Genomic DNA, 144,179 nt, shown 5'->3' with positions numbered 1-144,179 from the left:
AGGTCATACCATGCGTTTAGAGAAGAAGAGATTTAACCTCAGGCTATGCAGGGGGTTCTTTACTGTAAGGGCTACAAGATTGTGGAATTCTCTGCCACAAATGGTAGTAACTACGGGAAGTATGGCTACTTTTAAAAGACTCTTGGACGTACATCTCATGGATCGAAACATTCAGGGGTATGAGAAATGAATACGTCCACACACACCAACACAGGTTGAACTGGATAGACTATTGTCTTTATTCAACCTCACCTACTATGTAACCATTGGCAAACTATGGATTTATAGATGCGGTTTGTGTCTGTTTTTAAAATGTATTATAAATAAACGTATATATTTTTTATTATACCTCTGTGCCTACAAAGTCCATGTGTGTTTTCTGATTTGATTTTCCGTCCACCTAAACTGACAGACCAGGCAAGGAGAGCATTAATCAGAGAAGCAGCCAAGAGGCCCATGGTAACTCTGGAAGAGATGCAGAGATCCACCGCTCAGGTGGGAGCAACTGTCCACAGGACAACTATTAGCCATGCACTCCACAAATCTGGCCTTTGTGGAAGAGTGGCAAGAAGAAAGCCATTGTTAAAAGAAAGCCATAAGAAGTCCCGTTTGCATTATGTAAGAAGTCATGTGGGGGACACAGCAATCATGTGGAAGAAGGTGCTCTGGTCAAATGAGACCAAATTGAACTTTTTGGCCTAAAAGCAAAACCCTGTGTGTGGTGGAAAGCTAACACTGCACATCACCCTGAACACACCATCCCCACCATGAAACATGGTGGTGGCCGCATCCGGTTTTGGAGATGATTTTCTTAAGCAGGGACAGGGAAGCTGGTCAGAGTTAATAGGAAGATAGATGGAGCTAAATACAGCGCAATCTTAGAAGAAAACCTGTTAAGAGTCTGCAAAAAGACTTGAGACTGGGGCAGAGGTTCACCTTCCAGCAGGACAACAATCCTGAACATAGCCAGAGCTACAATGGAATGGTTTAGATCAAAGTATATAAATGTGTTAGAATAGCCCAGTCAGAGTACAGACCTAAATCCAAATAAGAATCTGTGGCAAGACTTGAAAATTGCTGTTCAGAAGCTCTCCATTCAATCTGACAGAGCTTGAGCTATTTTCAGAGAAGAACGGGCAAAAATGTCACTCTAGATGTGCAAAGCTGGTAGAGACATACCCAAAAAGACTTGTAGCTGTAATTGCAGGGAAAGGTGGATCTACAAATGCACGCCACACTTTTTTATTTGTAAAAAAATTAAAAACATTGATTGTTTTCCTTCCACTTCATAATTATGTGTCACTTTGTGTTGGTCTATACCATAAAATCCATTTATGTTTTTGGTTGTAACATGACAAAACATGGAAAATGAATACTTTTTCAAGGCAATGTATACTTTAAGGGACATCTGCACCCAAAACTGAAAATTTTACTTTATACCTTGGGAGGTCACATGTAAAGGTCTCTGGGCACCCAGGTGAAAAAAAAAAAGAAAAATCTACCCTTCCTTTGTTACAGAAGGCCATGTTTTTCTGTATACTAAAAAGCAGTTGCATTAGCACTCCATAAATCTGTTCATACTTACAACACAGTTATAATATTGCTTCACTCGGAATAGTATAATTGCTTCTTTATCACAGTAGCAGAATGACCCCTGGGCAAAATTGCATGAGGAAGTTAGCTTGCACTACCTGGGTTAAGTTATATTCTTTAAAAATTAAGTGTACATGTAAATCAACTACCCAATGCTTACTAAGGTTGTCAGCAGATCGGCCTCTACAAATTCAGCAGTGCCTAAAAATGGAGAGCAACTGAGTATGCGCTGAGCAGTGTGAAACAATGTATTACTGGATTGAGACACTTATTTTTAATGTCTTACATAGCTATACCTGCAAAAGGGGCCAGCCTGAAGTGATCTAGCAGGACTTAATTTTCTGACTAAAGTTCCACTTTAAAGCGGAAGTAAACCCATCAATGTAACAGTTTCAAAAGACAGTATTCCCGACACATGCTGGAAATGTAACTGTCACATTGATTCGCGGGAAGTATGGTGGCTTTCAAAAGACTCTTATGCCTCGTACACACGCAACGATTATCGGCCGACCGATCGTCCGACTTTTGTCCAAGTTGTGTTTTATTGGTTGGAATGTGCCTAGACTGCACACAAATTTTCTCGGCCAACAAAATTCTACTTCAGAAGTGATGTCATGTGTTGGTTTGCTTTCTTTGTGTTTTTTCTTCTCTGAGCATGCCCAGTCTTGCTCATCTGATTTTTCCCTGCCGAAATCTGTACTGACTGCACGAAAATCGGCCATTGTGTTGACGGCCAACAAAAATTTTATAGTCTGCACACCAGATTTTTTTCGGCCGAAAAGTCGGAGTTGGTTGTGGGAAGCATCATACTAACAAGCCGAAAATCGGCAGATCGGACGTTGGCCGAAAATTCCCTGCCAATTTTCGACGCGTGTGTATGGGGCTTTAGTCTCCATTCACACTAGTCCGACTTGTCAGGCAACTTGGTCAGCCTGACAAGTCACGCACTGTCGCGTCCCATAGTGTAGTACAGGAACGGTTCTAATAGGAGCGACACAAGTCGCTCCGACTTAGAAAAAGGGTCCTGTACTACTTTGGGGCGACCTGGAGCGACTTGAATAGACATTCATTTTCTGAAGTCCGTTGCAAGTCGTGCCGAAGTCGCGGTGCACGCGACTTCACAGGTCGCCCCCTAAGTCGGATCGCCGTAGTGTGAACCGAGTCTTAGACGTACATTTCAAGGATCAGAACATTCAGGGGTATGCGAGATAATTACGGCCACACACACCTACACAGGTTGAACTGGATGGACTATTGTCTTTATTCAACCTCACCTACTATATGTAACTATGACTGTGCTCTCAACCAGACTGTCAAACCATCCAAAGGCTGGTGTCATAACTGATCACATGTGCAGCATCATGGCAGTTAAAAATTAAAACAGAGGCCAAGATGGCAGCTTCCTTGGCTGAAAACGATAGGAGGGTTTACTTCAACTTAACTCAAAAAATCCCATCTAATGCTCCCAAGCCTCCAAATCTCCAAATTTATTTTTCCTGCGAATGTGATCTGACTTCATGTTAGAGCAGGGGTCTCCAGACTTTCTAAATAAAGGGCCAGTTTACTATTCTTCAGACTAAAGAGGGGCCGGACTGCGGCCAGTGGGAGTAGAAAATGTCCTGCCATCGATAGCAATTCCCCTTCATTGGTGTCCATTAGAGGAAGATTACGCCATTATTAGTGTCAGTAGGAGAAATATTGTCCCATCATTGGGGTCAGTAGGAGGAATAGTGTCCGATCATTGGTGTCAGTGTGAGGAGTATTGCCCAACTGTTGGGGTCAGTGGCATGAATTATGCCCCACTGTTGGGTGTCATTGGCAGGAATTTGCCCCCATGTTAATGTAAGTAGGAGGAAGAGTGCCCCAAGGGCCAGATAAAGGCAAGCAAAAGGCCGCATCTGGCCCCCAGGCCACAGTCTGGAGACCACTGTGTTAGAGGGTGACTACATTTGTTCTCCATGATCCCACTTTATGTAGGAAAGTAGCCACTCTCGCTCACTTCTGAAATGGACCATTCGTAGTGTTAACAGAGCACCAACATGAACTGTTCGTTCCATTTAAAAAAAAAAGCTCACAAAGGATGTTACAATGAGGCCAAAAAAATACTGTAAGAGTCCATTTCAAAATAGATTATGGGGCCATTAATCCCCGGCATTAATGTAAAAAGAGAAAATAATCAACAATACTTACCTATGTCCATGCGACATGTTCATTTTTGCCAGTTTTCATCATGCCTGCCCTGTGTGCTGCCTGGGCTCCTATTTCCATGCCGTTATTTTGAAAAATGTAATGCAAACTTAGAATGCGCGAGATGAAACACGACATCATGCGTCTGATGTTGCACATGCGAGATACAACACTGCATGCATCTGCTGCAAAACAATCCCCCCAAGATCTCACAATCCCAGGTAGAAGGGTTTTTTTTTTTTTTTTACTGGCAAATGAATGCAATTTTGTATTGCATTTGCAAAAAATCAGGCGCATGACGTTATGCACATCATCGCTCACATGTGCAGAATGATAGTACTGCAAGATCTCGCACTTTAGTTTAGGTATGAGACTTTCCTGAAGGCCACATTGATATTGCGTTCCCAATGGGCATCAACACAGCCGGGGATACATCTTCTCTGTCCTCAGGCAAACTAAGCAAAAAACTTTTTTTAAACAAAGCGTTGTTAGTTGATGCGAATGCTGCTGTGAATTTTAGGGAAAGGTCCCTAACAAAAGTGCTGTTAAACTCTGATTTTTCACAAGTTGTAAGCCTTTAAGATGAAGGGCTCTTTCAGGAACGTTCAGATCCGCCTGTCCGTTTTTTTTGGCGGATCTGAATGGTCGCCCCATGCATCCCTATGGGGAATCGGATGTCAGCGGAGACATATCCGCGGACATCCGATCCGATCCGTCAAATCTGGACGGATGGAAACCCTATTTTCCATCTGTGTGCCCTGCATTCAAATGCAAAGAACGCTGTGCTCCAATGACTGTAGTGTGCATACGTGGGAGTGACATCATCACGACCAAGCCATTCAAACGGCTGGGAGTGTGAATTTGGAAGGAAGAACGGGCAAAGATGGAAGCGCCAGCAACGGTGACAGGGCACCGCTGGGGGGCTCCATTTGAAGTGTAAAGCTGGGTATACATGTATCGAAATTCGGCTGGTTCAGCAGGATACAATAGCACAACGGGGGAGATCCCTGCATCCACAATGCTTGTGTGGATGCAGGAATCTGAGTTTTGCATTCAACCCACTGATTAAACGGAAAAAAAAACTCATGCTATGGCCATCTTAAGTCTGCTATAATGTTTGGTATGTGATGCATTGCGGCACTAAAGTGATTGTAAAGTCTATTTTTTATTTTTGGGGTTAAACATAACAAACATGTTTTACTTACCTGCTTTGTGCTGTTGGTTTTGCACAGAGCAGCCCAGATCCTCTTTTAATGGGGTCCCTCCCTCCCATTGAGTTGCCCCCACAGCAAGAAGCTTGCTATGGCGGCACTCGAGCCGAGCTACAGCTCCCTGTGTCAGACACGGAGCCGTGGCTCTGCCCCCTCTCTCCTTATTGGCTCACTAACTTCGATTAACAGCAGCAGGAGCCAATGGCGCCGCACTGCCATCTCAGTCAATGAGGAGAGAGAGTCTGGGACAGCCGAGACACTCCTGCAACATTGCTGGATAGAGATGGGCTCAGGTAAGTATTAAGGGGGCTGAGGGAGGCTGCTGCACACAGAAGGCTTTTTATCTTAATGCATATAAGCACTTTCACTTGCAGGAGTCCAGATTTTTCAACAGAGTTCACTACTAAATTTAAAGCAGAAGTTCTGCGTTTGCTCACTGCAATAAAATACACTTACCTGTTTGCAGCGTCCCCCTGCATGTAAACTGAGCTGTGCAGCTCAGCTTACAGCAGCTAACACATACCCTGTATGATGGCCTCCTGTGGATGCATAGGAGTCACATTACCCAACATCGGCCACTGAAGATGGCCAAATACCAGCACACATAAGAAGACCCTTGGGACCCAGGAAGATGGGACTGTTGGAGGAAAGGTAGGTATAAACTGCCTTTAGCCCACGTTCACATTGGTCCGATTTGACATGTCAAATCAGAGGCAATTGCCAGCAATGGCAATGTCTGAATCGGTGCGACCCTGACTTTTCTGTGCCGCACCGATTCCCAATAGAAGTTTCTGTACTATTTTTGGCAATTGGGGGGGGGGGGGGGGAGTGATTTCCATAGACATCTGTGCAGGAACCCGCACAGCTGTCTGTGAAATCGCCCCCTAAGTCGGACTGAAATGCCGGCTTGAACTCACAATTTCAAAATGGCCTCAGTGTGAACCTGGCCTTAGTTCCGCTTTAAATTGGAAGTAAAGGCATAAGGTTTTCCAGTGCTGTGCCCGTCTGAAGCGGCTCCATCTCCTCTCTTGACATGGAGGCAGCAGCAGGAACCACTGGGATGCAGCCCTGTCCTCACCCAGGCTGGTTCCTCGCCAGTGCCATCTTAAGTGCATTAAAGGGCCCTGGGCAATGCAGTGCACTGGGGTCCTGCCTACACAATCACCCACAAGAATAAAAATCCAAATTATGGATAAGGTGATATTTATTGGTACAGCAGTGCCAGCCTAATGACAGCTTCCAAGTTGGGTGGCTGGGTCCGGTGAACACACACACGGATGGGAGACAGACTCTACTGTCCTGTGTGTGCCTGTTTCCCTGGAGGCAGACCGGCATTCCTGCAGTTGTGGGCTCCCCCTCCATGGCCCCAGTGGCCTGACAGCAGCGCAGGGCCGATAGGCGCTTGCCACCTGCTAAGTTCGGCAGGTGGGATGAAAATGGGAATCGGAACTAAAGCTTGACTGGGGCTGGGTCGCTGGGCAAGTGGGGCCCCCGGGCAACTGCCCAGCGTGCCCGTTCGGTAAGATGGCCCTATTCCTTGCCAGTCCCTAGAGCCGGTGTGTTTACAGAATCACACTGGTTCCCACATCGCAATAGTGTGAATCCAGGGTGAAATACGATGCATAAAATGCATACATTCTGTGTTTACCTTTGCAGCGTGAACCACCATACATGCAGTGCCGACACAGGGTCATCCAGTGCCCAGGGCAAAAGATGCCAAACTGTGCCCCCCCCCACTTCGTTTTGGGGTTAGCAGTGATGTCGCTGTCACTAATCCTGTCAGCCTTGTAAACAATTGGTGCAGGGCGCCCCGATCTCTGTAATTGTCCCAGCCCTGCATACATGCATGGTATGAACAGGGTAGATGGCAATGGTTTTCTATGTGCCCTGATCTATGCAGATGAACAGGCATGGTATGAATGAGCTGTCACCACTGTGTACATGATTCCACCTTCTATATAAAAGTAGTGAGTTGTGCAGTGTGTGGCCCTGACACAGCAGCTTTCCCTGCATCATTGTGCTGCATCTCCTATACGATGCCTTTATGTATTATATAGAAGTCTGCACTAAGCCCATAACATCACCCCTTCAGACTCAGAGTCATTACTAATGAAGGCGACGCTTTGTGTCTCTATGACAACACACAGACATGTCACCGACACACGTACAGAGGGTGGGGAAAGCGCACTGTCACCCGCAATAGCCCACCCCGATTATTGCCGCAGCTGATCTGCTGACACAGTGCGGCCAGCACACACATCCCTTCCCCCCAGGCCTTATCACCTGATCCGTGCACCTCTCCTGCAGCCGCTGCTCCGGCTTCCAGTCCGCTCCTTCCCCGTACAGAACACAGCAGCAGATGGAAACAGACGAGCGACAACTCGGGCTAGCTAGGAACCGAAGATGGGCAACTGGGCGGGGCTTCACTCCACACACCTACAGGGCGCGGGGCGGGGCTTTACCCTCTATGATTAGAGGAGCTGTCAAAGAAGGCAGGGTAAACGAGATGGGTGTGGTTGAGCATGTGTTGGGCGGGACTGAGAGATGTAATTGGTGCTCGAGCGAGAGGGGGGGCGGGCTGTTGTGGTTGCTGCAAACAACATTACATGACACGGGCGGCTTGTGTTCTTATTCGCCTGAGGGTGTAGGAGCGAGTGCTGAGATCTGTCTGCTGCATGCACGTGTTCTTCTTCCTGCCAATACAATCCTATGGGAGGGTTACTGCATTACTATCATATTCAGGGACACCTTCAGACAGGGGTTACAGAGATCTGTATCAGCAAAAGAAGTTTATACACAATATGGAAATACAAAAGGTGTATTTTACCACTTACCTACTGGGCACTTTCACCCCTTCCTGCCCGGGCCAATTTTCAGAGCTGTCACACTATGAATGATAATTGCATGGTCATGCCACGCTGTACCCAAACTAGATTTTTATCATTTTTTTATGAAAATAGAGCTTTCTTTTGGTGGCATTTAATCACTACTGAGTTTTTTATTTTTTGCTAAACAAACTAAAATTTTGAAAAAAAAAAAAAATCATAGTTTGTTATAACATTTTGCAAATAGGTAATTTTTCACTGATGAGGCTGCACTGATTGGTGGCTCTAATGGGCGGGCACTGATGAGGCAACACTGATGGGCACTGATAGGTGGCACTGATGAGGCAGCACTGGTGGGCACTGATCAGGAGACACTGATGAGGCTGCACTGATAGATGGCACTGATGAGCTCTGTTAGGCAGCACTGATAGGTAATACTAATGGGCACTGATGAGGCGGCACTGGTGGGCACTGATGAGGCTGCACTTATAGTTGGCACTGGTGGGCACTGTTAGGCGGCACTGATAGGTGATACTGATGGGCACTGATAAGTGGCACTTATGGGCTATTATAGGTGGCACTGGTTGGCAGCACTGATAGGTGGCACTGATTGGCAGCAATGATGACCACTGATTGGCAGCACTGTTGGTACTGCACTGACAATCAGTGCCCTGATTATCAGTGTAAATGTCCCTTTACCCACTTCTGGACCAGAAGGATTTGCCCCTTTATTGACCAGGCCATTTTTTGCAAATCGGCACTGCGTTACTTTAACAGACAATTGCGCGGTCGTGCAATGCTGTACCCAAATAAATTTGATGTCTTTTTTTCCCCAGAAATAGAGCTTTCTTTTGGTGGTATTTGATCACATGTGCGATTTTTATTTTTTGCGCTATAAACAAAAATAGAACGACAATTCAGAGAAAAAAAAACATTTTTCACATTCTGCTATATAACATTCCCAAAAAAAATTTAGAAATCAAAATGTTTTAACATTTTAGACCAATTTGTTGTCTGCTACATATTTTTGGAAAAAAAATAATTGCAATAAGCATATTTTGATTGCTTTGCACAAAAGTTATCGCGTCTACTAACTAGGAGAAAGATTTTTGTAATTTTTATTGTTTTTTTTTTTACTAGTAATGGCGGCGATCTGCGATTTTTTGCGGGACTGTGACATTGTGGCGGACAGATCAGACCCCTAACTGACATTTTTGACACTTTTGGGGGTGACTAGTGACATTACTACAGTAATCAGTGCTAATATTATGCACTGTTACTGTAATAATGCCATTGGTAGGGAAGGGGTTAACCCAGGGGCGATCAAAGAGTTAAATGTGTACCTAGGGACGTGTTCCTAACTGTATGGGGGCGGGGCTTGTGAAATGATCACAGAGACCTGTGATCCTATATTGAAGGATCACAGGAGCCCTGTGATCATTCCAGAGAGAAGAACGGTCAGCTGTGTTTACAACAGCTGATCGTACTTCTCTCTTAGCGGGGAGCGATTGTGGATGCCAGGCGGCAATCAGAGCCGCCTGCCCCATGCATCGGAGTCCCCGCTGCCGATTGGGGGTAGGAGTGCGCCGCCGGTGGCGTGCGTTGGCCCCCTAGCTGCAGGTGCGCAAACGACATATACCTACGGCGTTTTGCGCAGGAGGGCCAGCCTGCCGTAGTATTTCTGCGGCAGGCGGGCGGTCCGAAAGCGGTTAACACAAGCTGGTTATCAGTTTTTTTTCCTCTCCTCACGCTGTCAGCGTGGGGATAGAAAAGCAGATAATCGTCATTGGACACAGCTGATCACATGGTAAAAGGCCGCCCTTTAAAAAAAGTAAATAAAACAACTATCAGGCCCACAATAAATAGACGGAATGAAGAATGCATAGTGTGTCCAGGCCCGTACACACAATAAGAAAATCGGAAGTAAAATTTCGTCCGAGAAACGATCTGCCGATTTTCTGATTGTTAGTATAGTGCTTTCGACAGCCATTACAAATTTTCGGATGACAAAAATTGGATGTGCAGGCCATAAAATTTTTATCGTACGTGAACACAACATCCGAATTTCGTTTAACCGGTTGCCGACCGCCGCACGACTATATACTGCGGCGGTCAGCCCCGGCCAGGCAGAGTGACGTATCGATACGTCACTCGCCTGTCACTGACTTGCGAGCCTATCGCGGGCGGGCGCGCGCCCGCCGCGGCTCGTTCACAGACAAGTCAGTGCGTGTGACCGGCGGACTCGATGTCCGCCAGTCACACTGCGATCGCTCCTGTGAAGGGAGAAAGACAGAGCAGCTTGTGTAAACAAGCTGCCTGTCAGTTCTCCCTGTGTAAAAGTGAAGATCTGTCCGTTCTACTATGTAGAACGGTTGATCTTTGCTTTTACACCAATAGGAATGTCCCTACACAGTTAGAATCACGCCCCTAGGACACACTTAACCCCTCCCTGTCCAATAAAGTTAACCCCTTCCCTGCCAGTGTCATTTTTGCAGTAACAGTGCATATGTATAGCACTGATTACTGCAGTAATGTCACTGGTACCCCCAAAAGTGTCAAAAATGTCAGTCAAGGGTCCGATCTGTCCACCACAATGTCGCAGTACTGAAAAAAAAATCGCAGATCGCCGCCATTACGCGTTAAAAAAAAAACACCAAAAATGACAAAAATCTTTCCCTTTGTTAGTAAACGCGATAACTTTTGCGCAAACCAATCAAAATACGCTTTTTGCGATTTTTTTTACCAAACATAGGTAGCATAAAACAAATTGGCCGAAAAATGTTAAAAAATTTTGATTTTTACTTTTTTTTTTGGGGAATTTCATATAAAAAAATGTGAAAAATATTGTTATTTTTGCAAAATTTACGCTCTTTTTTTGTTTATAGCGCGTGATCAAAAAATCGCACAGGTGATCAAATACCACCAAAAGAAAGCTCTGTTTGTGGGAAAAAAAGGACGTCAAATTCGTTTAGGTACAGCGTCGCACGACCGCGCAATTGTCCGTTAAAGTCACGCAGTAAAAAATCGCAAAAAAAAACCCTGGTCCTTTAGCAGCCAAATCCTCCGGGGCTTAAGTGGTTAATTAGTACAGTTTTCATCCGAAAAAAGTCATAAGAGCAAGACTAGGCATGCTCGGAAACTAAAGAACACATACAAAACAATTCAACACATGACATCACTTCTGAAGTTGAATTCTGTCGTACAAGAATTTTTGTATGTAAGTAACCTCTTCACTTTCCGTATGAGACTAGCATGCAACAAAAAACTAAAGAAAATTGTCCAATAATCTGATCATGTGTGCGAGGCTTCAGAGTAATATATTCTGGCCTCCTTCATATCACCCCCCATAATAGTGGCCTCTGCCCCCCCCCCCCCCTACATAGTAATATCCTCTGCCCCTCCACCCTCCTTCACATCACCACAATAGTGTCTTCTGCCCCTCATTCACATCACCATCCCACCACTGTAGTGTCTTCTACCCCTCCCCCCCCCCAATACAAAGTACCCTGCCCCCTTCACATCACAACACCCCCCCCCCCCCTCCCCCCGACCCACTGTAGTGTCTGCTGCCCCTCTGCTTTCCCCCCATAGCAGTGTCCACTGCCTTTTTACATCAACCCCTCACTATAGTGCCCTGTGACCCCCCCCCCAAGCAGTGTCCTTTTCCTCCCTTCACACCCCCCCCCCCCCCCGGATACAAACAGGAGTGTGCACATAGCATTCTCCTACGTGTTGTAAGGTGTATAGCAGAGCAGAGGGTGGGAGGCGAGGCGAGGCAGTACAGTACTGAATGGAGGGTGGGAGGTGCCAGTGTTAACTTTTTAACTTTTTATATCAAAAGCTGGTGATTGGTTGCTAGGATAATCTCCTTTTTTAATGGATATCTCCTTCTTGACGGCGGGAATGTGGTTGCATTATCCTGACGTCATATGACGGCAGCAGGGTAATGCGCTCTGCGCGCCCCCCGTATGTCCGTATATCATCCCATCCGTTTGCGGGTGATATACGGACATAATGTAAGTCAATGGGATTGCAGATGTCAGCGGATGACCATCCGCTGACATCCGATTTTCGTCCTTTCAGTTCTGTAACGTTTTTTGGAACGGAACAGAACCCTATTTTTCTTCCGTTTAAAAAACGGAACGGATGCAAAATCGGATGTCAGCGGTGTCATCCGCTGACATCCGCAATCCCATAGACATACATAATGTCCGTTTATCATCCGCAAATGGATGGGATGATATGCGGACATATGGAGCGGATGACACAAGTGTCATCCGTGTCCATAAAAAAAAAAAAAGTGCCGGAGCCAGTGGCGTACCTAGAGCATTTGGCACCCAGGGCGGATCCTATATCTGGCACCCCCCCACTTTAAAATGTAAAAACACCCACAAAAAAATGTAATGTTTTCAAGAATATTTTTTGCACAAATTTCACAGCCCCCCATCACAGTGCCCCTTGCAGTGGCCCTCCGTCTCTCTAATCACAGTTCCCCCTTTTACACTCTCTGCCTCCCCTGCACAGTCCTACCTTCAGCATAGATAGATAGCTAATATTAGCAATGTGTTTAAGTTTGAGTAAGAGATTGGAGACTTGCTAAAGGAGATATTCAGAGACTACAGACATGATACAGTAGATGGTCAAAGACTGCAGACGTGATACAGGAGATGGTCAGAGACTGCAGACGTGATACAGGAGATGGCCAGAGACTGCAGACATGATACAGGAGATGGTCAGAGACTGCAGACATGATACAGGAGATGGTCAGAGACTGCAGACATGATACAGGAGATGGTCAGAGACTGCAGACGTGATACAGGAGATGGTCAGAGACTGCAGACGTGATACAGGAGATGGTCAGAGACTGCAGACATGATACAGGAGATGGTCAGAGACTGCAGACGTAATACAGGAGATGGTCAGAGACTGCAGACATGATACAGGAGATGGTCAGAGACTGCAGAAATGATACAGGAGATGGTCAGAGACTGCAGACATGATACAGGAGATGGTCAGAGACTGCAGACATGATACAGGAGATGGTCAGAGACTGCGGACATGATACAGGAGATGGTCAGAGACTGAGGACATGATACAGGAGATGGTCAGAGACTGAGGACATGATACAGTAGATGGTCAGAGACTACAGACATGATACAGGAGATGGTCAGAGACTGCAGACATGATACAGGAGATGGTCAGAGACTGCAGACATGATACAGGAGATGGTCAGAGACTGCAGACATGATACAGGAGATGGTCAGAGACTACAGACATGATACAGGAGATGGTCAGAGACTGCAGACATGATACAGGAGATGGTCAGAGACTGCAGAAATGATACAGGAGATGGTCAGAGACTGCAGACGTGATACAGGAGATGGTCAGAGACTGCAGACATGATACAGGAGATGGTCAGAGACTGCAGACATGATACAGGAGATGGTCAGAGACTGCAGACGTGATACAGGAGATGGTCAGAGACTGCAGACATGATACAGGAGATGGTCAGAGACTGCAGACATGATACAGGAGATGGTCAGAGACTGAGGACATGATACAGGAGATGGTCAGAGACTGAGGACATGATACAGGAGATGGTCAGAGACTACAGACATGATACAGGAGATGGTCAGAGACTGCAGACATGATACAGGAGATGGTCAGAGACTGCAGACATGATACAGGAGATGGTCAGAGACTGCAGATATGATACAGGAGATGGTCAGAGACTGCAGACATGATACAGGAGATGATCAGAGACTGCAGACATGATACAGGAGATGGTCAGAGACTGCAGACATGATACAGTAGATGGTCAGAGACTGCAGACATGATACAGTAGATGCTCAGAGGCTGAGGACATGATAGAAGATAGAAGAGCACTAGGGGGGCCGGAGAGCATAGACGAAGCAGAGAGCACTGGAGGTGCTGAAGGGCACGGTGGGGGGGGGGGGACTGGAGAGAATTAAGAGAGGGTTTGGAAAGCATTGTAGGGGGGTTGGAAGGTGCAGGGGGTGGATTGCACTGGGGGGGACAGGGAGCACTTGGGGGGGGCGAGCAGGGAAAACCAGGGGGGTGGAGAGCACTGGGGGGACGGGGAGCACTTAGGGGGGAGGGAGAAAGCACTGTGGGTAGTTGAAGAGCATGGGGGGGGGCTAAAGAACAGGGGGGGGTCTAGTGCACTGGGGGGAGAGGGGCTAAAAGCACTGAGGGAGGGATTAGGAGCACTGGAGGAGGTTAAGAACTTTGGGGAGCCAGCAAAAGAAGTTGTATAGGAGGGGGAGGGGGCAGCTGCATAAAGATGAATTGATCTTTCCCTATTCTTCCTGCAGGAGGGAGAGGAGGAGAATCAGTTATTCAGCAGGAAGCTGCGGGAAGAATAGAGAAAGATGAATTCCTCTATATGTAGCAGCCCCATCCCCCTCCTATCCAGCACACACTTTTGCAATGGGCACTAACCTTCTTCCCGCCGAGGCTCCGCCCCCTTATTCCCGCCGCGGCTCCGCCCCCTTATTCCCGCCGTGGCTCTGCCCCCCACTAGCAGCACGGACTGAAGGAGCTGCCAGCCACTGCAGCTGCCTTCACACTGCGGGATCTGTCTGACTCTGAACACACCGGGCAGGACACCGGCTGACACCCCCCAGTGAGTGGCACCCGGGGCGGGCCGCACCCCCCCCCCCCCCATTGGTACGCCACTGGCCGGAGCGGATCGCAATACAGTCCGCTCCGTGTGAAAGAGGCCTTAAAGACATGGATGCTAAATTTTAAAAAAATGTTTTAATATTACCTAATATATATATATATACTGACCCTGAATTTTGGCTCTGATAAATACCTTTGGTCCTAACCCTGGCCCTGACCTAAATCAAACCCTGATCTAGCTGTTTTATCTTTATTTATTTATTTTTACGCAGACCCTTCTATTTTCACACTTTTCTCCTCTAGCAATGAGAAAAATGATACAGTGTATCGTTTTCTCTATTCACGAGGTGAAAAAAAAAAAAAAACACAGGCAGGCTGTACAGTGACTGATTACTTTGATAGTCAATCTGAAGCTTTCACAACAATCCCATAATTGGGAACCAGGCCTCTCGGTTCCCTATCATTAGTACAGTACCCGGGGCTCTCAGTGAGAGCTGGGTCTCTGTGCTGGGAGCGAGCTGTGCAGGGTGCTCCCAGCACAAACGCAGGTACACATACACTAACAGGCTACTTTATTAGGTACACCTGTTCAATTGCTTGGTAACACAAATTGCTAATCAGCCAATTAGATTACAGAAACTCAATGCATTTTGGCATCTAGACATGGTGAAGACCATCAGCATCAGAATGGGGATTTAAGAAAGGGGAATTAACTGACTTTCAACATGGCATGGTTGTTGGTGCCAGATAGGCTGGTCTGAGTATTTAAAAAACTGCTGATCTACTGGGATTCTCATGCACAACCATCTCTAGGGTTTGAAGGGAATGATCCTAAAAAGAGAAAATATCCAGCGAGCAGCAGTTGTGTGGATGAAAATGCCTGGTTTATGTCAGAGGAGAATTGACTGGTTCCAGATGATAGAAAGGCAACAGTAACTCAAATAACCACTCGTTACAACCAAGGTATGCAGAATACCATCTCTAAACGCACAACACATCGAACCTTGAGGCAGACAGCAGCAGACAACCACACTAGGTGCCACTCCTGTCTGCTAAGAACAGGAAACTGAGGCTACAATTCACACAGGCTCACCAAAATTGGACAAAAGAAGATTGGAAAAACTTTGCTTGGTCTGATGAGTCTCGGTTTCAGCTGCAACATTCAGATAGTAGGGTCAGAATTTGGAGTAAACAACATGAAAGAATTGAACTATCCTGCCTTGTATCAATGGTTCAGGCTGGTGGCGGTGGTGTAATGGTGTGGGGGATATTTTTTTGGCACACTTTGGGCCCCTTAGTACCAACTCAGCAGCATTTAAATATCATGTTGCTGACCATGTCCATCCCTTTATGACTACAGTGTACCCATCTTCTGATGGCTCTTTCCAGCAGGATAATGCACCATGTCACAAAGTCCAAATCATCTCACCATTGGTTTCTTGAACACGGCAATGGGTTCACTGTACTCCAATGGCCTCCACACTCACCGGATCTCAATCCAATAGAGCACCTTTGGGATGTGGTGGAATGGGATGTGCATCCGACAAATCTGCAGCAATTGCGTGATGCTATCATGTCAATATGGACCAAAATCTGAGGACGTTTTACAACACCTTGTTGAATCTATGCCATAAAGAATTAAGGCAGTTCTGAAGGCAAAAGGGTGTCCAACCCGGTACTAGTAATAAAGTTTGAGCTTACTTTTATGGATATATATGTGTGTGTGGTATATATATTTACTGTATATATACATACAGTATCTCACAAAAGTGAGTACACCCCTCACATTTTTGTAAATATTTATTTATTTGTAAATATTTTATTATATCTTTTCACGTGACAACACTGAAGAAATTACACTTTGCTACAATTTAAAGTAGTAAGCGTACAGCTTGTATGTAGCACGCTCCTAGGTAGTTGCTAGGTAAAAGCATTGTTTGCTCCATCTGCTTATCAGGGGAGCCTGATCAGTAGTTTTGCCTGTTACATGTGTCCATGTGTGATTCACTTGGTCTGAGGGAGTGTCCCCCCCTGTATCCAATAGGGGAGCCTGTTGGACAGTGGGGGAAACCCAGCCAGTGACACACAGGCTTTTGTGGCTGTCCCAGTGGGTTGGCACAGAGAGTGGTGCATCCTGGGATGGCTATAAAAGCCAAAGGCACATGTGACAGTGCGTCTTTGGGCGGGAAGCCAGGTCCCAGGAGGAGGGTGACGTTGGTCTCTCCTCCTGTCAGCAAGGAAGGTGGACACAGGCAGTCGGCCTAGTGATGCTGAGCCAAGAGGTCCAGGATACTGACAAGTGGAGCTTAAGGCAGAGCAACCCAGAGAAAAACAGTGTCTGTGAGTACCGGGAAGCTTGTCGAGGTCTGTCCAGGAAGGGGACCACTCAAGTGGAGAGTCAGTGTACAAGCGTCTAGCATGCACGGGACATAAAAAAAGGGGGTGCCAAGTCAGGACCCTGAAGAGAAATCCAGTCAGGAACCTATCTTTCACTTTACTTCAGTGGCAAGGTGAAGCAGCGGCCTTGCTGCACTCGTTACAGTTAGTAGCCTCAGAATTTGTGCATAGTTCAAGTTGGAATATCTCACTCATTCCTTCTCTCATCCAAGTTCCAAAATAAAACACAAAAACCAAATCCCCTGGACTGTTCATTGTCTGAGCCAAGTCTTAAAGTGATACGTTTTATGGACTGTTGCTATGGGTAACCCAGGGGAATCCACACTCAGCAGTTCCCTAGGGGGCAGTGCTACATGTATAACAGTGTAAATTTGCTGTCAGCTCAAAATAACTCAACACACAGCCATTAATGTCTAAACCACTGGCAACAAAAGTGAGTACACCCCCAAGTGACAATGTCCTAATTGGGTCCAATTAGCCATTTTCCCTCCCTGGTGTCATGTGACTTGTTAGTGTTACAAGGTCTCGGGTGTGAATGGGGAGCAGGTGTGTTAAATTTGGTGTGATCGCTCTCACTCTCTCATACTGGTCACTGGAAGTTCAACATGGCACCTTATGGCAAAAAACTCTCTGAGGATGTCAACTTCTCACGTACCTGACTGATGAGCCCGATAGTGCAGAGGAAGGCCTCCCTTACGTATCTGACTCGCGGCCCCTGGTAGAGCAGACAGGTGGCACGGGAGAGCAGAATGGTATGAGGGCCTGGCGGGTCGGCTGTTGGACGGGCAGCTCCAAGGTCCCAGATGCTTTAAAAGGAGACAACCAGCAGGTAGGAGGATCCCAACAGCAGGCAGGCAGAAGGACGGAACGCCCGAGTCCACACTCACTCTGGGGGCTCACAGGCAAACGGATCAGTTCACAGGCTGGGTCAACAACAGGCGGGCGGCGTGGAATCCAAAGGAGCATGCAGGTTCAAGGTCAGAGGGGAGCCGAGGTCAGGTGCAGGCAGAAAGCAAGGGAAGTCCAAAATCAAGCCGGGTCGTACAGGAGATCAATCACAGAAGCAGGTAAACAGGAGCAGGGGTCACAGGAAGCTGCAGATCAGACAGCAAAGACATAATGCTGCTTAGGAGTTTAAATAGAGCAGCCTGTTGCCAATCACTGCAATTAGTCTGCAGACTCTGCACTAAGTTAACCCTTAGGTAGCAGACCCATAACAGAGGATCTGAAAAAAGAATTGTTGCTCTACATAAAGATTACTTAGGCTATAAGAAGATTTCCAAGACCCTGAAACTGAGCAGCAGCGCGGTGGCCAAGACCATACAGTGATTTACCAGGACTGGTTCCACTCAGAACAGGCCTCCCCATGGTCGACCAAAGAAGTTGAGTGCACATGCTAAGCGTCATAGCCAGAGGTTGTCTTTGAGAAATAGACATATGAGTGCTGCCAGCATTGCTGCAGAGGTTGAAGGAGTGGGGGGGGGGGGCACAGCCTGTCAGTGCTCAGACCATACGCCGCACACTGCATCAAATTGGTCTGCATGGCTGTCGTCCCAGAAGGAAGCCTCTTCTAAAGATGAGAAAGCCAGCAAACAGTTTGCTGAAGACAAGCAGACTAAGGACATGGATTACTGGAGCCATGTCCTGTGGTCTGATGAGACCAAAATAAACGTATTTGGTTCAGATGGTGTCAAGTGTGTGGAGGCAACCAGGTGAGGAGTACAAAGACAAAGTGTGTCTTGCCTACAGTCAAGCATTGTGGTGGGAGTGTCATTGTCTGGGGCAGCATGAGTGCTGCCGGAACTGGGGAGCTACAGTTCATTGAGGGAACCATGAATGCCAACATGTACTGTGACATACTGAAGCAGAGCATGATCCCCTCCCTTTGGAGACTGGGCCGTAGGGCAGTATTCCAACATTATAATGACCCCCAAACACACCTCCAAGACTACCACTGCCTTGCTAAAGAAGCTGAGATTAAAGGTGATGGACTGGCCAAGCGTGTCTCCAGAACTAAACCCTATTGAGCATCTGTGGGGCATTCTCAAACAGTAGGCGGAGGAGCACAAGTTCTCTAACATCCACCAACTATGTGATGTTGTCATGGGGGAGTGGAAGAGGACTCCAGTGGCAGTCCGTGAAGCTCTGTTGAACTCCATGCCCAAGAGGGTTAAGGCAGTGCTGGAAAATAATGGTATCCCGGGTAACTATAGGCCGGTCAGCCTAACATCAGTAGTCTGCAAAATTTTGGAGGGGATGATAAGGGACCACATACAAGACTTTAGTAATGAAAACGGTATTATAGGTAGTAATCCGCATGGATTCATGAAAAATCGTTCGTGCCAAACCAATCTATTAACCTTCTACGATGAAGTGAGCTGCCACCTAGATAAAGGAAAGCCTGTGGATGTGGTGTATCTGGACTTTGCAAAGGCCTTTGACACCGTTCCCCACAAACGCTTACTGTACAAACTAAGGAAGGTAGGTATGGACCATAAGGTGAGTACCTGGATAGAGAACTGGCTCCAGGGGAGAGTACAGAGGGTGGTGATTAATGGGGAGTACTCGGATTGGGCGGGTGTGGAAAGTGGGGTCCCCCAGGGTTCTGTCCTGGGACCAATCCTGTTTAATTTATTCATAAATGATCTAGAGGAGGGGATATCTAGTACAATCTCAGTATTTGCAGATGATACTAAATTAGGCATGCCAATATCTTCTATGCTGGATGTGGAAATCTTGCAAGCAGACCTGAACAAAATAACGGGGTGGGCAACTACATGGCAGATGAGATTTAATGTAGAAAAATGTAAAGTAATGCACTTGGGGGCCAGAAACCAGAAAGCAAGCTACTCACTAGGGGGGGAACCTCTGGGTGAGTCTAGGATGGAAAGGGACCTGGGGGTACTGGTAGACAACAGGCTTGGCAGTGGCATGCAATGCCAAGCCACCGCAAGCAAAGCCAACAGAATACTGGGTTGTATAAAAAAGGGGATTCACTCCAGAAATAAAGAGATTATTCTTCCACTCTACAAGACTCTGGTCCGGCCACATCTGGAGTATGCTGTCCAGTTCTGGGCACCGGTCCTCAGGAAGGATGTGCTGGAACTGGAGAAAGTCCAGAGAAGGGCAACAAAAATAATTAGGGGAATGGAGGACATCAGCTATGAGGAAAGACTACAAGCACTGAACCTATTCTCTCTGGAGAACAGACGATTGAGGGGGGATATGATATCAATGTACAAATACTGTACTGGCGACCCTAGCATAAGGAACAAACTATTCAGAGAAAGGAGATACAATAAGACACGTGGCCACTCACTAAAACTTGAGGAAAGGCGGTTTAACCTTAAAGTGCGTAAGGGGTTCTTCACTGTAAGAGCGGTAAGGATGTGGAATTCTCTTCCACAAGCAGTCGTATCAGCGGGGAGCATTGATAGTTTCAAAAAACTATTGGATGGACACCTTAAAGACCACAACATACAGGGGTATACAATGTATGGTTAAAAGCAAACACAAACACACATCATAGGTTGAACTGGATGGACTTATGTCTTTTTTCAACCTCACTAACTATGTAACTATGTAAATGGTGGCCACACAAAATATTGACAATTTTGGCCCAATTTGGACATTGTCGCTTAGGGGTGTACTCACTTTTGTTGCCAGTGGTTTAAACAATAATGGCTGTGTGTTGAGTTACTTTGAGGGGACAGCAAATTTACACTGTTATACAAGCTGTACACTCACTACTTTACATTTTAGCAAAGTGTCATTTCTTCAGTGTTGTCACATGAAAAGTGCTTATAATCAGTTGACAGCTAAGCAGCCCCAGCACTGAGAAGAGAGATGCAAAGAGACCAGCCCTGACAGTACCCCCTCCTCAATGACCCCTCCCCCGCAGAAGGGCACCAGATTTGAGTCCAAAATGTCTATGGAAAACACAGAGGAGGGCAGGAGCATGTAGGTCCGAGGCTGAGACCCAAGAGCGTTCCTCCAGACTGTAAACTCTCCAATATGGTACTGTATGCTCCCACAAAACCTACGGGAGTCAATGATAGATTGTATCTTATACTCCTCATGGTTGTCAACCTAAACCGAGCTAGCAAGTGGTAGCGAGGTGGTATTGCGGTTGCACAATAAAGGTTTTAATAAGGAAACATGGAATACATTAGAAATACGCATGTTGGAAGGAAGGTCTAATGCGTAGGCCACTGAGTTGATCTTACAGAGAATGCAGAAAGGCCCAATATACCACATTGCCAGTTTCAGTGAAGGAACACGGAGTTGGAAGTTATGAGATGACAGTCAGACCCTCTCCTCAACTTGATAGCAGGGCGCAGGTAGGTGTCGGTGGTCTGCATGGAGTCTGTACTTATCACTGGCACGTTGCAAGGATTCTTGGTCCTGTACCCAAGTGGAACAGAGATCACGGAGATGCTCCTTTAATGCAGGAATTCCTTGTGGAACAAATGTGTCAGGCAACATGGATGGCTGGAGCCCATAATATCGCCATAAATCAGGAAGCGGCATTAATGGCACTATTGTGAGCAAACTCTGCCCAAGGTAAGAGGTCTGACCAGTTTTTATGGTGGTCAGAAATATAGTAACGTAGGAACTGCTCCAAGGCTTGGTTGGCTCATTCTGCGGCCCCATTGGACTGTGGGTGATAAGCTAAGGAGAAGGAGAGCTGAATTCCCAACTGTGCACAAAAGACTCACCAAAACCTGGACACAAACTGGCTGCTCCTGTCTGAGATGATAACCTTAGGTAACCCATGTAACCGCAATACCTCCCAAGTGAAAATTAATGCTAGTTCTATAGATGTAGGCAACTTCTTCAGCAGAATACAATGAGACATTTTTGAAAACCATGAGAATAACTGTGTTGCCTTGGGAGTTGGGTAACTCCACAATAGAACCAATAGACAAGTGGGTCCAAGCCCTCTCTCCACTGGGTATTGGCTGTAGGAAGCCCACTGGAAGGTGTCGTGGTGTCTTACATCAGTGCAGAGACTAGGCAAACAGCATTGCTGAGACATAGGCCATATGAGTGGATTCTTCCCTGGATGCCCAGCTGCCTTAGAAGAATGGTAGGTCTGGAGCAAAGCAGTGCAGAGATTCTCAGGGACAAAGCAGCGGTCACAAGGTTTTTCAGGAGGAGAGTGAACCTCAGAAGCAAGAATTCTCTCACCCAAAGGTGAAGTGAGACTAGTGCGAATAGTGGCTAGAATGCGATCCGGAGGTATCACAGGAGTAGGAACCGACTCCATCTTGGAAGAGAAGGAAAACTGCAGCAACAATGCATCAGCCCTTACATTTTTCGTACTGGGTAAAAATGAGACTATATAAATGAAGCTTGACAGAAATAGGGACCATCATGAGAAGATAAGCATTTTGCCTCAGACAAAAATGTGATATTTGATTGAGATTTGAGGAGACGAGAACTTGCGGATGAACCCTCGGGAAAGTGAATCGGCAATACAGTCCTCCATGGCTTTATCCTGGAGATAGACAAACGGTAGACCAAGCCACGAGATGGAATGGCACCAGGTTGAAGGTCAATTGCACAATCATAAGACCGGCGTGGAGGCAAAATACCAGCCTGACCTTTGTCAAAGACATCACTAAGTTCATTGTATTCCTCTGGCAATGAGGAGAGTGAAGATGTGCCCATGACCTTAGTCACATGTATTACTGCATTGTGACAACCAAGAAAGAACCTAATTAGGATGCCAATCAAAAGAAGGTTTGTGCCTCTGGACCAAGTATAACCAATTACCACCAGGTAAAGAGGTGAGGTAATGACTTTATATTGGATTGTCAATGCAGCAGTCTCATATGTCACATGGGCAGGCTGTAAAGGTCTCCCATCAATAGCCTCAGTGGCAAGTGGAGTGGCAGGAATCGAGTGCTTCAACACAAAGGCACTATCTATAAACAAGCCTGCAGCCCCAGAATCGATTAGAGCCTGTTTATCAATTTAAAACTCAAACCAAGAAAGGGTAATCAGAACTAGAGGCTTATCCTTCAGGATAGCTGGGGACGCAAAAACACCACCTAAGGTCTGTCCCCACAGGACCTCAGGTGCGGGCATTTTCTCAGACGGGTAGGATAAGACTCCAATAAGTGACCTGCCTGCCCACAGTCAAGGCACAGTCTTTTGCTCCTCCTAAAGGCCCTCTCCTCAGCAGAGAGACGTGTGAAATCCAACTGCATGGCCTGTACTTCACTAGAGGACTTTGTACCAGGAGGCAGGGGAGGTGAGGGAGGCATGGTTGAGAATACAAAGCTCCGAGCCAAACGTACAGAAGGCTTCCACATGTCCACCTTAGAGGAAGGTCTCTCTCGGAGTCTGGAATCAATGAGAATGGCAAATGTGATCAACTCCTCAAGATTCCTAGGTATGTCTCTGGCTGCAATCTCATCTTTAATGTTATCCGAGAGACCATGAGAAAAAGCAGCCATGAGGGCCTAAACTTAAGCTTCATCAGTATAAATCATAAAAGGCATCTAAATGGCCATAAGGTGTCCCAATAGGATGAGATCAATGCTAGTCTATATGAGCCAAAGTTCTATCCCTATGAGGTAGTACTGTATTTACACTTACCAAGTTAATTGGTGAAACTTCTGTTGATATACACATATAGACAATATGAGGGTTATTATATATTTTTTGAGTGCACATGTTAATAGAATAATAATCTATGGGTGTAACTTGCCATTAGCAGAACAACTTTGAGTAAAAAATAAAAAGACTATATTGCTATGGCAAGCTATTGTTTATTGGTATGCCAATTGTCTAATACTTGTAAATCGGTACTTACATTTCTGTTTATAAAGCAATCAATGTGTTTTTTACCAAACATTCTATAGTGGAGAATCTTCTAGATCCATATATTTTAAGTGATTGATTCTCCACCAAAGAATGTTTGATAAAAGTCACATTCACTGCTTTATAAAACTGCCACCTAAAGTAGAACTAATGACAACTTAGTACAAATTTATAAACTACACATAAAGATTAGCAAGAGGTTGCAGTAATATCCAAAGGCATGCTGAAATCCCTGCCCAGTCTGGTTGTAGAAAGAGCCTTTTAACCACTTCAATACAGGGCACTTTCACCCCCTTCCTGCCCAGGCCAATTTTCAGCTTTTAGCGCTGTTGCATTTTGAATGACAATTGTGCGGTCATGCAACACTGTACCTAAACCAAATTTAAGTCATTTTTCTCCACACAAATAGAGCTTTCTTTTGGTGGTATTTGATCACTGCAAGGTTTTTTCTTTTTTGCTAAACAAATAAAAAAAGACTGAAAAGTTTGAAAAAAAAAACAAAAGTTTTTTTGTTTATGTTATAAAATGTTGTAAATAAATAAGTTTTTTTTCCTGCACTGATGAGGCCGCACTGACAGGTACTGATGAGGAGGCACTGATGGGGTGGCACTGATGATGAGGCACTAATATGCAGCACTGATGGGCACTGATAGGTAGCACTGATATGCAGCATTGGTGGGCACTGATAGGCGGCACTGATGGGCACTGATAGGTGCCACTGATGGGTACTAATAAGCAGCACTGATGGGCACTGATAGGCGGCACTGATGGGCACTGATAGATGCTCTTTACCGGGATCGGAGATGCGGTGTGTCAAAGTAACACACCGCACCACTGATCGCCGCTCTCCCGGGGGAGCGCTGAGCGGTCTATCCTGCTGGACATATGACGCCCAGCCAGGATAGAGCAACCACTTTGCGGCCGTCATTTTGCTATATGACGGGTGGGAAGTGGTTAAAGTACAACTTAATGCAAATGTATGTTTGTTTTTTTTTTTCTTTTATTTCAGATATAGAAGAGGAGGGTTATTACCCCTGTCATCTGTGTCCCATTGGAGAGATTTCCATTTACTTCCTGTCCCACAGCCACAACAGAAAGTCAGAGGAAATCCCTTAAAAGTGAAGGAAATCTCTGGTTGTCACAGGTCACCAGAACTAGTGTCCCCATTGGAAATTTTCCCCTCTATTTCTGTCCTGGAGATAAATTCCAAATTCCAAATTTTGGATTTTCTTTCACTTTCACTCTAGGTAAAAAAAGTCCCCAGGACAAATAGAGTAAAGCTGGATACACACTATACAATTTTCTTTAGATTTCTTCCTTCAGACTTACCAAAACCATATAATATGAGGTCAGACCTATGAAACACTTTCAATTTGTATGCAATCAGGCAGGCCCTTACACTACATAGTTGAAGGTAAAGCCTCGTACACACGCAACGATTATCGGCCGACCGATCGGCCGTCTTTTGTCCAGTGTTGTTGTGTTGGTTGAAATGTGCTCTAGACTGCACACGAATTTTCTCGGCCAACAAAAATCTACTTCAGAAGTGATGTCATGTGCTAGTTTACTTTCCGTGTGTTTTTTCTTCTCTGAGCATGCCCAGTCTTGCTCATCAGATTTTTGTCTGCCGAAATCTGTACTGACTGACGGAAAATCGGCCGTTCTGTTGACGGCCAACAAAAATTTTATAGCATGCACACCAGATTTTGTTCGGCCGAAAAGTCGGAGTCGGTTGTCGGAAGCATCATACTAACAAGCCGAAAATCGGCCGATCGGACGTTGGCCGAAAATTCACGGCCAACAATTGTTGCGTGTGTACGAGGCTTAAATCTAATGGAAATATACCAACAAATGTTGTATAGTGTGTATCCAGCTTAAATCTCCCTAACAGGGAAACAGACAGCAATAAAAAGCATGGCAGCTGTTCTAACCCCTCTCCACTCTATCCAAAACAAAAACAAAAATACCTTTAATTACAGTATTGTGCAGATGTTATAGGCAGGTGTGAAAAATGCTGTAAGGAAAGCATTCAGAAATAGAAGTGTTAATAGTTTGTATTTTGTTTTTAATCAATGAACAAAATGGAAAGTAAATGAACAGAAGTTCAAATCAAGTCAATATATGGTAAGACCAACCTTTGCCCCTCAAAACCGCATCAATTCTTCTATGAACACTTGCCCACCGTTTTTGAAGGAACTCCGCAGGTAGATTGTCCCAAACATCTTTTGTGGACGTAGGCTCAAATCTTTCTGTCTCTTCATGCAATTGCAGACAGACTCCATGTTGAGATCAGGGCTCTGTGGGAGCCAAACCATCACTTCCAAGAACCCTTGTTCTTCTTTCTACTGAAGATAGTTCTTAATGGCATTGGCTGTTTGTTTGGAGTCTTTGTCCTGCTGAAGAATAAATTTGAGGCCAGTCACACGCCTCCCTGATGGCATGAGCATGATGGATCTGCCTGTATTTCTCAGCATTGAGAACAACATTGATCCTGGCCAAATCCCCAACTCCATTTGCAGAAATGCAACTCCAAACTTACAAGGAACCTCTACCACGCTTCACCGTTGCCTGAAGACACTCATTATTGTACTGCTCGTCAGCCCTTTGGCAACACCAGGGGGTAAATAGAGGGTTAATCTCTGTAACGTTCATGCGTTTTTGTTAGTGGATGGATTTACAGCTGCAGAATTATTACACTAAGTAGCCTTGTAGAGAATCAGTTGAACAAACATATCCAACTCTCAGGACTTCATCACCGTGTACAGCCTGTTATATACCATATATATATTAATAGATGTTAATGGAGGGATAGAATATATGAGGATATATAGATGAGAGACAGGCTATTGTATGGTGAGCACTAGAAGTAGTATTAGGAGAGTTGCAGGTGATGGTAAAGCAGATAGGTTCTGATGTCAAGTATAGTGCAGATGGTAAGAGGACACAGATGGAGTATACTTAGACAGAGTAACCTAGTGCAAGGATAGTTGAAGGTAGTCCCAAAAGCTAACAGTCTATGCAGATGATAATGAATAGATAGATACAGATAGTCTTGGTAATTGCAGTAGATGACAGTAGGAGATTGATTAGTAAGAATCCCCTGCGGGGTACTTATCACTTAGATAGGTTTAGGAGTAACAGTGTCCATTGGAGAGGGGTGATCCCGTAGCGAGATACGGATCACCAGCGAGGTTTCCGGCTTCAGTTCAGCAAGGGAGAATGTCAGCAGCTCCGACTTCACAGGAGTAGGTGCGGTGAACATGCGGTTTGAATGAGCGATGAGTGAGAGCAAACCGGCGATTGAAATAGCCGCTCATAGCGGCGCTCGGCAATGATGTCATCCGGTCTTAAAGGTATATGCGTCCCTTGTTACACAAGATGGGACGCAATTAGGAGAGGAGAAATATGGAGACAAGGGTACCAGAGGTACCAGAACATTACAATCTCCCAGAAATACAGACAACAATCAAAACTCAACAGAGTCAATACCTTTCTCTATCCCCCTGGTGCCCAACCTGTAACTCAAGGGCTGCATGTAGCCCTTTAGTATCTGATGTGTGGCCCTCAGACCTCAGCAGTTTGTAGTTGGAACACTGATTAGGGTAATAGCATTGATGTCTACTAGCCTCCTGTAACGTGTTCCCAGTTTCGTATTGTCTTCTGCATATCCCCAGTCAAAAAATGTAGCATGTCCACACTTTTTGACCCTTTTTTCTTCATTAGGTCTGCAGTCTCTGACAGTCCTCTCAAGCATTGCATATATTGTATATATGTGTTCCTTTGGTGAAATTAGAGGCATACAATGAGGAATTAAATATATTGCTTTTAATCAATTTTGTTTAAAGATAGAAACCCTTTTTTTCTATGTTTAATACAACCTAAGAATTATAAAATACTTACTGTACCATGGGCAACAACTGTGAGAAGTAATAGAAGGATAATATAAAATCTGAATGAGATGATGAAGGCCAGGGCTGTGGTATTTTCTTTTTTGGGGGCAGAGCGAGTGGTTTGTGTGCAAATGGCTCGATTGAAGTGTATTTAAACCCTAACAATAGATAGCTCGTACTTGCCCCTTTTGTTCTGTTAGATATAGAATCCAGCCAGAAATCTTGTGATCTGATAACGTCTTGCACTGTTGGGCCCCTTTCACATCAAGGGTTCAATCACATCCACCCATTTTCAGGCGGACCTGATCGGACCCACCATTCACCCATATGGACCAGCATGGCGACTGGCTTTCTCTTGAGAGCATTCAGAGCGGTTTACTTTTTCCACAGACTCGCCCGGAAATAAAGTGAATTAAAGTGATAAAAATGTAAAAAAAAAAAAAAAAAAAACAGTTGTAGCACCCTACAGGTAGGTGCTAGGTAAATGTATAGTGGGCCTTGTCTGCCTAACAGCAGGGTTGTGATTATCTAGCTAGGGTGTCATGGCTTCCAGATGTGCCTGCTGAGGGGAGAAGTATCCCCACTGGCTCCTGTGAGAGGCTTCTCATAGGGCAGTGTGGGAAGCCCAATCAGGGGACACATCCCAGCTTGTAACTACTCCAGAAGGCAGATTATGCTGCAAAGGATTCTAGGAGTGGGTATAAGTAGGGAGAGAAGTGCGCGGCACGGTGTCTTTGGCGGGAGCAGAGTCCCAGGAAGGAGAGTGCGGCTGTCTCTCCTCCTGTCTGAGGAAGGTGGATGTCTCGGGGTGTCGTCTAAGTGTCCAGAGAGTGCTGAGTTGAGCTGTGGGGATCCGGTGTGCCGAGAGCCTGCTGAGAGCGAGAGGGGGCCAGTCCCAGGAAAGCCTACACAGGTCGTGAGTACTGAGGATTGCCCCGGGGGGTCTGCCTGAAGTTAGAGGGGACCACTCCGGAAGAGGTTCTGGGATCCAGTGTCAGCTAGCTGTATAGCTGGTACATAGTCAGTGGACCATGAAGAGTTCCAGATTAGAGGGGGCACCTGTAGTTGGGCCCTAAAGTGTGAGTGTGTCAGTTAAAGCTACAGCCATACAGGATTCTACATCATACTACCTCAAGCCAGGCAGGACGGAGGAAAGTATTCAGTGACTTTTACAGTACAACAGTGCCAGAGGTTCTACAGTTCTCAGTCCTTGATCTTCTGGACTACAAGTCCAGGATTCAGCAATTTTATTGTTCTACAGAGTGTTCTCAAAGTTAGTCAGCATTGGCTGGCGCCAGCTGGCGTCAAGGAAGCGCCAATGGGCATTTTCCAGAAGCAAAGTCCCAAGTGTAATTAGTTGGAGCCTAAAGGAGTATCCCACTCATTCCCTTCTCTCATCCCCTTAAATTCAATTTAAAAAAAAACACAAACAAAGATGCCGGAGTTGTTGCTGCTTCAGTTCTCAAACCCAGGGTCGCAGCTCACATGGGCTGCAGAGGTTACCGGTACTGATGGCAGACCAACATCAGGCCATAGGCCTGGAAAACTTGCTACACAGTGTAGAAATAAAAAATAAAATAAATAAGAAAAAAATGTGTCCCCGTCCCTCCTTGCTCGCGCAGAAGCAAATGCATATGTAGATGGCACCTGCACCACACATGTGAGGTATTGTCGTGAATGTTAGAGCGAGAGCAATATTTATAGCGCTAAATCTCCTCTGTAACTCTAAACAGGTAACCTGTAAAAATTTTAAGTGTTGCCTATGGAGATTTTTAACCACTTTACCACCGGAGGATTTTGCTGTCTTACGTCCAGGCCACTTTTTGCGATTCGGCACTGTGCGACTTTAATTGACAATTGCGCGGTCGTACGACGCTGTACCCAAACGAAATTTACGTCCTTTTTTTCCCACAAACAGAGCTTTCTTTTGGTGGTATTTGATCACCTGTGCGATTTTTACTTTTTGCACTATAAACAAAAAAATTGCATTTATTTTGAAAAAATAACAATATTTTTAACATTTTTTTATATGAAATTCCCCCCAAAAAATGTAAAAAATCTATTTTTTTTAAATTTTTGGCCAATTTGTTTTCTGCTACCTATGTTTGGTAAAAAAAATCACAATAAGCGTATTTTGATTGGTTTGCGCAAAAGTTATTGCGTTTACTAACTAAGGGAAAGATTTCTGTCATTTTTGGTGGTTTTTTTTTAACGCGTAATGGCGGCGATCTGCGATTTTTTTTTGCGGGACTGCGACATTGCGGCGGACAGATCGGACCCTTGACTGACATTTTTGACACTTTTGGGGGTACCAGTGACATTTCTATAGTAATCAGTGCTATAAATATGCACTGTTACTGTAAAAATGACACAGGCAGGGAAGGGGTTAATTTTATTGGAGAGGGAGGGGTTAATGTATGCCTGGTGCTTACTGACGTGTGTGGGGGGAGGTGACTGAGTGACACAAGGACAGATCGCATGTTTAGCTATGCTGAACACTGCAATCTGTCACTCCTTGTCACTTAGGAGATCCGCCCGCTCTGTTTACACAAGCGGGCGGATCTCCAAACTCGATTCCCCGACGATCGGCGAGCGCCACCTACAGGGGGAGGAGTCCAGCGACATAGGTCTACGTCGCTGGACGGAATCGAGCCACTTTGCCGCAGTACGGTCAACGTGACCGGTCGGCAAGTGGTTAAGCATTGCCTTTGGAGATTTTTAAGTACCGCAGCTTATCGCCCTTCCACAAGCGTGTGTAATTTTAAAGTGTGATATGTTAGATATCTTTTTACTCAACATAACACCGTCTTTCATATTGTACAAAAAATTGAGGTATATATTGTGTATTTAAATGCATTTTTCCCCCAAAAAATTGCGTTTGAAAAACCACTGCACAAATACTATGTGACACCTAAAAAATTGCAACTTATTTCCCAAAGGTGTCTGCTAAAAATATATATATAATGTTTTGGGGTTATAAGTAATTTTCTAGCAAAAACAACATTATTTTAACTGGTAAACAAGAAGTGCCAGAAAAGGCACTAGGCACTAGGCCAGGGGACTAGTAAAAAAACAGACCATCTGTTTGCCATAGCAGCTCCGCACTAAAGGGACACTGTTTTAAGGATGCATACATTCTAAGGATAATGTCTCTTTAAAAGGAATATTTGTTGCTTTGGTTTGCATTTTCTTTTACATGTATCAGCCTCAGTGGCATTTCTGAGGTTAAAAACCGCTATATAGTTATTCCTGCATTAGTTGCAAACCTAATTTCAGGCAGCTGAAGAACATTGTGAAATATCTTACATTTTTGGGAATGGCTACCTGGTTTGACTGCTCACACTGTGCCAATGAAGCCTGGCTCTTTCTTATATATATTTAAATCTATATACATGTAGCACCCTCTAGTGTGTTTTTAGTGGTAGTACAGGAAAATGAATCTGACACAGGGATGGTGCACCCTCCGTATTTTTTTCTTTCTAGTTATTAGAGGTTAGAATTGGATGACTCTTGGCAGATCTCTGGTGCCTCCCCCTATTTCTAGAATGTTGGAGAACAATCTAGAAGATAGTGGGCGGAAGCTAGAAGGGGTTTCCCTGAATATTTAGGGGCCCTCAGCCAATCCCCAGGAGTGGGCCTGGCAAGGGATTAAGGAGTACTTAAAAAGGAATCTAAGACATGCCAGTTGGGTGGAAGATGGAGAAGCAGTGCTGAGGGAGTCCGTCGGTGTCCTGGTGGGGGGGCATTTCTCTTAACTTCCTGTCCCATAGCCAAAACAGAAAGTGAGAGGATATCCTCTAATAGCAAAGAAATCCCAGGAAGTCACCAGAACTAATGCCCCCATTGGAAGATTTCCCCTCTATTTCTGTTCTGGGGACAGACCAAAATGTGGGATTTTTTTTTTTACTTTCGTGATAATGGTAAACAGGACGAATAGAGATTCTCACCAATTGGGACACAGACAGCAATAAAATCTTGACAGGTGTTCTAATCTCTCTCCACCCCATCCAAAACAAAAATAAATGATTGGTTGTAGTTATAATTTAAGGTATGACTAAAGGCAAAACTTTTTTTTGTTTTGGATAGAGTTGAGATGGATTAGAACCTCTGTCAGTTTTTATTGCAGTCTGTGCCCCCCTTAGAAAGATTCACCCTCTCTATCTGTCCTGTTTCCATTATCATTGAAAGTGGAGGTAAAAAAAAAAATCCCAAATTTTGGAATGTTCCCAGAAAAATAATAGAGGGGAAATCTTCCAACAAGGACACAAAGAGTTCCCTTAACTTTCAGGTATTTCTTCTTACTACCTGTTTGGCTATGGGACAGGAAGTAAAGGGAAATCTCCAGAAAGGGACACAGATAGCAAAAAAATCTCCGCTTGCCCATCTGCAGGCCCGAGACTGAAGTTGCAGGTGCTGTGACCCACAAAATGATGTCTAGGACGTCACTTCCAGGTTAGCATCTTGGTGTCCTCGGCTACCATAGCCGGGAAGCAATGTTTTGCAATCTGATCTGTATTGCAAAACATTCAGTGGAGCCCAAAAGAGAAATTCTGGGTATTTTGGACCCTGCATGTCTAATTAAAGAGAACCTGTCACTTAAAAATAATCAAAAAATAATCACATAGGGGACTTTTTGCCCCATATGTAATGAAAAAAAAAGTTGCAAAAAAATAAAGTTACACCCATATTACATATCAATGCGCACGCCTAACTGAGAGCAATAATTCTAGCACAATACCTCTTCTGTAAGACTAAACTGATGACCTATAGGGGCTTTTGAAGAGTCACCTATAGAACATTTAGGGTACTGAAGTTTGTCACTATTTCATGGGCGCACACAAATTTAAAGTGATACTAAAGTCTATTTTTTTTTTTTTTTTAGCAAAAAATAACAAACATGTTATATTTACAGTGCCTTGCGAAAGTATTCGGCCCCCTTGAACTTTTTGACCTATTGCCACATTTCAGGCTTCAAACATAAAGATATAAAACTATAATTTTTTGTGAAGAATCAACAACAAGTGGGACACAATCATGAAGTGGAACGAAATTTATAGGATATTTCAAATAAAAAACTGAAAAATTGGGCGTGCAAAATTATTCAGCCCCCTTAAGTTAATACTTTGTAGTGCCACCTTTTGCTGTGATTACAGCTGTAAGTCGCTTGGGGTATGTCTCTATCAGTTTTGCACATCGAGAGACTGACATTTTTGCCCATTCCTCCTTGCAAAACAGCTCGAGCTCAGTGAGGTTGGATGGAGAGCGTTTGTGAACAGCAGTTTTCAGTTCTTTCCACAGATTCTCGATTGGATTCAGGTCTGGACTTTGACTTGGCCATTCTAACACCTGGATATGTTTATTTGTGAACCATTCCATTGTAGATTTTGCTTTATGTTTTGGATCATTGTCTTGTTGGAATACAAATCTCCGTCCCAGTCTCAGGTCTTTTGCAGACTCCATCAGGTTTTCTTCCAGAATGGTCCTGTATTTGGCTCCATCCATCTTCCCATCAATTTTAACCATCTTCCCTGTCCCTGCTGAAGAAAAGCAGGCCCAAACCATGATGCTGCCACCACCATGTTTGACAGTGTGGATGGTGTGTTCAGGGTGATGAGCTGCGTTGCTTTTACGCCAAACATAACGTTTTGCATTTTGCAGTTCGATTTTGGTTTCATCTGACCAGAGCACCTTCTTTCACATGTTTGATGTGTCTCCCAGGTGGCTTGTGGCAAACTTTAAACAACACTTTTTACGGATATCTTCAAGAAATGGCTTTCTTCTTGCCACTCTTCCATAAAGGCTAGATTTGTGCAGTATACGACTGATTGTTGTCCTATGGACAGAGTCTCCCACCTCAGCTGTAGATCTCTGCAGTTCATCCAGAGTGATCATGGGCCTCTTGGCTGCATCTCTGATCAGTCTTCTCCTTGTATGAGATGAAAGTTTAGAGAGACGGCCAGGTCTTCGTAGATTTGCAGTGGTCTGATACTCCTTCCATTTCAATATTATCGCTTGCACAGTGCTCCTTGGGAAGTTTAAAGCTTGGGAAATATTTTTGTATCCAAATCCAGCTTTAAACTTCTCCACAACAGTATCTCGGACCTGCCTGGTGTGTTCCTTGTTCTTCATGATGCTCTCTGCGCTTTAAAAGGACCTCTGAGACTATCACAGTGCAGGTGCATTTATACAGAGACTTGATTACACACAGGTGGATTCTATTTATCATCATTACTCATTTAGGTCAACATTGGATCATTCAGAGACCCTCACTGAACTTCTGGAGAGAGTTTGCTGCACTGAAAGTAAAGGGGCTGAATAATTTTGCACGCCCAATTTTTCAGTTTTTTATTTGTTAACAAAGTTTGAAATATCCAATAAATTTCGTTACACTTCATGATTGTGTCCCACTTGTTGTTGATTCTTCACAAAAAATTACAGTATTATATCTTTGTTTGAAGCCTGAAATGTGGCAAAAGGTCGCAAAGTTCAAGGGGGCCGAATACTTTTGCAAGGCACTGAACCTGCCCTGTGTAGTGGCTTTGCACACAGCAGCCAAGAGCCTTCTCTTCTTGGGTCCCTCTTCTATGCTCCTGGCCCCTCCCTCCTGTTGAGTGCCCCCACAACAAGCAGTTTGCTATGGGGGCACTAGAGCCGAGTCACAGCTCCTTGTGTCCATTCAGACATGGAGCCGCAACCTGGCCCGATTCCTTTCTCTCCGCATTGGCTGACTGACTTTGATTGACAGCAGCAGGAGTCAATGGTGCCGTACTGCTGTCCCGGCTGTCCCTGCTGTCCCAGGCAGCCAAGACACTCCTGCAACATCGCTGGATAAAGATGGGCTCAGGTAAGTATTAGGGGGCTGCTGCACACAGAAGGCTTTTTTATCTTAATGCATAGAATACATTAGGATGAAAAACCTTCTGACTTTACAACCACTTTACGGTTTAACATGTTGGGTATCTATTTACTGGGTGCAACTTTGTTTTTTTTTTTTTTATTTTACCAAAAATGTGGGTAGTTTATTGTCTTTGTTTGCCCTAAAACTCACTGTGTGTTTCTTACTGAAGTTTTGGATTTCCTAGACCTTTGCAGTAATAATGTGTAACATAGGAACTACCACTATTTTATTCTCTAGGGTGTGTACTTTCAGAAAATATATAATGTTTGGGGATTTTGTGTAATCTTCAGGCCTAAAATTAAAAGAGTGCAAAAATAAAAACCCCCCGCAAAACCGCATCTGGCAGCAAAAAAGGTTAAAGTGTTGCCTAATGACAAATTAGAATACTGTAATTTTTTGCCATTTCACAGGCGCACAATTTTAAGGCTTGACAAATTTGGTAACTATTTACTCTAAGCAACCTAATCTTCTATATTCTACCCCAACAATTGGGTGTTATGTTTGTGTGCAATAACATTTTCACAATGGTGCGAACACAGACATCGCATGTGATTCGCACCAAATTGCTGTGCAGATCGCATGCAATGTCTGTGCGATGCAAATTCAGCCATACAGTTTGTTTGGCTAAATTCATATCGCATTCAGACCAAAATGGTACAGGACCCTTTTTTTGGTCTGCACTGGAATTGGATCGCATGGGTGTTCACGCTCATGCAATCTGATTCCTGTACCATTTCACAGTTTACACTGTGATCTGCAAACCAATCTGGGGGATGTCATTAACTTTACATTGTTGCAGTGGTTCGCAGATGTCACTGTGAATCTTCTGCGATTCAGGTGCAATGTGAGAACACGCACAGGATTCGCAGAGTTTTCGGCATCGCACCAATGTGAACCCAGCCAGAGCCCTCATTCACATTGAATGCGGCTTTGAAATCGTGCGGCTTCATCTGAACGTGCATGAGTTCAAAGCCGCATTTCAGTCCGAATTCAGCTTGAAAGATATCTGTGCGGGTTCATGCATAGATTTCTATTGAACTTGCCCCTGAAGTCGCCAAAAGTAGTGCAGGAACTACTTTTGGAAATCAGTGCGGCTTGCAAAGCCGACGCCGCACCAAATGGAACGGTGCCATTGCCTGCAATAGGCTGCGATTTGACCTGATTGGGGCTATGGGGTATGATCACATGTACTGGAGATTTTAGTCGGCTAAAATTAAGGAGATTTTAGTAGACTAAAATGTATTGGAGAGTTTAGTCGACTAAAATACGACTAAAACTAAAACAATCCAGATGACTAAAATACGACTAAAACTAAAACAATCCAGATGACTAAAATACGACTAAAACTAAAATGACATTTTAGTCAAAAGACTATGACTAAAACTAAATTGAAAGTTGACGTCAAAATTAACATTGGTTTTAGCAAGTTAGGAGGACTGTCTTTATGCTGTATACTGTTGCTTGGTAAATGTAGTCCGGTTTTGTTTTTTCTGAGTATTGTAATCAGAATACAGCAGGTTTAACCATATCTCGTTATTGTCTAAGGCTCTGTTCACATCTAGGCGTTGCTATTTTTACAGGCGTTTTTGTAGCGATTTTGTGCATGCGTTTTTAGGTTGACAAGCGACCAATGAAAAATAAAAACACCTGCAATAATCTGCCAAAAAAGAATCTCCTGTACTTTTTTGAGCGACGGGCGTTTTGCTTAAGGTGACAAAACGTGTTGTTAACAGGGGCCATTGAAATGAATGAAATGAAATCGCCCAAAAATGCCTCGATGTGAACAGAGCCTTATTAATTGTTTGTATTTGTTTTTACACTGTATAGTGTTTTTACACTATGCTGGGCCTAGTAAATCCTTTGAAATCCTTTGAAATCCCTCAAGGTGTGTTAGGATAGTAGGTAGTGGATGAGTGAGGTGTGTCATCTTCAGGTGTGCAGAGAATTCACCAAACAATTCAGCTGCTCCTCTGGGAAAGATTGTGTCCAGGGTCATACATCTACCACTGATCACAGGTAACTGCTGGATGTACAGGCACAGCTCCTGTCCCCCTATCATTGCTTTGTGCGGTCACAGCTCCTGTCCCCCTATCATTGCTTTGTGCAGGCGCAGTGCCTGTCCCCCTATCATTGCTTTGTGCGGTCACAGCTCCTGTCCCCCTATCATTGCTTTGTGCGGTCACAGCTCCTGTCCCCCTATCATTGCTATGTGCGGTCACAGCTCCTGTCCCCCTATCATTGCTTTGTGCGGTCACAGCTCCTGTCCCCCTATCATTGCTTTGTGCGGTCACAGCTCCTGTCCCCCTATCATTGCTTTGTGCGGTCACAGCTCCTGTCCCCCTATCATTGCTTTGTGCGGTCACAGCTCCTGTCCCCCTATCATTGCTATGTGCGGTCACAGCTCCTGTCCCCCTATCATTGCTATGTGCGGTCACAGCTCCTGTCCCCCTATCATTGCTATGTGCGGTCACAGCTCCTGTCCCCCTATCATTGCTTTGTGCGGTCGCAGCTCCTGTCCCCCTATCATTGCTTTGTGCGGTCGCAGCTCCTGTCCCCCTTGCAATGCTTTGCGCGGTCGCAGCTCCTGTCCCCCTTGCAATGCTTTGCGCGGTCGCAGCTCCTGTCCCCCTTGCAATGCTTTGCGCGGTCGCAGCTCCTGTCCCCCTTGCAATGCTTTGCGCGGTCGCAGCTCCTGTCCCCCTTGCAATGCTTTGCGTGGTCGCAGCTCCTGTCCCCCTTGCAATGCTTTGCGCGGTCGCAGCTCCTGTCCCCCTTGCAATGCTTTGCGCGGTCGCAGCTCCTGTCCCCCTTGCAATACTTTGTGCGGGTGCAGCTCCTGTTCCCCTGGCACTGATTGGGATGCTCTGATTGTCGGCAATAGGCTGCGATTTGACATGTCAGATTGGGCTGATGTGAATGGGGTTTAGGTTGCTTTAGAATTCAAATCTTTGTCTATGTGACTACCTAATCTCTGCTTCAATCTCTACATACTGAGCTGCACCCAGATTTGTTCGTTCTACTTAATCACACCTGAAATGTACAAATTGCTGTAAGTCCCGGTTCACATATGTGCAATGTCAGACATTGCATGTGATTCGGAGCGCACTGCTCTCCAAATCACATGCGATGTCTGTGCGATGCAAATTCAGCTATACAGATTGTATGGCTGAATATGCATTGGATTCGGACACAACTCGCACAGAATCGGATTACATGGGTGTTCACACCTGTGCAACCCGATTCATGTCTGAACTGACAATTCGCACTGCGATATGCAAACTGATATGGGGTTGTCATTAACTTTGTATTGACACCCCCATCCATCCACATATGGCAGTGTGAACTGCCTGCGAGTTGAATGCGATGCAGAAACCCGCAGTGGATTTGCAGGGTTCACGCTTTGCATATGTGAACCAGGCTTAAAAATTGCTGTTGTGAGAAGGAGGAAGTTATTAAAAAGGCAGTCCACTCAGAAGTAAGATCTGTTTCTCACTTACGAATAGAGCTTGGTGGGTTAAGCCTCAGTTCCCACTAGATACGGTGCAAATTTGCTGCAGATTCCACACCGCATCAAGCACCGAAGCAATGCATTGGGCATAATAGTATAGGGCTGCTTTCACACTGATATGCTGCAGTTTACCCACAACGTGGGAGCAGTGTACCTGCAGCTTTCCTATGGGTTTTCTGTACTTAGCCATAGACTTCTACTATATCCTGAGGGTTTGGTGCACTTTCAGAAAGTGCACCACACCTGCCAAATATAATAGGAATCTATGGCAAAGCGCAGCTAACCCAAGAAGTTCGCAGATGCACTGTGCTCCACCTGCGGTGCAAGTAAACCGCAGCATATCAGTGTGAAAGCAGTCTCATAGGGTGCTCAGGACAGTAAGGCTGGGTTCACGTATATGCGGCCGCAGGTTCGTGCCTAGGTTCTGGTGCGTGTGTGTTCACCATTTCAGGTACGACTCAGGTCTGAATTTTTGCCTGAATTTGCACCTGAACAGGAACAAAGACCCACAGGACCCTTTTGCAATCTGGACCGCGGCCTCCTGGATCTCTGTGAATCAGCTCCATTGAGAGCGGGTCACACTCGCCTGTCATGCGAATTGGATGCGAGGAAACCCACATCCAATTCACATATATGTAAACCCGGCCTAAAGCTGGATACACATTATCCAACTTTTGTGGTTAGATTTCCTTCAGATTTACCTTTTCTATGTAGTGCATGGGCCTGCCAGATTGCATACAGATGGAAAGTGTTTAGGTTTGACCTCTTATTATATGGTTTTGGTAAATCTAAAGGAAAAAGTCTTCAGAAAATTGTATAGTGTGTATGGCCCATTTATATTTGTAGTTTTAGGGAGGGGGGTGGTAAAACTCCATAGTTAAGATGTTTTTACCACCCAAACCACCTTTAGTTGCAGAGGCCAGGGGTGTACACATGACGCAGCAGGAGTTATACGTCCTGTCATGGTTGATGGGTGTAGCACCTGCCAAACATGATCCACTCAAATGAATGAGGCTGCTCTGAAAATGCCCTGCAACCTTCTGCACTACAGCAAACAAGGGTTAAAGCAGGCAGCATTGTTTTCTCACCACCTGCTTTAACCCCTTGGACCCTGCAGAAGTCAGGATTTGCAGGCAGTAGCACCCACCAAAAGCAACAGGGGGTTTAATTCCTGCTGCGGCACGTGTACACCTTTGGCTGCTGCCTTAGCAGCTAAAAGGGGTAGGGATTAGGGGCAGTGAATGTGTGACTCAACCGCAGGGTTTTACCACCCCATCAACTTTGTGTGAACAAGCTTTAAGGGTGGCACTGCTGAAGGGCTCATTCACAAGTGCAGCAGGCACTGCTGCTCCTCTGAAAAGCGATCGGGGTGTGTTTGACAGATAGTGAGGGGGCAATATGTTGCCTCCTTACTATCTAAATGAAACCTATGATTATCATGCAATGCATGCGATTGGGGCACGGTAGTACAGTATTTAGAGGTTTGACTCAGGTGTGGAAAGGCAACACTGTGTCCAGTGATCTTTTGACTTCTCCCATGTTGTTCAGGTAGATCTCCACCTCTTTAAGATTTTCTATCCCTGATGAAGTGTATATAGATAAATGACTGCAGAAGATTAACAGTGCTTAGGTGCCACAAATCAGTGGTAGCTACCTTGAAAATTATAAAGGCCTTTAAGTGCAGCCCCCCAACAATTCAAGGTGGCAGCACAACAGCGGTGTGTTGTTGTGCATTGTGGTGCGTTGCCAGTCCTTTCCATTTGTAATAAGCTGTCAAAACTTCAAAATGTAAGTCCTGCTACATTGCAATGCACACTAAAGAGAAAGTTGGAGTAAAATATGCTCAGCATTGGTATCAGTGACCGTAAGCCCCAGTAATGGTATCAGTGGATGAACCTTCAGCATTGGTGTCAGTGGATGCCATATTAACACCCACCATTGGTGCCAGTGGATGCCATATTAACACCCACCATTGGTGCCAGTGGATGCCATATTAAGAGCCACCATTGGTGCCAGTGGATGCCATATTAAGAGCCACCATTGGTGCCAGTGGATGCCATATTAAGACCCACCATTGGTGCCAGTGGATGCCATATTAAGACCCACCACCATTGGTGCCAGTGGATGCCATATTAACACCCACCATTGGTGTCAGTGGCCACAACAATAACTATCAGCATTGATGGCAGCATTCACAATAATAACCACCAGCATTGGGTGTCAGTACGCTGTTCTCTATACTTGCTACTATAGGGCAGAGATCCCTCTGCCTGCACTGTCTTTATTTCAGTGCCAGATGCTGGTACACAGAGAGCTTTTCAGTGCCTGACACCCCGCTGCATATCTGCTATGTACCCTAAGGTGCCTAACAAGTGGTAGACCCTGCCAATGGTATGACAGGCCACACATAATGAGATGTACCAGGGTTATAAAGGAAGAGAAAAGGTTGACAGTGTCTATATTAAAAAAATAAATAAAATAAAAAATAAAACACTTAGTTGTGGTTTATCATACACAGTGTTTTAGTAAACTTAAGCTGGATACACACTATACAACGTTTGTTGTTAGATTTCCTTTAGATTTACCTTCAACTATGTAGTGCAAGGGCCTGCCTGATTGCATACAAATCGAAAGTGCTTAGATTTGACCTCATATTATATGGTTTTGGTAAATCTAAAGGAAAAAATCTAAAGACAATTTTATAGTGTGTGTGGCCCATAAGGCTCGGTTCACACTGCCATGACTTTGGATCCGGCTTGTGAGACCCCAAATTGCATGTAAAACCCCATGTTAGTCAATGGAAGCTTTCCTAACCACTTCCTGAGCAGCCACCTGTTCGCAGGAGCGACCCTGGGGGGCGCGCACGCCGCTGGAGGAGCGTGCCCACCCCCATTCGCCACAGGGGAAGCTGATGCACGGGGCCGGCGGCCGAAATTGCCACCGGGCTCCCGCAATCACTCCCTGTGGAGAGAGAAGGGCGGTCTCCTGATGTAAACACGGCAGACCATTGTTCTCTCTGTAATCAACACAGGGCTCCTGTGTTCCTCCTATTTAGAACACAGGTCCCTGTGTTCATTCCACAAGCCCATCCCCCTCACAGTTAGAAACCCCCCCCCAGGCTCATATTTAACCCTTTGATCACCCCGGGTGTTAACCCCTTCCCTGCCAGTGTCATTAGTACAGTAACAGTGCATATTTTTAGCAATGATTACTGAAGTATTGTCACTGGTCCCCCCAAAAGTGTCAAAAATGTCTTAGGTGTCCGATCTGTCTGCAGCAATGTTGCAGTCCAGCTAAAGATCGCAGATCGCCGCCATTACTAGTAAAAAAATAAAAAAAAATGACATAAATCTTTCCTCTAGTATGTAGTCCCGATAACTTTTGCACAAACCAATCAATATACGCTTATTGGGATATTTTTAAACAAACATATGTGGCAGAATACAAATTGGCCTAAAATGATTACAAAAATGTGATATTTTTTTTTGTTTATAGCACAAAAAATAAAAACCGCAGAGGTGATCAAATACCATTAAAAGAAAGCTCTATTTTCCAAGTCATCCTCCAGGACGGTCACATGAGAGATGGCTCCTCCTCCTACAGGAAACACAAGCACAATTAAGTTTAAAAGGCCGCCCCACAGGCTGCCCCACAGTTCTTGTGTTTCCTGTCCTGTTTACACAAGCATGATTCCAAACATCCCCCGTTTGTTTTTTTTTTTATTTCCCTTTTCCTGGGCAGGCGTCCCGGGATACCTCCTCCCTTCACCGGCCCGGGCCGATAAGAGTATCCGGCGGGCAGGTACCAGCAATGGGGGCAAGGGAGGAGGACGTCCTAAGGGAGAGGAGGGGGCCATGCAACCGAGAAGATACCCTCTCCCCCCTGTTATCTTTGGGCAGATGGAAGCTGGAGACCGAAGCAGGTAGAGTCCAGTATACTGCCCAAAGACAGCTTTCCTTGCTCCGTGTGGGACTGAGGAATAGCCGACCAAGAGGGGACCATGGCGGCCAGCCGGAGGCCGTGCTGAGCCGCTCGCCATCTCCCCTCGGAAGAGTCATCCCCACGCTGGGCTCCCGGTGGAGCTTCCAGCGTGTGTTCTGACAGCCAGCGTCGCAGCTGGCGCGGTGGAAGTGACGTAGCTAATATGGCGCCGCCACCGGAAGTGGGGCGGCGGCCATATTGGATGTGGGCGAAAGCGCCGGAATAGCGTCAGAGGGCTCTGGCGGGAAATTCAAACATAAATGGCGCCAGTTCACAGATGGATCGGCTTTGCTACGTTCACCTGCTGCAGGATTCCTTCCCTCCAGGCGGTCCTAATGGCGGAGGACCAGTCCCTGTTACCAGAGGCTGTTGTGTGTGGCCCCAGCCCGAGTATGGTAAGTGGAGGGAAGAAGAGGGGGATGCCCCACTCCCTACCCGGGAGGCCCCCCAATCCCACCCCCCCCCCCAAAAAAAATAAAAAAGGGGGAAAATGTTTTATTTTTTCATAGGTCCCGGGGGGTCAGGGGAGGGGGAAAAAAGGGGGGGCTAGCCTGGGGAAGGGAAGGGTGTACACACACCCCTTAGGCGACAGATAATTAGCTATGTATCTCTGTCTCTCTTTCCGTTACAGCCCAAACCCACAGAAGCTACTGACACTTCTGCTAAACCAAAGAAAAAGCACTGCCGTACCTGCGGGACAAAAATGCCAACGGACTCAGATAAGCTATTATGCCAAAAATGCATCAGGAAAGTAATCAATGAAGAATCTAAACCAATAGGGAAGGATTTCCTTGATTTCAAAAAAGAGGTCACGTCCACCTTGAAATCGCTACAATCCTCCATAGAAGGGATGAAAAGAGCAGACCAACCCTCCACGTCAGGATACCGCACAAAAACAGCAAGGATCCAAACGGTCACCAGACTGATGGAGGAATCCTCTGAATCAGATTCCCAGGATGAGGAAGGGGAACTCCTGCCGGGGGACAGCTCAGACTCAGAAGAGCAGGATAGCGAAGTTCAGGAAAAGGTGACTAGACACTTATTTCCAACCGAAGAGACGGAAGAACTCCTGAAAGCAATATATGTAACCGAAGACTTACAAGAAGAGGAAGAGCCAAGAACGGTGAGAGACCGACTCTATAGGGGCCTACAGGTCCCGAAAACACGCACCTTTCCATCAAGGAACCTTTCTTAAAGATTTTTCCGGATAAATTAATCCTCAAAACGGACCCTCTTTTTCTCCCGAAAGTCTCATCAGATTTTCATCGGACTCAGGAAGTGGTCCTCCCATCATTCTGCCAAAATCCAACCTCCCCAGGGGAGGAGGTATTTGCTACTCTGGACGTCAAGAGGTGTATCCTACACTACATAAGAGTCACCAGAGAAATCAGAAAATCCGCCAACTTATTCATCCTTTTTGGAGACACTCAGAAAGGGCAAGCGGCTTCAAAATCATCCATAGCCAGATGGATCAGAATGGCCATCGGTGCAGCTTACACTGCGCAAGACCAGAGTTTACCAGCCGGCATCAAAGCACACTCTACCTGGGCGATATCAACATCTTGGGCAGAAAAGGCTGGGGCCTCAGCAGAGCAAATCTGCAAAGCAGCTACCTGGTCAAGTGATCTGACGTTTGTCAAACAATACAGGGTCGACCTGGTCTCCGCCCAGGATCTATCCTTTGGTCGCAAAGTGCTCCAGGCAGTAGTCCCACCCTAGGTATGCATCGTCTCATGTATCATCTCATGTGACCGTCCTGGAGGATGACTTGGGAAAGAATAAGTTATTACCTGATAACTCCCTTTCCAGGAATCCTCCAGGACGGTGGACCCCCACCCTATTAATAAATTGTATACTTAGAATTATAGTTTGAACTAGTCGCTTAAGCAGGCCAGTTCATCTTTTAACAACTGTGGGGCAGCCTGTGGGGCGGCCTTTTAAACTTAATTGTGCTTGTGTTTCCTGTAGGAGGAGGAGCCATCTCTCTCATGTGACCGTCCTGGAGGATTCCTGGAAAGGGAGTTATCAGGTAATAACTTATGGGAATGGGAAGCAGGATGTCCCTTTTTTATTAACCCAGAATAAATAAACCTAACAAACTTTAAATGTTTATAAATAAATTAAATAACACCAGACAAGAAAACGGTTTGGACAAAGGCCGCGGCTGTTTTTTATTATTGACTTTAAAAACGAATATAATAAAACATACTTTATACTTTGTTTAAAATCCACTTTAAAAACGTCCAGAAACAGCCCAGCCACCACGGCTCGGGCTGACAATAAATAACATTAAAATAATTTTATTTCCAAATACCTTTTTTTTTTAATTTTTTTTACAACCAACATTTTCCAACAACACACTAGATCATCATCATAAAAACAAATTTCATCCACCGAAGCACTTTAGCTAAGGCGATAGCAACAAGTCAAATAATTTATAACTGGCCACGACAAACTAAAAATTTTTTTTTTTTTTTTTTTTTTGGGGGGGGTGGGTGGGGGAGAGAACTGCTCCTGAAGCTCCTGAGGTAACGAAGTGACTCGGAGCCCCGCAGTCACCCTTAAATAGCCCTGAATTACAACTGGCTGGGGCTGGTTAGCCCCCAGAAGCGGGAAAATTCAGGCGGGAGCCGGGCTGCACGCGCTGATCTGCCTGGAGACAGTGCTCCCATTAGCGGGAAAACCCTGTTAAACTTGAAATCTGCCCGGAGACCTACCACTCCTGGGCGGGAAGTTCAAAGCTGATATAGCCCGGGTCAAAAGTTCAGCCTGTCATACACTAAACAAGAAGTAGGCCTGTTTAACTAAGCCCAGACCTAATAAAATCTTCTTATATAAATCATTAATCCCTGCTCCCATCCCATAGAGAAAATGAAGGGTTATAAAAACCCCATTTTCTCCATATGGGAATGGGAAGCAGGATGTCCCTTTTTTATTAACCCAGAATAAATAAACCTAACAAACTTTAAATGTTTATAAATAAATTAAATAACACCAGACAAGAAAACGGTTTGGACAAAGGCCGCGGCTGTTTTTTATTATTGACTTTAAAAACGAATATAATAAAACATACTTTATACTTTGTTTAAAATCCACTTTAAAAACGTCCAGAAACAGCCCAGCCACCACGGCTCGGGCTGACAATAAATAACATTAAAATAATTTTATTTCCAAATACCTTTTTTTTTAATTTTTTTTACAACCAACATTTTCCACCCGACAGGCAGCACCTTTGCGCCTGTCACCACCAACCCAACGCGCGGCCTGCTCAATGCACAAACTCAAATTGTTGTTAAGAATGTCCAAACCGATTTCTGAGAGGTGGACCCCATCTTTCCAATACAACCCCTCTAAGCCGCCCTCAAGCTCTGAATGCCTAAAAGAAATGACACCCAATTCCTTTAGTAGTTTAGCTAGCCCTCTGTTTAGGCGTTTTCTCATTCTTTCCAGAGGCCTCAAACCCTGGTATTTAAAAAATACCAGCCGCGGGATTACCTCTGAAAAAACAATTATAGTGTTAGGTAACTTCATCTGGATAAGCAACAAATCATCCCTAATTTTAAAAAGTAAATCTAGCGTTTTTAGTTTTCCCAAGTCATTACCCCCAAGATGAACGACTAGTATCTCCGGGGCAGGAAATTTAACAAGTAAAGCGTCAACCGCCGAGACCAGTTCTGACCAACCCATACCCCTTTTACTGAACCACAAAACCTGGTATCTGCTCCTGTCCAGTCCCAGATTCTCCGTGTAGACCCTCTTCACGGCTCGTTGATAAGCCCAATGTATATAAGAGTGTCCGAGGATCCATACAGAGATCTTGTTACCTAAAATCAAATAGAAGAGTTAAGGCGGATATATGACTTAAAACTGTTTGAAGACCATCTCCCAATTTTTTTAACCGAATCCCCGCCCAAACCTAATCTGGCTGCCTCTGTGGCAGCCCCTATACGGAAAGAGTGAGTAGTCACTTTGTCGGCATTTAAACCTAAAGATTTCAAGCTCATTTTTAAAACACAGGAAAACTGGTATCGAGAGAGAGGCTTACCCGATTCGTGAATGAATAAAACCTCGCTCAGGGCGGGTCTAAACGCGACAAAATTTTTGAGTAGTAAAACCGGGCATACCGAGGCATTCCTAAACTCATGCAAAATTATACGCGATCCAACCCCTAATTGGTCAGTTTTTGAGTGAGCAAGAAAAATGCTGACACTGGAGGCAGAAATTGATATATCCTGAAACCTCAGACCATGAAAACCCAACCGCCTATCAGGAATTAGCTCCGAAATTCTAAGGGCACCGAAAAACATCACCGAAAAAGCGGCTCTAAACAGATGTGCCTCGTAACTTGAAAAACAAACCCTGTCTAATACTGCACACAAGGAGACTAATAAATCTAGCGAAATGGGTTTTCTACCATCAAGCCTGAAGTGTTCTTTTTTGTAACCTTTCAAAGCTTGATGCACAGAAAAGAAAGAAAAACAACCAGGCTGATTTTGTAGCTTGCTAAAAAACGACACTCCCGCCAGTAATTTGTTCACATGAGACCATGACAATTTTTGCTTAAACAGAGAATTTAAAAAGGATAGCACCAATAATTCTGAGAAGGAGTCCTCCGGTAAACCTAAGGAATTCAGATGCTGTAGCCACAGCAACCAGGCTGATCGGTATCCAGCCAATGTTGATGGAGCCAGTGAATTATCAATGTTGTCAAAAATAGCTGTCAAATCAAACTCCAGAGATGGTCGGGGCAGAGGTGACCGGCTGGTTCCGCCTCTGGTAGCAAATGAAAAAAATTTTCCATCTGGAAACGAGACAGACAGTCAGCAAGAGTGTTGTCTTTTCCAGGCACAAACGATGCTTTTAGCCAGATGTTAAAAAAGAAACATTTTGCTACCAGGTACCGGAGCATAATGGTGACCGGAGGTGACTTGGAGGAAAGACAATTTATGGCGTAAAGCACCCCTCTATTGTCCGTCCTAACCATTATACGCCTGTTCCTAAAGTGATGACCCCACAGTTCAAGGGCCACCACAATGGGAAATAATTCTAATAAAACGATGTTGCGGGTAAAACCTAACGCCTTCCACCTGTCGCACCACTCAGAAGCGCACCAGCGGTTCTGCCAGACTGCCGCAAACCCCTTGGAACCTGCAGCGTCTGTGAAAAACAGGAAATCTCTATCTAAAATAAACTTTTCCTGCCAAACCGTTGATCCGTTAAAATAAAGGAGAAATTGCAGCCATACTAAGAAATCCTCTTTCATTTCTTCAGAAATTTTTACATGTGACGAAGGGGATTTAAGCCCTGCAATCGCCGCATATATATACGCCTAGAAAAAATCTTTCCCATAGGAATCACTCTTGAGGCGAATGCTAATAAGCCTAATAACGATTGCAGGTCTTTTAAACAAACCTTTTTGCGCCGGATTACCCACAACAAGGTTCTGCGAAGTTTTTCAATTTTTTCTTCAGGTAAACGAAATTCCATCCGGTCGGCATCTATGATGATACCTAAAAACGTTATGCAACTAGAAGGAAAAACGGTCTTCTCCCTTGCTAAGGGGACCCCAAAATGATCACAGACCTGCATAAAAATATTCAACAGTAAAGCACACGTGTTTGAAGAGGCGGAACCAATAAAAAGGAAATCATCTAGGTAGTGTACCAAAAGATGAGATCCTGATATCTGAGATACCACCCACTCCAAAAACGTGGAAAAAGTCTCAAAATAAAAACAAGATAATGAACAGCCCATTGGGAGGCATTTGTCAAAATAAAAACGTTCATTAAAATAAAAACCCAATGAATTGAAAGAGCAAGGGTGAATGGGCAACAAACGGAAAGCAGACTTTATGTCTGCCTTCGCCAGAAGTGCCCCCTGTCCTGCCCAACGAAGTCTCTCTAGCGCATCTTCAAAAGTGGCGTATTGGACAGATGCCAACTTTTCATCTATGTCATCATTAAGAGAGCCCTCCCTTGGGTAGGACAGGTGGTGAATCAATCTATAGGTGTTCGGCTCCTTTTTTTGGACAATTCCTAATGGGGATACTCTAAAATTTTTAAAAGGTGGCTCTAAAAATGGACCCTCAAACCTGCCTTCTCTTAACTCGCTAGCTATTTTCTCCTCTACTATCTCTTGTAGACCAAAAACAGACTTCAAATTCCTGTGTATGGTACAACCAAGTCCCAGAAATGGTGGTAAAAGGAAACCAAAACGAAAACCCTCAATTAGTATTAGCGCTTTCTCCCTGTCTGGGTATTGGAGCAGCCAGGGGAGCATTTCTGGAAACCTCACTGGGGTGTGAGCCTTTTTGAAAACTCCCTGGCTGCTGCGAGCTTCCCATCTTTTTGAAGCACTTAAAAACTGGGTGTGTGCCTGAACAAAATGCGCATTCATGCTTAAACTTACATGAGCCCGGCCACTTGCACTGGGACTCGTTAAAGTTGAAGCATAAGCCTTTTCTGAAAGACTGATTCCCTGATTGTTGGACTGCAGAAGGCTGTTTGGGGGGAAAAGATCGCTGAGGCAGAAATAAATCTAGCCACAATCCTACGTCCTTCACACCCCATTTCAGTGATGGCTGCACAGCCAGCTTCTGTCGGAAAGCGACATCATAGCTGAACCATGCTACCCCACCGAAATTTTTATAGGCCTCTAAAATCACCTCAATATGTTGAAATAAACCCACGCTCTTGTTGGGGTATTTCTCGCACAAGACACTGGAAAATATTAAAAATGCTTGGAGCCAATTATTGAACGATTTAGTAATAGGGCGTCTTCTTTCTTCCTCATCGTTCTTTTTGTCAGGCTTGGACACCAACTCCTTCGCCGAGGGTAAAAGAGATAGCATGTCTATATAAACTCCAGACCATATCTTCTCTTTTACTGCCTCGGAAAGATGGTAACCTAGTGGGGAAATCTCGCAAACTATGGCTTCTCTAAGACTGGTCTCTGGGAGGTTCTGCGATTGAGCCATTAAAAAAGGGTTAATTTCACTAGAATGACATTCTGGTAAAGCGCCACTAGATGGCGCTGACCAGACATTGGAAGCAGAGGGAACAGCTAGGCTTTTCAAGTGATCAGATACTGACTTAAATTCCTCACACATTTTTGACATTACAGCTAACATTCCTGACATAGCTGGAGTTGATGACTCACCCCAGACAGGCAACGCAGATGCAGGCTGTTGACTGGCGACTTCCGACAGGGATGCCCTGTGTGCAGCAGCAGTGGCTTCCATGCTGACGGCCGACTCCGGATCCCTCCTCGACACCCTGTGCTCAGGGGGGTGTTGGATTCCAGATGAGGCTCCCGGCGCGCTATCCTCCGACCTCCCGCTCGGTCTCCTTGCCGCGCTTCTTGACGTGCTGGCTTCGGTCCCTCCAGTCTGCCGCTTGCCGGACGATCTGCGGTGTGATGACCCGGAAATGCCCGGGGGCGAAGGTGAAGGGAAATTCTTCCGGGGGGTCCGTCTTCTTTTGGCCGGACCGGCCTCCGTACTTGCCGCGACCGATGATCCGGTACTGCGCATGCCCGATGACGTTCCAAGGACCTCCGCCCTATCCGCCGGACGTGACGAATCTTCATGGCGTCCTTCATCCTCCGCTGCCGCACCGCTCAGCTCCGCCGATGGGTCCCGTCCCCTCCGCTCTTCGGGCCCGACCTCCGTTGACTCCATGACCTCGGGCGCAGGTAAGCCCAAGCAGTGCCTAAGCCAGGCATCACCCCCAGCTTCGCCGGCACGCTCAATTACTTTCCGAAGCAGGCTCATTGTAGATGGAGATAAGGCTGAGCGCAGCTAGATGATCCTTGAGCCGGATGACTTGGGGAGAGAACTGCTCCTGAAGCTCCTGAGGTAACGAAGTGACTCGGAGCCCCGCAGTCACCCTTAAATAGCCCTGAATTACAACTGGCTGGGGCTGGTTAGCCCCCAGAAGCGGGAAAATTCAGGCGGGAGCCGGGCTGCACGCGCTGATCTGCCTGGAGACAGTGCTCCCATTAGCGGGAAAACCCTGTTAAACTTGAAATCTGCCCGGAGACCTACCACTCCTGGGCGGGAAGTTCAAAGCTGATATAGCCCGGGTCAAAAGTTCAGCCTGTCATACACTAAACAAGAAGTAGGCCTGTTTAACTAAGCCCAGACCTAATAAAATCTTCTTATATAAATCATTAATCCCTGCTCCCATCCCATAGAGAAAATGAAGGGTTATAAAAACCCCATTTTCTCCATATTCTTTTGTGGGGAGAAAAAAAAGGACATAAATTTTTTAAGGTAGAGCGTCGCACGGCCGTGCAATTGTCAGTTAAAGTAATGCAGTGTCGATTTGCAAAAACTGGCCTGGTCATTAACCTGCCTGGCGGTATGATTATGTCAGGAATTCTGTACCAAAAGCGGTACAATTTTTTGCATGGAAATTTGGCGTTATGTATTATAGGCCTACAATTCTTAGTAATCACTGACTTAAACCTGACCAAAACAAGAGTCTAGTAGACATCCCAGATGTGATAAATTTGAAACACAAAGCATGAATTATAATCTAATCAATAATATAATTTTATTATATAATATATATATTATAAAATTATATTATTGATTAGATTATAATTCAAGCGTAATATAATGTATATGTGTGTGTGTATATGTGTGTATATGTATGTATGTGTGTATATATATATATATATATATATATATATATATATATATATGTGTGTGTTATGTGTGTTTTTTGTGTTTGTGTTTTGTGCAACGTTTGAATTTCCCTCCCAGTTCCGCTCCCATGCATCATTGCTGCTGCAGGGAACGGAACTAGGAAGTCATCAGACCAACGGACGAGCTGCGGGGATCTCGGCTGGCGATCACAGCAATGGGAGATCATCACTGGATCGCCAGAAGAAGGTAAAGGCCCGTACACACGTGCAGATTGTCGGCCGAAAATGTTCGGCCGCCGAACGATCTGCCGATTTTCGGCTTGTTAGTATGATGCTTCCGACAGCCGACAGCGCACTTTCGGCTGAAAATAATCTGTCGTGCAAGCATTACATTTTTTGTATGCCGACACCAGAGCGGCCGATTGTTCGCCAGTCAGTACAGATTTCGGCCGACAGACAGCAGATTTGCAAGACTGGGCATGCTCAGAAAAGAAAAAAAACCAGGAAAGTTAACCGTCACATGACATCACTTCTGCAGTCGGCTGTAGTCGGCGGACAAAATTCTTGTGCAGTCTTCTGCACTTTTCAACAGACAAGACAGCCCTCAGACAAAAGACGGCCGATCGTTCGGCCGACGATCGGTATGTGTGTACGGGGCTTTAGAGACAGCGCTGCGCGCTCTGCACATCTACCCCGAGCGTGACTTGGGTATACCGATCCTAACCTAAAAAATCCACCCAGAGTCACGCTCGGGATTACTGCCAAGGTGGTTCAGGGGGAAAATTTCCGGTCCAGAAGTGGTTAATTAGCACTACTGAAGTTGCTCTGTCTTTAGAACAGGTTTCTGTACTACTTCAAGGCGACTTCTATCAGACTTGTGCCTATAGACTTTAATGGAAGTCGTCTCCAAGTCAGATCAACTCATGTATATTGATGTGATTTTCATCCGTCGTTACAGGAAGATTACCCAGGCGTTCCCTGAAAGTTGCTTTAAAGTCGCATCAAGTCGTACTCGTTGCTAGCAAATTGCCAGGAAGTCTCCTGGCAAGGTCACACCGTAAAATGCACGACTTTCAGGTCGAAGCAGAGTGAACAGAACCCAAATGTCACCAAGTTAGCATTTGTTATTGGTTTTCTGTAACTGACGTTATGAAAAAATCAAGAAAAGCTGTAACAAAATACTTTTGCAATATTGGTGCAATGTATTGGTGAATAAATATTGTAACAACCTTTTATAATCCTGCTTTTGATGTAGGAGCTTCTCAGCACTCATACAGCATGGACAGTGACCATAGTAAAGACTAGGCAAAGAATGTGTGCATGGGGCATAAGGAACACCTAAAGCATTTTTCTTATTCTTTATTTACAGAAATTCAACGAGATTACAGCTAAGAGACAAAATAAATATATATTTATAATTACCAGCCATAGAGGACTATTCTACATTGTTTTGTCTTGTTACTGAAAGATAGTATAATATTTTTTGGTTGATCATGTGCCTTGTAGAGAAGTCTATAGTGTAGCACTTTCACATAGGGCTTGTAGTGTGTTGATTTCTTAGGCCTCTCTCTGATTACCTGCAGACAGTTGCTATTGTGTTTTCTCATACCCCTCCTTTCTCCTGTTTGCTCGTTACTCAATAAACAGTCCAGGGTATTTTGTTTTTCTTTTTTCTTTTTTTGTATTTATTGTGGAACTATGGGAGAAGGGAATAGTGGGATACTCCAAGTCCAACTGAACTATTCACAGTAGATAAGGGCAACTCTCACTTGGCCTTACCAGATAACTTGTGGAAGCAGACACACTGTTTTTACTATACTGCCACTTGTATGGAAGAAGTAAGTATTCTTGCTTTCTATAGCAGCAACTGCTTTATCTTCAGGACATTCTCTAGCATCCCCTTTGACTGACACCCATCCACTGACTTATCTACTTGAAGGGATGGCCCTCACAGAACAGGCCCATCAAAACAGATCTGTACTCGCTGTAGGCAGAATCAGATCCCTCATGGTGTCTCCCTTCTAGTAAGCTTTTCAGGACCTCTGGGTTCAGCTTCTCTCAGGCCCTCAAGTTGACTACCCAAGGCCACATGACAGCTTCTACAGAGGAGGGGCAGCCGCCCTCTCCCTCCGGGACCCTGAGCACATGTGCCCCTGGCATTTATGCAGTCACCCAGCATGCACTGAGGCACTTTCCTCTGCCAATCGCCAGAGCTGTAACAATTCCTGGGCCCTCACTTGTCAGGTTACCTCCCACTGTCCAATATGCCTCCCTATTGGACCAGTGTGAAACATTCAGACAAGCTGGGCTGCACCTGAGCACCATAAGCAGACCCTATGAATGAATCCTGCTCCCTGGTAGGCAGAGAGCACTATACATTTACCTGGCAATCTTCCTGGTAAGCAGAAAGACCCCAAAACTGTACTGTTTTCTAGCACTTACCTAGGAGGGTGCTACATCAGTATTGCAGATAACCTGCTGTTTTTTTTTTATAAATTCGTTTATTGAAGAAACAAAAAGGCATATCACAGTTCAAACAGAGAAATGCAATGAGCGATATCAGGCAAAAGTGAACAAACAATACATAGGTAATATTTCAGTATAGCAGATGTGACAGTATGTAATGCTACACGTCAGTAACTGACTGGGAGGACAACATGGATATCGTAAGGTAATGCTCCTATAAAGAGGAACACCCCTGAGACCAAGCTATGGACAAATGTAAAGTGCAAAACAAAGAGTAATAGAATATTGACCATGGTCGAGCCCCCCCCGGCACCCTCCGGCATCTATCACCTGGCCGGTAGCAGGCGCACAGGGGAAGTCCCCCCCATACAGTCATCAGGCATCCCAGCGGCCCCAGAGGGGAACAGCATATGAAATCTCTCCAGGATAGGTAACAAACAATGATGTGTAAAAAAAAAAACATGCCTATAAAAGAAATCTAGAAGTCGATAGACAGCAAAGGAAAGAGGGAGATCCAATCCGCGACATCCAAGAACAAAGCAGAATGGAGGTCGGGAAGAGAAAGCGAGCAAAAGAAGATATCAAAGGGGAAGAGAAAGTAGACTGGAAGAAGCAGGAGAGGAAGAGGAGTTGGGGGGGGGGGGGGAGGGGGCAGTCCGGCCCAAGGACAGCAGCACCCTTAGATCAAAAGATCACGGTATTCCGCTGTAAACGTGAATTCATGCCAGTAAAACCAGCGCTTCAGAAATTTCTCTCTGTCACCGTGCTCCGTCACCATCAGGTCTTCCATCTCATTGATACATTTCATCTTACGGAGCCACATGGCTATAGTAGGGGGCTGAGTCTGTTTCCAGAGAGGGGGGATGCAACTTTTTGCCGCCGTAAACAACAACGGCAGGATAGATTTCTTATAAGATGCCCTCGGAAAATCATGGTGGTGAAGAAGGAAGAGGGCCGGGTCCAGGGTGAGCGGGTGATCAGTGAATTTTTGGGCTATGCGAAGCACCGAGGCCCAAAAGGGCTGTAGCCCCTCGCAGGACCAAAAAACATGGAGGTATGAGCCCACCTCCCTACCACACCTCCAGCAGGTGTCGGCACATGTCGGGAACATCCGACGAAGCCTCGTCGGGGTATAATGCCACCGGGTCAGGCATTTGTAGCCCACTTCTTGGTAGCGTGAACAGATCGAGGTTTTGTATGCAAAGAATAAAAGGCGGTCAACTTGATGGTCGGTAAAAGTCAGACCGAGATCCTGTTCCCAGCGCGCAATATACGGAGGATGGGATGGTGCCTCCGGCGTGACCAAAGCCCTATAAACCAGGGAAATAGTATGCCGTAGAGGAGATGAGTCAGAACAGAGCTCCTCGAAATAAGTGAGACGTCTGGTGAACAAGCGTGCCGGCGGCAGGGACTGCAGGAAATGGGAAAGTTGGACCTGCTGCCAGAATGATAACATAGAAAAAGAAGTATCGGAGTGCAGGAGAGACCTAGAGATCCACTCTCCATTTCGTATGAAGTGGCGAGCCTGTCCAAGGCCGGCAGCCCCCAAGGACCGAAAGCCAGGGCACTCCAGTCCCGGCAGAAAGTCTGAATTACCGACAACCGGGAGAAGGGGGGATGGCAGAGTTGCTAGTTGGCCCCCATGACACAGCCGCCTTCCAACTTTCAGCGTAGGGCCAATGGTCGGGTGAGTAGACAGCTCCCTGGGAACGGAGGAAGGAGTCCATAGCAACAATTCCGGAGGAGACTCCACTGAAAGCCGCTCCAACCGTACCCACTGCTTCAGTGAGCCATGGCGGTACCAATCAAGGATGCGAGACGTGGCAGGCCTCGTAGTAGGCCACTGCGTCCGGCAGGGCCATACCGCCACTTAATTTAGGCATGCGGAGAACACGTAGGGCCAACCGTGGGGGGCCTCTAATCCACAGGAAGTCTCTAAACAGTTGGTTTATCTTCTTAAGGAAATGGGATGGGACAGCAACCGGCAAGGCCTGGAACACATACAACAAGCGGGGCATCACGTTCATTTTGAGAACATTACAGCGCCCAAACCACGAAAATCTGCCGGTGCGCCACTCGTCCACATCCTTCTTAATTCGAGCCATCAGGGGAGGAAAATTACAGTCATAGATTCTGTCAGGGCAATTCGGAAGAGAAATCCCCAGGTATTGAATATGAGACGACCCCCACTTAAAGGGGAAATCATGTCGAAGAAGAGTGGCAAGAGTGGTCGGTATCGCCACCGCCAGTGCCTCGGATTTAGCTTGATTGATCTTATAAAATGAAAGAGACTCGTAATTATGAAACTCACACATCAAGTTGCGGAGGGAAAGAAGAGGCTTGGTGAGAAAAAAGAGGAGGTCATCCGCGTACGCCGCCACCTTCGGGGATTCCGTCGCCGACATCTCCAACCCAGTGACGTCCAAATTAGCTCGCACCGAGCGCAGAAATGGCTCCAGTGTTAGAACAAAGATCAGTGGGGAGAGGGGACAGCCCTGACGAGTACCGTTAGAAATAACCAAGGGTTCAGATCCGTTAACTCGAACTCTCGCTGAGGGAGCAGAATAAATAGCCCGAATCCAGGACAATAGGCGGTCCCCCATCCCCACATGCTCCATTGTGGCAAAAAGGAAGTCCCAGTTCACCCGGTCAAATGCCTTCTCGGCATCTGTTGACAGAACTAAAGTCGGGATTCGTCGGGAACAGGCAAAGTGCACCAAGTCAGTTGCCTTGGTAGTATTGTCTCGGGCCTCCCGAGAAGCGATAAAGCCCACCTGGTCGTCATGGATAAGCTGTGGGAGCAGCGGAGCCAGCCTAGAGGCCAAAACCTTAGTAAAGAGCTTTAGGTCAACATTCAGAAGCGAAATCGGTCTATAACTCGTACAAAGGAGGGGGTCCTTCCCCTCCTTGGCGAGAACCGTGATGTTTGCCCGGAGTGAATCTGTCGGGAACCTCGCCCCCTCACCCGCCGAGTTGTACGCGGCAAGGAAGTGAGGCGAGAGGAGATCGCTAAAACATTTATAGTAACGGAGGGAGTAACCGTCTGGGCCCGGGGCCTTGCCCGTCTGCATCGCTGTCATAGCCATCAGAAGCTCGTCGGGTCTTATAGGTTCGTCTAACTTCTCCACCTCTTCCTCCGGAATGGAAGGGAGGCCTGACCCAGAGATATAAGACCGGATCGCCTCCAGTTTGGCTTCCCTAGAGGACGGCTCCAAGGCAGGCGACAAATTATAAAGAGTAGAATAGTACTGTCGGAAGGATTCTGCAATATCCGCCGTAGAGTGCACCCTCTGGCCCGAGGAGGTCGCGATCTCCGGGACAAAAGTATGGGCCTTCTGCTTACGAAGAGCCCGCGCCAACAGTTTCCCGCATTTGTCTACGTGTTCGTAGAATGTCCGTCGACATTTGGCCAATGCGGCCTTCGCACGATAGAGGACTAAGGAACGTAGTTGATCCCTGAGAACAGTGAGTTCCTGAAGGGTAGACTGGGCCTGGGATCGCTTGTGGACCAACTCAAGTTTGCCTATGTTAGTAAAGAGGTCACACATCTGTTGGACCCTCTCCCTCTTGCGGCGTGACCCGATCTTGATGAGGACTCCGCGCATGTAGCTCTTGTGCGCCTCCCACACCATCAGAGGGGGACTCTCGGCTGTCACGTTGGAGGCAAAAAAGTTCCGAAGCTCCGTGCTCATCTCCTCCATAATAGCAGAATCCTGGCATTCCGCCACTGCCATTGTGGGCACTCTGGTAACCCCAGGTCCAGGTCCATAAGGACCGGAGCGTGGTCAGATATGGTAATGGAGCCAATAGATGCAGAAAGGACGTTGGGAAGCAAGGCCTGAGGCAGTAAAAAGAAATCGATGCGGGAATAAGACGCATGTGGAGGGGAATAGAATGTGTAGTCCCGCACCCCTGTGTTGAGAATGCGCCAGGGATCCACCAGACGAAAGGCATAGTACAGCTTTTTGAAGCGCTTCAGAGCAGAATAGGAAAGATGAGATGAGCCTCTAGAGGTATCCACTACTGGATCCAGCGCCAAGTTAAAATCTCCCCCAAGAATGATCTGCCCCTCTGCAAATTCTGCAAGCTGTGAGAGCAAAGATTCAAAAAACGACACCTGGTTAGTATTGGGAAAATAAAGGTTAACTAATGTAACCATCCTGGTCCCCAGACGCCCCTTCACAAAGAGAGCACGGCCTGAATCGTCACTCCACGAGTCCGAGAGCATCCATGGGACACGATTATGGAGCAGTATACAAACCCCCTTAGTCTTGGAATCAGAAGAGCAGCTGTGATAGACCACGGGATACCGATGGTCTCCTAGCTTAGGGATCTTGCTAGACTTAAAATGAGTCTCCTGTAAAAAACCAACCTGGGCACGGAGGCGATGAAGATCAGAGAGAACTATCGAACGTTTCTCAGGGGTATTCAGTCCCTTAACATTCAGAGAGACCAGGCGTATCGGGTCCGCCCGGGGGGAAGCCACCCCCCCCACCCCAAACAACAGAAAAAAAAAAAAAAAAGGGGGGAATAAGGAGGGGAGCGAGGAAAGAAAAAGGAGGGAGGAATAGATGGAAAAAGGAAGAGAAAGAGGAGGTGCACAACCAGTGCACCGGAAATATGTGCTACAGTGCCAAACGCACTAGAGAGACCTAGTCTCCAGGAACCGAGAGGTTCGACCCACAGGTCCAAATAACGGGCAGAGCAGGTGGGACCTCAGGGAACACCCTACGTGGGGAACGAGGAGGGACACCACAAGGAGAGGAAGGTGGCCACTCCCCAGACCTCCCCAAACCGGTACCATAAAACAACTTATAAGTATACAGGCAATATAAAGGAAAACATAGTGCAATAACCCAAGAGCAGTAGCAAGGGAACCCGTGAGGGCAGAGGAACCCTGCATCCGCGAGCAGTGACATACAACAACAGCAGCCCAAGGGGGAGGGGGGAGGGGGGGGGAAACAGGACATGGGGGGAAAGACAGGGAAAGAGAGGGAGGAGGGGGAAACATGATGCAACCAGCAGATTATTATATCGGACGAGTCAGGCAATAAGCGTACCGCAACCCGACTGCAGGGGATGCGAGTAAGGCCAGGCGGATACCACCTTCATATGCCTGGAAACCAATTGTGCCTCACGGACAAAGAAAGCATAGCAATATGAAAGATCTGCGTAAAGCACCCCTGTCGAATATGGTGGCGGAGAAACGGCGCCAGTACAGCACTCCGGACACTATGAAAGGAAGACAGTTAACACTGCCTTGGTATGAAGCCCCAAACTGCGCTATCTTCACACCCTCTCTCCGCGCACCACCTCGCTAATAAACTCGTTACAGTTAGAGAGGCGTATAAATAAGAGCAGAATCGAGAAAACATCATGGTATGGAAATAGAACTAAATTGAGGCATGGAGAAAGCGAACAGAGAGGAGAGGGGAAAGGGTGGATGAGGTGGGAGAGGGTGGATGAGGGGGGAGGGGGGGTGGAGGAGGGGGAGAGGGGGGAGGGGAGGGGGGGAAGGGGAGGGAGAGGGTAGGAGGGGGGGGGAAAAGGAGGGGGAGAAAAAAAGGGGGGGAGGGAGCGGATCCTCCCCAGCACAGTAAACCTTAGCAGCCATCGACATATCCCTGAGTATGGACATCTAACAATAGCAGAAAATAAAATAAAAGACAGTGAGCACAAGCAAGGGGTGCATCCATACAGGAGGAGGTCCGAGGCCATCCAGTGAGTGCGACATAGCATAGAAGGGCTTGACAGTAGGGGAAGAGCCCCAGCGGCCAGTGCAATCCTCCACAATCCGCAGATCGGTCACCGACATTCACCCACACGGGGACAGCAGGCAAGGAGACCCACCCCATGACCCCAGTGTTCATTGTTCCGGGCGGGTTCTCCAATAAATCAAAGTACCGGGGGTCAATGGGTGCATAAAGCCGTGCATGAGATGGACAGCCACAGATGGCAAATGCGGACCCGTACCCCCTACTCCGTGCCTAGTGCAGCAGGCTGCCGGGACAGGCCAGCATGGGTGGAGGGGGTCAGTACAAATGGAAAAAAAGGGGGGGATAATGGGGGGGGGGAGATGAAGAGAGGAGGGGGGGTCCCCTGAGGGGATCAACACAGGGCCAAAGTCAAACTCACGGCTGCAGGAGTCCACATCTGCGCGCTTCAGGGCTCCGGTGATGTCAGCTCAGGACCAGCGGGCCGGGACCCCGAGATTCCCCGAGAGCGCCTCTGCCCTGAGAAGCGGGGCCTCGAGGAGCTGCCGCTAGAGGAGCGAACCTCACGATCCGGGAGTCTCGCCAGCCAGTTCGGGAGTTCAAGCGGGGACATGTCGGCAAACCGGAACAAAGCTGGCAGATCTTCGTGCCTGCGAAGAGCAAAGGAGGCGCCATTCCGCCGTACGTTGAGCTGAAGGGGGAACCCCCATCTGTAGGTGGCATCCCGAGATCTGAGCCGCTCCAGGAGAGGCTTCAACATAGCCCTGCGGCTCAGTGTGCCCCTGGAGATGTCCGGGAAGATAGTGACTTGGGCTCCATCGAAGTCCACTGGGCCCTTCAACCACGCCGCCCTCAGGATCTGTTCTTTCACTGTGAAACGGTGTAAACGACAGATTACATCCCGCGGTCTGGCGGCGTCCTGTGAGCGGGGGCCCAGGGCCCGATGAAGGCGATCAAATACGAATTCCACAGGGGGGTCTTGCGGTAGAACGTCGGACAGAATGGCCTGAACTGTGGCCACAAGGTCCTCACGGCCAGTAGCCTCGGGAATGCCCCGGAGCCGCAAGTTGTTACGGCGGCTCCGGTTCTCCATGTCCTTGAGCCGCAGCTGCTGCTCTGCCAAAGCATCCGCGTGGGAGGCCTGCTCCCGCTCCAGACGGGCAACCCGGGATTGCAAGTCCTCTATAACAGATTCCCCAGCCGTCACTCGGGCAGTCACTTGCGATACATCGAAGTCTCGGCGGTGCTGTTCCCTCACCTGGGCCACCATGGCCTCCATATCTTGCTTGGTAGGCAGGGATCGGAGTAAAGGCCAGATGTCCCGTTCCTCCGCCGGATCCGTCACCAAGGAGGGCAGCGGGGACGTCAGAGAGCCCTGGGACATCATCGCTGGTGTGGAGGGTCGGGTGGAGGCAGCCGCCGATAGCGGGGAGATGGTGGGCGAGGCAAGACCGCGGCTCGGGCCTACCACTGGAGACCGCGACCCCTGTGCCGTGGAGTCCTGGAAGAAGCTGCGGATGGGAGCTGAGGAGGATGCCCTAGAAGCAGTCTTCGTTCTGCGGCGTTTATAGGTGCTCATGTCAGCCTGTATAGCGAATATCAACCGGTTAGGGAGGCTAGGGAGCGGGAGCACCAGGAGAAGACGTCCTCACACCGCCATGACCTAGCCACGCCCCAACCTGCTGTTTTTATCTATCCATACTATGAAAGAGAATATTGATCGACTGGATAAGATCATCTTGAAGAAACCTAATTTTGAACTAAACAACAAAAACAAGTAATGACTAACAAAAGGAGATGATAGGGAAGAACAGACTAAGGAAATAAGAATCTAAGGTTGAAAGTCCAGAGAGTTGGAGCCAAAAATGTTGTACAAGAATGTGCAGGGCTTTTTTTCTCAAAAAATAGGTGCGGGAACTTAACCATGACCCCCCACACACACACACACACACACACACACCCTCCAAACCACATCAAAGAGTGGGTGTGGTCAAATTTTATTAACGAGGGTCCTAAAGGGGCATTAAATACCAAGCGTGACTTCTGTACAGGGTGTAAACTTCGGTGGGAAGAGGATGTTATACACAGAGTGCAGAGTTTCAGGGTGTTCTACATGCAGAGTTTAGGGATGTGCTACATACATAGTGCAGAGTTCAGGGGTGCACTACACACAGAGTTCAACCTTCTTCCACAGCTGCTTCTACATGCAACCACCCTTCCACTGCCCCATCTTTTCCCTCCCTCCCTTAAAAGCTCCACCATCTTCCACATGTCTAAAGCCCCGTACACACGATCAGATTATCGAAAGATCTGTCGTCCGTTTTTTGTGGCATGCTAGTCTGATGTGGAAAGTGAAGAGGTTTTTTTCATAAGAATTTTCCCGTACGACAGAATTCTACTTCAGAAGTGATGTCATGTGTTGGATTGCTTTGTATGTATTCTTTCATCTCTGAGCATGCCTAGTCTTGCTCTTTTTTTCCGTCAATCTGTACTAATGAGACGAAAATCAGACGTTGTATTTCGGACAACAAAAATTTTATAGCCTGCACGTCAGGATTTTGTCAGCAGAAAAGTCGGAGTCGGCTGTCGAAAGCACCATACTAACAATCCGAAAATCGGCAGATCTGTCGTCGGACGAAATTTCCCTTCAGATTTTCTTATCGTGTGTACGGGGCTTTACTTGTGTTGCTGTGTTAAACTGAAGCACCCAGCCAGCTCTAGTTCTTCCCTGCACACTGTAGGTGGCTCTTCCTCTCTCACTTGCAGGGAGAACTTCCAGTTGGGGAGTCGGGATGTGCTCTGCACCTGCATCTCCCTTGTTCGCACAGGAGATCAGATCTGTGAGAGCAGTTGGGAGACAAGCTGTCACTTGTAAACAGAGAAGTCCCATTTCTGTGTTTACAAGTGATAGTGGTGACCAGGCAGCAGAGGGCCTGAGCCAGAGGTGGTGGAACAGAGTTCCACCAAGTTCAAGCTGAAAAAAAAAGCCCTGGGTTTGTGTGGAAAAGATGAGTAGAGGTCAGGCAACAATGTGACTATTCTGCTCAAACATAATAAATGGGGAGAAGTAGAGATAGCAGAAAAAAGTGTGTGTGTGTCCAAGATAAGGAAAAATGGATGCCACCAGGGAACCAGGACAATCATTCCATGTCCACATACAGTGGGGAAAATTATTTATTTGATCCCCTGTAGATTTTGTAAGTTTGCCTATGTACAAAGAAATGTAGGGTCTATAATTTTTATCAGTTGCAGTTCAGTGAGTAAAATAAGTATTTGATCCCCAAGCAAAACATGACTTAGGACTTGGTGGAGAAACCCTTGCTGGCAAGCAAAGAGGTAAGAGGTTTCAGTTAGTGACCATGTTTGCACGCATCTCTGGAGGGATTTTGGTAAATTCTTCTTCGCAGATCTTCTCTAATTTCCTAAAGTTTCTTGGCTATCGCTTGGCAACTCAGTTTCAGCCCCCTCCATACATTTTCTATAGGATTAGGGTCTGGAGACTGGCTAGGCCACTCAATGGTCTTAATATGCTTCTTCTTGAACCACTCCTTAGTTGCCTTGGTGGTTTGTTTTGGGGTCATTGTCATGCTGGAAGACCCATCCATGACCCATCTTCAGTGTTTTGGATGAGGGAAGAAGGGTCTAGATCAAGATTCAAGATTTTTCAATACTAGTTCAAGATTTTACAATACATGGCCCCATCCATTGGCCCCTCAATGCAGCAAAGTCGGTCCGTACCTTTTAGCAGAGAAAAAGCCCCAAAGCATAATGTTTTCACCTCTGTGCTTGACTGTAGGGATGGTGTTCTTAGGGTCATAGTCAGCACAGAAGGCACATGTACAGTTATGCCAATGAACATCTAAATGGTTCAGAGAAGGATTGGGAGAAAGTGCTGTGGTTAGATGAGACCAAAATTTAGCTCTTTGGCATCAATTTGACTCGCCGTGTTTAGAGGAAGAAAAATGCTGACTATGACCCTAAGAACACCATCCCTACAATCAAGCATGGAGGTGGAAACCTGATTTAGGGCTGTTTCTCTGCTAAGGGTACAGGCTGATTTTTGCCTAATTGGATGAGAACCTTCTTCCCTCAGCCAGAACACTGAAGATGGGTCGTGGAAGGGTCTTTCAGCATGACAAAGGCCCAAAACATACTGCCAAGGCAACAAAGGAGTGGCTCAAGAAGAAGCACATTAAGGTCCTGGAGTGGCGACAGTCTCCAGACCCTAATTGAGTTGCCAAGAAACCTTAAGGATTTAGAGAAGAGTGGATCAAAAAATCTCCCGAGATGTGTGCAAACCTGGTAAGTATTGAACTACAAGAAACGTCTTACCTCTGTGCTTACCAACAAGGGTTTCTCCATCAAGTCCTAAGTCATGTTTTGCTTGGGGATCAAATACTTATTTTACTCACTGAACTGCAACTCAATTTATAACATTTTGTATCCTGTGTGTTTTTTTTGTTTTTTCTGGATTTTTGGTTGATATTCTGTCGCTATCATTTAAAATACACCTATGATAAAAACTATAGACCCTTCATTTCTTTGTAAGTGGGCAAACTTACAAAATCTGCAGGGGATCAAATAAGTTTTCCCCACTGTATACTGAATTCTTCTACCCTCCCTTCAAAGTCTCAGAAACTGTAGAAACTCCTAACAACCTTAGACTGGAACAAATAAAATTGGTCATTTAATTATGCTTTATGTCTTCTAAAACCTTTTGTTTACCATCAGCTGTCATCCCCATTTATCCATTAGTCTTGCATATCTACTGCTCCAAATCATAATAATTTGTCCTCCTCGAGTCAAACGTTACGTTGCAGACCTTGGCATAGGTCAGGTATCAAACTTCAGTTCTTTAAAGCAGATGACAGTGTCAGGCATTCATATCAGGAATCAAACTCCGATTACAAAATCCGATCGTAGTAATTTAAAATGACAGAATCAAGTGTGTGTCTAGTTGCATGTGTCAGAGTCACAATTTGGAGTGATGTGTCACCCTGATGTCATTCATCTGAGCTAACTTTCAAAACTGTGTGTATCAGTCAGGTATTGGAGTCAGGTTTCAGCGTTAGCCCTTGTTCAAATTGGAGAGACTTGTCTTGTCATGGAATTTGACAGGTCAAATCACATGACAAGTTGCACCCGATGACCAGCAATTGCATTGTTTAAATTGGTGCGACGCCGACTTTGCGGTGCCACATCATTCATGCATCAATCTGAAAAAGTAGTTCCTACACTGGCAATTTTGGGTGTGACTTGCATAAGCATCTGTGCATGAAGCTGCACAGATGTCTTCCATGTCGCACCTGAAGTTGCACTGACATGCGGCTTTGAAATCGTACAATAACTGATGAAGTCTGACATCAGGGCAGATTGTTCTTTGATCATACTTGCATATAACACAACTAGATACAGTCAGTTGTCTAGGAGTTGGTACTATTAGTTTGTGCAATATCTGTGATAAGAGAAGGATAATGAAGAGACCATACAAAAAAAAAAAAAAAACGTAAAAAAAAAAGGGGGGTAATCAACGAAGAGGGGAAAGGGAAGAAGGTGGGGAGGGGGGATGGATATCAGTGTAGGCTTCAAAGTGTGTTAAAGAGAGAGCAAAGAGTTGTCGAGATTGATATAAGCAGAATTATTTAACCATGGTTACCACATTTGAAAAAAGTCTGGGTAAGTATTGTTTAAGATGGAGGTTGTGTTGTGTTTTTTTTTTTTTTTTTTTTTTGAACCATGGTTCCTGAAATTTTCTGTTTGACTTCTGTAAAATAAAGAGTTTCACCAGAAAAGATAAAGAAAAACTATAGTCAAAACTTTTTTCTTTTTTTCCATTTTGGATACAGCAAAGGAGGTTATAACCCCTGTCCAGATTTTTTTATTTTACCCACCATCTGTCTGGGTTCACATTAATGCAATGCCAGACATCTCACGTGATTAGCACAGTATTGCTGTGCACATCACATGCGATGTCTGTGCGATGCAAATGTAGCCATCGTGCCCCAGAGAACGGAGGTGGCACAACTGTGGGAGCTAGCATCGGGAGAAGACATCAGCGTGGGGAAGGGAGACGAACCCAGGGGATGAAGACACGTTGGAGCTACAACGGGGGACATTCTTGATTTTTAATAAAGGACCTATCAAAAACTATCTCTTGTTTTTGTTTACACTGCTTTTTTTTGGGAGGGGGGGGGTGATTGGGTAGGAGTACAATGTACCCCATGCTCATTCACATGGGGGGCTGGGATCTGGGGGCCCCCCTGTTAAAGGGGGCTTACATATTCTGATAAGCCCCCTGCCTGCAGACCCCCCCCACAACCACCGCCCAGGGTTGTCGGGAAGAGGCCCTTGTCCCCATCAACATGGGGACATGGTGCTTTTGAGTGGGGGGCGCAGAGCCCCCCCGCTCCAAAACACCCACCTCCGCATGTTGAGGGCATGTGGCCTGGTATGGTCTGGGAGGGGGGGCCCTTATTCTCCCCCCTTTCATGACCCGCTGGGCTGCATGCTTAGATAATGGGCTGGTACGGATTTTGAGGGGGGACCCCATAGTGTTTTTTATTTTTTTTTATTTTAGCGTGGGGTTTCCTTTCAAGATGCTCAGAGCACAAGTCGCATGCCACAAGTCGGATCAGTTAAGATGATGATCCGACTTCAATGCTATTCAATGGGCTGAAAATATACCAGGGTAGTGCAGGAAACTTTTTCAAAGTCGGACCAGTTAGGATGGCTATTATAGGGAACCATTGATTTATGCACCTCATGCAGCATGTGCTCTCAAAGTTGGAGCGCATACCAGTGTAAAACGGGCATAACACTGATATTAGACTTTTAACATATGCCAAAAGAATCTTATGCCTGATAGCTGACTTTAGTACTTAGTATCTAGTATCAGAATCTGGCATCAGAAAAAACACCTGGCAACTGAAACTTACACCCCATGATTGACTCTGGCATGTGATCATATACCTTACTCTATTACTTGCCTCTGACACTCAACTTATTCCTGACTGACACATGATTTTGATGTCTTTTTAGATGAAGTATTAATTTGTTTCAGGGTGAAAAATACAGACCTTTTGACAATAAAATTAAGATTTCTTTAATTGAACAAGGTGTGGGGGATGTCCAAGATTTGGATAATGAATGATCACATTTTGAAAGAAAAGCATGCAAGATTTGGTAGATGATTGATATAAGCGCCCAAGATCTGGAGGACAGGGGACAAAGTTTTGGTAAAGATTGACCAAATGTTTTCTAGTTCTCATCCATACTTTTAAAGCAGCAAACTGTACAATGCTTGTAAATACAGTTAGGTCTATATATATTTGGACACAGGCCCAATTGTAGTTTTTTCAGGTATTTACCAAAACCTATGCAAGCTATAGTTGTATAATGGATATGGGCTAAAAGTGCACACTCTCAGGTTTAATTTGAGGGTATGTATTATACATCCAAATTGGAGGAAAAGCCATCATCCCCTTTTCAAGGGACGAAATGTAATTGGACAATTGAATCAAAAGCTGTTTCATGGTCAGGTGTTAGCTACTCCTTCTTTATTTCTTCATCAATTAAGGTCTGGAGTTGATTCTAAGTGTGGTATTTGCATTTGGAATCTATTGCTGTGAACCTACATCAAAGGAGCTGTCTACGCAACTGAAACAGGCCATTGTAAGGCTTCAAAAACTAAACAAATCCATCAGAGACAGCAAGCAGCAACATTAGGAGTGGCCAAATCAACCGTTTGGTACATTCTGAGGAAAGAAGAACACACTGGTGAGCTTAGCAACATAAAAAGACCTGGACGTCCACGGAAGACAACAGTGGTGGATGATCGCAGGATCCTCCCTATGGTAAAGAAAAACCCATTCACAGCATCCAGACAAGTGAAGAACACTCTCCAGGAGGTAGGCGTATCATTGTCAAAGTCTAAAATCAAGAGAAGCCTTCATGAGAGCAAATAGAGGGTTCAATACAAGGTGCAAACCATTCATAAGCCTGAAGAATAGAAAAAACAGATTAGACTTTGCCAAAAAATGTCTGGAAAAGCATTCTTTGGACAGATGAAACTAAGATGAATCTGTACCAGAATGACGGGAAAAAAAGTGTGGGGAAGGCTTGGAATAGCTCATGAGCACACAACGTCATCTGTAAAACATGGTGGAGGCAGTGTAATAGCATGGGCATGCATGGCTTCCAGTGTCACTTGGTCATTGGTGTTAATTGATGATGTGACAGAAGCAGCCAGATGAATTCTGCAGTTTTTAGAGATATACCTGTATCAGCTCAGATTCAGCCAAATGCAGCAAAGTTGATTGGATGGCTCTTCACAGTACAGATGGACAATGATACAAAACACACTGCAAAAGCAACCCAGGAACTTTTGAAGGAAAAGTGGAATTTTCTGCAATAGCCAAGTCAATTACCTGATCTCAAACCAATTTGAGCATGCATTTAACTTAAGGCAAAACTAAAGGCAGAAAGACCCACAAACCAAGAACTGAAGACAGCTGCAGTTAGAGCCTGGCAAAGCATCAGAAAGGAGAAAACCCAGTCTTTGGTAATGTCCATGGTTTCCAGACTACTTCAGGAAGTCATTGCCAGGAAAGGATTCTCAACAAAATATTAAAAATTAACATTTTATTTATGATTTTATATTTACTTGTCCAATTACTTTTGAGCCCCTGAAAATGGGGGGGGGGGGGGGACTGTGTATAAAAAAAAATTGGTTGCAATTCCTTAAATTTATACTTGATATTTATATTCAACCCCTTGAATTAAAGCTGAAAGTCTGCCCTTCAAATTAATTTGGATTGTTTCATTTTAATTTTATTCTGGGGTCATACAGAGCCAAACGAATGAAAATTGTGCCTGGGTCCAAATATTTATGGCCCTAACTATATGTGCAATAACAGTTTCCATCCATTAGGTGGCAGCGAAATTTAACAAAAATGCTTACAACAGTAGAATCACAGAATTATATACAATCTCTTTCCAGCTTTGCTATACCAACCACTGAATAATTCACTGACTTAACCAAACAACCCATTCCAATTAGTCAGGTACACCTTTGCATGTGGTTGTTGGTGACTCACTGTCACACTACGTTAGCACAGGTACATTAACGTGCTTTGTGTTAAAGTGATTATAAAAGATTTTTTTACCTTTTAAAGAGGTTGTAAACTCGCATTTTTATTTATTTTTTTTTCACCCTGCAAGAGAAAGACATAATGAGCTAGTATGCATCGCATACTAGCTCATTATGCAATACTTACCTTAGAATGAGCCCCCGCCGTGCCGCTCACTCACCTCTATTACGGGCGACATGTCCAGTCGCCCGTTTTCCGGGATCGCGGCATCCGGCCATCTGATTGGCCGGAGCCGCGGTGACGTCACACGCGCGCGAGAGCCGACAGTCACGAGCGGCCGTTCCTTCAGAGCGCATGCGCCAGTGACGTCACTGGCTGCATGTAAGGTAAATATCTCCTAAACGGTACATGTTTAGGAGATATTTACAGTACCTATAGGTAAGCCTTATCATAGGCTTACCTATAGGTAAAAGTTGTAGAGGAGGGTTTACTTCCTCTTTAAAGTAGAACTATAGGCAAAACTTTTGTTTTCATTTTGGATATGTGAACTATGTTGTAGTCCTGTGCCCAGCGCTCTGTGTACTATGTAGTCCTGTGCCCAGCGCTCTGCATACTATGTAGTTCTGTGCCCAGCGCTCTGTGTACCATGTAGTTCTGTGCCCAGCGCTCTGTGTACCATGTAGTCCTGTGCCCAGCGCTCTGTGTACCATGTAGTCCTGTGCCCAGCGCTCTGTGTACCATGTAGTCCTGTGCCCAGCGCCCTGTGTAGTATGTAGCCCTGTGCCCAGCGCCCTGTGTAGTATGTAGTCCTCTGCCCAGCGCCCTGTGTAGTATGTAGTCCTGTGCCCAGCGCCCTGTGTAGTATGTAGTCCTGTGCCCAGCGCCCTGTGTAGTATGTAGTCCTGTGCCCAGCGCCCTGTGTAGTATGTAGTCCTGTGCCCAGCGCTCTGTGTAGTATGGAGTCCTGTGCCCAGGGCTCTGTGTATTATGCAGTCCTGTGCCCAGCGCTCTGTGTACTATGTAGTCCTGTGCCCAGTGCTCTGTGTATTATGCAGTCCTGTGCCCAGTGCTCTGTGTATTATGCAGTCCTGTGCCCAGTGCTCTGTGTATTATGCAGTCCTGTGCCCAGCGCTCTGTGTACTATGCAGTCCTGTGCCCAGCGCTCTGTGTACTATGCAGTCCTGTGCCCAGTGCTCTGTGTACTATGTAGTCCTGTGCCCAGTGCGTGTACGATGTAGTCCTGTGCCCAGCGCTCTGTGTATTATGCAGTCCTGTGCCATTTGTCAATACTAAAAAAAAAAGTACCTAGACATTTACAGTCAACTTATGATTATTTTAAAATAATGTTGTTGTATGATAGCAATGTTTGGTTTTCACTCAGCTATGATAAGAATTTCTGTTCAATGAACAATCGTTTTGTATGTGCAGGTGCCATCCTGCATGCAATTGTTGCATGATAAATTGTGACAAACAGTATAGTTGAAAGCGTGTTGCTCAAAAAAGGAGCAGGAGCTTCAAGCGACAAGCTTTGCATGATGCGGTTTGCCTCGACTGCAGAGTGATTTGGCAGCAGAGCCACACCCGCGTTTAGATGCCACTGAAAATGAATGGCAGCTGAACAAGCCTGGTGCGAAATGTCAGTTTTGCAGAGTGTTTTGGGATCGCTGGCAGAATTGCAGCAATTCTACCTACATTTGCAAATGCCCAGGTGTGAACGGGGTCAAAACTGGTAGCCTGTAAAAGCTTTTAAAGTGTCGCTTATGAACAATTTTAGGTACTGTCGTTTGTCGCCATTTCGTAGGCGTGCACAATTTTCAGTCTTGACATGTTTGGTATCTCTTTATACAATCGAACATTATCTTTTATATTTTGTCAAAAGAATTAGATATTATGTTGTTTGTGTGCACCAAAGTTAAAGTGTATTTTTTCCTAAAAGTTTGTTTTTGAAAAACAGCTGTGCAAATTTGTGACCTAAAGAATTGCAACAATCCCCATTTTATTCTCCAAGGCCTCTGCTTTCAGAAAATATAGATGGTTTGTTTGGGGGTTCTAAGTATTTTCTTTAGCAAAGAAAACTTCTGAATTTTAACATGTATGGGTAGGCAAGTGGTTAAACCCAAGAAAGAGAAGCAGTTTTTTATAAACTTTATAGCGTGTCTACTTTGTTATTAAAGCAGAGCTCCACCCAAAAGGACAAGTTCTGCTTTAGGTGATCCAAGCTGAAGCTCTCCTCTCCCCCCCAGTCTTCTAGAACATGTCACAGGTCCCAGAAGACTGCGGGGCTATTCACAAAGCGGGGTGCATTTTTGCCACCAGTGCACCACTTCTGCTGGGATTAGTCACAGCAGAAGCCGATGAGTGGGTGCAGGCCGATGAATGTCCGCCAGCAGCGGCTGATCTGTGAGGAAAGACACAGGACGGAGCTCTGCATATGTAAACAATGCAGAGCTCTGTCCTGTCAGGAGGGATGTGGTGGATTTTGTTTTCCTGCAAAGCAGGGAATAAAATCCAGCACATCCCTTAATAAAAACACCACACTGTGTACATCTAATCACTTTGTTAGGCGCACAGTTAGCCCTTTGATCGCCCTAGTTGTTTAACCCCTTCCCAGCCAGTGTCATTAGTACAGTGACAGCGCATATTTTTGGCACTGATCTCTGTATTAAGCCCCGTACACACGCACAGATTGTTGGCCGACCGATCGACCGACTTTTGTCCAGTGTTGTTGTGTTGGTTGAAATGTGCTCTAGACTTGCACTGGACTTTTGTTGGCCAACAAAAACCAACTTCAGAAGTGATGTCATGTTCTGGTTGACTTTCCGTGTGTTTTTCTTCTCTGAGCATGCCCAGTCTTGCTCATCTGATCTTTGTCTGCCGAAATCTGTACTGACCGAGGAACAATCGGCCGTTCTGTTGTTGGCCAACAAAAATTTTATAGCATGCACACCAGATTTTTTTCGGCCGAAAATTCGCAGTTGGTTGTCGGAAGCATCATACTAACAAGCCGACAATCGGCCGATCGGACAATGGCCAACAATTTACGGCCAACAATCTGTGCGTGTGTACGGGGCTTTAGTGTCACTCGTTCCCACAAAGTGTCAAAAGTGTTAGTTGGTGTCAGAATGTCTGCCGCAATATTGCAGTCCCACTATAACTCGCTGATCGCCGCCATTACTAGTATATAAAAAAAAAAAAAAGAAAATTCCAGCATATATACCTTAGTTTGTAGATGCAATAACTTTTGTGAAAACCAATTAATATACGCTTATTGGGATTTGTTTTTACCAGAAATATATGTAACAGAATACATATTGGCCTAAACTTATGAAGAAATTTGATTTTAAAATATTTTTGTATTGGATATGTTTTATAGCAGAAAGTAAAAAATATATATTTTTTTTTTGTGTGCAAAATGGTCAATCCCTTTTAATTATAGTGCAAAAAATAAAAAACGAAGCGGTGATCAAATACCACCAAAAGAAAGCTTTATTTGTGGGGAAAAAAAAATGATGATGGTAATTTCATTTGTGTACAGCATTGCATGAACCGCGCAATTGTCAGATAAAATAACGCTGTGGTGTAGAGCAAAAAATGGCCTGGTCATGATGGGGGGAAAATTTTTCAAAGGTCAAGTGGTTAAAGGCCCTTTTTGGTTTTTCTTCCTTTTTTTTTTTTTTTTCCGTACAAAAAGCAGAAGAAAAATGCATGACCATTAAATTCAATGGAACACTTCACTCCAGTCAGTTGCGGGTCATTCACATTTTTAACCACTTGCCTACTGGGCACTTTCACCCCCTTCCGGCTCAGGCCAATTCTCAGCTTTAAGCGCTGTCGCACTTTGAATGACAATTGCACAGTCATGCAACACTGTACCTAAATGAAATTTTTATCATTTTTCTCAAACAAATTGATCTTTCTTTTGGTGTTATTTAAACACTGCTGGGGTTTTATTTTTTGCTGAACAAAAAAAAAAAGACCTAATATTTTGGAAAAAAAGAATGTTTTTATAGTTTGTAAACAAATTTTGCAAACAGGTCATTTTTCTCCTTCATTGATGTGTGCTGATGAGGCGGTACTGACAGGCCCTGATAGGCTGCACTGAAGGGCACTGGTAGGTGGCACTGATGGGCAATGATAGGCACTGGTAGGTGACACTTATGGGGAGCATTCATGATGGGGGCACTCACTGGCACTGATAAGTGGCTCTGGTAGGTGGCACTTATGCCCATCTCCTCTTCGGGACCGATTTCCCTCTGACAGTAGCAGCGATCGGCTTTTTTTTCTCCTCACACTGACAGCGTGAGGAAAAAAAAAAAGCTGATCGCTGGCTGCTGTTTACATCACATGATCAGCTGTCATTGACTGATAGCTGATCACGTGGTAAGGGACCAGGATTGGCCCCTTGCTCTGATCTGTGATCAGGGAAGTCTCAGCGACTCGCTGATTACTGAGCGAGCCGTGCGCATTCTGCAGTGCGCAGGCAGCTCATGCATGGGAGGACATACATGGACGCCCTCCCGGCAATAAGGGTCTGCGCCAGAGGCGTAACTAGAACCTTCAGGGCCCCGATGCAAGAAACCATGAAGGGCCCCCCAGACCCCTGGCCGGGGCCCTTCCCTTCAAACCCGGGGCTCTTCCCACTAATCCTGGGGCTCTTTAATCTCATTGCATGGCCTTTTATTATGGTCCCGCATCAGGATCCTTTCACAAGTTCTGCAGTGGGCCCCCTTCCTGCAATCTTGGGGCCTCCCCACAGTGGTGAAATGCCAGGGCCCGGTCGCAAGTGTGACCTTTGAGATCCTAGAAGTTCACCCACTGGTTTGCTACCGGGCCCCCTGGAGCATGGGGCCCGGTAGCGATTGCAACCCCTGCAACCCCTGTAGTTACGCCCCTGGTCTGCGCTGTAGCCGTCTTTCGGCTATAGCACGGACTGGAGGAGGTTAAAATCCTACATACTGCATTTTTGATGCATGTCTGGTGTGGTTTAGAGCTGGTTCACACATATACGATGTCAGACACCACATGTGATTTGCACCGCTCTGCAAATCGCATGCAATGCCTGTATGATGGGAATCTAGCCATACAGATTGTACGGCTGAATTTGCATCACATTCGGACCAAAGTCATGAGGGACCCTTTTTTTTTTGGCCCGCACCAGAATCGGATCACATGAGTGTTCACACCTATGCCATCCGATTCATGTCCGAACTGACAGTTCGCACTGCGATATGCCAACTAATCTGGGGGTGTCATTAACTTTGTATTGACACTCCCAGCAGTTCGCATATGGCAGTGTGAACTGCCTGCGCTGGGAATGCGATGCGGAAATTAGATTTGCAGGGTTCCCCCAACGCACCAATGTGAACCGGCCGGGACTTCAAGTCCCGGTTCACACTTCTGTGATGCAGGAACCCTGCGAATCTAATTTCCGCATCGCATTCCCATCGCAGGCAGTTCACACTGCCATATGCAAATCGCTGGGGGTGTCAATTCAAAGTTAACGACACCCCCAGATCAGTTCACATATTGCAGTGCGAACTGACATTCGGACATGAATCAGATCGCATAAGTGTGATTCTGGTGCGGACTCAAAAAGGGGTCCTGCGCGTGTTTGTGCCATACGATCTGTATGGCTGAATTCGCATTGCACAGACATCGCATGTGATTTTCAGAACAGTGCGCTCCGAATCACATGGGATGTTTGTCATCACACTAATGTGAACCGAGCCTAAAAAATGTACCAAAAACGCACCTTCCCATTGAAATGAATAGAAAACACATTGAAAACGTCACATGTCCTTTTTTTTTTTTTTCACAGGCAGGACGATGGCAGGCAACCACAAAACTCAACCGAGGGGGGGCAAAACCTATGTGATTTTTCGACGGCCCAGTATGACCGCACCAGCAGGTATGTTGTTATGGCATGGTGGGTGTTAATAGGGTGATAATCCCTTTTCTACAGCAACCAAGAAAGTGTCACCAGGTATATAAATCCCATGTATGGCTAGTCATAAGAAGTGGGTGACAACCCTTCATTCCATGCTCCGTCCAAGCTGTCACATAACCCAGCAGCATGCGGTAGCCGCGCCCACCTATGCTGACAGCCAATGACATTCACCGTATGCAATGGGTGTGCCTACAGCAGATGCTGCTCCTCCAGCTGTTCGCCCATCTGACCCTGCGACGTCATTGACAGGGCTGACCCAACCATTTTACACATGACACACCAAGGGATCGCGAGAAGAGGAAACCTCGCGATGGCTGGCATACAGTCAGCGTGCACCCCTTGCTAACCAGCAATATTTATTTCCTGCATGTCGCCAATTAGGCCGAAATCGTCGCCATTGACTTCGGTGTAGGACTGTATGCCTGTATTGATCTCTGCACATGAGTGACAGGGGTCGCTGCTCACCCACGTGACGTCATCACGCTGCTCCTGGCGTAACGTAAAGGCAGAGTGCTTGGTAAGCCGGTGAAGGAGGTGAGGGGGGAATGTGGCTGATAGAGGGGATGTGGGGCTATAGCAGGGGGGTGTAGTATTGCATGTTATTATACAAGGAAAGGGGGAGCAGGGTTCATTTATGTCACTAGAAAGGACACAGCTATTGCTTCTTCTACTATGCCTTGTGGTGTCACTGTCACCCACCTTCCTTGTCATAGGACACAAAAGGTTCCATGCACGCTGGACACATTTATAGTAACCTAAGACACTGTATATTCTGAGGGATTTACCAAAACTGGAGCAGCTCTGCATGGCAACCAATCAGCTGCTGTCTTTCATTGTCACAGCCTAAAGAAACAAGCTGAAGATATCAGCTGATTGGTTGCCATGTACAGCAGCTTCAGACTCTGTCTGCTCCAGCTTTGATAAATTCTGCTTTAGGCTGAGTTAACACAGGTCCTATTCTATGCACGATGGACACATTTATAATAACATAAGGCACTGTATATGGATTCACCGAAACTGGAGCGTCGGTGCATGGTAACCAATCAGCTGCTGTCTTTCATTGTCACAGCCTAAAGAAACAAATTGAAGATAGCAGCTGATTGGTTGCCATGTACAGCAGCTTCAGACTCTGTCTGCTCCAGCTTTGATAAATTCTGCTTTAGGCTGAGTTAACACAGGTCCTATTCTATGCACGCTGGACACATTTATAATAACATAAGTCACTGTATATGGATTCACTGAAACTGGAGCATCTGTGTATGGCAACCAATCAGCTGCTGTCTTTCATTTTCAAAGCTTAAAGTGGAGTTCCACCCTAAATTTATACTTACCTCCATCTTCTTGCTCCGGGTCACCTGAAAAACAAATGGATTATCGCAATTTTTTTTTTTTTACTTACCTTGTAGAGAAAATATACTTACCTTACTTCCTTCTTCCTCCCCTCGGCGGCCACGGCGAGTCGTCACTTCCTGGCTTTTGCAATGATTCCTGGGAGCTGAACGTCGTCGCTCCCAGGAATCAATGCGCCTGCACCGTCCCCCGACGTCACTTCCGGTGCAGGCGCGTCATTCCCTTCTAAACAGCTTCTGGGCATGCCCAGAAGCTGTGGAGGGATGACGCGCGCGCACCGGAAGTGACGGCAGGGCCGGTGCAGTGCATCGTGGGACCGAAGAAGAAGGAAGAGGACGCCGAAGAGGATCGCGCTGGCTTCAAGCTGCCCACACCTGAGATGGCAGCGCTGGAGAATACTTTTTCAAGGTAAGTATTTCTCCTAAAAGGTAAGTGCAACCTGGGACAGATCAGAGGCTAGCCATTGTGGAATGCACTAGCCCTGACTGTCCCGGGGGTATTTTTATTAAAAAAAAGTATCCCCTGGGTGGAACTCCGCTTTAAAGAAACCAGCTGAAGATAACAGCTGATTGGTTGCCATGTACAAGAAGCTCCAGCTTTTATAAATTCTGCTTTGGGCTGAGTTCACACATGTCCTATTCTTCACACGCTGGACACATTTATAATAACATAAGGCACTGTATATGTTGTTTTTTTTTTTAAGAAACTGGAGCAGCTGTACATGGAAACCAATCAGCTGCCTTCTTTTATTTTCACAGCCTAAAGAAACATACTAAAGATAGGAGCAGCTGATTGGTTGCCATGTACAGCGGCTCCAGATTCTGTTTGCTCCAGCTTTGATCAATTCTGCTTTAGGCTGGGTTCACACATGTCCTATTCTACACACACTGGACTTATTTCTAATAACATAAGGCACTGTATATTGCCAAAACTGGAGCAGTTGTGCATTGCAACCAATCAGCTGCTGTCTTTTATTTTCACAGGCTAAAGTGGTTGCCATGTAGAGCAGCTCCAGGTTCTGTCTGCTCCAGCTTTTATACATTCTGCTTTAGGCTGGCTTAACATAGCTCCAGCTGCGGTTTGCAGTCCATGGGTTTGGTGCGTTTATGTTCACCGGTTCAGGTGCGATTTTAAGTTGCACATTTTTCCCTGAATTCACACCTGAACCAAACCCAAAAACACACAGGACCCTTTTTTCAAGCCACACCGCGACCACCCCGGACATAGGTGAACCGACTTAGTTGAAAGCCATTCACATGTTATGCGAATTGCATGCAGTTAAAAATGCATCAAATTTGCATATATGTGAACCCAGCCTTACAGTGATTGGAGAATCGGGGGTTGTCATTTAAACACTGGACTGAGAATTAGTGATCAAGGTGCTTCAGAGCTCTTTCACACCGGAGATAAACGCAAGGAAACATAGAAAATAGTTTTCTATGCATCCTGCTCTCACTATAATGCTGCAGGTTGGTCGCTGTGTGTGAAAATACAGCAGTTTTATACAGTGCTGCTGACCTCACTGTATGTCACAAAATGCTGTGATGCATAGATTTGAATGAAGTGTCCTTTTGGGACACTTCAGTAAAGTAAAGAAGAAGAAAAAAAAAAGTAAACCATGTGATGTGTTGTAATCATGCGTTACACCACTCCTACAAAATGTACACTAGCCCCTTTTAGCATGCAGGCTTGTGTGAACGAGCTGTGCATTTTTTTTTGTATGCAGTTCAGCTTACACTGCAGTATGTTCTAACATGCTATGGTGTTTCACACTGAGGCAACACGACTCCTTACTACTTCGGGGGCGACTTGTGCATTACATTGCACCACGACTTCGGAGCGACTTGCAGGGACTTCACATTATGGAAGTCTATGCAAGTCGCTCCGAGGTCGCCCCCAAATAGTACAGGACCCTTTTTCTAAGTCGGAGCGACTTGTGTCGCTCCTATTAGAACGGGTCCTGTAGCGGTCAATGGACCGCCAGGGAGCGCGACTTGTCAGGCTGAAAAGTCGCCTGACAAGTCGCGCTAGTGTGAACCGGCTCTTAGACTTGAATGAATTGATATTTTGTGACACTTGTATCAAGTTAAAATTAAACAGTACAATGTGTTGTAACAACGCATCTCACCATCCCTGTAAAATGGACACCAGTGTGCACTGTTCTAGTCTGCAGGCTGACAATGAGCCCTTCAAGCCAAATTTAAAGCAGAGTTCAGTCTCCTAGCCACAATCATTCTAATGACACCATTGATATTGTTATTCACCATAACTGCAATAGATATTGCTAGCCATGTGCACGTTAGAATTACCTACTAGATGATAATTTCTGTTTTGTCCCTCAAATGCGGTTGAGGCCATGGAGCTGAAGCTGACCGGGCTTAATTTCCTTGATTTGGCTACCCAGCACGCACCTCCCAATATTGCGCCTGCGCAGTAGTGACACTGTGGGGCATGCTTTGTTCCAGTCAGGAAATCTCGGGATCGTACCTACATTTGATGCCCAAAGACTTCTGGGATCAATGACTTGGATATCCCAGGAGTCAACGGGCCAGGCTGATGACATAGTTGCCTAGGCGGCCCCGACGGGAAGTTGTAGGGAAGACTGAGAAAAAGGTACTTTCTTAAGAAATTGCACCATATAAGCAGCCAAACATTACATCACTATGGGTGCACGTTACAATGTGGCACTGAGTGTAAAGTTTTAGAGCCGGTTCACACTGAGGCGATCCGACTTCGAGGGGCGACCTGTGAAGTCGCGATGCACAGCGTGCACCGCAACTTCGGTGCGACTTGCAGGGACTTCACATAATGGAAGTCTATGCAAGTCGCTCCAAGGTCGCCCCAAAGTTGTACAGGACCCTTTTTCTAAGTCGTTCTATTAGAACGGGTCCTGTACTACTCAATGGCGAGCGACCGACCGCGACTTGTCAGGCTGACAAGTCGCACTAGTCTGAATGGGGTCTAAAAGTGATTCTAAAGGTTGGAATTTAAAAACAAAAAAGCATGGTATACTTGCCTTCCCTGTGTAATGGTTTTGCATGGAGCAGCCTCGATCATCTTTATTTTGGGCCCCTCCTCCCTGCCGAGTGACCCCCAGTAGCAAACCTCTGGACATTGTTTATTCACACCCACAGTGCGGCTCAGCCCCGCCTCTGCTCTCTCCTTTTTGGCTAACTGACTGTGATTAACAGCAGCAGGAGCCAATGGCTCCCAATGGTGTGTGAGCCAATGAGGATAGAGTGACGTGGGAAAACCACTGCCCTCATGCACATCAAAATGCACAAAGAAATAAGTAGGCTGTTATTGCTGATCTCTACTGAAAGGCTAGATTCCTAGCTGCAGTACAAGCAGGCAACAAAAGAAGTCTGAACATCAAAGCTATATACTTCTAAAAACTCACCACACCTCTTATTAATCACCTTGAACTGTCTATTTTCCAAAAAGGGGTTATTTGTACTGTCCTGGTATTTTAGGGCCTCAAGAAATGAGATAGGCAGTCTACATCAGGACTGATCAATTTTCAACGTGTCTTGTATTGAGGTGGTTAAGGTAGTAGGATCAGCATGACAGCTAGGGATTTAGTGTTTAAAGATGGAATGGTCAGCACCATCAGTCTCTATTTCTCATGACAGATTTCTGGTGATATTTACTTAGCAATTCCTTTCCGTATGCTTTTTATGCTACTATCAGTAGTTTCCAGGAGAACACAGTTAGTTTGTTGCTTGTGAGTATTTGTTCACACTATAATGTATGCAGGTCAAACCTGTACGTTTTAAATGGGTCTCTAACACACTTGAAAGCATATAAAAATTACACTTTTACTATTGGCAGCACAGCGCACCGTAGTGCAGAAAGCACTCACATCTGTGTGTTTTGGTGTACTATAGCACAAGTTCTTCTTTTTTTTTTTTTTTTAATACTAGAATGAATAGCAATGCATAATTACAGCATTGGTATGCATTGTTGGTTTTAATGTGAATTATCACATACACTATGGTGTGATTAAACTCTTAGGAAACGTGAGAAAAAAAAAAAACGTATACATTTTTCTACACTGTCCAAGGTCACGTTTCATATAATATCTGCAAGAAATTGTCTAAAGGAAGAACTGCCAGGGAATTTAAAATTTTCCTTTTAATTTATTCATTTGAACAAAACATTAAATATAAAAATCAGATGCATATACAAACAACTTCACTTCTAGCAATATGTTGTCACATGTTAGTTGTTTTCCTATGAGACTTGCTTGTTTTTTTTGTTTTGTTTGTTTTTCAGGGAAAAAAAGACTATGCTTATAGGTCTGTTTGCAATGTGTCATTTTGTTTTTATTATAAAATGTCATCTTGATCTGTCCTAAAAATGGGCAGAGACTAAAACACCTTTTATGTGTTCTACTAGTGACTAGTACCATGGTAATGAAGGCTTCCATGGAAGATGATGACTCAGGATGGGAACTTTCCATGCAGGACAAGATGGGGAAGAGCAATGCCAACTGGATAGACATCACTCAGGAATTCAGAGATGCTTGTAGTGGTAAATGTAGTACTGTGTGTGTGTGTGTATATGTATGTATGTATATATATATATATATATTAGTGATCGATCGATTATCCTTTTTTTTATTGCCGATACCGATATTTTGGTCATCGCATATTGGTATCGGCCAATATTGGCTGATATTTTCGTACATTAAAAAATGTTTTTTTTTTTTTTAAATGTATTTATTCTTTTTGACAGGTACTCTTATAGTATAGTAATATACCCAAACCCCTCCTCTGCACTTAAAAGCATTCAAAACACCCAAGTTTGGCTGTTTTGAATGCTGTAATTTTTTTGAATTTGGGGCCGAGTACCCGAGTTTTTACATGGAAACCCGATCAGAGCCGAATGCTGCTTTGATCGTGTCTTCTCTTCGGCGGCTGTGCAGGCTGGTTGCCCAGTACAAGCACTTTCCCAAAATATCAGTAACCTCGGTGGCCCATTCCGATATATCAGGGAAAGTGCATATTGGCTGCCGATAATCGGTCGATCCCTAATAAATAAATAAATAAATTATATATATATATATATATATATATATATATATATATATATATATATATATATATATATATATATATATATATATATATATATAGATAACATTTTAAAATAAAAGTTGCCTAAAACCAGAAACCCAACAATATGTATACTGTTTCCAGTTTCTACATCTCGCTATGTTTTCGGCCATTAGCTGCATATTCTTTCTGCTATGTATGCAGCAATGACAGCAGCTTCTGAAACGCACTGTGATACTTGCTACCAAGTGGCAGCTTAGCCCTTTACACATATTATGCAGGTCTGAGGTGTTATTTAGACAGCCTGCAGTGTGCCTTTGTCAGGTTACCAAATTGGAGGAGATCTGTGAATGGCACATCACTGCTCTCCTTTACACACAGAAACTGCAAATGACCAGCACTAAGCACTTCCAGGTTCTGCACTTTAGTGTGTGCCGGTGCCCTGAATCAGCCCTATTACAGATAAGGAATACTATCTCTGATCGGTATCTGCAGGATACAGAAGAGGCATCAGGGTTCTAACAGACCTTTCATGCCTACAGTGAAAAAATGTAGTCCCGTGACAGGTCTCTCTTCCAATCACAGACTGTTTGCAATGTCATGGAGAAAACATTCCAGTGGACATCACAGGCTGCACACATGACCTTCATTTTTCCTTCACCAAGTGCTGCACTGGCTCTAAGCATTGTATGAAATGTATCTAGCTTCAGCTACATCTAGTACACAGTACTGGGTTCTGGCAAAATAGTCAGTCGGTCTGAGCAGTGCTCAGCTGTTCAGGGGCAACTTTGTATTTTGTGAATAAACACAAAGTCTTCACAGAATACAAAGCTTACTCAAAACAGCTGAGCTGAGCTGACTCTTTGTTTCAGGTGTGAGATATAAAGTGTCTGTCTCGTGGCTGGAACTCTGCACTGTGTAGTGTGTACTATATGTAGCAGAAGCTAGATAAAGTTTATACAGCACTTGGAGCCAGTGTACCACTTAGTAAAGGAAATAGTTTGTTTGGACTAGCTTGGTCAAAACAAACTATTTATACTCGGTTCACACTGGGGCGACATGACTCCTTACTACTTCGGGGGGCGACTTGTGCATTCCCATGCACCACGACTTCGGAGCGACTTGCAGGGACTTCACATAATGGAAGTCTATGCAAGTCGCTCCGAGGTCGCCCCGAAGTAGTACAGGACCCTTTTTCTAAGTCGGAGCAACTTGTGTCGCTCCTATTAGAACGGGTCCTGTAGCAGTCAATGGACCGCGAGGGAGCGCGACTTGTCAGGCTGACAAGTCGCGCTAGTGTGAATCGGGTCTTAAAGTGACAGGAAACACAGAAATCAGCCTTAATTTTCCAGGGCCTCTGTTTGAAAAAAAAAATAAATAAAAAAAAATAATAATAATGTTTGGGGGGGGGGGGGTGTTCTAAGTAATTTTCTAGCAAAATTGCTGATTTTGTCATGTACAGTGGGTAAAGAAAAGATTTACCCCCTTTAAAATAAACACATTTTGTTGCTTTGCAGCCTGAAACGAAGACACAGTTTGTTTTATTGAGCTGTATTTACTAGTGTAACTTATAACATCCAAGTAAAACATATAACACCAACATGTCGGGAAAAAATTTTGAAAGCAGAATTGCTAAGTTGGAAAAAGAATCCCCCCCTTTATGTCAGTATTTTGTTGAACCAAATTTTGCTTTAATGTGTCTCTACTAACTTTGCACATCTAGACTTTGCAATATTTGCTCACTCTTCTTTGCAGAACTGCTCATGTTCAGTTAAATTTCATGGTGACCGTTTTGTGGACTGCAGTCTTCAAGTCATTTCACTGATTTCCAATGGGGTTTAAGTCTGGGCTTTTAGTAGGCCATGCAAGGACATTCACCACCTTCTCCTTCAACCATTTTGTGGTTATTTTATTTTTCTGTGTGCTTTGGGTCATTGTCATGTTGGAAGGTATACCTTTACCCTTTTGACGACTTTCTGGCAGAGGGCAACAGATTTTCCTCAAGAATATGATAGTATTTTGTCCCATCCATTTTTCTTCTATCTTGACAAGTGCTCCAATCCCTGCTACAGAGAAACACCCCGATAACAGGATATTACCACCTCTATGCTTTACTGTAGGAATGGTGTTATTTAGATGGGGAGCTGTATTGGATTTCCACCAGACGTACCATTTGGTGTTGAGGCCAAATAATTAAATTTTATTCTCATCTGACCATAACCCTTTTTTCCATGTGTCGTCAGAATCCTCAAAGGGTGTTATAATGTGGTCAGATGAGACTAAAATATAATATTTGGCCTCAACACCAAACGGTATGTCTGGCGGAAATCCAATACAGCTCACCACCCAGATATAATCTCCTATTCTCAAGTGAGAATACATTCAATTCCTCCAATCTATCCTCATAGCTGAGCTCCTCCATGCCTCATCAGTTTGGTTGCCCTTCTTTTCACTTTCTTCCGTTCCCCGATATCCCTTTTGTGAACTGTTGCCAAAAACTGAACTGCATATTCCAGATGAGGTCTTAGTAATTTGTACAGAGGCAAAATGATATATTTCTCTCTGGAGTCTATACCTCTCAATACAAGACAAGACTTTGCTCGCTTTGGAAACCGCATTTTGATCCTTTTTCCAACTCAGTGATTCTGATTTTTTTTTTTTTTTTTTTTTTCTGACATGTTGGTGTTGCACTAGTAAATACAGCCGGATAAAACAAAAACTGTCTCTGTCTTCATTTCAGGCTGCAAAGCAACAAAATGCAATTCTTTCCTATACCCGCTGTATGTGAAAAGGGTCTGAATTGGCCTGGGGGGGTCAAATGGTTTAGTTATATCTCTTAATGTAATTGTTATATATGTACAGTACAGATCTAATGGTATTGGAGGAAATATACAAAGTAAACTGAAAAAGATGTTCCTTTTATTTACAGAATTGAAACTGGGAGAACTCCTTCATGACAAACTGTAAGTATGGGTACCCCATAACTTCCACAGGCACGAAAACCTAACACTGTGTCTGAATTGCCTTTAGTTATAATTTAAAGGATAAGTTCACCTTTGTACAAAAAATAATAAATGCACAGGTAAAAAAATTTGCATTTATTATTATTATTATTTTTTTTTTTTTTATTAGGAGCCTGTAAAGCATTGCATCGGCGATCAGAAGATTGCTGATGCCATGCAGGTCTCCTGCACACTGTCACTGTACATCCCGTAAGCCAGGAACACTCAATGAACTACCATGGCGATCCACAGTGCCATGGTAGTTCATTGAGAACTACAAGCCGACAGCAGCTAAGGCTGTTGGGACTTGTAGTTAATTCATACACAGAGCTCTGTGTATGAAAAACGCAGCCGTGTGGGCTAATAGTGGTAGCTAGTATGGGGAACTTCTTCCTGTACTGCTGCCACTAATCTGACAAGTGAAATGATGATATTTCCAAACAAATACTGTATGTTCCCAACTATATTTATTTGTTTGGGTATATCATCATTTCACTTGTCAGAATATTTGCACTAATATTTTTGTATACTCCCTTGCATATTATTATTATGATTGCTTGCACATGCACTTTTTTAAGTTGATGCACGAGTGCACTTTCATTTTCACATTTATTGCTATATTTACAGGTATGTTTTTGATACGGTTATAGTGCCGGTCCATATTGTTTTACAGTGCCTTGCAAAATTTCCCCCCCCTTGACTTTTTACCTATTTTGTTACATTACAGCCTTAAGTTCAACGTTTTGTTAATCTGAATTTTATGTGATGGATCAGAACACAATAGTCTAAGTTGTTGAAGTGAAATGAGAAAAATATATACATAAAACTATTTTTTAGAAATAGAAAACAGAAAATTGGCATGTGCGTATGTATTCACCCCCTTTGTTATGAAGCCCATAAAAAGCTCTGGTGCAACCAATTACCTTCAGAAGTCACATAATTAGTGAAATGATGTCCACCTGTGTGCATGTGCGTATATATTCACCCCCTTTGTTATGAAGCCCATAAAAAGCTCTGGTGCAACCAGTTCCCTTCAGAAGTCACATAATTAGTGAAATTATGTCCACCTGTGTGCAATCTAAGTGTCACATGATCTGTCATTACATATACACACCTTTTTTGAAAGGCCCCATAGACTGCAACACCTAAGCAAGAGGCACCACTAAACAAACACTGCCATGAAGACCAAGGAACTCTCCAAACAAGTAAGGGACAATGTTGTTGAGAAGTACAAGTCAGGGTTAGGTTATAAAAAAAAAAAAAAATATCCAAATCTTTGATGATTCCCCAGGAGCACCATCAAATCTATCATAACCAAATGGAAAAAACATGGCACAACAGCAAACCTGCCAAGAGACGGCCGCCCACCAAAATTCACAGACCGGGCAAGGAGGGCATTAATCAGAGAGGCAGCACAGAGACCTAAGGTAACCCTGGAGGAGCTGCAGAGTTCCACAGCAGAGACTGGAGTATCTGTACATAGGAGGACAATAAGCCGTATGCTCCATAGAGTTGGGCTTTATGACCGATTGGCCAGAAGAAAGTCATTACTTTCAGCAACAAACAAAATGGCACGTTTTGAGTTTGTGAAAAGTCATGTGGGAGACTCCCAAAATGTATGGCGGAAGGTGCTCTGGTCTGATTAGACTAAAATTGAACTTTTCGGCAATCAAAGAAAACGCTATGTCTGGTGCAAACCCAACACATCCCATCACCCAAAGAACACCATCCCTACAGTGAAACATGGTGGTGGCATTATCATGCTGTGGGGATGTTTTTCAGCAGCCTGGACTGGGAAACTGGTCAGGGTTGAGGGAAAGATGGATGGTGCTAAATAAAGGGATATTCTTGAGCAAAACCTCTAACACTCTGTGCGTGATTTGAGGCTAGGACCGAGGTTCACCTTCCAGCAGGACAATGACCCCAAACACACTGCTAAAGCAACACTTGAGTGGTTTAAGGGGAAACATGTAAATGTGTTGGAATGGCCTAGTCAAAGCCCAGACCTCAACCCAATAGAAAATCTGTGGTCAGACTTAAGCCTCGTACACACGCAACGAATTTCCGCCGACCGGTCGTCCGTCTTTTGTCCAGAGTGGTGTCTGTTGGTTGGAATGTGCTCTAGACTGCACACGAATTTTCCCGCACAACAGAATTCTACTTCAGAAGTGGTGTCATGTGTTGGTTTGCTTTCTTTGTGTTCTTTCCTCTCTGAGTATGCCTAGTCTTGCTCATAAGATTTTTCCCCATCGAAATCTGTACTAATGAGACGAAAATCGGACGTGTTTTGACGGTCGAAAAAAAATTATATAGCCTGCACACCAGGATTTTTTCGGCCGAAAAGTCGGAGTCGGTTGTCGGAAGCACCATAATAACAAGCTGAAAATCGGCAGATCGTTCGTCGGACGAAATTTCCCGGCCGAATTTCTACTCGTGTGTACGGGGCTTTAGATTGCTGTTCACAAGCGCAAATCATCCAACTTGAAGGAGCTAGAGCAATTTTGCAAGGAGGAATGGGCAAAAATCCCAGTGGTAAGATGTGGCAAGCTCATAGAAATTTATTCAAAGCGACTTGGAGCTGTGATTGCCACAAAAGGTGTCTCTACAAAGTATTGACTTTAGGGGGGTGAATAGTTAGGACAAAATAACAGAAAAAGTTAATGTGCATATTTGTTGTTTGCTTAAAAAAAAAAACATCTTCAAGGTTGGGGGCATGTTCTGTAAATAAAATTATGCAAATCCTCAAACAATCCATGTTAATTCCAGGTTGTGAGGTAACAAAACGCGAAAAATGCCAAGGGGGTGAATACTTTTGCAATGCACTGTATATGAATTATTTATGCCTCACCACAATGCGAAGCAACGCTAGCACTGCAGTGTGAACACCTGCATCTGCTCCCTAATTTTAACAATTCTGTGTGGCATTGATAGGCAAACGGGAAGCGATTTAAAAACACAACCCAACTGCCTATTTTCAACACCTGTGTGAAAAAGCCTTAAGAGCAAACTTACAGTATATGCCATATAGTTGCTGTCACATGGTGGGGTAGGAGTTCCTAACCTTGTGTAAGCTCCAACGTGTTGGTTTGGTGCTTCACACAGGGCTGTATTTCCCCTATCACAGCGGTCAGCAGGATGGAGTGGAAGCAAGGAAATGTGAATATATGCTAGTGGGGAAACATTATATGTTCCTTTTTTTTTTAATGTAGCTTTGCAGAGTAGAGCTCATATTCTGTAAAGCAAATATTTTCTTTGCCATTCATGGGCAAAACAGTGTTTTCCTTTAAGGCTCTGTTTTAAATTATGACTGGTGACTTATTTTTTGGACTTTCAGCTTTGGTCTGTTTGAGGCTATGTCAGCTATTGAGATGATGGATCCCAAAATGGATGCTGGGATGATTGGCAATCAGGTTAATCGCAAGATTTTAAACTTTGAACAAGCAATAAAGGTTAGTTGCAGTTCTCTAGCAAATATTTACAGAATTTCATGTATTGTATTTTCTGATTTGTTAATATTTATTGGAGTTGAAGGAAAATGATCATTTTGTTGTTAAATACTGAGAGATCTAACCAGTTGCTGTATTTTTTTCTATGTTTGAACCACTATTGTCATTAATTTTTTAAATGCTTTTTTTCTTTTTATTTTAAAGGATGGTACCATTAAAATTAAAGATTTATCATGGCCTGAACTGATAGGAATTATGGACACTTGTTTTTGTTGTTTGGTGAGTTTTCATTACAGTACTCTAGGTGAAATAAATTATTTTCATACATGTGTTTTGTTAACGTTCATGTTTATACAGTGTGAATCAGCCCTAAAGAGTTAACCTATTTAAAAGTAATGCTTTCATTTTTGGTGGGTGCTGATTCGTCCCTGAGACGGAGAACAGGGACGCACCGGACCCCTGCTGCGAACCGCATCCACATTAGGTGTGAACCCAGCCTAAAAGAAAGTATTTGTGTCTGGAGTTCAACTTTTAATAATCATTTAAAAGCGCAAAAAATGTTTTTATTTTTGCAGATTACCTGGTTAGAAGGTCATTCTTTGGCACAGACAGTTTTCACTTGCCTATATGTTCATAATCCAGATCTCATAGAAGACCCAGCTATGAAAGCCTTTGCACTAGGAATCCTCAAGATATGCGATATTGCTAGAGAAAAAGTGAACAAGGCTGCTGTATTCGAAGAGGTACATCATCTTTGAGCCAAATAATCAGTGTATCATGAAGAAGAAATAGTTTTGTAAATCTATTTTATCTTTTAGGAAGACTTCCAGTCTATGACATATGGATTTAAAATGGCCAACAGTGTGACAGATCTCAGAGTAACAGGTGATCTATATATTTTTTTGCTTATGTACTATATGCACAAAAATGTCTTCCCACACCATTAATGACTCTGGAATTGCATCTTTAGGAATGTTAAAAGATGTTGAAGATGACTTACAGAGGAGAGTAAAGGTATGTTTGACATGCATGATTTCTACTTCTAGATTCGGAAGAACCATATGCTGGCATTACAAATGTGGTGTTAGCCTGTCAGCTCCTCCCCTGCCATTTGTAGCTATCACTGTTGGGTAGTTCAAGCAGAGTTCTGTTGTTCTTGCCGTTTCTGCTGGGAAATAAGTGTGGGTTTTTTTCCTGGCAGTCTTCTGATGTCCTCTCTCACCCTGCACGTCTAGTGGCAGCGCTTGCTTTGGACAATGTCTGGAACCATGAACAAGACCCATCAGTCAAAACTCATTAGCTGTTTGTACTAAGCAGCATGGTCAAACAGGAGAAGTGGGGACATGCTGTTGACCATGTTAGCTCAGTATCCACACCACTTATAAAAACAGGACAATGTTCTACATGCACTTTGTCCTCTGTGGGAAAGAAGAAACTTCATTTTTTCTTTTGGTCCTTAAACCTGTAGATGCCGATATACAATTAAAGTGGGACTCAAGCAAAAACCTTTTATTCCTTGTTTGGGATAGGGTCAGGAGGGGTTAGAACATCTGTAAAATGTTTTCTCTTTAGTTCATCGGCGGACATAGCGCTCCATAAATCATAACTACTGGGTTATATTGCTTCCTCCAGGAGTAGGACTAGGCAGAACACCTGGCTATGTCCAAGGGCTGTCCTTAGCTGGTATATAACCCCCCTCTCTACTCTAGGTAATCAGTTTTTAATCTGTCTAGTCAGGAGTAAGGACCTAGGCTCCCGCTGGGATCTCTGGTCCTAGCAATTTTTTTTTTCTTCCTTACATATTTTTTGTTTTTTTTTCTCTTTTGAGGTCTGCAATCAACTGCCGGACTGGGCGACGGGCTGGATAATCTAGATCCAGTGGTCCCCCAGCCCAGCGATCGCTTGCAAACCGCAACTATGCACTAGGTTAGCCGGGACATAGCCTTATGGACAGAGGCTGGTCCGCGAGTAAAACGTCTCTCAGGGTTCGCATATGACCGGGCGTGGGTCTGAGTCGCAGCAGTCCCTTAGCGGAGAGCTCCCCTACTTCGATGGGGTGGAGCATTACCCGCACCATGGAAGGTTAAGTACAATCCCCCCTCTCTCCTTTTGGCGTTTTTTTTTGGATGAACGCGGGTAACCTCCAGAGACGGTCGGACCTACCTGCAGGTTCCCTCCTCCTATCCTGAAATCCTTCATTGAGCTGGGTTTCCCCCACTCCCTTTCCCCCCTGTCTGGACCTGGAGTCTGGGGGGTCCCAGGGCAGAGGATGCAGCAGAGGCCCCTGCGGTCTCCCCCGCCATCCCCCCTCTGTAATGGTTCTGGGATAGTGTGTGTCCTGCCCTGGTAATATAGAGGGGTCTCAGTGTACTGGTTGCAGTTTGGGTGTAGTGCATGGGGGTCCCAGTGCAGAGTGTGCAGTGGAGTCTCCCCTAATGTATGCCCTGTCTGTGGAAGTACAGTACCTTCAGGGGGGGTCCCCTTGCAGAGAGCGCAGCATTGCAGAGGGCACAGGTAGGATTCTGACAGCATGCTTCGGTGTCTTGAGCTGCCTGCGGCCAAGTAGGTGAAGTCAAATGACGTTGTGGTGGCCATTTTCCCTTGGTTTGGCTGGTCTCCGGCAGGTGGCCATTTTTGTGTAGCCCAATGTCACTGCGGCCATTTTCCCTTAGTCTGGGAGCCGCTGGACACAACGAGGGTCTTCTGATCATTATGATTGCCGTAAATGCCCCTTGGGGGCTTCCTCTCAGAGAAGACCAGTTGTCCCATGGGCTGATCTACCATCCTGTTTTACAGTCGCTGGTTTAAATGGCTTAGCTATTGGAAGCCAGGTACTGAGGGACTGAAGTCTGTCTGGATCAGTGATCCCTACTATGGTAAAGGCGAGGAAGTTGTCTTCCAGCAAGATATACCATTTCACTTGGAAAGCGTACATTTCTTGGTGTGAGTCGATTGGCACTCATCCTCGATCCTTTTCTGTGGCTTAGGTCTTAGCCTTTCTTCAACGGGGCATTGAGCAGAAGAAGTACCATCAAGGGCCAGGTGTCTGCTTAGGCAATCTTGTTTCAACGACCCCTAGCCAGGCGCTCTTTAGTTTGTACCTTCATTCAGGGGGTTCGACATGTGGCTCTACCTGTATGGTCTCTCTTGCCGATATGGACAGGCCATTGGCATAGCCAGGTGTTTTTTTTTGTTCTGCCTAGGCCTACTCCTGGATAAGGCACTATAACCCAGTAGATATGATTTATGGAGCGCTGTGTCCGTCGATGAACTCAGAGAAATGGATTTTATGGTAAGTACACCAAATTGGGGAAATTGGCTCTGTGTCTGTATGGCTCCTCTCATCAGAACAGAAACTGAAGGAAAATCTAACCTTTTAGAATCACCAAAACGAAGATGGAGGGGAAATCTCCCATGGTGGACACCTGTTCTGTTGACAGCTGTCTAAGGTGGGATTTCATCTAAATTCTTCTTATGGTTTTTAGAACAGAAAATTAGAATTATCCCTTGATTTGACATGGGCAACAGCAATATCCTTAGTTGTTCTAACCTTCCCTCTTAATATCCAAGATTAGCAAAAATGTTTTGGCTGGATTTCCACCAACAAACCTAGGACCATACTTTTACCTTATTAGTCCCTATTCTTAGATCCACAGAGCAGACTTTCTACACTATTGCTTTTGCCTTTACTTTCTTCTTATTGAGAATGGACTTCATGTGTAAATATGTTGTTTTCTTGGGCATTCACAACCAAGTGCTACTGTGACAGGGAAAATATTAAAAGCATCAGATGACAGTTCATTCTTGACATTTTCTCTGCTTAGCTGTATACATGTATAAAATGTCTAGTGGCATTTTCTAAATGTGTCCTTTCACAAGGCAGTGCCTTCCCTATAGTCAGCATGTGGAGCAATATTAACCACTTAAGGACCAGGCCTATTTCTGACACTTGTTGTTTACAAGTTAAAATCAGTATTTTTTGCTCTAAAATTTAGAACCCCCAAACATTATATATTGTTTAGCAGAGACCCTAGAGAATAAAATGGAGATCGTTGCAATACTTTGTCACACCGTATTTGCACAGGGGTCCTACAAACGCAATTTAAAAAAAAATACACTTTTTTTTTTTTAAATTTAAAAATAAGAAAACCATAAAGTTAGTCCAATTTTTATCTGTAATGTGAAAGATAATGTTACGCTGAGAAAATAGATACCCAACTTGTCATGCTTCAAAATTGCGCATGCTCGTGGAATGGCAACAAACATTGGTACTTAAAAATCTCCATAGGCGGCGCTTTAAAAATTTCTACAGGTTACCACTTTAGAGCTACAGAGGAGGTCTAGGACTAGAATTATTGCTCTTGTTCTAAGGATCGGGGCGATACTTCACGTGTGGCTTGAACACAGTTTACATATGTGGGCGCGACTTGCGTATGTGTTCGCTTCTGCCTGCGAGCTAACAGGGACGGGGTGCTTTAACTTTTATTTATTTTACCTTTTTATTTTAACTGTCCCTTTTTTTTTATTTTTTTTTTATCACTTTTATTCCTATTACAAGGAATGTAAACATCCCTTGTAATATACATAAGTAGGACAGGTCCTCTTTAATGTGAGATCTGGGGGTCAAAAAGACCTCTGGTCTCACATTTACACTAAAAAGCAAAAAAAAAAAAAAGTCATTTTTTTCATCATGAAAAAAATGGGCTCTTTAAGGCCATTGGGAGGAAGCAACATATGACGTCGCTCCGGTCCTCCAAGGCCATAGAGTCAAGTGGGGGGCCAGCTTGCCCTCACTCGAATTCCTGCCTAGGAGGGGAAAGGGCCGGATTGTTTTCCCCACTACTGACGGCTCTGGTAAGGGTGGAAATGACCGGGAAGTGGTGGGAGGGGGGTACCTCTTCTGCTGCCCATAAAAGTGATCCCGCGGTGAATCCGCCGCTGGGACCACTTTTATATGAAAGAGGACCGCCCACCCTGTAAAAAATACTGGGGTTATGGCAGCTATCTGCTGCCATAACCCCTGTTTTTAACGTCAAAGTACCAACGTAAAACTGGGGCGGGCGGGCGGTCTGTAAGTGGTTAATGTATGGATATAGAGCTACAGCTGAATTGTGGTTAGTGAGAGTTTTATTGCTATCAATGCATTCTTCTAGGCTATAACTCTTAATTGGCAAAAAATCTATGTTTTATGTTACCTGTTGCGCAACATCAAAATGCCTTTTGTGTAGCAATAACATCTGTCTGCAACTTGCCTGTTCCAGAGTACCAGAATTCGGCAAGGAGAGACAAGAGATCCAGAAGTGGAGCTTGAGGTAAAACAATTTCTAGATATGCGCTTTTTTTTATTTAGGCATCTTCTGGGGTTGTTGTGTCATAAAATGAATTGTCTACCATCAATGTCGTCTTACTAACACAAACAGGTTGTGATTACCACTGTAGGATAAATGAATAAAATATAGACCAAAATGTAGAACTATTCTTCACTTAAAGCAGGGGTGTCAAACTCAATTTCATAGTGGGCCACTTCCTCATTATGGTTACCCTCAAAGGGCCGAGTTTATGTGTAGGATTAGATGTCCAGAGCACTCTACGCCCCCTTACACCGATACATGGGACGTCAAATGCCCCCCCACCATCAGAAGTCAAGAGTCACCCACCCTTCCTTACATCACAATGCAGCCCCTTACCTTGTGCTGCTGCCAGGAAGAAGATGCGGTTGGATCTGGGAAGAAGTGCAGGGTCTGGAGGAGAACCAATGGTGAGCTTCAGTCTGCTGAATGCTGAGACCAGTGGAGGCAAAGGCAAGGTGGTGTTGCCTCTGCACAGAGAGGTGCAGGATTTGTAGGAAGAGCTCCGCCCTCCTCTGCTGTGGACTGCTGAGAAGGGGTGGGGGTGATCAAAGACGAGCCTTTCTGCAGCTGCACAGAGGAGTGCAGGAGCTGGCAAAGGAGTCCTGTCCTCTCTGCTGCCAACCACAGAGACAAGGTGGGTACAGCAGCTGCAGGAGAGGTGTGAGGGCCACATGAAATGGCCTGGGGGGCCGCATTCGGCCCGCGGGCCTTGTGTTTGACACCTGTGACTTAAAGCATCGTGAAGCTACAGTCACCCAAGTCAAATGACAGAAGTAAAAAAGCTGAGATAGGCTTCTTTATTCCACAGCTCTAGAGGATCGTGAATTCAGCTGTTATAACAAAGACAGGGAGCTTACAAATGTGCAACACAGTACATCAGCTTAACCTAAAAATACAAAGACTTTATACAAATCTGTATATATACAGTGTATGTGTGTGTGTGTGTATATAATACATTTTAGAAGTCCTGGCTTCAGTAGGGTTTGCTTTCTTATCTATTGGGGCACATATGAAATATTTCAACTTCATGTTGTTATACTGCTGAATACAGAAGGATTGGATACTAGGAAACTGTAGGCCACCCCAGGGCAACCTCTCCTACTACTAGCATGACTCATTTTTTGCTAGTTTCCTAGGCAGGTGATCATCTTTTTCTCATCTCATTGCCTTGGCGCTTGCCTTGTTTTTAGTGACTCTCTCTGTGAGTAGTCCAATCTGGCTGATCACAATGAGTGCCTTTTTAAAATGAGTGTTTCTGCCAGTTCCTCAGCTGTGGAGGGGTTAACTTTGAGGAACTTTGCACTGACATTATTTGCTAGGTGGAGTGTCTCTGTGCTCCCTTTCCTGCCATTCAGCATCAAAGAAGCATCTTCCCTCTGCTGCTCCACAAGGCTCTTTGCAATGCTGGAAATCTTATCTCCAATCCATTCCTACTGCCCACTTACAGTGATTTTGGTCAACTCAGGCTATCTGACTGTTAGAAGCTACCAGCTGTCTGGATTTCAGGAGTACCTGAGGCCATGCCTCGTACCTTGGGCTTAGTTGCCGTACTGCTATGCAGTCTCAACATATCTGTTTCTAGATAGAGAGGGGACGGTCCTGTACCTTTTTTGAAGGTACCAACATCTGGAATCCTGTTGCCCTATGATTTTTAAGGGTAGTCTTGGCCATCAGAGGATTCCTTGTCAGCCAGGGCATCTATTACAGTCAAGGAAGACTTTGTGGTGAAGTTACTAGTTTCTGGCTGGTTCTGACAGCAGAGGATCTAAGTGTACTCCTGTGCTGTTTTGGGTGCAGCAACGCTCCTCTCACTTCCTGGTATCACAGGAGACACTGAGAGCAACAGGAGCTCCTTAGCATTAGGAGGGAGGAGCGAACAGCACTGGTGGGGACTGCAAAAAAAAAAAACATAACAAAAAAATATCAGGCCTAATCACTTTAAAGTTTTTTTTATTTCTATCTGGAATACTGTTTGTTTTTTTGTATTTAGACAAGAGTAAAAGTGTTTCGCTTTTCCATATTCTTGTTTGTCTTATTTCTGTTTGTATTATTTGCTTTTCCAGCACCAGCAATGCTTGGCAGTATTTAGCAGAGTAAAGTTTACCCGGATTCTACTGACTGTCCTTATAGCTTTTACCAAAAAAGAGGTAAGCTGGTTTATCTTTGTGTTTTACGCAGTCCCTGTCAGTATTGTGTACATTCATTTTATTTTTTATTTCTGCTGTCTAGACAAGTGCAGTGGTAGAAGCATCAAAGCTAATAGGCCAAGCTGCTGACCTCCTCTCTGCTATTCAAAACTCCCTTTCACTTGGCATCCAAGCCCAGAACGATACCACAAAAGGCGGTGAGAATGCTTATGTCAAATGTACAATTGTTAACCTCTTCTGGACCAGAAGGTTTTACCCCTAATGGCCATTTTTGGCGATACGGCACAGCGTTATTTTAACTGACAATTGCACGATCGTGCAATGCTGTACCCAAATAAAGTAGATGTCCTTTTTTTTCCCACGAAAAGCTTTCTTTTGGTGGTATTTGATCACCTCTGCGGTTTTTATTTTTTGCGCTATAAACAAAAAAAGAGCAACAATTCTGAATAAAAAAAAAAATAATAATATTTTTTACTTTCTGCTATAAAGCACAGCCAATTAAAAAAACATTCAAAAAATTAATCTGTATTCTGCCACATATTTTTGGTAAAAAAAAAAAATCGCAATAACTGTATATTGATTGATTTACGCAAAAGTTATTGCGTCTACAAACTAGGGGAAAGATTTATGCCATTTTTGTTTTATTATTTGTTTTTTTACTAGAAATGGCGGTGATCAAAGATTTTTAGAGGGATTGCGGCGGACAGATCGGACACCTAACTGACATTTTTGACACTCGAGGGGACCAGTGACATTACTACAGTAATCAGTGCTAAAAATATGCACTATTACTCTACTAATGACACTGGCAGAGAAGGGGTTAACACCAGGGGCGATCAAAGGGTTGTGTCTCCTTTGGGGATGCTTTCTAACTGTGTGGGGGGTGGACTCACTAGATGAACATAGAGATCTGTGTTCCTGAATAGCAGGGACACGAGATTACTGTGTTCATCTGTGACAGAACAGAGGTCTGCCTTGTTTACATAGGCAGACCGCTGTTCTGTCTCTCTGGGGAGCGATCGCGGAGGGCCGGCGGACATCGCATCTGCCGGACCCGCTGATTGACTCCCCCGTTGGCTAATCAATGCGCGTGCCTGCCCCTACTGCATATTACACGCCACAATGTACAGGTACGTCGTTTTGCATAATAGAGCCGACCTGCCACAGTATATGTGCGGCGGCTGGCCCGCAAGTGGTTAAGTTTTATATAATTCAATTAAGCTAAACCTGCTTCTTGAGGATGACTTGTAACTTCTAAAGAATTATATAGTTGAGATTGTGCCATTTTGCCCATTTAGTGACAGTGCTATGTAAAGAACACAAACCCACTATTTTTCAATTATTTTGCAGAATACATTTAATGTGAAATGTTCTATATTGACCACGTGAACAGTATGTTCTCTTCTCCGCATCAATAATATACTGTTCCAGGGGCTTAGCTTTTATAGCAGAAGCTGATGCTGCTTTGTTAAGGTGGCTACACACTTTACAGTCTGATTTTCCAGTATTTACCAGATATAAGGGCCTGCTTGACTGGATTGGAATTGAACATCTTGTTTAGGTAGACCCTTGTAATACTCCAGGAAGCAGTGTATCTAGATTGTCTTAACAAAATCCAACATGGCTGAAACAGTTCCTGAGATGCTAAAAAGTTCAAATATGCAGCATGTCTGTGTGGCTTCCCTTCTTCTTGTGAATTTCGCTGTAGAACACTCTGAAATATACAGAAATAGATGAAACCTGGCATCCCTTGCTTCCCTAGAGACCTAAATATCTGTTTTACCAAATACTGTAGATGGTGATATTGGTATTACAAGTATACAATCCTTAACACCAATAGGAAAAATACATTCTAGAGGTGCTGAGATGCCAGAATTCACATAACTCCCTTCCTTCGTTTCCCCAGAGTGAAGCCATGACTCATATGCTGACAACTAATTATTCTGGTTTTTGAGTTTGCCGGGGAACTTATTTGCATATTGAGGACTTAGGCATATCTCAGAAGGTACAAAACCTTTTTTACTACAATGTATTCACACAACATGGTCAAATGTATATAATTCTTTCTCAGTTTAGTCCAGAGCTACTTTTATAATTATACAGGATTTATATGGTGGCTACAGTTTGCACGTTTAGGAGATATTTACAGAACCTAATAGGTAAGCCTTATTATAGGCTTACTTATAGGTAAAAGTCATGCATGGGAGTTTGCTCCCACTTTAATACAGTGGAGGATTGTGCTCCACCTTCACCTCAGAATAGCGTACTAACACAATTAGTAGTGGTCGTTTACATGCAGTTTAAAGCATATAAAACAATGAATGCATTTCGCTCACATATTGAGTGGCAGCTACTTTTTGCTTTTAGGTTTTTCTGCCATCCTAAACTATCAGCTCCCTGGATTCAACCTATTGCCTACATGCAATGGAGACCAATACTATATTCACTGAGAAGTACATTTTTGTAAACTGCAGTTCAGTTTACACAGCTTTACATACAAGACAGGAATAGTTATGTATGCCACTGCATCTATACCTTAACTGATTGATTGATGTTTTTTGCATAGAGTGACAGGTCCACATGGGAGTGGAATACTTTCTTTACTTTTATAATAACTTTTTTGTTTACTGGCACATTGTTCTTTTTATTGGAATGTTTAGTGTACCACATTGTGCTTCATATATGTTTTTATTGGTGTTATTAACCACCATGGCAGCTAGATTCTTCCTTTTACTGTATACTGTGTGTGCATATACACTACTGTGCAAAAATTTTAGTCAGGTGATACAAAATGCTGTGAATTAAGAATGCTTTCAGAAATAGAAGTATTAGTAGTTTATTTTTATCAATCAACAAAAAAAAAGAGAAAATCAAATAAATATCTGGCATGCCCACCCTTTGCCTTCAAAATAACATCAATTCTTCTAGGTACACTTGCACACAGTTTTTAAATGAACTCAGCAGGTAGGTTGTTCCAAACATCTTGGAGAACTAACCACAAATCTTCAATGGATGCTGAGGCTACCTCATATCCTTCTGTCTCTTCAAGTAATCCCAGACAGACTCAATGATGTTGAGATCAGGGCTCTGTGATGGCCAAACCATCACTTCCAGAACTCCTTGTTCTTTCTTATGCTGAATATGGTTCTTAATGACATTAGCTTTATGTTTGGGATAATTTTCCTGCTGCAGAATACGTTTTGGGCCAATCGCACACCGCCCTGATTGTATGGCATAATGGATAAGTATCTGCCTGTATTTCTCAGCATTGAGAACACCATTGATCCTGACCAAATTTTCAGAAATGCAGCCCCACACTTGCAAGGAACCTCCACCATGCAAACACTCATTATTGCACTCCCTCTTGCTACAGCCAAATATTTCACATTTTGAGTCATCAGTCCAGAGCACCTGCTGCCATTTTTTCTGTTACTTCAGTTCCTTTGTTTTTATGCATAGTTGAGTCACTTATCCTTGTTTATACATCAGAGGTACAGTTTCAATGGTCCTCAATGTTGGCCAATCAATGGTTTCTTTAATGTTGAGAAATACAGGCAGATATTTATCCATCATGCCATACTATCAGTGAGGTGTGTGATTGGCCCCAAATTTATTCTGCAGCAGAACGACGACCCCAAACATACAGCCAATGTCAATAAGAAATATCTTCAGCGTAAAAAAAGAACAAGGAGTCCTGGAAGTGATGGTTTGGCCTCCCATAGAGCCCTGAGCTCAACATCATTGAGTCGGTCTGGGATTAAATGAGGAGATAAAAGTATATGAGGCCACCTACATACACAGAAGATCTTTGATTAGTTCTCCGAAATGTTTGGAACAACCTACCTTCTAAGTTCCTTCAAAAACTGTGTGCGAGTGTACCCAGAAGAAGTAAAGAATTGATGCTGGTTTGAAGCCAAAGGACGGTCACACCAAATATTAATTTGATTTTTATTTTTCTTCTGTTTGGTCATTTGACATTTAGTAATTTGGTCAAAATAAACAATTCAAATATATATTTGTGAAAGCATTCTTCTGCACACCTGTGAGAGAAAACAAATCTGGATATATTATACACACGTCTTTATTTTCATAATTGGGAATTTAGGATTAATTAAAATAAGCTTGTACATTTGTATATTTAGTTGGATCCAACAAACTGCTATTGTTTTAGATCATCCAATTATGATGGGATTTGAGCCTCTGGTCAACCAGCGTTTACTTCCTCCAACATTTCCACGCTACGCAAAAATAATTAAAAAGGAAGAAATGGTGACTTATTTTTATAAACTAATAGATCGGATAAAAACTGTGTGTGAAGTTGTCAATTTGTCAAACCTTCACAGTATTTTGGTAAGTTCTCATGTTTTTTTTTAATTTCAGAATTTTGTATATTTTCTTAAAGCGGAGTTCCAGCCATTTACTCACCTGTCCAACGGTCCAGCGATGCGGCCGCCGGAAGCCTCGATCCTCTCCCACGGCGCCGGCATCACTGCTGTGGGCACCCGGCTGTTACAGTTTGCGGCTTCACAGCCGGGTGCCCACTGCGCATGCGCGAGTCGCGCTGCGCGCCGTGATTGGCCGGCAATCTTCTGGGACCTCTGACGTGTCCCAGAAGATTGCAGGGAGGGAGGGGGAGAGGAGAACTTCCGCTCAGGGCGCCGCGGCGCTCCGAGCGGAAGTGGGAGCGGGTACCTGTCAAAACTAGGTACCCGCTCCCCCCCCCAAAAAATGACATGCCAAATGTGGCATGTCGGGGGGTCAGGACTCCCTAAAGCGGAAGTTCCACTTTTGGGTGGAACTCCGCTTTAACAGAAAAATAAGTAAATGTTGAAAATGGGAACCTACTCAGATTATATGCTGCTTTATTTTTTATTCTTTCTATGGTTTTGTTTAATGGTCTCATCTTGGTCTATTTTTTAATGCGTCGTGATAATTTTTTATATGCTGTACTCTTGTAATGTTGCCTATAGACAGGAGAGGTCTTTACCTTTTTTTATTCTATTTTTATGCTGCCTCCCAGTTCTGCCTTTTTTAGTGTAGCCAGGCCTGCAAATGTGGATACTGACGAATTTGTTGTACAGCGACTCAAATCACTTCAGTGTTTCTTAGTGTCCATTGGGAAGCAGGAGGCAGCTAAGAGACCAGATACTGAAGTTTGCCCCAACAAAGTTCTGCAGGAGACTGAAGCCTCGTACACACGCACCGATTGTTGGCCGTGAATTTTCGGCCAACGTCCGATCGGCCGATTGTCGGCTTCTTAGTATGATGCTTCCGACAACCGACTGCGACTTTTCGGCTGAACAAAATCTGTTGTGCATGCTATAAAATTTTTGTTGGGCGTCAACAGAATGGCCGATTGTTCGTCAGTCAGTACAGATTTCGGCAGACAAAAATCAGATGAGCAAGACTGGGCATGCTCAGAGAAGAAAAAACACACGGAAAGTAAACCAGAACATGACATCACTTCTGCAGTTGGTTGTTGTTGGCCGACAAAATTCGTGTGCAGTCTAGAGCACATTTCAACCAACACAACAACACTGGACAAAAGTCGGCCGATCGGTCGGCCAACAATCGGTGCGTGTGTACGAGGCTTAAATTCTCGCCTCGTCTTGATGGCCAGGTTCATTAGGATTATACTATTTGAATAGGCTGTTAGGAAACTCCTTTATTATCTGAAGTGCAGTACATATGATTTGGGAATGCCATACTAACAATTTATGTGGTTTCTAGGACTTTTTCTGTGAGTTCAGTGAACAGTCGCCTTGTGTTCTTTCAAGATCTCTCTTACAGGTAAATATTTGTTGTGTTAAATTTGTCTTTGCCTCTCTCTCCCCTCAATGATTGCCTGTCAGAAGAGTTTTTTTCTTGCAGCGAAGTCTTCCATCCAGTGCTGGAGGCTGCCATTGCTCTTTCTTCAGAAGTGGTGCTTATTTTAAGGTAGAGTGCAGCTCCATAGCATCACACAGTAACAAGGCTGACCTGGAAAAAGCACTTATAGGAGTTGGTCAGACTTTCGCACTGTTTGGGAGCTACAGCTGTGCCTGACCTGACAGGTTACCTTTTAACCACTTTACCACCGGAGGATTTTGCTGTCTTACGTCTGGGCCACTTTTTGCGATTCGGCACTGTGCGAATTTAACTGACAATTGCGCGGTCATGCAATGCCGTACCCAAACGAAATTTACGTCCTTTTTTTCCCCACAAATAGAGCTTTCTTTTGGTGGTATTTGATCACCTGTGCGATTTTTACTTTTTGCGCTATAAACAAAAAAAGAGCGACAATTTTGAAAAAATAATATTTTTCACATTTTTTTATATGATCTTTCCCCCCCAAAAATGTAAAAATCAAAATTTTTTATAATTTTAGGCCAATTTGTTTTCTGCCACATATTTTTGGTAAAAAAAATCGCAATAAGCGTGCTTTGATTGGTTTGCGCAAAAGTTATTGCATTTACTAACTAAGGGAAAGATTTCTGTAGTTTTTGGTGTTTTTTTTTTTTTTTTAACGAGTAATGTCGGCGATCTGCGATTTTTTTTTTTTTTTTTTGCGGGACTGCGACATTGTGGCTGACAGATCGGACCCTTGACTGACATTTTTGACACTTTTGGGGGTACTAGTGACATTACTACAGTAATCAGTGCTATAAATATACACTGTTACTGTAAAAATTACACTGACAGGGAAGGGGTTAATTTTATTGGAGAGGGAGGGGTTAATGTATGCCTGGTGCTTACTGACGTGCGGGGGGAGGTGACCAGGGGCAGACTGGCAACTTTCGGCCCAGGGGGCAAGTACAAACCAGAGGCTCATGGTGCAGCGACTTGGCCCCCCTCCCACTCTCCCTCTTCCAGTCCTCCTCCTGACCCCCATTCCAAGCTGAAGCCCTGCTCCAGATACTCTCTACTTACCGGCTGAATCTGGGTTCCCGACTCGGCCAGCAGGGGACGGTTGGGGGGAGCTGAGACAGCTTGGTCAAAGCTGGCTGGGGGAGAAGAGTCTCCAGTGGGGCATGGAACCGGCCTCTGCTCAGACACAGTTTACACCATCCATGCTGGGGGGGGAGGCCTGCACTCTGTCCTTGTCTTCATCCCGCACTCAGTAGGTCAGTGGCAGGGATTTTTACTTCACTTCACCAGGAATCCTTAAGGCATGTCTGTGGCAGAAGCTGTGCAGCCTTTTTATGGGACATAAGAGCGGCCCAGGGGGCAATTGCCCCCCTGGCCCAGCCCTCTACTGGAGGTGACTATGTGACACAGGGACAGATCGCAGGTTCAGCTATGCTGAACCCTGCAATCTGACCCTGCCTGTCACTTAGGAGATCCGCCCGCTCTGTTTACACAAGCGGGCGGATCTCCAGAATCGATTCCCCGGCGATCGCCACTTCTCCTCCCCTGGTCCGACTCCCGCTGTGACTGAATACAGCGGGAGCGAGCCTCCGGCGGCGCGCGTGCGCCACTGAGAGAGGGGAATGTCTGGACGCCAGATGTTATCGAACCACTTTGCCGCAGTAGAGCTCTAGTGAGCAGCGGTAAAGTGGTTAAAGGTAAAGAAGAGGGAAGGTGTATGGCGCTGCCAAAAGGTGCTGATGGTTCTGTATGTCCAAAATAGGTGCTAAAGGTATATACGATATAAATCACCACTATGAATAATAATTAAAGTGTCAAGTGCATCATATGTGTATCTCTAATAAATATGTGTAATACTGTAGGATATTCCACTCTGTGGCTGATGAATATTGTGCTATGAGGAAAGGTTGATACAAAATGGGTGTGAATTGGTGTAGATACAGTTTGATAAGAAAATTAAAAATAAATAAAGTGTATGAAATATAAAAAATATAAAAAACAGTGGGATCCACTTAAATCTATAGCCTTATAATCGTAAAATACAAAGCATCAAGTATGGCTTAAATAAGGTGCACAGTAGGTATATAAATATTGTGGCAGCAATGGTACAAGAATAAATAAGTCCGTAACACCTAAAACAGACAGATAGTCCCACAATGCTAAAAAAACTTTTCCTAAAATACAGGGCAAAGGGTGACTTGAGTGCAGGTGCTCTGATGATAAATATTGAAGGTGCTCAGGTATATGGTGACCATTCAGTGCTCCCCGCACCCCTTGGACCGCACTCACCAGAGCTATATACCCCTACAGGGGTGTCAGGCCTTGAATCTATAATCCTGGGTCTCCTCCACTGACCATCAAAGTGGTTGGGTGGTCCAATTATCTGCCCGAATCTTGTAAACCCGGCTCATTCTATGCAGTGATGAATGGCACTATATACCTGCCGGGATGTATTAAAATCAGATGCTGTCTATGCTCCTCCGAACCTGCACTCTGGCTGAATCACAACATAAAAATGGGGTACTCAGACCTCATACACATATGTTGTGAAGGAAAAGGGATCCAGCTATCCTTACCTGGTGCTTCCTGAGAGACACCCACGAGAGAATGGCATAATCTTTTCCTTCACAACATATGTGTATGAGGTCTGAGTACCCCATTTTTATGTTGTGATTCAGCCAGAGTGCAGGTTCGGAGGAGCATAGACCGCATCTGATTTTAATACATCCCGGCAGGTATATAGTGCCATTCATCACTGCATAGAATGAGCCGGGTTTACAAGATTCGGGCAGATAATTGGACCACCCAACCACTTTGATGGTCAGTGGAGGAGACCCAGGATTATAGATTCAAGGCCTGACACCCCTGTAGGGGTATATAGCTCTGGTGAGTGCGGTCCAAGGGGTGCGGGGAGCACTGAATGGTCACCATATACCTGAGCACCTTCAATATTTATCATCAGAGCACCTGCACTCAAGTCACCCTTTGCCCTGTATTTTAGGAAAAGTTTTTTTAGCATTGTGGGACTATCTGTCTGTTTTAGGTGTTACGGACTTATTTATTCTTGTACCATTGCTGCCACAATATTTATATACCTACTGTGCACCTTATTTATGCCATACTTGATGCTTTGTATTTTACAATTATAAGGCTATAGATTTAAGTGGATCCCACTGTTTTTTATATTTTTTATATTTCATACACTTTATTTATTTTTAATTTTCTTATCAAACTGTATCTACACCAATTCACACCCATTTTGTATCAACCTTTCCTCATAGCACAATATTCATCAGCCACAGAGTGGAATATCCTACAGTATTACACATATTTATTAGAGATACACATATGATGCACTTGACACTTTAATTATTATTCATAGTGGTGATTTATATCGTATATACCTTTAGCACCTATTTTGGACATACAGAACCATCAGCACCTTTTGGCAGCGCCATACACCTTCCCTCTTCTTTTCCTTTATTCTCACTATATTCTTAGGAATATAGTATAAAGGTAGGCTGCAGCCAATATCAAACACTAGAAATCTATAATTATCCTAAGCGCGGATTTTCTACCTTTTAAAGTGGTTAAAGGTGTCACCTGAGCTGCTATTCCCATATTCCTTAATGGCAGATGTGTCCCTGTACAAACAATGTAGAAATAGAAAGCATATACTGTACCATATTTAAAATATACCATGTTTTCCCTGCTACAAAACCCACACTACAGGCAAGATGCTGAGTTTTTATGTTGGCTACTGCTAAACATAACTGCAGAATGTTGTTTCTATTATGTGGTGTGCTCAACAATTGCTTACACCAGCCTTTCTCAACCAGTGTGCCGCGGCACACTGGTGTGCCGCCAGAGGTCCTCAGGTGTGCCTCGGAATCATGGGAGAGAAGGGCTGTCAGATGAGCCCAATCTCCTAATCCCCTGCCGAACTGTACATCAGCACTGTGAGGGAGCTCCTTCAGCTTCAAAAGTGAAAGTAAAGGGAAGAGGAGTGTGCTGTGCCCTCTGCTTCCCCTAAAATGCAGTACCTGGCTGAATGAGAAAAATGTACTTTGCTACAATGTTTTAAAAGGGCTTTATATATGTGTGTGTTTGTGTGTTTGTGTGTTCACATCTGCATGGCTGCATGCTACATATAGGGCATCCCATTCATTTCAGTTGGCTTCCCTACCCGCAGAAATGCAGGGAAAGGAGTACCTGACCCTTTTTTTAAATTGCGCCGCACCAAAAGCGCCCCATGTTCTCCAATGTGTGGGGTACTATTGAGAAATATTGGCACCCCTAAAAAGTAGGGCATTTGTCTCGGTATCAGGAACCAGCCTGATTTTTTGCGTGTTCCATGACATACAGTAACGTTAACTGAACCTTGGACAGGGGTGCCTCAAGACTGAAAATACTTTTTCAAGGGTGCCCCGACTGGAAAAAGGTTGAGAAACACTGGCTTACACCAGTATATATTCCTTTTTTAAGTGCATTAAATCACAACCTATATTTTTTGTCTGTTATGCATAGGTTCTTATTTTATATTGTACAACTTTCAAGACCTCTGCTTGAGCTGGTAGTTGATTTTGTGAACGTGCTGCTAATAGTACCTGCTACTTTCTTCATTTGCAGACCTGATTCAGAAGAGCAATCTATAGAATCGGATTGCTATGGGCAGCATTCAGTTTTCACAGACATTCTCTTGAAGTTTGTGTGTGTTCTGAGGTTATTCAACAATCATCTGGGAGATAAAACCAATCATCTTTTTTTTTTCTTTTTCTCACTCCAGACCACATTCTTGGTGGATAATAAGAAGGTGTTTGGAACACATCTGATGCAGGATATGATAAAAGATGCACTACGCTCCTTTGTGAGCCCCCCCGTCCTTTCTTCAAAGTAAGGATAACATTTTCCTTGAGGGTTAGTTTGTCTTTAATGGAGTTGCTTTATTTAATGTGTCCTTGTTTTAGATGCTGTTTATACAACAATCATCAAGCAAAAGACTACATTGATTCTTTTGTGACGCACTGTGTACGGGTGAGTATATTGTTTTTTTTTTCCCTCTTAGAAATGACCTAGGATCATAGATTTTTTTTCTATAAGAAGTGCATGTGTGCTATTTGAAGTGTAATTTTAAAAATGTAATACCTGTGGGTTTTGTTACACCTTGAAAAGGAAAAATGTACTATTCCCAGTTGCCTTTCTCTTTGAAGGCCAACTCCATTTTTATTCAGGCATTATCTAAGGTCAGCATCTACTTTTAGAATTGAGATTCTGGCCAATAGATGTGTGAATCCTGGTGTTTTACAGTAAACATTGGGGTGATTTTACTAAAGACAAAGAAACTGTGCACTTTTCAAGTGCAGTTGCTCTTCTGATTTCCATCCAATCATGTGCATGCAAAAATGCTGTTTTTTTGTATTTTCCTTACACATGATTGGGTATTCTTTACAGAGTGAAGCTTTGCCACATTTACTAATCTGGGGAAAATGAGGGCAACTGCTTTTGCAAAGTGCACAGACTATTTGCCTTTATTAAATCCACACCAAAATGTTCTTGGCTGTATGTACATGTTGTCTCCCACAGCGAAATTAAACTTGATTTTTTACCAAAACCTCAAGGGTTATTGAGCTGGAACTCATAAAATATCAGAAACCTTGTCAGATCGAGCCAAAATAATTGGCCAGATCAGGACCACTATGATCTATTGCCTATGAACCTTTTTTCTCCTCTCACCTTCCAGGACAGCAACACATGAGAGATGAGAGGCTCCACCCTACAGGAAACACAATTTGTTCACAGCTGTTAAAAGGCCCACCCCTCCCCTTGTCCTATTACCTATGTACCTAAGTGATTATTTATCCCTTGTGAATCGGTTGGAGAACTTTTGTTCAACTAAGGGACAAGCGGGAGGGTGGGGCCTTTTAACAACCGATTGTGTTTCCTGTGAGGTGGAGCCCCTCACCTCTTGTGTTGCTGTCCTGGAAGGTTCGTAGAAACACCGTTACCGGTATGTCTAATGGACGGATTTTAGGGGGGAGGGAGGGAGGAGGCATTACACAAGAGCATTATCAAATTGAAAATAATGCCACATTTGTCTCTTTTTAAGCCTTTTTGTAGTTTAATTCAAATCCATGGACACAACAGAGCTCGGCAGAGAGATAAACTTGGTCATATCCTTGAAGATTTTGCCACATTACAGGATGAGGTATTTTCTCTTTTTTTTAAATTTTATGTCTAGAATATGTGAAAGTGTCTTAAGTCCAAAAAATATGTCCCTAACAGCTGTTATTTAGTACGTACAAATTACACAAAAGATTTTGGAAGTATTCTAGGACTCCTTTTTTAGAGGATGGTGCCTCTCAGAGAATTCACAATGCCACAATGCTTTTTTATTGCAATGTGGCAATTTTAACGCTACGTGTTGAGATTGACAGATGGCACCACCTGTCAAATTCACCCATGTAAATAAATGGGGCTGTGCTGCTATCACAAGCCAAGTGCTTAGGTTGCAGTGCAGTCCCGCACAGCAAAATTGCCAGTCCTCAAAGAAAATAAATTCTAAAAAGCCAAAAATAAAAAACCAATCCAGCATCTGGAGGTGGCAGCATCACCTTCTAAATTAAGCAAAATTGCTGTTCCTCAGTTTAAAAAAAAAAAAAAAAGCCAAAGAAAAGGAAAACCTGCAACGCACCTTCGCCTTAATACAGTGCAGCAGCTTGTGGTACATTCAGTAAGCCTTGCTGCCTTCTTGGCTGAATCCCACACACTTCCCTTCTGAGCCTGGAAAGAAAGAATCGGTCTTGAGGCATCTCAGCCATTGAGGAAGAGTCTTGTACTTTCATCAATGAATTGCCTGTTGGCCGAGGTGGATCTTGTGACATCATCCATCTGTCTCCTCATCGCAGCCAATTACAGAACGCTTTGTATTTATTGATAAAAATACAAGGCATTGTATTACATCTTCCACAGTGGCCAGGTTGTTCTGCCACAGTAACCATTCATTTAAACCAAGCTGGTTTAAGCAACATTTTAACCACTTCCGGACCGCCTGCTGCATATTTACTGCGCCAGGGCGGCCCGGCTGCGCAAAATTATGTACATGTTCGTAATTTTGTGCACTGGTTTTCAGGGATGCGTGTGTGGCGCGGGAGTGCCGCTTCTACTGTGATTGGACACAGCGGGAGCCAATCAGCAGGTCCAGCGGCCGTGATGGCCGCCGGGACCCGCTGACTGTTCGGCGGAATGGTAGAACGGCAGTCTGCCTACGTAAACAAGGCAGACCGCATTTCTGTCAGGGAAGAAAAAGGAGATCTTGTGTTTCAGCCAAGCTGAAACACAGATCTCTTTTTTCCTCTAGGTCATCCAGTTCCAATATGGTTAGAAAGCACTCCCTAGGGGCACACTTAACCCCTTGATTGCCCCTAGTGTTAACCCCTTCCCTGCCAGTGTCATTTATACTGTAACAATACATTTTTTTTTTTTTTTAAAGCACTGATCACTGTATTGGTGTCACTGTTTCCCAAAAGGTGTCACTTAATGTCAGATTTGTCTGCCGCAATGTCGCAGACTTTCTAAAAATAGCTGATCGCTTCCATTACTAGTAAAAACAATAAACAAATAAGTCTCCTAAATATAGCGTCTACAAATTATGGGCTACAACTTTTGCGCAACCCAATCAATATACGCTTATTAGGTTTTTTTTTTTTTTTTGTTTTTTTTTTTTACCAAAATTATAAAGCAGAATACATATTGGCCTAAATTGATGAAGAAGTTAGATTTTTAAAAAATATTTTTATTGGGAATGTTTTAAAAAAAATATTAAAATAGTATATTTTATAGTAAAAAATGTGTTTTTTTTTTTTGCAAAATTGTGGTTCATTTTTTGTTTATTGCGTGATAAAAACCGCAGAGGTGCTCTAATACCACCAAAATAAAGCTCTATTTGTGGGAAAAAAGACATATATTTCATTTGGGTACAGCAAGGCACAGCCGCGCAGATTTTAGTCTAAGCAACGCAGTGCCGTATCGCCAAAAATGGCCTGGTCATTAAGAGTGTAAAAACCTTCCGGAGCTGAAGTGGTTAAAGGCACAGTTAACAAGGTGCTCTGGTTTAAGTAGAATTGTATGCATCTGGTAAAACTGAAAGATAACCGTATTGAATATAGTTAATGATATGCAAAGTAAACTAAAATGTATATGACCAAGGCCTGCAAAATTTTATGATCAAACAATTTATATAGATACTTGTTAGTATTTATTTTCCATGCAGCATTGGTAATGTCATGCTATAACTTACTTTGTGTAAGGCGGAGAAGGTAGATGCAGCTCTCCACAGCATGCTGCTAAAGCAGGAGCCCCAGAGACAACACCTGGCATGCTTGGGAACCTGGATCCTCTATCATAACTTGCGGATAATGATTCAGTACCTGCTCAGTGGTTTTGAACTGGAATTGTACAGCATGCATGAATACTATTACATCTATTGGTAAGTTACACAGGATTTTCTTTCCAATATATCCCAGGCAATTATATGAAATGTATCTTGCATTCAGTGTTCTCAAAGATAATAGTAGTTTGACACCCAAAACCATGACTTTAGAGGTCATTCTTGGTGAGAAGCAAATTGTGCCATTGTGAAGCAAATCGGACCCATCTGTTGATTTGGTTGACACCATGAACCAGGCTATTCCAGGGTTAGTGGCTCAGAAGCCTTTGGAAGGTTCTCACGATGGATGCCAGCCTGTTGGGCTTGATTTTTTTTGGGGGGGGCGAGGAGTCTTTGGTTGGACAGTGAAGGGGACTTGGTTATTGTACAAATCATGTCTCCCAATAAACAACTTGGGGCTTTAGAGGATTTTGCTGTCCCTTCGGTGTTGGTAAAAAAGACATCCCACAAAGAGATTCTGTATGCTAGTTCTAGGCTTTATGGTAGCCTTTTTTTAAGGCTGTACCATTCACCCAGGTTCATTTAGGACCTCCCCAACAAAATATTTTTGTTGTACTGGAACAATCTATGCTCCTATCCAGCCAAGCAAGGAATTCCCTAATTTGGTGGATCTTGGTGGGAAATCCTTCTCTTCCTATTACTCAAAAGTGATAAAATGCACTGAATAGGGGTGGGTGTTGGCGCTGCTGGTATGCAAATATGATACGTGCAAAAATCAAACAATAAAGTATGGTTTTAAATCTATGTGCAATAATATATAATTACTGATGAAAGTTTTAACTGTGCAAACTTAGTAAAAAAAAAAAAAAAAAATACTATTAACTAGTATGAATCTAATAATTATATATATATATATATATATACGCTGTGAAAGTGCTAGTGCTATAATAAGAAAAGTGACTAAGTACCAGATCACTTGAATGAAAAAAAAAAATGTGCAAAAAACATTAAGTGAAAATTAACAGCGAAAAACCCCCCCTGGTATGGGGTGTCCTCTTTCATAAGGTGTATATGGTTTCCAGAGATATAAAGTCCACACAATTGTGCTCAGTGTCCTAATAATATCCACTTCAAGTGCTTCAAAACAGGGGTGATTGCAAACCTGTCCAAGGAAACACTCTCTTAGTGTGACAGCTCCCAGTGATCTCACTCGTGTTCCCCGTATGAGGTTGAGGCCCCTTTTCAGGGGTATGCAGCCCTGTGTGTGTATCTCTCAGGAACGACTCCTCTCCCCTCGCCTCCTTTCCTCCTCCTCCTTGATCTCAACAGATGCTCATCTTTTTCAGGCTGGGAAGGAATGTTCCAGTCCCTCATGGTACAGGGAATATGGTCGCTTGCTGAAATCAAGCTCCCCATCAATATCTTGGACCTCTGAGCGATAAAGATGGCTCTGCAACACTAGACACCCTATTTTGCATGGACATTCTTTTAGGGTGCAGTCAAACAATGCCACTGTTGTGGCCTAAATCAACCACCAATAAGAAACCAGGAGTCCTTCAGCCCCGAAGAAAGCAAGCTAGATCATCTCCTGGACAGAAACTGAGTTCAGCAGTCTCTGAAGTCTGCATCCCAGGGGTGGACAACTGGGAAGCTGCCACTGCCTGGATCAGGGAGAATGGGCCCTTCACAGACCTGTGCAGGCAGTCCCCAGGTTACAAGCAAGATAGGTTCTGTAGGTTTGTTCTTAACCGCTTAAGCCCCGGAGGATTTGGCTGCTAAACGACCAGGGGGTATTTTGCGATTCGGCACTGCGTGAATTTAACGGACAATTGCGCGGTCGTGCGACGCTGTACCTAAACGAATTTGGCGTCCTTTTTTTCCCACAAACAGAGCTTTCTTTTGGCGGTATTTGATCACCTGTGCGATTTTTTGATCACGCACTATAAACAAAAAAAGAGCGTAAATTTTGCAAAAATAGCAATATTTTTCACTTTTTTTTATATGAAATTCCCCCCCAAAAAAATGTAAAAATCTAAATTTTTTAACATTTTCGGCCAATTTGTTTTATGCTACCTATGTTTGGTAAAAAAAAAATCGCAAAAAGCGTATTTTGATTGGTTTGCGCAAAAGTTATTGCGTTTACTAACTAAGGGAAAGATTTTTGTCATTTTTGTTGTTTTATTTTTTAACGCGTAATGGCGGCGATCTGCGATTTTTTTTTTTTTTTTGTGGTACTGCGACATTGCGGCGGACAGATCGGACCCTTGACTGACATTTTTGACACTTTTGGGGTTACCAGTGACATTTCTACAGTAATCAGTGCTATATATATGCACTGTTACTGTAAAAATACACTGGTAGTGAAGGGGTTAACTTTATTTGAGAGGGAGGGGCTGTGTGTGTCCCTAGGGGCGTGATTCTTACTGTGATTGGCTGTGGCTTCAGCTGTATGCAGAGTGATCATACATAGTAGATCCGTATGATCATCTCTCATACAGAGGGGAGAATGACAGGCAGCTTGTTTACACAAGCTGCCTGACTTTCTCCCTCTCCCCCGCCGATCGCAGAGTGGCCGGCGGACATCGGGTCCGCCGGTCACACGCGCGGGGGGGTCCGTGACCACGCGGGAGCGGGAGCGCGCCTCCGGCGGCGCGCGCTCGCTCCCTAGACCCTCACAAGCTAGTGACGTAGCCCTACGTCACTTTGCCTGCGGCGGTCGGCAAGTGGTTAAGTTCAGTTTGTATGTAATTTTAAAACAGGTACACTTTTTAGGTTTACCCCACCCAAACAAAAAGTTATGTTTTTTTTTTTTAATAGCATGGGAACGGTTTAACACCCCTGTAACGTCTGTTTTGTGGTCTGCCCTGTGACAATTATTGTGGAAACAAGAATTGGTGATAAAGCTTCAGTGAAAACATATTTTTCCCATGATAACTGTTACAGGAGTGAATTTCACTTCCTGGGGTAGGTTTCCTCTCTCCTTCTGTTGTCTCCCTCCGTTTGTAACTCAGGGACTGCCTGTATCTCGCATCAGGCCCCTGTTACAGTACCCTGTGCTTATGCTGCCTTCGGATTTTTACTTGGCTCTCTCTGCCTTGTGGAATCGCCCTTTGAACCCATCAGGAATATTCTCCTAGATGACCTCTCATGCAGAGTGACCTCTTTGATAGTTATCAAGTCTTTAAGACGTGTCTTGAGTTAACAGCTCTAACATGTAGAGAACCAGTCCTCATTCTTCACAATAAGATAGTCTTCTGTCCAAGGCTATACTTTCTTCCCAAGGTGGTATCACACTTCCACCTCGATGGAGACAGCCTTACCATTCTTATGCCCTGCTCCAAAGCATCAAAAGGAAATCTCCTTCATTGTCTGGATGTTGTAGGAGCCCATTAGTCTACTTTTTTTACCTCGCAAAGAACACCCTGCCTCAAAATCTACCATCGCTCGATGGATAGGAACACTGTTCACAAGGGCTTACACTCCAAAGGGCAAAACTCCTCTGATGCTCTTGCGTGCTCATTCCACCAGATATTTGGGAGTTTTTTGGGCTTTCTGGCACTAGCCTCTGTAGATCAGCTTTGTAAGGCCATCACCTGGGCCTTTGTTCAGGCCTTTTCAAAGTTTTACAAGGTGGGCATCCAGCCATCCTATGGATGCAGCTTTTGGTTGCAAAGTTCCTGCAGCGGCACTCTGAAATTGGGTCTCTTGACTTTTGTTGTTGGGCCTGTTGGCACAGTTATGTTTGCTTATTTGTTGCATACCCTTCTCATTCATTTCTTCAGGGTCTATGAATACTTTGCTTGTGTTCTGTACTGTGTGATTAGGATACAATAAGAAAAATTTTGACTTACCTGTAAATTCCATATTTAGTAGTACAGTACAGGACACAGGCCACCCTCCCTTCTTTTTCTTGATTACGCTGCATTGCTTGCTATAAAACAGAGGACTTGAAGAGTGGGTAAGATTTATAGGCAAGGCACGCGGTAGGCATGGCCCAGAAAGCTTACCAGAATCCAATCGCCTAAAGGTACGAGCCTAAAACTCAGGGTCTATGAATACTTTGTAATCCTGTAGTGTACTACAAGATATTGAATTATAAGGAAGTCAAAACTTCTTGCCGTAAAATCTTTTTCTTGGAGTCCCCTGAGGGACAGAGGTCCCACCCCTCTGTGTTTTATGATCTTTCTGTTGGTACGAGGGGGAGGGGGGGGGGGGTTATCCTAGACTGGCCCACAGTTCTTTCTTTTTGCCAGTATCTAATCTTCCTGTAGGCGGCAGTATAATCTAAAGGTTTAAAATCTTTTTTTTTTTTTCTTTAATGGACTTCAAGATTTTATACAACTGAACATTTTTGTTTCTGTTCAGAAAAGTGCAAAACATTCCTAGTGGTTTTCCCAGAAATCTTATGAGCTGCTAACTTCCTGTGCTGTCTGCTTATACGCAAAGGGTGGTTATTGAAATGAGGAGGCTGGTGGGTGAATGAGAAGAGGTATTTATTCTTTGTACTGCATCAGAAATTAAGTGGGGAGGGCGGCTGACACCACATGCTTTGGAATTCTGAGCAAAAGATGTACTGTATTGTCATGTCACATAGGAAGGTTGGGACACACTATGTTAATGGTACATCAGCAGGTTTCTCTATTCTTGCAGCGTGATCATCATCTTTTTTTTTTTTTTTTCTTTTTTTTTTTTTTTACTTTTGCCCTGACATATGCTATGAATTGGGTAAATAATCTGATTGGACATGTTTTGTAAATATCACATGTTTAGTAACCTTCTTTTGCAGGTATCTTTCTGAATTTCTATATGCATGGCTGATGTCCACACTAAGTAGGGCAGATAGCTCACAAATGGCAGAAGAACGCATAATGGAAGAGCAACAGAAAGGGCGGAGCAGTAAAAAGACAAAGAAGAAAAAGAAAGGTAATTTTTTATTTATTTTTTTTAAACTTGCAACAAAATTACTTTTTTGCAGTTCTTCACTTGTGAGCAAAGCACCATCTCTTATTCAACAGAACTCCTCTAAAGCTGACCATAGGCGGTTCGAATCTTGGCCAGTTCAGCAGGATCGATCAGTCAACTTGGGTACTACCAGCCTGCTGGAATTTACATGCGATTATTGCAAACGGCTGTTATGGAGGCTAGCAATAACCACTGTCTTCTCCCGGTGGGGTGGCTTCCCCCACTCTCTCTGGGAGAACACAATGGCTCAGCGGGATGATTTTCCCTGTCAATACAGACTGTGTTGATGGGGAAATCAAGACGGATTTCTTTCCTGTAACCGAAATAAATTCACCCCGATTATGGTCAGTCTTAGGCGTTTTCAGAGACACAGGTTAAACTAGGCCACTTTTGTAAGTTCCACTAAGACTGGCATTTACACAAGACTTAAGAAAACCACAGATAATTGATAATTTGTATTCATGCTTTGAGAAACTGCACAAATATTTCACAATCTATGTAAATTTTGCCTTATCTACATCTTTCCTCATCAAAATTCTAATAATATTTTTAAATGCATTTCTTTTTCTGTTTTCATTACATACCTAATTTTAGAGCCAGTGACATCATCCCTGGGTCTCTGTGCATCTCTTTGCTTTCCTATGCTTCTCTATGCAATGCAGACAGATCAAAGCTGATGGGAGAGATTGGCAGGGTACTGTACATGGCTTTTTGAAAACCTCACAGGACCCTGCCGCAGTACTCTACTGAAGAGTCCTCAGCCCTGATGCAAGCAGTAGACTGGCTCTTGGGAGAAATTTTTCAAATATAAAAATGCCTTGGTGGATATGTCTGGAGGAGTAAGTATTCCTAGACAGGGTTGCTGCATTGCTTGCAGACTGCCCAAGGTAATGCTCACATGTGATGTACGGCCTCCATGTTTAAAATAATTGAAATCAAATGAATGAAAAGGCTGGATGATGCTGGACATCCTCCAGCCAGGAAATTAGACTGTCTCTGTCTGACTTGCTGCATCTCCTAATGCACACAATGGGGTTTATTTACTAAAGACAAATCCACTGTACACTACAAGTGCACTTGAAATGGCAGTTGCTGTAAATCTGAGGGGGACATGCAAGGAAAATAAAAGAAAGCATTTTTGCTTGCATGGTGTAGAAAATCGGTGCTAATTCAAATCATAAATAAATGTGATACACTCTGTGACAATAACGATGTCCACCACTGTGGATAGTGCTCTATGTGATTAAACCTGATGCAAAAAATTCGAAGTAAAATCAATCCTCAATATAAAACTGTAAAATCGAGCCTATACACAAAAGATCTTCAGTGGATGACTCTGAAAAGACTGTGCATAAATAAAGTCCTCAAATAAAAAAATAGTGTGTCAATCCCAAGGAAATATATATATACAGTGGGTACGGAAAGTATTCAGACCCCCCTTAAATTTTTCACTCTTTGTTATATTGCAGCCATTTGCTAAAATCATTTAAGTTCATTCTTCTTCCTCATGAATGTACACATAGCACCCCATACTGACAGAACAACACAGAATTGTTGACATTGTTGCAGATTTATTAAAAAAGAAAAACTGAAATATCATATGGTCCTAAGTATTCAGACCCTTTGCTCAGTATTTAGTAGAAGCCCCCTTTTGATCTAATACAGCCAGGAGTCTTTTTGGGAAAGATGCAACAAGTCTTTCACACCTGGATTTGGGGATCCTCTGCCATTCCTCCTTGCAGATCCTCTCCAGTTCTGTCAGGTTGGATGGTAAACGTTGGTGGACAGCCATTTTTAGGTCTCTCCAGAGATGCTCAATTGGGTTTAAGTCAGGGGTCTGGCTGGGCCATTCAAGAACAGTCACGGAGTTGTTGTGAAGCCACTCCTTTGTTATTTTAGCTGTGTGCTTAGGGTCATTGTCTTGTTGGAAGGTAAACCTTCTACCCAGTCTGAGGTCCAGAGCACTCTGGAGAAGGTTTTTGTCCAGGATATCCCTGTACTTGGCCGCATTCATCTTTCCCTCGATTGCAACCAGTCGTCCTGTCCCTGCAGCTGAAAAACACCCCCACAGCATGATGCTGCCGCCACCACCATGCTTCACTGTTGGGACTGTATTGGACAGGTGATGAGCAATGGCCTGGTTTTCTCCACACATACCGCTTAGAATTAAGGCCAAAAAGTTCTATTTTGGTCTCATCAGACCAGAGAATCTTATTTCTCACCATCTTGGAGTCCTTCAGGTGTTTTTTTAGCAAACTCCATGTGGGCTTTCATGTGTCTTACACTGAGGAGAGGCTTCCGTCGGGCCACTCTGCCATAAAGCCCCGACTGGTGGAGGGCTGCAGTGATGGTTGACTTTCTACAACTTTCTCCCATCTCCTAAATGCATCTCTGGAGCTCAGCCACAGTGATCTTTGGGTTCTTCTTTACCTCTCTCACCAAGGCTCTTCTCCCCCGATAGCTCAGTTTGGCCGGACGGCCAGCTCTAGGAAGGGTTCTGGTCGTCCCAAACGTCTTCCATTTGAGGATTATGGAGGCCACTGTGCTCTTAGGAACCTTAAGTGCAGCAGAAATCTTTTTGTAACCTTGGCCAGATCTGTGCCTTGCCACAATTCTGTCTCTGAGCTCTTCAGGCAGTTCCTTTGACTCATGATTCTCATTTGCTCTGACATGCATTGTGATCTGGAAGGTCTTATATAGACAGGTGTGTGGCTTTCCTAATCAAGTCCAATCAGTATAATCAAACACAGCTGGACTCAAATGAAGGTGTAGAACCATCTCAAGGATGATCAGAAGAAATGGAAAGCACCTGAGTTAAATATATGAGTGTCACAGCAAAGGGTCTGAATACTTAGGACCATGTGATATTTCAATTTTTCTTTTTTAATAAATCTGCAACAATGTCAACAATTCTGTGTTTTTCTGTCAGTATGGGGTACTATGTGTACATTCATGAGGAAGAAGAATGAACTTAAATGATTTTAGCAAATGGCTGCAATATAACAAAGAGTGAAAAATGTAAGGGGGTCTGAATACTTTCCGTACCCACTGTATATATATATATATATATATATATATATATATAATGCAATCACAAAATCAATGCAATCGAAGAAAAAGGGCGATGATCAATGTAATCGTTGATGACTGATATGTGATGAAAAAATTCTTAAAAAATTTTCATAAAACAATTCATATAAAAAGTTGTGTATACAAATATAAGTATCTGAGAAAATCCCACAGTGTCCAATATACAATCAAAGATGAATGAAATAAATCTTCAAAGGATCAACCAATCGTAAAATATAACATCAATAATCTGGATATCGATCCAATCTCCAACAAACAGGTGTGTAGTGGCCGCTTACCTCCCACACACACTATCTGCACATGTGTGTAATCCAAACAAGCCGATTGCTTTCCTTTGAAATGGGCTTCCGACATCTCTCCTCTCTTGCGGGCATGTAATCACTGATGTTCACAGTACATCGATCTCCCAATGCAGTAACGATCTTCAGCTGCACAATATGCTCACTCCAAGCCGTTCCGCAATCAAATAGCAACAAGCGAGCAAAAGCAATACACTGTAGAACCTCCGGTTACGGCCGTAAACACGGAGGTGACGTCACCCGGCTCTTCCCGACGCGCGTTGCGTCACTACCCACGTGACTTTATCAAGGGATGTGAGCATGCGTGACTCGCTGCCGGTTTATATAGCATAGCGGTTGCTATGGAATCAATCAACCAACCAACTACTATAAACAGCTACGGGGTGTTGCAATGGGCGCGAAATTTGCACCCAGTGTGGCCAACTTGTATATGGCTCGATGGGAGGAGGTAGCCATCTATGAAAATAGACCAGAAGAACTAGTTTTCTACAAACGCTTCATTGATGACGTGATCATCATCTGGTCTGGGAGCCGTGAAAGTCTAATGAGATTTAAAGACACATTGGCAGATAATGATAAAAATATCAATCTGTCATGGGAGATATCAGAAGAGAAAATTGCCTTTTTGGATCTAGAAATCTGGTTTGAAGATGGGTGTCTACAAACTAAGACGTATTTCAAGCCTGTGGATCGAAACAGCTATTTGCCCATTAATAGTTGTCATCATAAATCGTGGCTAATTAATATACCGAAAGGCCAATTAACAAGAATAAGAAGAAACTGTACTAAACAAAGTGATTATGAAGAACAGGCAAAAATAATAGGATCAAGATTCAGAGAGAAGGGGTACAATAAGACCCAAATTTCAGAAAAAATTGATGAAGTTGGGAAGCTTGAAAGACAAAACCTGTTGAGAAATAGAGAAGAAGGAAGTGAACAACATTCGTATTCCCAAAATCCGCTGATAATTCTAGATTATAATATCCAACATAAAAAAATCGAAGCCATAATAAGGAAATATTGGAATATATTAACAGCTGATCGTACTATTGCTACCTTTTTGTCAGAGCAACCTAAATTTGTGTATAGGCGGGCTCCTACATTAAGAGACAGGGTAGCCAAAAACATTATTGAAGAACCCAAAAATAATTTTTTAAGTTGGTTTCAAGGAAAAGGTTTTTATCCTTGTAAAGCCTGTTATGCTTGTAGACATACAATTGATAATAAAAGAAAGAAAGAGGAATTCATTTCGACAGTAACAGGAAGATCGTATAAAATCAAGGACTTGAATTTTGAATTTTTTGCATCAGGTTTAATCACATAGAGCACTATCCACAGTGGTGGACATTGTTATTGTCACAGAGTGCACATTTATTTATGATTTGAATTAGCGCCGATTTTCTACACCATACACGTATCAATTCACGGTGGGGACACCGATTTAGATTGGCAGCTTTTTCTATATATTTTTTATTTTTCACATTTTTTATTTTTTTGATTTTTTGGAATTGATTTACTCCTATCAAACCCCTCTGGGTAGCACATTGATCCTCTTATTTAAATTTTTGCTTGCACATGATTGGATGATAGAAATCAGCAGATCTTCCCCTTATTTCAGACATTCACCTCAGATCAGATCTACAGCGACTGCACTTCCAAGTGCACTTGGAGTGCACCGTGGATTTGCCTTTAGTAAATCAACCCCAATGAGAAGCTCACAAGGTGCAATGAAATCAGAGTAGGCTATTTCAATGCAGGAATAGTGTGCAATGTGGAAGGTAAAGCCTTGTACACATGATCAGATAAGATCAGATCAGATCTGTCAAGGCGCACTCTACTAGGGCACTTAGTTCCTCCTGGGCCTTCTGTTATCAAGTGTCAGTGACCCAGGTTTGCAAGGCGGCCACCTGGTCTTCGGTGCACACTCTTACCAAATTTTATAAAATGGATGGGTTGGCATCTGCGGATGCTTCCTTTTGGCCACATGGTTTTGCAGGCTGCTGTTTAAGAGGACCTGATCCTCTTTGAGGGTGTATTGATTTTTTTAGGAGGGCTCCAGTTTTGGTTGAGCCCCTGTTGCCTAGTTGGCGAATGTTTAGCCTTGGAATTTTATTTGCGGTTTCACACCCCTCATGTTTAACACTGCTTTGGGACGTCCCAATGGTCAAGAATGACAGGAGCTGTTTCTGTTAATGAACAAAAGAGAAAATGGGATTTTTGAATTACCGTGAAATCCATTTCTCTGATGTTCATTGATGGATACAGCATCCACCCCTCTATGGAGTTATAATTCTCCTGACACTGCTTGTAACAAAACTGAGTGACTATAGCAGGGAGAGGGAGTATACACCCTGGGACTGCCCATGGGTGTAGCCAGAATTTTTTTCTGCCTAGTGTCCTACTCCTGTAGGGGGCAGCATAACCCTATGGTCAAAAATGACAGGAGCTGTGTCAGTCAATGAACATCAGAGAAATGGATTTTACAGTAAGTCAAAAATCCCATCTCCCCCCCAAATAGAGCTTTCTTTTAGTGGTATTCGATCACCTCTGCGGTTTTTATTTTTTGCGCTATAAACAAAAAAGCCTGACAATTTTGAAAAAGAAAAAAAAACAGTATTTTTTTACTTTCTGCTATAAAACGTATCCAATAAAAATTTTTTTAAAAATCTAAATATTATTTTAGGCCAATTTGTATTCTGCTACATATTTTTGGTTAAAAAAAAAAAAAAAAAGCCCAAAAAAGGTATATTGATTGGTTTACACAAGTTATTATGTCTGCAACAATGGGATAGATTTAGGGACTTTTTTAAAAAAAACATGTGATTGTTATTACTAGTAATGGCAGCGATTATTTTATTTTATTTTTTATTCATTTTTTGCGGGACTGTGACATTGCAATGTACATAAGTGACACTTTTGGGGACCAGACGGCGGCCTGCCTTGTTTACATAGACAGACCACTGTCTCTCCTACGAACAATCGGCGGGTCCCTGCGGCCGTGATGGTCCCAGAGCCGACGAGAATCATGTACAGATATGTGATTTTGCGCTTAAGGGCCACCCTGCCACAGTAAATGTACGTGGGGCGGTCCATAAGATAATCAGTACAGTAGTCCTCCAAAAAAAAAAAACAGAAGACCAAGACCACACATGCTCGGAAACGAAATAATTCAATACAATACAATACCTTACATCACTTCCAAAGTTGTATTTTGTCGTACGAGAAGGTTCGTAACTTTAGTAACCTCCTAAATTTTCTATAAGAGACTAGCATGCAAAAAAAAAAGCAGACGATTATTCAGGCAGTATTCTGATCATGAGTACCAGGCATAAGGGTTTGACCCAAATTTACTACTTTTTACTTTTAGATACCAAAGATGGTATTGCATCAGAGATCGAAGAAAAATATCTGTCGTTATTTGGAAAGCTCCTGATTCACAGTACATCTTTCTTGGTGAATTTTGCATTTGCATATTCACCTTTTGCTACCAGAAGATATTACCAGTTACAATACTTCTTAGTTTTGAGTAATGTAAGCAGCTGTTTCATATGTAGAACCAGTTAGGGCTAGTGTTTTTAGGTTTAATGACCTAAATAAACAACCGAAATTGTGAAAGAAGTATTGTATACAAATGGTTATTCTTTGGCTGCATTCACACTTGAGCGTAGCGTTTTTTACCGCGATTTTTTACCGCGATTTTACCGCGATTTTTTCAGGCGTTTTTCATTGACATCTATCAAAAACGCTGGTAATCAGCCCAAAAAGAAGCTCATGTACTTTTTTCAGCTACAGGCGTTTTGCAAAACGCTCAGATGTGAACAGGGGCCATTTAAATGAATGGGGTTTTACTTGTTGGGCGTTTTGGAAGCGTTTCTTTTGAGCGTTTTTGGGGCTGAAAACGCCCAGGTGTGAATGGAGCCTTTGAGCTGAGTTACATACAGTAGTTTATAACATTCTGGGATTTATGTCAGTGCGCAGAGAGGGGCAAAACCAAATCTCTGAAAGGACAACTTCACTATATTAAAGGCCTCTAATTCATCCTCCCAAGATAACCGCAATAATACCCTTTACCTAACTTCATACCCCTGTACCCTTGTTCTTGTTGGGTAAAAATCCTCTTTGGGGTAGCCCTGGATAGTGGCTCCACCTTCAAGGATGGTCCCATGCATGAATAGGAGGTCCTAAAAGGATGTTTGCCCAAGGAGAAGAAAACATTACACAGGATGTGGCTCTGACAGGTGGTCCATATGTGCAACGTATGGTTGGAGAGGGGGATGCCAGTACTGTTTTTTTTTTTTTTTTTTTTTTTTTTTTTAAGGGATGGTAGGTTAGAGGAATTCAGTATAAATGTACAATTGTTCTTTAATTGTACTCATCTTTGCTTTTTTTTTTTTTTTACATAATAGTGTATTTTTTAAAATAACAATGCATTCTAAAATCAATAGGACATCGCATTAGGTTCACGTGCCTTCTTATAGAAGTTTAGCGACCATGTCCTCTCCTCCCTTCACCTCCAACCCTGGCCCCCCATTTTTTTACTTTCTCTCTTTCCCTTTCTTTCTTTCCCCTTTCAATACTCTTTTTTTGTTCCTTATGTTATCCCGTTTTCGGGCTCACCTGGACATAAAGGTGGTTTTCCAAATGGACATCCATGTACGTTACCTCCTCCATATTATAAATGGGAACCTATTGTCTATGTTCATTTTTACTTTTATTACAATACCAAGTATGTATTTGGTTAACTTTTAGGATATTTTGCGCTTTCCTTCTCTTTGGTAAACAAGTTGTTAAGTTTTTTACTCCTCTCACTGTAAAGTTGGTCTATGTACGGGTCTGTTTTCCTGTTATGGTAATGTTTGCACCTCTGGTCCATCATAGACACTTCTACAAAACTTAATAAAATTGAGATTAAACATAAAATCAATAGGACATTTATCTTGTTAAACGCTGTTCCTAAGATCCTGATTCACAAGTAGTAGTGTATTTTTTATGGTACTTGTTTTGCAGTTCGGCCTCTGAGCAGAGAGATAACGCTAAGCCAAGCCTACCAGAATATGTGTGCAGGGATGTACAAGGTAAATGTAGACTTTAAACTTACTGTCTTGAATAGAACTATGAATGCTGGTATAATTTTCTGTATTTAACCACTTAATCCCCGGAAGATTTTACCCCCTTCCTGACCAGGTCCTATTTTGCGATTCGGCACTGCGTGACTTTAACGGACAATTGCGCGGTTGTGCGACGCTGTACCCAAACTAATTTGATGTCCTTTTCCCACAAACCGAGCTTTCTTTTGGTGGTATTTGATCACCTGTGCGATTTTTTTTTTTTTTGATCATGCGCTATAAACAAAAAAAGAGCGTAAATTTTGAAAAATATTTTTCACATTTTTTTTATATGAAATTCCCCCCAAAAAATGTAAAAATCAAAATTTTTTAACATTTTTGGCCAATTTGTTTTCTGCTACATATGTTTGGTAAAAAAAATCGCAATAAGCGTATTTTGATTGGTTTGTGCAAAAGTTATTGCGTTTACTAACTAAGGGAAAGATTTTGTCATTTTTGTTGTATTTTTTTTAACGATGAATGGCGGCTATCTGCGATTTTTTTTTTTTTTTTTTTTTTTTGCGGGACTGCGACATTGCGGTGGACAGTTTGGACCCTTGACTGACATTTTTGAAACTTTTGGGGGTACCAGTGACATTACTACAGTAATCCGTGCTATACATATGCACTGTTACTGTAAAAATGACACTGGCAGGGAAGGGGTTAACTTTATTGGAGAGGGAGGGGTTAAGTGTGTCCCTAGGGGCGTGTTTCTAACTGTGCAGGGATGTGGCTGTGTGTGTAACAGCAGAGATCTATGATCCTACATAGCAGGACCGTATGATCTGTGCTGTTACACAGGGGAGAATGACAGGCGGCTTTGTTTACATTAGCCGCCTGCCTTTCTCCCTCCGTAAGTGACGATTGCGAGTGACCGGCGGACATCGGGTCCGCCGGTCACTCGCGTGGAGGTGTCCGTGAACAAACGGGGGTGGGAGCGCGCCTCCGGTGGCGCACGCTTACCCCCCATTGGCTCACAGGCTAGTGACCTACCGGTACGTCACTTTGCCTGCACGGGGCTGACCGCCGCAGTATATATACTTGCGGCGGTCGGCAAGTGGTTAATTGCTGTATGTTGCATCTTAAATAAGTTGCCAATAGCTTGGTTTTCAGTGTTCTTTTCACTTTTTTAAAGATTGCCTAGAAGCAATGTACATCACGCATACTGTATATAACAATATATGACTACTAGGAAAATGTAAAATCTGTCTTGTTCATTTAAACTTTAAGGACCATATAAAGCCTCTTGTATATATTTTTATTTATTTATTTTTCTTATAAGAATGATAGGGCAAGTTGGTACTTAAAAACATATCTAAAATTTAAAAAAAAAAAGCTTCCCTCCTGGTTTGGACTCTAAACATCTCTATCTCTGCTCATCTTCATTATATAGGGGCTGGTGGAGATGTTTTGTAGTTAACAGAAGATAGTTGGGGAAGCTGATAACATTTTTGAGATTTTAGTTCTATGCATAGGACAGTACAAGAACACTGGATTTTCTATCAGGATCAGCAAGTATTTTTCTGTTCATTTTTAAAACTCCCACCGCTGCCTATTGAAATAAACAAAATATATTAACAAATAACCGCTTAACTTGCAAATCCACTTGTGATCAGTGTCCAATGCAATCTCCTCCAAAATTCCAGTAATTATAAAAAACGCAGGCTTTAAAATATTTGTGCTCTTGTGCAGTCCCTTCTCTATAATTCGTGCAGAAATCAGAGTGCCATGCCCCTGTCCCCTGTTCCCACACTCAGCGACAACTGTGCACTCTTATGCAAAGCATCAAGAGGCATACAGTATCTCACAAAAGTGAGTACACCCCTCACTATTTTGTAAATATTTTATTATATCTTTTCATGTGACAACACTGAAGAAATTACACTTTGCTACAATGCAAAGTAGAGAGTGTACAGCTTGTATAGCAGTGTAAATTTGCTTTCCCCTCAAACAAACTCAACACACAGCCATGTCTAAACTGCTGGCAACAAAAGTGAGAACACCCCTAAGTGAAAATTTCCAAATTGGACCCAATTAGCCATTTTCCCTCCCTGGTGTCATGTGACTCTTAGTGTTACAGGGTCTCAGGTGTGAATAGGGAGCAGGTGTGTTAAATTTGGTGTGATAGCTCTCTCTTTCATACTGGTCACTGGAAGTTCAACATTGCACTTCATGGCAAAGCACTCTCTGAGGATCTGAAAAAAAGAATTGTTGCTCTACATAAAGATGGCCTAGGCCAGTGATGGCGAACCTTGGCACCCCAGATGTTTTGGAACTACATTTCCCATGATGCTCATGCACTCTGCAGTGTAGTTGAGCATCATGGGAAATGTAGTTCCAAAACATCTGGGGTGCCAAGGTTCACCATCACTGGCCAAGCTATAAGAAGATTGCCAAGACCCTGAAACTAAGCTGCAGCACGATGGCCAAGACCATACAGCGGTTTAACTGGACAGGCTTCCACTTAGAACAGGCCTCACCATGGTCGACTAAAGAAGTTGAGTACACTTGCTCAGCGTCGTATCCAGAGGTTGTCTTTGGGAAAAGGACGTATAAGAGCTGCCAGCATTGCTGCAGAGGTTGAAGGGGTGGGGGTCACCCTGTCAGTGCTCAGACCATACGCTGCACACTGCATCAAATTGGACTGCATAGCTGTCATCCCAGAAGGAAGCCTCTTCTAAAGATGATGCACAAGAAAGCCCGCAAACAGTTTGCTGAAGACAAGCAGACTAAGGACATGGATTACTGGAACCATGTCCTGTGGTCTGATGAGACCAAGATAAATTTATTTAGTTCAGATGGTGTCAGGCGTGTGTCGCGGCAACCAGGTGAGGAGTACAAAGACAAGTTTGTCTTGTCTACAGTCAAGCATGGTGGTGGGAGTGTCATGGTCTGGGGCTGCATGAGTGCTGCCGACACTGGGGAGCTACAGTTCATTGAGGGACCCATGAATGTCAACATGTACTCTGACCTACTGAAGCAGAGCACAATCCCCTCCCCTAGAGACTGGGCCGCAGGGCAGTATTCCAACATGATAAACAACCCCAAACACACTCCAAGATGACCACTGCCTTGCTAAAGAAGCTGAGGGTAAAGGTTATGGACTGGCCAAGCATGTCTCCAGACCTAAACCCTATTGAGCATCTGTGGGGCATCCTCAAACGGAAGGTGGAGGAGCGTAAGGTCTCTAACATCCAATAGCTCTGTGATGTCATCAGGGAGGAGGGAAAGAGGACTCCAGTGGCAACCTGTGAAGCTCTGGTGAACTCCATGCCCAGGAGGGTTAAGGCAGTGCTGGAAAATAATGGTGGCCACACAAAATATTGACACTTTGGACCCAATTTTTGACATTTTCACTTAGAGGTGTACTCACTTTTGTTGGCAGCAGTTTAGACATTAATGGCTGTGTGTTGAGTTATTTTGAGGGGACAGCAAATTTACACTGTTATACAAGCTGTACACTCACTACTTTACATTGTAGCAAAGTGTCATTTCTTCAGTGTTGTCACATGAAAAGATAGAATAAAATATTTACAAAAATGTGAGGGGTGTACTCACTTTTGTGAGATACTGTACATGCTTAGATTTCAGGTATCTTTTTTACATGTAGGCTCTGTACTTCTTCACTTTCCATCGCTCCTCCAGTGCAATATCATGATACAGAAGCTGATATGTCTCTCACATGTGAAAAGGATGGCAAGAGGGGCCCACACAGTGTAATTCCATTTTTTATTAAACTACACACAAATCTTAGTCCAAGGTACATTAGATAATCACGTTGAAAATCGATTGCAGCAGTGTGAACCTAGCTTTAAAGAGACTCTCTGTTTTTATCTATTCACGGTAAGGGGGCAGTCTTTTTTTTTTATCTTTTTATTGAAGTAAGAATTTTCAATACAAGAAAAAGAAAAAAGCTTACAGTAAGCAAAGACAGAACATTTGTGTCCATGAATCTAATCGGCAATTTACCAGCAATCAACAGTAGAAAGAGGCATAAGAAATTACTGTTTGGGATCTCATTAGTCCTGCAAGAACGATGTCCCTGCGCAAGACTAGTAGGTACCGATAGGGCAATTGATGTACATCATAATACAATACAAATAACAGGCTACAAATTTAGTATTGCCCAGTAGCAAAGCATGAAAATGGAGTTCTGGGCACAAAAGAAAAGAGAAATAGAGTATGACAGAACTTATAATGCGAAAAAAAAAAAGACTGATCACGGGGTTGAAATCGCTCTAAAGACAAATAAGACGATAGAGATAATATGAAAAATAATCAGAGGACCGGAAGGCCATATATTGTCAGGTGATATGCAACTAAATGCCATGCTGGACAGGTATTGTCAAGTAGGTGTTTTGGTATGGTGTAATCAAGTCACTTGAGGAGGGGGTAGCGTGAAACAGGTAGTGGAGAGGGGTAAATTGTATTGGTTTAGGTGTCGTTTTTTTGGATCCAGGGCAAGATGTCCGTCCAAAATTTCTGAATCCTGGGGCAGTGCCAACACAAGTGCATAAAGGTACCATCCTGGGCACAACGCCTCCAACAATTACAGGCAGTATCTGGGAAAATCCTAGCTAATGGTGAAGGTGTTTTTTACCATCCGGATGGAAATTTATAGCATGATTCTTGGGTCTTAGAGCTAATTGAGGACACATGAGATAGTCCCTGCTCCTGTTCCTATTCTCCAATAAAGTAGGGGGTCATCTGGATATGGGTAGCTAGAAGGTATTTATACATTTGTGAAAGGAGATGCTTGAGGTGCCCAGGGGTCCTGTAGATGGATTCAAATGGTGTTAATGAATCATGTGGGCGTAATTTAGGCACTCTTTTCTGTAGAAAGTCATTCAGCTGCCTATGTCGCCAGGTGTCCATGGAGAATCCACTATAGGAGCGTCATAGCCTGTCAAGAGATAGGAGGTGTCCCATGGGGGCCAATTTCAAGCATTCACACTCCAGGTTTTGAAAAAGAAGAAATCTTCACCAGGCAGGAACTAGGGGAAGCCACCTACTGGCGCTGAAGGTAAAGTGGGGGGGGGGGGGGATAATTCTAGGCTCTGGGTTTCCCCTGCCAAATGAAGGTTGTAAACAGCTGACACAGTCATCAAAAAAAGCGTGGATGGTAAGTGTATGGGGCTCGTAGGGAGTAGGGACAAAACTTTCAGCAAAACTGTCACTGTAAGAGTATTGATATGTCCTAACTACGTGAAGGTGGTTGCATGCCAGGTGTGTAGATCGCTCTCCACCGCCTGTAAGTGTACCATAGTTTGCAGAGTATAACCGTTTAAGGTCAGGTGAGACGTGTACCCAGGTAGGGCAACGTATGCGCCTGCCAAGTGAATGGGAAGTTTTTTTTTAAGCTGCGACATTAGGTCCGGTGGGATTGTGATCAGGAGAATCTCAGATTTCCCATATCGTTAATCGGTTTTAAAGAGACTTTACCACTTAATGAACAATTCCAGGAAGCTCTATTTAGGTCTAAACTATCCCCTTACACCATGGTTTGTATCTTTTATACAACGTATTCAAAAATAATGAAACCTGGCTTCATATGTATCACTTTTAATAAAAGTGGGCTGTGAATTTCCCCTTTAACCACTAGATGGTGCTGTGCACAGAAGCTGTGTGCTTAGAGGTACAAATAGTAACAATGTTCATACCTGTCTTTCTGGCTCTCCTGAAGATTCTTTGCCTACAGAAATCACAAAAAACTTTGGTACAATATATTTCTACATATTTAATGGGTGGTTATGCAGTTGCATAATTTTTGGCTGGATCTGAAGATTTACCCTTTGACTGCCAGAGCAGTTTTCTTTTTTTTTTTGCACACATGGGTAACATTTTTCAGCCCTGATGATTACATAAAACCTCAAAAAAGTTATATATTTTCTGAAAGCAGACACCTTAGAGAATATAATAGTGGTAGTTCCAATTTTTTTATGTTATGCAGAGGTCTAGGAAACACATCATTTCAGTAAAAAATACACTAAAGTTTTTATTTTAGCGTACCTAAAAGTAATCAGTTACCCAAAATCTAAAAGATGAGGTTGCACCAAGTTAATAGATACCCAAAATGTCAAACCTTACATTTCTATGCGCCCATGGAATGGAAACAAGCTTCAGTACCCTATATTTTCCATTGGCGACGCTTTAAAAGCCCCTACTGGTCATCAATTGAAAGTTACACAGGACATAGAGAATTAATACGCAAAAAAATGGTTGGTTAAACTTAGGTGCTCTTTTTTACCACTTCTGGCTTTTACAATTTACAAATGCAGCAATTTTGAAAATAAATGAAAGCTATGGCACTGAAAAACACTTTTGATAGTGTATGTTTACCCCCCCCCCCCCCCCAATCCAGCAGCACCCACTATGCCGATCCCAGGCCCCCAGAAAGGCAAGCAAAGCCCAGGATTATGTGGTGGTGGTGGTGGGGGGGTCACGTTACCAGAGGTGTGTGGAAACAACCGGGCAGCAGCGCAGCCATGGGAATGCATCCACCTGACAGGCAGGAGTCTGGTTGTCAGATATACACACAGTGTGTAAACCCCCCCCCCCCCCCCCACATCGAAAGGGTTAAAGGGTAACTCCACTTCTTATGAGAAAAAAATAGCATATACAAATGCTACACAAGCAATATTGTTATTTAGTGCTATTAAAAGGAACTTTCCTATTCAATCTTCAGCACTGTAAATTTCTGTAAAATACAATGTAATATGGCAATCTGGATGCCTTCTGTATACAGTTGGTGTCCAAAACGCCCCCAGAAAATGTAATGTCCTGCTTGTGTGATTGGCTCATTGATTTTCCCAGACGTCTGCACTAAGATACAAGTCCGATTTTAGGTATCTTCTGCGACAAAAATGTAATTTTTGGTGAGATACTCTCAAAGGAAGGATCAAATCTAAAGGGATGCAGACCCTGCAACTTTCTTCTTTAGAACACGGAATACATCAGATGATTAATAATGAAAAAGTTACTCAATTTCTGATTCACTTTGCACACCACAAACCGCTTTTTCTTCAGGGAGGAAATGGGTAGGAATCTGCAACAAAGTTTGTTAAAATTTTGCAATCTACATTGATCATCTAGAGGGGGGGATTGTTGTTTCCTTAGCAAAAGTGGAGTTACACTTTCCGGTTTCTGACTGAAACTTATCTTATATGATTCTAATTTTGAGTGTTTTAGTTTAGATGGCAGGTAATCAACCCTTTCTGCTGACTACAGATGAACGCTTTAAGGTTGGGTGGGGGGAGCCATGATGGCTGATTTTACATTACTGCACCACTGTTCAGTAAATAGGCAAACTTTTACAAATTGGTTACAATCAGCAATGATGAAAAATTAAAAAAAATGTTCATATTTCTAACAAAAATAAGGATAGCATCTGATCTAAAATGTGATTTCCGAATTGTCTGATTTCATAATTGTCTGATATTTCCATTTGCTATTTAGACAATGATTGCCTTTGACATGGATGGCAAAGTGAGAAAACCCAAATTTGAGCTGGACAGTGAACAAGTTCGGTATGAACACAGATTTGCACCATTCAACAGTGTTATCACTCCACCACCAGTGCATTATTTACAGTTTAAAGTAAGTTTCTGTTTTTACTTAAATATGCTCATCAAAAATGGAGGGCTTGTTTGAACCCCTGCAGTGTGAGAAAGTGTGGGTGCTCGAACCTCTCCTCAGACCTGGTCTGCTGCAGTACACTAGGCTGCTTTCTTGCCAGTAACACTGATAGATTAATCAAATTGGTCCTAATTAGCCACGCTTATCTGTTAGACCCAAGCCCTGGTTTACAGGATTGCCTGGCTTATGTACTACTTACTGTGGCTGGAATGAAATTGAAAAAGTATGTGGGATTTATCAAAAACATGGGGGGACCTTGTTGCATTAAAAGCATGGTACAATATTATCCTGCTGGCTGTTTTTTTCTGTGTTTCAGGTATGTACCCTCATTACAGCAGTTGGAGGGTGCTTTATGCTAAATAAAATAAAATCCATAAATGATGTGATGACTGTGTATTTGTCTGACTAGATCCAGTGTATTGAATGTCCCTACCTCCCTAATACCTGAGAGTAAATGAAAACCAAATGGAAGTTTTTATTAGGATAATATAAGGACTCACTGTCATGTTAGATATACATCTATGTACAGAGCACAGACTACAAGGGCTGTATTTATTGTAATGCAGTGTACTAGTATTACAGGCATTTTGTGTAGTGCCAACAATTTACGTATTGCATATTGCACATTCACATCAGTCCCTGCCCTCTGAGGAGCTTACAGTCTGCGGTCCCTAACTTATATGCATACATAAACACCCACACTTAGGCCAGGTTCACATATGTGTGGCCTCGGGTTCGTGCCTGGTGTCTGGTGCATGTCACCGGTTCAAGTGCGATTAGGTCCGAATTTTTGCCTGAATTTGCACCTGAACTGGACCCAAACACGCACAGGACCCTTTTGCAAACCACTTTGCAGCCACCTCAGACCTTTGTGAACTGGCTCCATTGAGAGCCGGTCACACTCGCATATCATGCAAATTGTATACGGGGAAACCCACATCCAATTTGCACATATGGAAACTCAGGCTTTCTTGGACCAATTTAGATACAAGCCAATTAACCTACCAGCATGTCTTCATAGTGTGGGAGGAAACCCACACAAGCACAGGGAGCACATGCAAACTCCAGGCAGGTAGTGTACTAGCCGGGATTCAAATCAAAGACCCCAGAGCTGCAAGGAAGAAGTGCTAGCCATTGTGTAGTCATATACATCAATGCTGATCTGTCCCTGGATGTTAGGGGTTGCTGCACAGAATTCTCTGTGTATTATATTACAGCAGGTAAAATAAGTATTGAACATGTCACCATTTTTCTAGGTGAATATATTTCTAAAGGTGCTATTGACATGAAATTTTCACCACATGTCCGTAACCACCCCTACAATCCATACATACAAAGAAACCAAAACCAATATGTTCAGAAATTCAGTTATGTGTTATAAAATGGAATGACACTGGGACAAAGTATTGAACACACTAACTGAAATGTATTTAATAATTTAAACAAAATCCTTTGTTGGTAATGGCAGCTTCAAGACGACTCCTGTATGGAAAATCTAGTCGCATGCATTGCTCAGGTGTGATTTTGGCCGATTCTTCCACACAAACAGCCTTCAAATCTTGAAGGTTCCATGGGCCTCTTCTATGAACTCTGATCTTTTAGTTCTTTCCATAGATTTTCTATTGGATTCAAGTCAGGTGATTGGCTGGGCCATTCTAGCAGCTTTATTTTCTTTCTTTGAAACCAATTGAGGATTTTCTTTGGCTTTGTGCTTGGGATCATTTTCTTGCTGAAATGTCCATGTCCTCATTTCATCTTCATCATCCTGGTAGATGGCAGCAGTTTTTTTTTTTTTTTTTTTATTAAGAATGTCTTGGTACATTTTTCCATTCATCCTTCCTTCAATGAGAAGTTTGCCAGTACCGTATGCTGAAAAACAGCCCCACGCCAAGATGTTCCCACCTCCAAACTTCACAGTTGGTATAGTGGTTTTGGGGTGATGTGCAGTGCCATTTGACCTCCAAACATGGTGTGTATTATGGCATCCAAAGAGTTCAAATTTGGTCTCATCTGACCAGACTATATTCTCCCAGTATTTCTAAGGCTTTCTGAATGTTGTGCAGCAAACTTTAAACAAGCTTTTTTTTTTTGTTTGGTTTCTTGAAACAATTGTACCTGCCAATTCCAGAACTTTCTGAAGCTCTCTACAAGTGGTCCTTTTGGCTCTTGGACAACTCCTCTGATAATTCTTTTCACTCCTCTGTCAGAAATCTTGCGAGGAGCACCTAGTTGTGGCCAGGTAATGGTGAAATATTCTTTCCACTTCCGGATTATGGCCCCAACAGTGCTCACTGGAACATTCAGAAATTTAGAAATCCTTCTGTAACCAATGCCATCAGTATGTGTTGCAACAATAAGGTTTGCAAAGGTTTTGAGAGCGCTCTTTGCTTTTACCCATTATAAGATCTTTCTTGTGTAATACCTAGGTAATGAGATACATTTTTTATAGGCCATCAGTTGAGACTGAACCAGCTGATATCAATGTTCACTGACAAGGGGCAGGATTGCTTTCTAATTACTGATGGATTTCAGCTGGCGTCCTGGCTTTCCATGCCTTTTTGCACCTCCCTTTCTTCATGTGCAATACTTTTGCCCTGTGTCATCCTGTTTTATTACACATAAGTTCAGAAATTAATTTTATTTGTTTTTGTTTCTTTGTATGGATGGATGGATCTATGTGTTGTTACTGACATGTGGTGAAAATGTCATGTTAATAGCACCTTTGGAAATATATTTACCTAGAAAAATGGTGACATGTTCAATACTTATTTTACCTGCTGCATGTAATAAAGTGCTCTTTACACTGCCTCCGTTTTTTTTCTGTCTTCACTTAACTGTGAAAGGTAGATTCAGCTAAATTTTTCCTCTGGTTTCTTAGCTTTGCGCATAAATTGTTTTATGGAATGTGTTACATCCCTGCTGCAATATGTGGTCTGATCTGTCTTGCTTTCACTTCCAAGGAAATGTCCGATTTAAACAAGTACAGTCCCCCACCCCAGGCTTCAGACTTGTACATGGCAGCAAGCAAACATTTTCAACAAGCAAGGATGATTTTAGAAAATATTCCAAATCAAGACCAAGAGGTGAACTTTTTATTTCTCTTTATTTGCAACATAATGTCTGGGATTATCTTTAAAATACTACTTTTTATTCTAAGGTTTTTGCACTTTTTTAATTTTACTTTTAATTTTACTTTTAATTTTACTTTTGGCATGCTGTAAACTGTGTTTATTACTGGGATCATTTCCCATCTTTTGAATAGTTATCACACTTTAAATTGCAAAATAGTGATTGAAGAGCATGGGGCCAATCTTGTACCACCCTCACATGGTGAAGGCAGACCGTTTACATAATGGCTTTGTTAATTCTTCAATCGTTTCTTGCTAGTTTGATTAGATGTATGCATCCATTGTTTCCAGCTTTAAAGCACAGCTCACAGCTTTTTTACCACCTGTGGATCTGCATTTAAAGGTAAAATGAAAGCCGGCCATAAACTAAGTGATTTTTCTTTCCTGCAACCATGCACAGACCAAACACAGACAGTATTGATGGGGTAATTCTTCCCGTGGAGCCATTGTTTTCTCCCCACCAGGAGAACAGTGATTACTGCTAGCGACTATAAAATCCGACAGGCTGGTTGATTGATATATAATTAACTTGGGTACATTCAGCCTGCCTATACATGGTTCGAATCTCAGCCGGTCCCTGCTGAACTGGCTGAGATTTGAACCATCTGTGGTCACCTTACAGTAAAGGAGTTTGTATTACCTCTGAATGGGGGTATAGAAGGATTTAACTAAGAACAATTAAGCATATTAAAACCTCAAAACAAAATTGTAATATATTGTCGACACTTACTATTTTTTTCGTCTTTTTGTTTATTTTCATCTGATAATACTGCCAATAACACTCTTCTTCAGAGTGACAACTCTCACTAGCTGTACTATATCTATGGAGGAGAATTGTTGTTAACCTAGGCTGCATTCTTTTCAATTACATAGAGGAGTGTTGCTTTGTAGTTCACAAAAGATAGCTGGGAACGTTGATAACTTAACAATAAGATTTCAGTTCATAGGAGTACTTGCAGAGGTAGAGATTTACAAGCACATTAAAAAAGAAACCAAATGCAGCCACTACATCTAAGGATTGGTAAGCTGCAATATATAAACCTCTTTTATCTAACCGCTTTTAACTAACAGGAGTAAACAAGGCCTACTCGTCCCCAGTGGCGTACCTAGAGCATTTGGCACCCGGGGCGGATCCTATATCCTACACCCACAGAAATTTATAATGTTTTCAAGAATATTTATTGCACAAATTTCACAGCCCCCCATCAGTGCCCCTTGCCGTCTGCCACCTCCCCCGTCTCTCTAATCACAGTTCCTCCTTTTGCACTCTCTGCCTCCCCTGCACAGTCCTACCTTCAGCATAAATAGATAGCTAATATTATTAGCAATGTGTTTAAGTTTGAGTAAGAGATTGGAGACTTGCTAAAGGAGATGGTCAGAGACTGCAGTCATAGTACAGGAGATGGTCAGAGACTGCAGACATGATACAGGAGATGGTCAGAGACTACAGACATGATACAGGAGATGATCAGAGACTGCAGACATGATACAGGAGATGCTCAGAGACTGCAGACATGATACAGGAGATGGTCAGAGACTACAGACATGATACAGGAGATGGTCAGAGACTACAGACATGATACAGGAGATGGTCAGAGACTGCTGACATGATACAAGAGATGGTCAGAGACTGCAGACATGATACAGGAGATGCTCAGCCAGAGACTGCAGACATGATACAGTAGATGGTCAGAGACTGCGGACATGATACAAGAAATGGTCAGAGACTGCAGACATGATACAGGAGATGCTCAGCCAGAGACTGCAGACATGATACAGGAGATGCTCAGCCAGAGACTGCAGACATGATACAGGAGATGGTCAGAGACTGCAGACATGATACAGGAGATGGTCAGAGACTGCAGACATGATACAGGAGATGGTCAGAGACTGCAGACATGATACAGGAGATGGTCAGAGACTGCAGACATGATACAGGAGATGGTCAGAGACTGAGGACATGATACAGGAGATGGTCAGAGACTGAGGACATGATACAGGAGATGGTCAGAGACTGAGGACATGATACAGAAGATGCTCAGAGACTGCAGTCCTAGTATAGGAGATGGTCAGAGACTGCAGACATGATACAGGAGATGGTCAGAGACTGCAGACATGATACAGGAGATGGTCAGAGACTGCAGACATGATACAGGAGATGGTCAGAGACTGCAGACATGATACAGGAGATGGTCAGAGACTGCAGACATGATACAGTAGATGGTCAGAGACTGCAGACATGATACAGGAGATGGTCAGAGACTGAGGACATGATAGAAGATAGAAGAGCACTAGGGGGGCCGGAGAGCACAGGTGAAGCAGAGAGCACTGGAGGAGCTGAAGGGCACGGTGGGGGGGGGGGGGGCTGGAGAGAATTAAGAGGGGGCTTGGAAAGCATTGCAGGGCTGGTTGGAAGGCGCAGGGGTGGAGAGCACTGGGGGGGGGGGGACAGGGAGCACTTGGGGGCGGGCAGGGAAAACCAGGGGGGTGGAGAGCACTGGGGGGACAGGGAGCACTTGGGGGGTGGGCAGGGAAAACCAGGGGGGTGGAGAGCACTGGGGGGGAAAGAGAGCACTTGGGGGGCGGGCAGGGAAAACCAGGGGGGTGGAGAGCACTGGGGGGGACAGGTAGCACTTGGGGGCGGGCAGGGAAAACCAGGGGGGTGGAGAGCACTGGGGGGGACAGGTAGCACTTGGGGGGCGGGCAGTGAAAACCAGGGGGGTGGAGAGCACTGGGGGGGGACAGGTAGCCAAATTAGGTTGTACACCCATTATTCTACAAATGTAGCCCTCTAAACATAGGGCTGTTTAGGATTCTTCAAATTTATAGTAACCGAAAACAATGTACACTTCCTTTCTTGAGAAACCTTAACTAGATTGTTTCCTCAGGTCAACGAGATTCTGAAGGTTGCCAAAAACAACATAGTAGTGATGAAATTGCTTGCTGGTGGCCACAAAAAAGATTCAAAGGTAAACTTTGAGAACTTTAGATTATGATTTAATATACCCAGTTTTTCATATCTTTGTGATGCTCCCTAACATATCTGGCAGTTTGTTTTAAACAGAGGTAAGGAAGGGTAAAAGTCTTGGTCAGGTTTTTGTGATGTGTGTCCCTCACATCCTGTCTTGGTGACATGATGACACGTACAGAAAGCAGGGACAAAAATAGGAAGACTAGTTAATTTTTTTATTTTTAACTTGAATAGGGAAGTTAGAAATTGTATTTTCTTTTGTTCATTGAAGGACACAGCTCCTAATCTTCTTAACCATTGGGTTATTATGCCCCCTAAAGGAGTAGGACATTAGGCAGAAAAAGTGTGGCTACACCTATGGGCAGTCCCAGGGGGTATACTCACTCCTGACTAGGCAGAAAAAAACTGAATATCTATAGCTGAGAGAGGATCCTGTCTAGGATCTCTGGTCCTGGCAAATGTTTCTTTTTAGATAGAATTTTTCTCCTGTATTTTTTTCCTGTGATATCTACAATCAACTGCCGGACTGGGCGAGGGGCTGGATAATCTAGATCCAGTGGTCACACCAGTCTGGCCAGCGAGCGCGCACAGACCTTAGCTCCGCGCTAATTTGGCTGCGACATAGCCCCACTGGACAGGGGCTCACGAGGTTGCATACGGCCCGGACTGACAGCCCCACATTTTGATAGAGAGGAGGTTCTGTCTGGAGCGGTGACGTCTGGTTCCTGGCATGGTATAAGTGACGGTCCCCCCCCCCCTCTCCCCCTGGAGGATTTTGGGTTGGATGCGGCCCCTCCATGGGACGGTTGGACCCCTGGGTTCCCCTCCTTCCCGTTAGTCACCCCCCTCATTGTTCTGGTGGTCCCTGTGGGCCATATTGCCCCCCCTCCCCCCTTTTTACTGAAGCTGGGACTGTGGGGTGGCCTGCTCCACCGCCTGGGGTGGGGGCAGGGTGCTGTGCTGGCGAGGGGGTGGAGGTGTACCACCGGCGACCGGGCGATCGGCTGTGGGGGGGGGGGTTGTACCTGGTGGGGGCTTCTGCCAGGGGCCCCCTTTCTGCCTGTCCCATGTTCTGAGGCCTAGGGGTCCCTCCTGGGTCCCTGGGAGCCTTGTGGTGCTGCCATTTTCATGTAGCCTCTATGCTTAATGCATGGCGGCTATGTTTGTGTGGTCCAGCGGCCATTTTTCGGTGGTTTTCTATTAAAAATAGCGGCGTTCATGACAGTGGAGCCCTCTGGGCTGTGGAGTCGGCCATGGGAGCCCCTCCTCACCCCCTCGCCTGGTGCTGGCTCCCGGATATTTTTGTTTCCTGATCGCTGTTTGTGCAGTGCAGATTCTCCTGGTAGTTGTGGTGAGTCTGGTGGGGTCCTCTCTCTCTCTACTGAGGATCGATTGGTGCTCTGTGGCTGGCAACCGGGTGGGCTGCCAGAGCAGTGGGGGGGTTATCCCTTAGCAGTGTTTTACACTTTTTTGTGGGGTCCCCCTGGTAAGTCATGAAGTCTTTGGAGCTCACCACCTGATCCCCTCTCTGAGGATGCGGGGCCTCCGGGTCCCATCTATCCATCGATGCATGGACAGCCATCCTGGAGTCCTTGGTGTCCCGGGTGGAGGTGGCTTTTGGGCGATGGGCTGGCAAAAAGCACCCCCCGCCTTCCCCTGCCTCATCTATCTCATTAGAGCCTAAATCTGATTCGGCCGCCGCAGACGCGGGTCGCCCTGCTGGCTCTGCTACCACGAGCCCTGAATCCTCAGATCGTGAGGAGGGTTCCTCCAATTCTGCAACCGCGTACAAAAAGGCACTGGTGGATGCACTGAGAGGTTCCCTTCCACATTCACAAGCCATCCCCAGCAGAAAAGGTGTACCTTTTTCCCCTCCTATTTTGACAGAATTGTCACTAAATAGTGGGGACGACCAAAGTGTCCCTAAGCGATTTTGCTAGGCAATACCCCTATGAGTAGTCCCTTCTTAAGAAGTGGACTGTTCCAACGGTAGTAAACCCCTCTGTTTTTCAAATTGAACAAGGCAACCATGATTCCGGTTGAAGAGTCCCTGGCCTTTAACGACCCGGCTGACAGTAAGGTGGAGGCTGTGGCCTGCAATATGTACACCCTGGCTGGTTCTGCACTAAGGCCGAAATTCACCATTGCCCTGGTGTCGTAGACTCGGACCAAATGGTCTAGGCTTTTGCTCCGTGACTTGGAGGGGGAGTAGCTCCCCCCTGCCTTTGCTAAACTGGTGGATCAGCTGGTTCAGGGGTTGCAGTTTATCTGTGATGTCTCTTTGGATGCGGCTCCCCTAATGGCTTGGCAGTGGTCCTTCTGCGTGTCTTTTGGCTCAAATGCTAGTCTACAGACCAGACTTCTAAAAAGGCCTTGACTGATCTTCCCTTTCAAGGAGATCGCCTGTTTGGTACTACCCTGGATGACATCATTAAAGGTCTCATGGGGGCAAGAGTACCTTTCTTCCGCAAGCTACTAAGGGCAAGGACCCTTGTCGTAGACGTGGGCCCTCCTCGGCTCATACGTTTTTTTCGTTCCTCAGGATCGACTGACAAGGGATCAAGGCCTCCTCTGGAGGATGTAAGCGAACTTGGTCTGGCAAATCAAGAGCGGGCTTCTCCAGACCCACAGACAAGGCCCCTTTTAACATGAAGATACGCCCTCATCCGTATCTGGGGTTGGGGGATGTTTTCGCTGGTTCTCATGGACTCCCCTGGTACAAGTCAGATGGGTCCACTAGGTAATTTGGTCCGGCTACAAGATCGAGTTTCGTTCTTGCCCTCCGTAAGGTCCTTCCATCCAACATGCGACTGTCCCGGTCCGTGTACAGGCTCTTTTTGGGGCAGTGCAAGACCTTTTACTTTAAAGGTGCATCCAATTCTGAACCTCAAGGCGCTGAACGGCTTTGTGCGGGTGCAGAAGTTCAGAATGGAGTCCGTTCGCATGATGGTGGCTTCCCTGCATCAGGGGGATTTTTCTTGCCTCCATCGACATCAAGGATGCTTACCTTCACATTCCAATAGGTGTCGGTCTCCAGCGCTTCCTCCGCTTTGCCGTGGGAGAGAGGAGCATTCTCAGTTTGTGACGTTACCCTTTGGTCTCGCTTCTGCTCCTTGGGTATTCATGAAAGTGTTGGGCCCGGTGCTAGCATTGTTACGCCAATGGGGGATCGCGGTACTGGACTACTTGGACGACCTCCTTCTGCGAGCGGAGTCTCCTACTGCTCTGGTGGAAAACCTGACAATCGCCATACGAGCTTGAGGGTGTTGGCTGGATTCTGGATTTTCAGAAGTCTGCTCTGGTTCCGTCCACAAAGCTGGACTATCTGGGTCTGGCTCTGGACTCGGCCTTAACCAGAGTGCCCCTTCCTCTGGACAAACTCCAGAAACTGCAGGCTATAATTAGTCTCCTGCCTTCCAGCAGATGGTTATCCCTCCGGACTTGCATGCGGGTGCTGAACCTGATGTCTACCTTCGAGGCGGTTCCCTTTGCATAGTTCCATATGAGGTCTCTACATGGGAGGTTCTGGCCAAATGGGAGAAGAATCCGCAGTCGCTGGACAATCAGATCTGGCTGAGCCAGAGAACGAAAGAGTCCCTGATATGGTGGCTTCATTCTTCGGTGCTTTGTCTGGGCAAATCCTTCCTCTGCTTGTATTGAACAGTGGTCACCCAGATGCCAGCCTGTCAGGCTGGGGAGGCGTCCTCAGAAAAATTTCTACTCTGGTGGTTTGGACACTGGAAGAGTCCATCCAGACAACCGAACAATGTCTTGGTACTCCAAGCGATCAGACTGTGCCTGGAACATTGGAGAGATCATCTTCAGGGATGTCCAGTGCGCATTCAGTCAGACAATGCCACGGCCGTGGCTTATGTCAATCACCAGGGGGGCACAAGAAGTGACCTGGCGGCTCTGTAGGTAGCCGGCATTCTAAGGTGGGCACAAGGGTTTGTTCCAGTCCTCTCCGCCGTACACATTCCCAGGGTGAAAAACTGGCAGGTGTTGGCACAAGGGGAGTGGTCCCTTCATCCGGAGATGTTTAATCACTCGTGTCTCTGGTGGGGCATCCCTGAGGTGGGTGGATCTGTTGGCATCCTGGCTCAAGAGAAAGGTGCAGAGGTTTGTGGCTCAGTCACGGGATCCTCTGACCCCGTGGGACATTATCGTCTGATTTACGCCTTCCCTCCTCAAGCTTCGGCTAAGACTTCTACACAGGATCGAGCCAGAAGGGATTCCGGTGATCTTAGTGGCCCCAGACTGGCCTTGCCGAGCTTGGTACGCCGATCTGGTGCAGCTGGTCGCCGATGCTCCTTGGAAGCTTCCTCTCAGGGAGAATCTGCTGTCCCAAGGACCAATCTTCCATCCTGCTTTACATTTGCTAGCTTTGACGGCTTGGCTGTTGAATGCCAGGTGCTGATGGATAGAGATTTGTCTGAGTCTGTGATTCCAACGCTGTTAAAAGCTAGTAAATCTACTTCTAGGAAGATCTACCATCGTACATGGAAGGTGTACATTGCGTGGTGTGAGTCTCTTGGGGTTCATACTTGCTCTATTTTCAGTGGCCTTGACCTTCCTTCAACGAGGGGTTGAGCAGAAACTGGCCTTGAGTACTATCAAAGGTCAGGTGTCTTCTTTCAACGGCCCTTAGCCACATACTCCTTGGTGCGTACTTTTCTTCAGGGAGGTAGGCACTTGACCCCTCCAGTGCGGTCTCTGATCCTGTCTTGGGACCTCAATTTGTTGCTCTCAGTCCTCCAGAAGCCTCCTTTTGAAAATATTCAGAAGATTCCCCTGCTTACGCTGTCCCAGAAGGTGGCCTTTTTGGTAGTTTCAGCTCTTCTTGCAGGGTGTCGGAATTGGCGGCGTTACCCTGTCGTTCACCTTACTTGGTGGTTCACAGTGATAAGGTGGTTCTTCGCCCCTGTCCATTGTCCCTTCCTCAGGTTGTCTCTGATTTTCATTTGAAAAAAGACATGTTTCCTTCCCCGTGTCCCAGGCCAAAACATCCAAAGGAAATTGCTTTGCATGTCTTGGATGTGTTCCGGGTGATTTTAGGAAATCAGACTCATTATTTGTGTTTACGATGGGCTGTCCGCTTGCTCTGCGACCATTTCCAGATGGATTAGACAGACGTTGATTCGGGCCTGTTTCATCAAGGGTCAGGTTCCTCCTTTTCCTGTCATGGCGCACTCCACTCGGGCGCTCAGTGCCTCCTGGGCCTTCCGTCATCAGGCATCAGTGACGCAGGTTTGCAAGGCGCCCACCTGGTCGCCGGTGCACACTTTTACAAAGTTCCTATAAAGTGGATGTGTTTGGCATCTGCAGATGCTTACTTTGGCCGCAAGGTTTTGCAGGCTGCTGTTTAGAGGACTTGATCCTCTTTGAGGGTGTATTGTTTTTTTTCAGGTGGGCTCCAGTTTTGGTTGAACGTCCCAATGGTTAAGAAGATCTGGAGTTGTGTCAGTCAGTGAACGAAAGAGAAAATGGGATTTTTGACTTACCGTAAAATCAATTTCTCTGATGTTCATTGACGGACATAGCTCCTGATCTTAAAAAAAAAAAAAAAAAAAGTTATACTTACCAGCTCTGTGGAATGATTTTGCACAGACCAGACCCAATCCTCTTCTCGGGTCCCCTGCTGGCGGTCCTGGCTCCTCCAAGTGCCCCCCTAGCAAGCAGTTTGCTTTGAGGGCACTCGTCCATGCTCGCTCCTGTGTCCCTCTCAGTGTGTCCGTAAGACACACAGAACAGGGCTTGGCCCACACCCTCCCTGGCTGTGATTGACAACAGCTCCCGCGGTCTCTTGAGGAGGCAGAGACACAGGGGCAGCTGCCAGTTTTGTGCACATCGCTGGATCGCAATCTGGCAAGTATTAGGGGAAGCTGCATACTGAAGGTTTTTTATATTTATGCAAAGAATGTATGAAGGTAAAAAAAAAACACCTTCTACCTATAGAACCACATTAAAGCAGTCCTTTGAGCTGCAGGCAGTTGCCAGTTTTCTTGAGCCTTTTAGTGTTTAATTGCCGTGTTGCCCATCCTGCATTTAGACCTTCCAAAGATTTAAGATGCCGTGTATGCCTCAATTCATGAGAATGGAAAAAAAAAAAGTTAAGGGAACTGTAGGCACAGTCCCAAACAAAAAGGTACAACTTTCAGTATTGAAAAAAATAGTGCTAATCACTAATCCACCTGCACTAAGGACAACTTGTGCAAAAAAAGAGAGGAATACCTCAATCAAATAATGCCTTATCTAAAAGTGTATAGGTGCTAAAAAATGTGTTATTATTCCATAAAAATGTCAAACTGTTGTTATATAATACATTTTGGGAATGTGTAGGTGAATAATTAAATATAAATACATGAATATGTGAGCAGCACGTCAAAAGGAGCGTGAATCACGCCCAATAAGATATACAATGGGGTGTAGACCACGCTAAAACAATATTGTGAGACAATCAAGAAAGTGCATATAGTGATAAATAAACAAATACGAAATGCACATTGATCCCAATAAATTAAATATAATATAAAGTGCTAGAAATAAATAATGTAATCCCAATAAATAACAGACCCAAGTGTATATATACACTTATGGGAAAACAGAATATTGAGTCTCTATTTTATAGATGAGAATCAGTCCCAATCCATAAATAAACAGTGTCCTTCCTCTGGATTAGATTACCCGTGCTCAATCAGATCAATCTAGCCTCCACCAGGTAAATATCCACCAGGCTTTTGACAACACTGGCTGCTTACCAAAAGGATTTGACCCCTAAGACAGGTGGTCAAATCAAGCCAAATGAATGGAGGGGGATCTTCTTGGACTTTTTCTCCGGGTACCAGAAGATATCGAAGCACAATGGTCAGGCAGGTAAGTATAGTATTGGAGAGATAACAAAAAGGATCCTCATGGTGTAGTATATCAGATTTCAACTTTATTTAAACATAATATTGACTTCCAATTAGGTAGACCACGTTAATCCGGTGTATCCGTCTGAATAGCAGTGGTTCCAAGCAGGGGACGGCGCTTCCGCATTTCACCTGCGCTCCGGATGCCGGAAGTGGCGTATGGCGATCTCACGTTCCGACGCGTTTTGTCAGCACGCAACTGACGAAACTCCGTATACTGCCCAATTAACATTTATAGATATTAGCCATAACATTGCAAATCTTAACTTTTTGAGTTGAGGTCCACTCTCTCTCTTATTCTCTCTACTCCCTCCCACTATGCAGCACTGGCTGCTGAGTGGACAATTGCTAAACCCAAGTGCCATTGATGGGAAATAGGGTGGTAGCGGGGTCATTAGCCCTGTATAAGTTCTACCCAGGCTGATTTTAGGGCTTGCAAATAGCTTTTTCATGTGTCCTCAGGTGCAGGAGAGTACAGGCGCAATTAATTCGTTGCTATGCCTTAAACGGACTAATGACCATTTTGCTTACTTATTAAAGGTATTTTTTTTTTTTTTTTTTGTTTAATAAAATTTGTTTTTTTCCCATATTATTTTATGCAGATTCCACCGGAGTTTGATTTCTCTGCACACAAATACTTTCCTGCGGTAAAACTGGTATAAGGAATTGGCAGAAAGAAGACACTGTAATCCATCGTCCATGGGGTGTGGTTTTGGTCTGTGTGTGATGGTGGCTGCAGGGCCCATTGTAAAGACAAATTTTTCTTTTTTAATGCACTGGTTACTTTTTATGTAAAGCCACAAGATGTGGACCCATTTTGTAAATCAGCTATGTTGGATCTATTTCATGTGTGCAAAGGCCTTTGTTTTTCATTAAATATTTAAAATACACAATGTGGTTTTATTAAGGTTTTGAGTTGCATTTTTTTTTAATAGACTTTTAGGCCTTGTTTACATGGGGCATATGTATTCATGTCCTGTGTGCAGGCCGTGTTTTCACGCAATCCTTTCCCCTGGGTGTGTTGGGGGGCTGTACACCCACATGGATGTCAGATGCAGGTGCTGCATCCCTATTGACAGCTATGGGACTGCCTGCACAGAACACCTATGCATCCCCATGCAGGTATATTGAGCTCTTCACAGGGGGAACGGATGCATACACTTCATAAAATGAGGCCTTAGGTACAGCCACATGGAGGGATCCTCCCTCTGAGAGCCCCCTTAATCGCCCAGTACTGGGAGCAAGAATTCGGCTTTGCTTCACATGACATTGAACATTATGTATGGGAGAAGGAATAACACTTTCCTCCCCCCCCCCCCTTATTGAAATAGAAGATTGGAAGCAAAGATATGTTTTGTTGCTGTAGCCAACAAGTGAAAGTTCCAAGAAGGCCATCAACACTTAGGGCAATGTGTGCTCTCACTTACTGAGGTGCAGTGGGGAAAATTTGATCCCCTGCAGATTTTGTAAATTTGCCAATTTACAAAGAAATGAAGGGTCTATCATTTTTATCATAGGTGTATTTTAAATGATAGAGACAAAATCTCAACCACAAATCCAGAAAAAACACCTGATACAAATGTTATAAACTGAGTTGTAGTTCAGGGAGTAAAAAAACCATTTGATCCTCAAGCAAAGCATGACTTTGTGCTTGCCAACAA

The 144,179-nt window shown here is 44.2% G+C and overlaps 2 protein-coding genes across 3 annotated transcripts in view; one reads left to right on the top strand and one right to left on the bottom strand.

Annotated features, from left to right (window-relative positions):
- Window positions 1-7,430, bottom strand: part of AGTPBP1 (ATP/GTP binding carboxypeptidase 1) — a 295,080-nt gene extending 287,650 nt beyond the window's left edge. The window contains exon 1 of the mRNA XM_082261111.1: window positions 7,275-7,430. The gene's annotated coding sequence lies outside the window, so the exon portion shown is untranslated. The remainder of the gene's footprint in view (window positions 1-7,274) is intronic.
- Window positions 7,431-74,071: 66,641 nt separating this feature from the next.
- NAA35 (N-alpha-acetyltransferase 35, NatC auxiliary subunit) lies at window positions 74,072-143,423 on the top strand. Of its 2 annotated transcripts, none has more exons than XM_082261161.1 (23): window positions 74,072-74,348; window positions 79,580-79,714; window positions 83,168-83,201; window positions 86,575-86,689; window positions 86,891-86,965; window positions 87,262-87,429; window positions 87,505-87,571; window positions 87,657-87,700; window positions 91,948-91,998; window positions 94,101-94,184; window positions 94,267-94,381; window positions 98,356-98,534; window positions 99,915-99,974; window positions 104,818-104,924; window positions 104,999-105,065; window positions 106,138-106,236; window positions 108,338-108,516; window positions 113,204-113,340; window positions 121,776-121,843; window positions 129,329-129,469; window positions 132,469-132,591; window positions 135,525-135,605; window positions 143,121-143,423. In XM_082261161.1, exons 2-23 carry the CDS (start codon window positions 79,591-79,593, stop codon window positions 143,178-143,180), a joined length of 2,178 nt encoding a protein of 725 aa, XP_082117287.1. In that variant the 5' UTR covers window positions 74,072-74,348; window positions 79,580-79,590; the 3' UTR covers window positions 143,181-143,423. The 2 variants fall into 2 exon arrangements, with proteins under 2 accessions (XP_082117287.1, XP_082117288.1); XM_082261162.1 differs by having other exon boundaries at window positions 74,072-74,365.
- Window positions 143,424-144,179: the final 756 nt, after the last annotated feature.

This window comes from Pelophylax lessonae (genome assembly GCF_965119305.1).
Source record: "Pelophylax lessonae genome assembly, chromosome: 1".
Lineage (NCBI taxonomy): Eukaryota > Metazoa > Chordata > Amphibia > Anura > Ranidae > Pelophylax > Pelophylax lessonae.
Note: the sequence above shows the minus strand (reverse complement) of the source record. Positions and strands in the feature narration are given on the sequence as shown.

Bases quoted from the DNA above. Each gene is read 5' to 3' on its own strand.
- NAA35 (XM_082261161.1), top strand. From the start codon at position 79,591: ATGGTAATGAAGGCTTCCATGGAAGATGATGACTCAGGATGGGAACTT. The intron at 79,715-83,167 runs GTAAATGTAGTA...TTTTATTTACAG, and splicing joins ATTCAGAGATGCTTGTAGTG to AATTGAAACTGGGAGAACTC. The intron at 94,185-94,266 runs GTAAGCTGGTTT...TCTGCTGTCTAG, and splicing joins TAGCTTTTACCAAAAAAGAG to ACAAGTGCAGTGGTAGAAGC.